General features: G+C 42.5%; 2 protein-coding genes across 2 annotated transcripts; one reads left to right on the top strand and one right to left on the bottom strand.

Moving 5' to 3' along the window:
* The first annotated feature begins 15655 nt into the window (after positions 1-15655).
* On the top strand, positions 15656-71405 carry LOC115778833 (amyloid-beta A4 precursor protein-binding family B member 2). The gene is given in 22 exon segments (XM_030727188.1): positions 15656-15784; positions 37785-37891; positions 38661-38709; positions 41755-42792; positions 48753-48764; positions 48767-48801; positions 48803-48997; positions 49904-49922; positions 49925-50034; positions 50556-50627; positions 51296-51346; positions 52344-52429; positions 52804-52864; positions 56704-56850; positions 57449-57576; positions 60444-60449; positions 61327-61441; positions 62831-62918; positions 64096-64179; positions 64280-64395; positions 66272-66451; positions 67880-71405. Coding segments are annotated over 19 exon segments (2697 nt in total). The 5' UTR covers positions 15656-15784; positions 37785-37891; positions 38661-38709; positions 41755-41771; the 3' UTR covers positions 68051-71405.
* A 1481-nt stretch (positions 71406-72886) lies between these two features.
* LOC115778841 (putative methyltransferase NSUN7) lies at positions 72887-110031 on the bottom strand. Its single transcript, XM_030727196.1, has 13 exons — positions 109992-110031; positions 108709-108816; positions 107386-107571; positions 91700-91758; positions 88932-89068; positions 88648-88800; positions 88005-88188; positions 86471-86684; positions 81663-81806; positions 81259-81360; positions 80959-81076; positions 77217-77340; positions 72887-73816 (listed from the first exon to the last, which is right to left on the bottom strand). The coding sequence occupies exons 1-13, from the start codon at positions 110029-110031 to the stop codon at positions 72887-72889; spliced, it is 2499 nt and encodes an 832-aa protein (XP_030583056.1).
* Positions 110032-121427: the final 11396 nt, after the last annotated feature.

The raw sequence follows: 121427 nt of genomic DNA, 5'->3' as shown, positions 1-121427 counted from the left end.
AATGACCTGTTTTACAAATACCTTCATGACTCTGTGTTTTGTACCAACAATGTTCTACATTATAATCAATCCAGTCCTTTTAGGCCACTTAAAATTTCTTTATAGAACTGTTGTCATATTTGTTGCAATTTCTGCTGCCCTCATGGCCAGGTCTATTTAGAAAAATACCTTTTTAATGTCAATGAGACTTTTTACCTTGATAAATAAAGGATATATAAAAGTCATTTTGCCAAAAACTGATTGCAGTTCTACCTTGTGGCAGAACTGTTCTTTCTGGCTCAAAGTGAATCTATATCATTCATGAGAAATATGTTTGAGTCATTTACAAAAGTTCAAATATCAGAAAGGCTTCACAATTAGAGGTGATGTCTTTGCTTTTACAGCATGCTTCACAACCTTTACATAATGCCTCATAATCCCGCTGTGGTAGGGGAGAACGGGATAAGTTCCTCAGCAATACGAGGCGCTTTCTCAAAAAGTAAAGAGATACTTGGTCTGAAAACATGTTTTATGGTAACATTTGTGTTTATGTGTCACACTATTCTGATGTGTACACAAATTTCTTATGAAAAGTAAACATTTTACTATATACTTACATTTACATTACTTAAATACACTTACATTTTATATAATAAAACCTTATACTCAAGTGAATGTTAAACATGTATTAAAAGAAAAATGATTCAGCTCAGCTCACAAGAAATTGCTGGATGCTATTCTGGAAATGCCTATGAATACAAGGCCACTGTGAGCAATGACAAACCTTTAAACATGCTAATCAAAAAGCACACATTAAGTATTATTGCTCACTCCATGATGGGAATGTAATATACTGTAAGTTTCAGCTCATTCTCAGGTGCTGGCAGGTTTCATGGATCCTCAGGTTTGTCACAGAGGATTAAAGCCAGCCAGACCCTAAAAAAGACCCTAAAATAATACAGAGAAAACGCAACAGTCAAAACGACCCCCTATGAGCAGCAATTGGTGACAGTGGGAAGGAAAAACTCCCTTTAACAGGAAGAAACCTCCAGCAGAACCAGGCTCAGGGAGGGGCAGTCATCTGCTGAGGGGAGAGAGAGAGACAGGACAAAAGACATGCTGTGTTTTTGTGTGTTAGTGGAGTTGAACTGTTTTGGGAACAGAAGGAAGTTGTTGTTTTCTGACTTCCTTCCACACAGTGAGCCACAGTGTTTCCTGGAGAGTCGTACCATTGGTTTCCTCTCTGTGGACTTCTTCTGGAGCATTTGTTGGAGAAGAGTTCACCCTCTCACTGTTCTTGGAGGTAGAAGCCTCCATGGGTGTAGCATAGAGACCCTCGTCATCATCTCTTGTGTGTTTGAACAAGTGTTTTAGAGGCTGGAATATAATACAGTGGATCCTTGTTTTCAGTCAGATAGATTAAATATGATTGTTATTGAAAATTAAGAAAAATAATGTTCCATCTCACGTGTCAGATTAATAAAGGATACTGTAGTATGGATGCATTCACTCCAATCTATCACAAGACATTTACGCTGAACTGATGGACACAACTTTAATGTGCTAACATTAGTCACTGAACAAGTGATGTGTGAAAGTTGATTTAGGTGGAAACTTTGGTTTTTTTTGTTCAACATATGAGCCACACTTCATTTCTTTGCTGACAGCTGATGAGATGGAGTCACTGCAGTCCAGATGTTTCAGATCAGTGATGACAATTCCTTTATTTTTCCTGTGGACTGAAACATTTGGGTTTGACATTAAAAATAAATATGAAACAAAAAGTCAACATCTCAGCTTTTATTTCCAGGTATTTACTTTGGATCTCATAGTTCAGATGATTGCTCTGTTTGTCTGAATCAGACGTTCAGAGAGAAGCCTCAAAAACTCTGGGACAAAGATTCATGGACCGATGAGACAAAGATGAACCTTTACCAAGAGAGGCTGAAGTTTGGAGGGATCTGCTCATGATCCCAAACATGCGAGCTCATCTGTGAAACACAGTGGAGGTGATGTCATGACTTGGGCTTGCGTGGCTTCTTCTCAGTAATCTTTAGTGATGATGTCACAATGATGGCAGCAGTGCTGGGGACACAGAGGTCTACAGAAACATTTTGGCTCTCAGTTTAAAGAAAGATGCAGCCAAACTGACTGGGAGTCAGTGAATGTGTGGCAGCAGCATCAAACAGGCCCTCAGTCATCTGTACAACAACACAACAAATGAACAATTCAGACATCTGCCTGAACTCTGCAGCGGCTTGTGTCGCTGAACCTTTCTTCATAGACGTGCTGGTTAAAATGAGAACAGAGACAAAGTGCAGTTTAGTGCAGAGAAGCTTTAAAAACCTGTCAGAGCTCAGAGCCGACACAGCAAGGATCATATTTGTGTTTGGCTGCAGTCTTTTTACTGCTACAGTAACACAGTAGCAGCCTGGTTAGTGTGTGTGGAGGCAGAACTGCAGCACAGGGCACAGAGCTGGTTATTAATTCCCTTTCACTGTTTCTGTCCTACTGAAACAGATTCATGTTGAGTACATTCATTTTTTTTTAAGTATCTGTACTTCAACTTAAAGAATCAGTGGTTGTATTTTTGCTTCTGGTTGCAGTAGCACCACAGAGACAGGAGTAAAGGAGCGAGCCTGGAGAGCAGAGGAGGAATTGGAGGACTTCATGGTAAGTACTGCAAATCTGTAGGTGGAACCTGATTCCAGCTTTCACTTGGACTCATTCTCTTCCTGTTGGCTTTTAGAAATAAGATTTTTGGCTTGAAATCATGACTGGATTCACAGAAGAACATGAGGAGAAACTTGGCTTCATTGCTGTGACCTCTCCAGAACAGGAGGCTGAGAACATCCATGAGCTGCTCGATGCTCAGACCTGACAGGGCTCTTTGAAGGATTCCTGGACTGTGATCTTCTCACTATAGCACATTAAAGCTCACAGAAGAGAACAATGATGGAAGCATGAACACTTAAAGATGATCAGCTATTAGGCAGCAGAGTCTGAAATGACACATTTCTGCTACATTTCTGTCGTTTAGTTAGAAAAACAGAGTTTAATTCGATTCTAGATTTGATCTCTTCATCTGCAAATATCATTTCCAATATTGGTTATCGGTCTCATTGATTACTAATAATGGTCCACATCATCCATTCTCATTTAAATTTCCTCATAGAGGATGCCCTTCAATAATAATGATAAAACCTGCTCACATTTCTTCAAATCTTCTTCTGTCACACATGAAGAAGAAGCAACTAAATCTCCATCATCATCATAACCTCTGGTCTGATGATGATGATGATGATGATGGGGCTTCATGTGGGATCTCATATTTCCATCCATCCATCCATCCATCCATCCATCCATCCATCCATCCATCCATCCATCCATCCATCCATCCATCCATTCTCTTCCGCTTATCCGGGGCTGGGTCGCGGGGGCAGAAGCCTAAGCAGAGAAGTCCAGGCTTCCCTCTCCCCAGCCACCTCCTCCAGTTTATCCGGAGGGACCTTAAGGCGTTCCCAGGCCAGCTGAGAGATATAATCTCCCCAGCGTGTCCTGGGTCTACCACGGGGCCTCCTCCCGGTGGGACATGCCCGGAACACCTCACCCAAGAGGCGGCCAGGTGGCATCCTAATCAGATGCCCAAACCACCTCAACTGGCTCCTTTCGATGTGGAGGAGCAGCGGCTCCATTCTGAGCCCCTCCCGGATGGCCGCACTCCTCACCTTATCTCTAAGGGAGAGGCCAGCCACCCTTTAAAGGAAACTCATTTCTGCCGCTTGTATTCGTGATCTTATTCTTTCGGTCACTACCCAAAGCTCGTGACCATAGGTGAGGGTTTCGTGAGGTGAGGCTTCGCTTTTACGCTAAGCTCCCTCTTCACCACGACAGACCGGTGCAGCGTCCGCATCACTGCAGAAGCAGCCCCGATCCGTCTGTCGATCTCCCGCTCCCTTCTCCCGTCACTCGTGAACAAGACCCCGAGATACTTGAACTCCTCCACTTGGGGCAAGAACTCGTTCCTGAGCCAGAGAGGGCACTCCACCCTTTACCGGCTGAGGACCATGGCCTCAGACTTAGAGGTGCTGATTCTCATGCCGGCCGCTTCACACTCGGCTGCGAACCGTTCCACAGCGAGCTGGAGGCCACCCCTAGCCAGCCAGAACACCGCAGATAGGTGGTGGGTGGGTCTTCCAACATGACAATGACCCAACGCATATGGCCAAAGTAACTAAGAGTGGCTAAAGAAGAAGCACATTAAGGTCATGGAGTGACCTAGGCTCCAGATCTCAATCCCATAGAAAATCTTTGGAGGGAGCTAAAGCTTCCAGCTGACAAGCGGCAGCCAAGAAACCTAAAGGATTTAGAGTTTCTGTAAAGAGGAGTGGACCAAAATCCCTCCTGAGATGTGTGCAAACCTGGTGACCAACTACAAGAAACATCTTACTGCTGTGCTCACTAACAAGGGTTTCTCCACCAAGTACTAAGTCATGTTTTGCTTGGGGATCAAATACTTCTTTCAGAATCAGAATCAGAATCAGAATCAGAAGGTTTTTATTGCCATATGGGTGAACAGGTTCACAGCATTAGGAAATTGCTGCGGTACTTCGTGCTTACAGAAAAAAACAAATAAGTATAAAAACTATAAGACAATATACAAGTATACAAATTGCAAATATACAGAGATATTAGAGCTATAACTATAACACAATATTACAAAATTACAAAATATACAGTGCAGAGACTAATTAAAAGATAAAAGAATGTAAACTATATTCCACTAATATGTACATCAGTGCAATCAGACAGGTGCATAGACATAGGGTCATCAGCGTTTGTGGAGGGTGGTGGTAACAGTCTTAGGGTAATTGTTCATGAGTCCAACAGCAGAGGGGAAGAAACTGTTCTTATGGCGGGAGGTTCTGGTCCATACGGACCGTAGCCTCCTGCCTGAGGGGAGAGGGTCAAAAAGTCTGTGCCCAGGGTGAGAGTGGTCGGCTGTGATCCGACCTGCACGCCCCAGTGTCCTGGAGGTGTACAGGTCCTGGAGAGATGGGAGGTTACAGCCAATCACCTTCTCAGCAGAGTGCACAACGCGCTGTAGTCTCTGTTTGTCCCTAGTGGTGGCTCCAGCGTACCACACAGTGATGGAGGAGGTAAGGATGGACTCAATGATGGCAGTATAGAACTGCACCATGGTCCTTGCTGGCAAGTTGAATTTCTTCAACTGCCGCAGGAAGTACATCCTCTGCTGGGCCTTTTTGACGACAGAGGTGATGGTGGGCTCCCACTTGAGGTCCTGGGTGATGGTAGTTCCCAGGAAGTGAAAAGAGTCCACTGTGGTGATGGGGGTGTCAGTCAGGATGATGGAGGGTAGAGGGGCTGTGTGCTTCCTAAAGTCCACTATAATCTCCACTGTCTTCTGGGCGTTCAGTACCAGGTTATTGTGGCTGCACCAGGACACCAGACGTTTGACCTCCATCCTGTAGGCCGACTCGTCCCCGTCTGAGATGAGTCCGATGAGAGTCATGTCGTCTGCAAACTTAATAAGCTTGACAGACTGGTGGTCAGAGGTGCAGCAGTTGGTATACAGGGAGAAGAGCAGAGGAGAGAGGACACAGCCCTGAGGAGTGCCAGTGCTGATGGTCCAGGAGTCCGAGACATTCTTCCCCAGCCTCACGTGCTGCTTCCTGTTCATCAGGAAGTCAATGATCCACCTGCAGATGGGATCTGGCACGTTCATCTGGGACAGCTTGTCTTGGAGGAGATCAGGGATGATAGTGTTGAAGGCAGAGCTGAAGTCCACAAACAGGATCCTGGCGTAGGTTCCCTGGGAGTCCAGATGCTGTAGGATGAAGTGCAGAGTCAGGTTGATGGCGTCGTCCACAGACCTGTTGGCTCTGTAGGCAAACTGCAGGGGGTCCAGAAGGGGGGCTGTGAGGGACTTGAGGTGGGACAGCACCAGACGCTCAAATGACTTCATGACCACAGAAGTCAGTGCCACAGGTCTGTAGTCATTTAGTCCAGTGATCCTTGGCTTCTTGGGGACAGGAACAATGGTAGTGGTTTTAAAGCAGACAGGCACGTGGCAAGCCTCCAGTGAGGAGTTGAAGATGTTCGTGAACAATGGGGCAAGCTCGTTAGCACAGTGTCTCAGTGTGGCAGGTGAGACACCATCTGGACCTGGAGCTTTGAGAGCTTTGACACTCCTGAACTGCTTTAGCACCTGGTCCTCCTGAATACAAAAGACTGTGGGGGTGGGGGAGGAGGGGGACTCTGGGGTGGGAGTCCTTGATGATGTGGGCTTCTCTGAGGTGTGGGGAGTGGGGGAGGTTGGGGGGTGAATATTTGTGTTGGCTGTATTGTAGTTGGGACTGGTGGAGGTGTGAAGGCTGCTGAACTGACCATCAAAACGACAATAGAACTCGTTCAGTCTATTTGCAGTTTGTAGGTCGTCTGTGGAGTGGGGGGTTTTAGGCTTGTAGTTGGTAATCTGCCTAAAACTTTTCCATACAGAGGCCGCGTCGTTCTCTGAGATCTGCTGCTGTATATTTTCAGAGTGATGTGATCTAGCAGTGGCCACTTCCTTGCTAAACCTGTACTTGGCCTCTTTGTAGCAGTCTTTGTCCCCACTTTTAAAAGCCTCCCTCTTCTCTATCCACAGCTGCTTCAGTTTGGGAGTAAACCAGGGTTTGTCACTGTTATAACTCACCCTGGTGCGTGATGGCACAATGCTGTCCTCGCAGAAGTGGATATACGAGGTTACAGTATCCGTGTAGTCATCCAGACTGTCACAGGCAGCCCTCATTGAGTCCCAGTCTGTAGTTTCGAAGCATGTGCGGAGCTCCTCCACAGCCTCACGGGTCCACTGCTTTGTTGTCCTCACCACAGGTTTTGAGAGCTTCAGCCTCTGTCTGTACGCGGGGATCAGGTGGATCATGTCGTGGTCAGAGAGGCCGAGTGCAGCGCGGGGCACTGCGTGATAAGCCCCGCTTATCGTGCTGTAGCAGTGGTCTAGTGTCTTCTCCTCTCTGGTCGGACATGTGATATTTGCAGTCAACGACATGCAAATAAATTTATAGTTTTTATGTAATGTGTTTTTTCTTCTGGTTTTTTTTTTGGTTGATATTCTTTCTCTCTCCATTAAGATAAAGCTGCCATGAAAATTAGACTGTTCATTTCTTTGTAAGTGAGCAAACTTACAAGTTATTATTTCCCCAACTGTATGTGTGAATACAGCAGTGTGGTGTGTCAATATGTGCATCAGATATTGCTCTCAGTTCCTCAGAGATAAAGAGAAGAGCATTTTTTATAACAAACCTTCACACAAACATACACTCACTGCCATTTTGTAAAGTACACCTATTAAACTAGTTGTTTTTTAAAAATATCTAATCAGCCAATCATATGGCAGCAACTGTATACATTTAGGCATGTAGACACGGGCAAGATGATCTAATAAAGTTCAAACTGAACATCAGAATGGGTGATTTAAGTGACTTTGAAAATGGTATGGTTGTTGGTGCCAGACAGGCTGGAGTAATTGTGGGGTTTTCCCACACAGCCATCTCTAGGATTTAGAGAGAGTGGTCCAAAGAAGTGAGTGGAAATTCTCTGGGCAAAAATGCCATGTTGATGCCAGAGGTCAGAGGAGAGTGGCTGAATTGCTTCGAACTGGAGAGAGGCCGAGATTCAAAAGTGGCCAATGGTATGCCGCTCCGGGAGTTGTGGCATATGCTGGTGCTGCAACGGTCTGATGCATTTTGAGGGTCAGTCTCATCAGCTACATTCCCCTCCAACAGTATTGGAACAGTGAGGCCATTCCCTTTATTTTTGCTGTAGACTGGAAACATTCTGGTTTGACCTTAAAAGATGAACATGAGACAAAAGAGCAACATCTCAGCTTTTATTTCGAGGTATTTACATCTGGATCTGATACACACTTCAGAAGATAGCCCCTTCTGTCTGAAGCCATCCATTTGTCTTGTGAGCAAATGTTTTGAAACCGATAAAATAGACATCACTAAACAATTTGCATTCTTCTTTTGTGATGCTTTTCCAGCTTTCACTGCAGCCTCTTTCAGTTGTTTGTTTTTTTCTTGTGTGTGTGTGTGTGTGTGTGTGTGTGTGTGTGTGTGGGGTCCTCCCTTCAGTCTCCTCTTTCACAGGTAAAATGCTCTGTAGGGTTTAAGTCTGGAGACTGACAAGGCCGGTCTAAAACCTTCCACTTCCTGTCCCCGATGAACTCCTTTGGAGTTTTGTGTGTTTTGGGCCATTATGCTGAATGATGAAGGATCACCCAATCAGTTTGGTTGCATCTCTCTTTACACTGACAGACAAAATGTTTCTGTAGACTTCTGAGTTCATTGTACTGCTGCCATCATGCGTGACATCATCAATGAAGATTAATGAGCCCATCCCAGAAGAAGCCACAAAAGCCCAAGCCATGACATCACCTCCACTGTGTTTCACAGATATGTTGCAGTACTTTTGGAGGGGAGTGTACTACCACTCTGTTAACAGCTTGTTTGTACACATGAAACAAGTTTATGTTGGCTTTTGTCTCACTCTGCATGTTTGCAAACATGCCAGGAGGGGGAACTAAAATCATTTTTTTTTACACTGTATATGATTTAGGGCTACCCAAACATTTCTATCAGGAATCAGGACCACTTAAAGTTTGCCTTCTTGTGCGTTCGAGTCCAAAATAATGTGGTAAAAGCCATTGTCCTTTATTAATCAAATAAAATGTAAATAAAATGGTCACCTGCTGCTGTTGGCTGGTCAGCCACTGCTCTCAGACGATCGAGCAGTGCTCTCCAGGGGTCGGCCACTTACCATGTTAGAGAAGCAGCGGCTGCACGGCTTCAGGATGACAAATTCCTGGAGTTTCTCACCAAGAGGCCAGAGGAAGAGTCACAGAGGACAGCAGCAGTATAAAAATGTTATGTTTTGCTTAGACCTGCGCTCTTCTGGGGAGGCAGCTGGCTGGGAAGCCCTGTGTCTCCCTGAACAAGATTGACCACATGTACATGTGATATCTTCTGATTCTTTAATATATTAAATGTTATCATTTTATATATTTAAGTGTTTTAGGTGTCTTCCTTCACAAATAAAAAACATGCACTGACAAGTCACCATTAAATATGAAATGAAGACTTTGAAAAAGAATGACCATTGTTTTAAATGTGTGTTTTCTCCCAGGTTGTTGGCACCCCGCCTGCCATGATCCTGCTGTTCCAGGTCTCTGTAAGGCAGAATAAATCAATATGTTGATTGATTTCTGTACTAATTTACTGTCAACGGACAAAAATAAGAAAAGCCTACCTTAAATTAAACTGATTTTTAGTAAAGTACTGTCACAGATCATACAGTCCTCAGTGGTAGCAACTTGGGGTTCAGTATCGTGCCCAAAGATACTTTGGCATGCAGACTGGAGCAGCCAGGAATCAAACCACCAACCTTTCAATTTGTAGATGACCTGCTCAACCTCCTGAGCCACAGCCACCCCAGTGAATAACATGACTTTTTTGTGTTTTGAGTGTCCAGGTGAACCATTCACACTCACATTCACACCTACAGGTGTGCGAGAAGGTAGACTTAAGGCTCCAGCATAGCACAGCACGAACAGTTCAGAAACAATTTGAAATGAGAAAAAAGAAGCTATTTATTAACTGATTAAGTCGTGTTTTAGACTGATTATTGCTAGCGGATCTATTCTGACCCAAAGTACAGCCGTGACCGGTTCTGAATGACGGCTTTACAGCAGACAGCCGGTCCAACTCTTGCTGGTACGCAGTACCGGACCATACCGGCTTACTTTCACCCCTGCTTATAGGCTAAGAATATCCATCCATCCATCCATCTATCCATCCATCCATCCATCCATCCATCCATCCATCCATCCATCCATCCATCCATCCATCCAATTAATTCATGGGGCTGGAGCCTATTCCAGCTGTCATATGGCAAGAGGCCACCCTGGAAAAGATGCCAGTCTATCCTGATGAGAACATTGAGATATAGCTATCAATATCACACATCAGTTTAGGGCAATTCATCACATGTGACAACTTTCATGTAGGACTATATACAAGTTTTATATTCCAGTATGTAGGGAAATGTTACTGAGAGCCCCTAGTAAAAGAAGAAAGGGAGGAATGTGAGAAAGATCTTTGGAAATTACTAAAGAAGGACATGAATGGTAGCAAACTACCTTCTGCCTCAGTGGTATGGAGCTATTCTCAAACAGCTGTCTCAAACAGATGTTTGTACCTAAATATCTGGTCATTCATGTGGCAGAAGGATGAATATGATTAGTCAGATCAGGATAATTTGGTATTAGTTAAAAACTGTTGTTGTTTTGACTTCTTTAAATTCTGTAAATGTATGTGTTGACCCCTCACTGAAGCAACAGCAGCAGGAAAAACTGTCCCATGTTGAAGTGAATTAGTGACCCGTGGGTGAGACCACTGAAATCACTGAATTTACCTTTATTGTTAACTGTGTAAAATGTACTTTCTCTGTGAAATTGAATAATGGGATAATTGTTCTTATATGTATGTAAGTGTAATCGTTTACAGATATTTGCTGCAGTGGTTGAATCTCTCTTGCACAAAGTAACTTCAGAATAAAGACCCCATCATGTGCTTTAGTTTGCAGATCTCACGTCACACACGGTGTAGTAAATAGGTGTCACCACCAGGTGTCATCATTTTAAAAGACTTTGCTCCAAATACACCGATCACGCTTATTCCTGATTATTATCATTTTGTCCACCTGCCTAATATTGTGTTGGTGCTGACCAGGGTTATTATAGTTAACGAAAACGAACGAAATAACGAAAACTGAAATTGAAAAAACATTGTCGTTAACTGAAATAAATAAAAACTAAAATTAAAAGGAAGAAACGACAACTAACTAAAACTGAATTGTGAGTTTACAAAACTAACTAAAACTAACTGAAATTATAGATATTGTTATTTTTTCAAAAGTCTTGTGGATTGATATGAAATCATTTTTTTCCTCTCTCCGAGTTTAAGCTCGGAACGCCGTCGGGCAAATGGGTGCGCATGTGCGTGCGTGCGCACACCGCGCTGCTCCTCAGAGAGTCCCATGTGGTGTTTTTTTTTTTTTTTTACTATGATAGCACAGATAGCAGCGAGTGTCTTGTTGTGGATGATGTTGTGGATGATGTACGGAACACTTCTTAGTCAGGAAAAAAAACACCAACATCAAAGTAGACCTGAGAAGCGCACACAAGGCAGCTACGGAAACCGCTCTCATCCTACAAGGCAACCCGGCCTCCACCTCCAGAGAAACGTGACTACTCGTCGGGTCAACACAGCCCACAGCGTTGTGTTTAGTCCTTGTGCGTTTCCGGCTACTTTATCAGTCAGATAATAACAATCAGGACTAATAATCAAAGCATCAATATAAGGACTCACAAGTGTCAGCAAATTCCTGGAGGCAGCTGCTGAAACTATGGGAATGGACGTGAAGGAATGAAGAAAGTGAAAAAACAGGGACAAATATGTTTGCACCCTAAAAACTGAGCACAAAGAGCAAGGACCAAAGAACCCCCAGCACACAACCACAAGGTAATTAACACACGCAATCCAGCTATACATGCATAAATGCGGACATGAGGTCGGACACTTCCGTAGGCTACATAGGCCGCAAAGACCCTGCAAGTCTAATCAGCGAGCATCTAACCAAGTAGCTCCAAAACAGAAGCAGCATCAGGTGGAGAGAACATCAGGATGCAGCTGGATTTGAGCTTTGACTCCTTCAAGGAGTTTGTTTTTGTCAAACACCACCTGTAGCTGTTATTAATCTGCTGCACTGAGGCTGAACTTTATTGGGAGTTTATTGTAGAATTTATCGAGTTTTGGAGTTCATATTGTTAGCAGTTTCTCCCTGTTGATGTTCATGTGTGTCGTTAATATTACACACATTTAGCATGTAGTTCTGCTGTCTGTGAACAGTTGGTTGCTGAATTTATTTCTTTAAAGGGTATCTTTAAAGCGTACCTGATTAAGTATGAAAATACTAAAACTAATACTGAAACTAACTAAAACTAAGCATAAAACCAAAAATAAAAACTAATAAAAACGAGCAAAACCACTCTGAAAACTAATTAAAACTAACTGAATTAGAGAAAAAAAAGTAAAAACTAACTAAAACTAAACTATAATGTAAAATCCAAAACTATTATAACCCTGGTGCTGACAAAACAGCCCTGACCCATCGAGTCATGGACTCCACTAGATCCCTGAAGGTGTGCTGTGATATCTGCCACCAAGATCCGTGGTTTGGATTTGTTTGTCCAGCACATCCCACAGATGGTCGTTGGATTGAGATCTGGAGAATTTGGAGGTCAAGTCAACACCTCAAAGTCAAAGTAACAGCCACATGGATGGCAGGATCCAAGGTTTCCAAGCAGAATATTTTCAAAGTATCACACGGCCTCCGCCGGCTTGCCCTTTTCCCATAGTGCATCCCGGTGCCAGGTGTTCCCCGGTTAAGCGACGCACACGCACCCGGCCGTTCACGTTATGTAAAAGGAAATGTGATTCATCAGACCAGGGCAGCTTCTCCCATTGCTCCGTGGTCCAGTTCTGATGCTCACGTCCCCATTGTTGGGGCTTTCGGTGGTGGACAGGGGTCAGCGTGGGTCTGCAGCTATTTAGCCCCATAGACAGACTGATGCACTGAATTCTGACACCTTTATATCAGAACCAGCATGAACTTTTTCTCAATTTGTGGATCAGACCACACGGGCCAGCCTTCGTTCCCCACGTGCATCAGTGAGCCTTGGCCACCCGTGACCCTGTTGCTGGTTCACCATTGTTCCTTCCTTGGACCGCTTTTAATAGATACTGACCACTGCAGGCCCAAAAAGGGGATTTCCGGTATTTGTCAAAAAATAAATAAATAAAAAATGATTGTGTCACGGTCCCTGGGTGGACTGTTCAGTTTATTAGATATTTAGGGGTTTCTATCACTTTGTATGGTTTGTTAGTTTTCCCCTTCTTGTTCTCTTGTCTTTGTAAAGTTCACATTTGTAGGTCACTTCCTGTTTTACTTTGGCAGCTTTTTGCATCGTGTGCTTTGCATTCAGTTTCGCTTCCCCTGTGTCTCATCAGTGTGTCTCAGCTCACCTGTTCTCCCCGGCTGTTTCCGCTCTCCTCTCATTATCTCTTGTGTAATTATTGTCTGCATCCTCCTCCTGTTCTTTGCTGCGTTCTCCCTCTTGTGTGGTTTCCTTGCAGAAGGCTCTAGTTATTCCCGGCTGGTGTCCAGTCCAGCCACTTTCCTGTTTGTTTTGTTTGGAAGACTTCAGCAATAAAATCTGTTTTTTGATTCCTGCATTGGGGTCCTATTTTTGTCTGCCATACAGCGGCATCATGACAGACTGGCTGTATTTAAACTGTTGTAAATGACATTTTGGCCTATAATTTGTGAAAAATATGTCAAACTTATGATACCAGGTCATTTTGAGCGAGAAAAAACATTCCTGTTACAGGGTAGAAGCTGCAATCACTTTGGCAAAGTGATATTTATTTATCTGGGTAAAAACTGTTGACAATTTTTTTTAGAGAGATCTGCCCAACAGGGCAACAGAAATTGCAGCAAATATAACATCACAGTTCTATAAAGATATTTTAAATGGCCAAAAGGACTGGCTTGATTATAATGTAGATACACTAACACAGCATCATAAAGATACTTGCAAAACAGGTCATTTCTTCATTTTATATGTAAGGCCTTCATAAATCCTGTTGACTACAGTCTGTTTACCAATATAGGCAAATCACCTTTTGGCACAACACTAGGAACACCCCGCAAGAGCTGCAATTTTTGAAATACCCTGTCGTCTAGTCATCACAATTTGGCCTTTGTCAAACTCACTCAGATCCTTACGCTTGCCCATTTTCCCTTCTTCTAACACATCAACTTTATATATAATAATATACCTTTTTTTATAAAAAAAAAATACAAATTAAAAATGAAAATAAAATTGGATCTCTGCATTTTCTCTCTTTTGGCAACTGTCTGTATCACCTAGATAAATAAAATAAATAATGCATATGACCAGTCTTTATTTATATTATTCATATTAAGGATGTAATATAAAGCTATATGTATAACATTCTCAAACAAGAATTGCAAAGCGCAGCTAATAGAAATTTGATTATTTTAGAAATTGTTGTCAATGAAATGACGAGCAAATGGAAATTGTGACCAGCTGATAGCAGCAGAGGAAACGTCAAAAGCAATCCATTCAATCCTCTAATAACTGAAATATTGGACTCAACACGTCGACTCAAACACGAACTCAAACATTAAACCCTGCAGTGATGGTGGCTGTGTGTACCTTAATGATGCCCGACCTTTCATACAGACCCAGCTTGGCTTCAGGTTTGCCTCCAGCCCAAACTGGATTATGCCCATCTAGCTTTAAACAGTATTTATAATTATGTTATATTTATTTATTTACTTTTTTCTTTTTCACTATATTGCATTAATTTCTGTATATTATGAAACTCATCTTGACACTGGGCAACAGTAAAATGGTATAGCCTGCATCACTGAAGTGTTGACTGTGACTGCGGTCTGCTGACATGTTGTGGAACCTTCAGCAGGAATTTTCCAAAAGTACATTCATTTCACACACTGAGTTTTTGTATGTGGCACACCTACTGCATCCCTCTGCTTACTGTCAGTATAAAATGCATATATAACAGGTGTATTTGTGCTGTTCTTCCTATTGTTGTTAAAAATAAACACCTGGCATGGACACTGTTGACTTTTTCAGCATATTTGAACATTTTTCATATTTTTCCTATATTGTCCCAACTTTCAGATACTGTTCATCTCATGAAGGTATTTTTTTTGGGCCTCCCACTTCCAGCTTCTTCAAACTCTTTGAAGACACACTGCACACCATTGCTGAGATATGCAAAAATGTTTTTAGCTAATACCTCTTTGGGAATCACCTTGTTGGTGCAAAAATATTATTTTATGCCTGTTTAGTTGTAGCCATGTAAAATGCCAAAAATACCACAGTTTAAGAAATGAGAACGAACGATGTATTTTTGTGACAGGCTGCTAGCAACAAAGTACCTAAAGATCCAAATGGACTCTTTGCTGAGTTGTCTGTTATGTGTAGATGAAACACTGACTGAAATAGGTGCCCCTTTTATGCATTCGCGATTGATTCATAGGTCAGTGTTAGGTGGCCTAACAAACAGACTAAAAACATTCCTCTGACAGTGGTCAGGTACAAGGACTGGACCTAAAAAATGTGAAAGAGCAGCCAGTGTAAAAACTTTGAAAGACTTTCAGAAAGAAACGAGTGTGGCCCAAGACGTTTGTACAGTACTGTATATAATAGAATTACTCATATTTCCATATTATGCTTGCTTATAGTTGTTATTATATGCATTATAGCCTATTATTATACTTCTCTGCAACTATTCCTTCCCGGCTATCTCGTTTATTTAGGACATTTTCATCACCGCTTTGATTTGGACAAAGCTTTCCTAAACAATTGTTATTTTTTCTTTCTGAAAAGCTGCAATCAGCAGCATCACGGATGAAAGCAGTAATATTCAGTCTGCGTATGCAGTAAAAACAGAGGAGCGTTTGCTTCCGGAGCAGCGTCCCCCGGTTCCCCCTGCCGGAGACCAGCGGCATCTGGGAGGGAGGAGAAAAAGGAAACAAGCAGAGAACGGAGGGGTGGAGAAAAAATAAGACAGGATCACTGCGAGGAATACGTGAACCCGCAGGAGAAGAGGTGAGTGATGTGGTATGCCGATAAATTTCGCTTGAATGCAGGGACTTGTGGTCGTTACGCACCGCTCTCAGCGTTAAAATGAAAAACCTAAGTAAACTTTCCCTTAATTTTCCCCGGGCGACGCGCTGCTTTGGCATCTGAGGGGCCCGCTGGGTTGCAAACGAGTCGCGAAGGTGGTGGTGGTGGGGGACAAGAGGCTGGTGGGCTGTGGCTTCAGATGGGGGCATTTAGGGGACCCAGCTTCTTTTAGTTTATTGTCACGTATTTTCTCGTGTCTGTGAACGAGCGCTCACGTAGCGTCAGGGAGTCCAACGGTCAAAGCGCAGCCGTGAACGGAGCGTGGTCCCGAGCCAGGCGGCAGCCGCTGATTGCCGCTTTGCTTTTTAACTCAGCCGCTGTGTCAGGGGGAAAAACGGGAGAACCGCCCAAGTGTGGACACAACATACGTGTAAAAATAACCTTTGTGACACCTCACGGCTTTTAAACGTGTGTCGTCTTCATGCAGAGGGCCTGAGCGCACCGGTAAGTGGGGAAACTGACCGATCATCCAAACTTGACCAACCTCAAGACAAAAACAGGAGCGTTTTATGCCCCACACTCCTAAATACCTTCATATGGGGGCAACTAACTTGTTTAGGACATTAAGCTTTGTTAGTAAGATGCCATGTTTATTTCGGTTAGTAATTTTTTTTTTAAATAGTCAACAAAATACCACAAATTTTTCACCTAGAATTGCCATTGTGATGCGTAGAGTGGCATCATTGTTCATTAATTGGTGTTTTTATCAGTTATCCATGTCAGTTAACAATATGATCTTCTTCAGATCTTCAGTTGTACAATAAGTCATTAAATTTAAGATGCTAGAACCAGCAGCGGCTTTAACCATCAATCATTTATTAATTAACTGCCTGTAACTAATTAGTTGACAGATTAATTCAGCCCTTGCCAGTTTTCTGTCCTGTGGTTTCCATCGTCAGGATCCAGACCCCCCCCCCCCCCCCCCTTTTTCTAAACACACACACACACCCACACACACACACACACACACACACACGACTTCATGCTCTATTTTATCCAACATCGTGCTCTGTTTAGGGCAGCAATTTAAGTAATAAAAAGACTCATTGTGAAACAAACATGCATAAAGGAGGGTATTCTGTTCACTTACACAGAGTAGATTGAATAGTTTCGGGCTATAGGCCGTCAGAAGCCCCTGGGAATGAGTCAGGGACTTGCATCGGTGCTTGGTCCTGGCTGGTTGTGGCTAGCTAATCATTTCCAGGCTTCCTCTGGTTGTTTCTGCCAGGCCCCTGAGATGATACGGCTGTTTGTTTTATGCAAACATGGAGCCACTTAATTGCATGTTTATGTTTTTGTGATTTAAAGAATCTAGAGGAGGCTGGGAATAGCTTTCCTGTTTTAATTTTCTTAGAGGTAGGGAGGACAGAGAGGGAGAGGGTTTGGAATACGTAATAATTGTGTATAAACACCTAGAGGAAGAGCCACTGTTGACTTTTGTGGTAAGAATTTAACGCTTGTGAAACAGGTCATGTAATATGTTACGCTGTGTAAGGAGAAGGGGCTCTGAGGTTGTTGACAATAACATGAATTACCAAAGGACCTGCCTTCTTCTTTTAGAGTGCACCACTGAGGTTTCACTCCCAGGCTCTTTCCCCTGGCTCTCGTGTATTTGTTTTGCATCACATTTGCAGCAGTAAACATGCATCCATTTCGAGGTGCATGCATGTCAAAAAGCCTCACGAGTAAAGCACGTTTTGAATCTGAATCTTTTTTATGCACTGTGTTGGTAAACAACTTGCACTCGCTATTTTAGGCTGTGGTTGTGGTGGTGTTGGTTTGGTGAGTTAATTTGTGCAATTGCAAAATTGAATGTGTCACTGACTGTACCACCATAGTAGAAATGGTGCACTGTCATCCTCTGCCTCGCCTCCCTCTCTATCCTTGCAGCCTCCTTACCCTGCTGTCTTCCTCTTCATCCAGACCTGGCCCTGGTCTGCAGTGCGTGCGTGTGTGGACATGATGTCATTGCTAATTGCTCAGGGCTTTTGGGCTGTTAAGTTGGTTTATATTCTGCCCCTCTTTCTGTTGCCAGCCTCCATCGTCACTTCACCCTTCTCTTCCCTCGTCATTTTCTCTCTCTCTCTTGCTCTCTCCCTTGTAGCATTTCTATACAGCAATCAGGAGTTGCTGAGTGTGGAAAAAGTGACTCCGACATTTATGGGCCGAGTTTTGGGCCAAGCACTGCAGACTGTTCCTGAGTGCGTCTTTGTTTTAGCTTTGGTAATCTTTGGTACGAGCCCCTCAAAGGGAGGCATTCTGCTGCACGATTTGCACATAAACATAGAATACAAGCACAAGTCAGAAATTCCTTATTTTTATATTAAATAAATCAATGCATCCCACCTGACCACTGCAGAATTACATTTTTTTTTTTCCACAGCAACTTTAGCATGCTTAATGGTGATGGATTTAACTTTCATACTATTAAAATTGTCTGAGCTACAGGCCCTCAAAGTACACAGGTGGTCTGTTTTCTGATAATTCACTGATTAAAAACACATCACCATGTGGGATAGGTGGTTGTCAAAATAAGGTCTCCTTTTTTGGAGGGGGGGGGGGGTCTTTTAGCCTTTATTGCTATGTAGGATGGTGTGGCAGATAGAAAAGGAAGGGAAGAGAGAGCAAGGGGAATGACATACAGGAAATGCTTTGCTACGGCCTTGCTCAATATCAGTCGCCTACTTTACCTGGTGAGTTAAACCAGCACCCAAAGGTCTCCTTTTTTCACCTACATTTTAATACCAGGCTCATCATTAAACTGTACCCTACTTTGACAAAATCATTTTCTAATATAGTCTTTTTTTTTTTTTTTTTTTTAAACTGCTGGCTGTGAAATGGAGAAACAACATTGGTATTCACATGTTGTATATAATAGTTTGAGCGTATCATTAGGTTCTGAAGAAGATCTTCAGAATCTTAACAAATTCAACATGCAGAAGGACCTGGATCATAGAGAGGCTGTTTTTCAGTTCTTCGTGTGGCTAGGTCATGTACTTATGAAATTATGAGGGCTCAAAAATGCTGGAAAAAATAAGGCGTATTGAAGAGTGCAAAATTCAAGGGCCTGCAACTCAAAATAAATATTTAGTGGGAAGGTAAACCTTTGCATGTCTTCATTAAAAACACTAAAATCATCTTTTTCTGAGGGGCTCAGCCTAAAATATCTCAATGTGTGTTAGCGTCAGATTCCTCTGCAGATCAGGTATAATTATGCTGGAAGGTTTATAAACCTGTATGTGAACGATGCTGGGACTTTCTTGCCTTGCAGCACCAACTCGTTAATCTGTGTGTGTGTATGTGTGTGTGTGTGTGTGTGTGTGTGTGTGTGTGTGGTCGAAGGTTATGCACAACAGCTGCCGAGAAATCATGGTGAAAGTGTGCATGTGTGTACATGCTTGTGTGGCTGCTTTTCTGCGTGGGTGTGCGTGAGTAATCAGATAAAGAGTTCGGAGATCCGTTACCACCACCCTCCTTCCCCTGTGTAACAATACCGCTGGTCCGCCCCTGACCAAACAAGTGTGTGTGTGTGTGTGTGTGTGTGTGTGTGTGTGTGTGTGTGCGCACGTGCATGTGCATATTTGAGTGTGTGTGGTGTCTGACCAGATTGGACAGATGAATGATGAATTAAGGACAGCAGAGAGTAAATTCATCCCACGCTGTCATGTTGGCAGGATAACCACGCTACAATTTGTTTGTGTGGATTTATGTGTGCTGCTGGTCCGGGAGACTGTATGTGTGAGTTGTCAATCTTTTTTCTGCATCTCATTCTCTACACTGTCTCTTTCAGCCCCCTATCGATGCCTCTCAATAGGGTTATTGTGCCCACTGTCAGGCAGGCTGCAGTGTGTGTGTGTGTGTGTGTGCGTGCATTGTTGTTGCAGGGAGCAGACAGCCATGAGGTGTGTTTGAACAGTGAAGGAGCACAGAGGCCCTGTTCATCCTGTAGGGTGTGAAACCAGATGACAGGGCCCCCTTTTTCACTTTCCATCTGTCCGTCTGTCTGTCTGTCTCGCCTGTTTTTTTGACAGCTTTTCGCCCACATGCTCGTTCCTCATCGCCTTCTTTTTCGCTCTGTTCTGTTCTGCTTTGTTTTCTTTCTTTTGTGTTTTTCTGTTTGTGTAGTATGTCAGCTCCCGGCAGCCCTCACCCATCGACTTGTCTTCTTGCTGTCAGTGCGCCCTGTGATTGGGTCATCAGTATGCGTGTTATTCAGCCTCCAAATTACCAGAGGAAGAGGCGAGGATAGACAAGATATCTGTTATTTAAAGAAAAAAAAATTGTGTATGTAAATATGCACTTTCACAGCGACTCTTCTGTTTATATGTTTCTGTTTCTGATGTTGTCTTTTCCACATCGCTGCACTTTCCCATGCATACTCCCATCAGTCTCAGTTCAGCTGCATAAGGGTTTTTTTCTGGCTTTTGCTCTGACATCCCCCCTCCCCACCCTCTTTCCCCCCTCTCTCCTCCTTTTTTGCTTTTAAACACATACACACACAGTCATATGATATGAAAGTGGCTGTAAAGGCCAGAGCCCCAGGTGCTACTATAAATTGGCCTACTTAAGCTAGTTCAAGGATTTGTGTTGTCTCTAAACAAGGATTAAGTGGGGGTCTGGACTTCATGTCTCACAGACCACTTGAGTAGATGGACAGGTGTTCATCTGTTAACAGGTAATTGTATTTCACAAGGAACATTTAGGATCAAGGAAAACTGTGATTTGTGATTGAAGAGCTTGCCAAGTAAAATAATTGCAATGCACTTATAATAGCAAGCAGAGCTGAAACTATTTATTGGTTATTGCTTTAGGCGTTTGGCAAGGAGTCATGGTGAAGAAAAACACTTTGAGCTGTAAAGAACAACATTTTGTGCAAAAACGCGTTAAGCTTTCTTGTGTTTCCCTTTTATTTGGCCACAAATCTTGAATGATCCTTATTGGCGATCACTTTCATGTTTGGTGAAATCAAGTTGCAAAAAAATGAACAGAACAAACAGCTGTTTAATAGTGTGAATAAGAAGAACCGCTGTGTAGCCTTAAGAAAACCACTTATCAGAATCAGTTTATTAAGGAGCATAAAGATTGGACTATGGAGCAATGGAAAAAGGTCATGTGATGTGATGAGTCCTGATTTACCCTCTTCCACAGTGATTGGCGCATCAGGGTAAGAAGAGAGGTGGATGCAGCCGTCATGCCTAGTGTGCGAGCCTCTTGTTGCAGTTTTATGATTTGGGGTTGCTTCAGTTGATCAGGTCTAGGTTCAAAAAATAAGGTCAGCTGACTACCTGAATATACTGAAAGACCAGCTTTTTCCATCAGGCGATTTCTGTCTTCCGTGGTGCCACAGGCATATTTTAAGATGACTGTCAGGATTTGTTGGGCTCAAATTGTGAAAGATCGGTTCAGAGAGCACGAGACATCATTTTCACACATGGATTTGCCACCGCAGAGTCCAGACTTTAACCGCCTTGAGGCGACTGTTTGTTGTGATTTGGTGCTATATAAATAAAATTGAATTGAATTGAACCTCATTGAGAAGCTTTGGGAGAAGACTTAATGTAGTGGTGTGACTCTCCCATCATCAGTACAAAATTTTGCCTAAAAAAAAAAAATGCAACTCTGGATGGAAATAAATGCTGTGACACTGCATAAGCTTTTGGAAATGATGCAGTGGTACACGTTAAAAATATATAATATAAAAATTGCAAATTAAGACAGAGGGTGCTTGTGTGATGCCTGTTTGAAGCATGCTGGTTCAGCACAGACTTATAGATTGCAGCTTTGTTGAGAACCGCTTTCCTGCTGTGCTTCCTTGGGCTCTAACCTGCCATGAAAGACCTGCTGACAGTGAAAACAGTTTCTCTGATGCCACTCGGTGATGAAGGTGACTTCATCACCAAAAACCACAACTGCGAAAGTGTAAGAGAAGGCAACTCTTAGCTAAATATTAGGTCTACTCACCCACGCTACTTCACACTCACTTCTTCTCCCAAACGATACGCCTGCTAAGTGTGCTGTAGATCAACGTCTTCCTTTAAGCCGCGGTTATGGTTGGATGCGTTGGGGATGGCTCAGGATGAACTGTGGGGCCTCATAATCATTTATACTGCCACTTAAAGCACGCTGGAGTCACTGCAACCTAGTCATGAATGATAGGAATAGAAGAAGGCGAAACAAAATAGAAAGTTTTGTTTGCACTGATATAACATCAAAATGCATGTGCAGATGAAGGTTTGTGGGCATCATGTATATTGGAATGGTTTTATTCTGTGTGGGCTTTTTGACTAATAAAAGCCCACGGAAGAAAAGGGCAGTACCACGAACCCTTTTCTTCCGTCTTGATGTGGAAGGGCAGAGTCTGTGAATTCCTGTGTGGTGAATGCACAGGATGACAGGTGATCTCAAAGCTGACTCATGTGTGCAGTCATTGTGGTGGTTTTTTTTTTCTTTCTTTCTTTCTTAAGGACCACAGTAGTTTCTTAAGCCTACATCATATCCCGTGGTGGGGGTATAAATAAGTGAACATCTGTGGTAAACATGTGATGCAGTGCCAGTATCGTCTCCATATCTTTACTGTGATTCATAAAACCACAGTATCATAAAAAAAACTTTCATTAGGGATTAGAATTTAAATTAATTGAGTAGTGTCACTTTGATTAACCACACAGTGCTGGAATTTGCTTATTGGATTTACACTCACTTGGCAGAATAAACGAATAGGCAGTCTTGGCCCTCCGTGTGCTCCTTACAGGGGTGGTGCAGAGCTGGTCCTCCAGTTGTGGTTAGCTAGCTTTATCATCCCTATCCAAAAGCAGTATCCAGCCAGAGAAGAATGCCCTGCTTAAGTTGGGTAACAACAACAACGATAACCGGTAGAGAGACAGAGGGGGGAAAGAGACGAGCATTGTGTAGGAGGAAGAGGTGACAAGAGCCAGAGACAGGGTGATTTAAAGTATTGGAGACAGAGCAATCATTGCAGTGGTGTCTGTAGTTTCTTTGGCAGAGATGGGACATTCCTTTTCTGATGAGTCACTCTCTCTGATCCACCAGCTCTCCTCACATCTCCTGTGCTAGTACCCCATTGCCTTCTCTCTCATTTTCTGGGTGTTTCCTCCTCTTTTGGTCTCCCTTCTTTTCTTGTGATTTGGCAAATAGCAGCAGAACCTCCAGCCAATCTGATCAGATGAGCCTGTGATATTAATACAATTTTGTGGCATTATCATGCAAACAGCTTGACACAGGCTGTCTAATGAAAGGTGAGATAACAAGACTGTGCTGAAGGCACACACACATGGACAAATAGTTTGAGTAAGTGCTGTGCCATTTGTGTCTAGACTTCCTTGTCCTCTCGGATGTCCTGTCACATCTCAGCTATATATAGGATACGCAGTCTCTCCACTGCTTCTGCCCTTGCCTTGGGTCTGCCAGGCCTTTTGTACACAGCCGTGTCTGTCTGCCCCTCTGTGTGTTTCTTCACAGAGGGAGAGACATGGGTTTCCAATATCGAGTATCCTCCATGTCTACCAAAAAAGAATATAAAATGGCTGTAATGTTTGCAGTCAAGTGAGAAGAAGTAGAAGCTCTAATGAGATCTTTCTTTCTGCTGACTGATACTGATGAAAGAAATGACAGGCAGTCTGATTGTATAAATATAACCCTAATCAGATATAAAAATATGGACAGCACTTTATTTATTCTGCTTTGAGTCTGCAAGGAGATATTTTAGGTATTCAGTGAGATAAAAGAGGGTGAGAGGCTTGTGTGTTTGGTTGAATGAGCAATTTAGAATTTAGAAGTTCAGCTTCCAAATGCAAGTCACTCCCTATGTGTTTATACACCACACTGTTATTATTAATCTCTGGCTCTCTTCCACAGTGTGCCTTTTGTCCTGTCTCCCTTTCTCCATCCCCAACTGGCAGATGGCTGCCCCTCCCTGAACCTGGTTCTGTTGGAGGTTTCTTCCTGTTAAAAGGGAGTTTTTCTTTCCCACTGTTACCAAGTGCTTCTTCATAGGGGTCATCTGATTGTTGGGGTTTCTCTCTATTATTGTAGGGTCTTTACCTTATAATATAAAGCGCCTTGAGGTCCAAGTAAGAATCTGTGTGGACATCCGCGGGCCTGACAATTTTTTTTTAGGACCAAACAGACTCATTTATGGGGACACCACAAGGCACCAACTGTGCATGCACCCTTTAGTGGACTTGGATGAACTAAAACAGGAATGTCTGCAGGTGTCTTTGTCCACAGCAGAGCGTGACTACTATTTAAGCATTTTGCCGATGATCTGGTGGATGTTAAGAGTTTAACAAAATTGATGTATGAGGCTTTTTTTGAAATGTTACCATTCTAGCTTCTGAATATTTCCCTATTTAGTATGTAGCTAAAACAAAACCCAACCAAAATTTTAGATGGGGTGTTGGTGACTTGGTAGCTGTTGAGAAGTTCACTCACACATGATGCCAACTGATTTACTCAGCTGACACTAACTATTGTTGATTTATTGAGTGCATCAGGCTTGGTGTTGAATTTAAGTGAGAAACAGCACAGAATATGATTGTTTAATACAATGGGGAGTGGACTGTATCTTTTTTTTTAAGTTTCAAATCTTTCTTCACTGCAATATTGGAAACTGCATCATCATTTTCAGGTAGATAAGTGGCCATAAGCTTGTTAGTGATCTAGTTCATATGGCTGACAGCTGGTGAATACCAAACAGCATCTGTTAATCTACCAGTTAAACTTGAGAGCACATCGTATTATTTGTAAAATAAATTTCAGCCCTCAGATGGTTCCTGTGGATTCATTACGCACCTCATCGTGCCAGTAAGTGAAGCACGACCCATGGAGCAGCTTTAGATATTCCCTGTAAATAACATCAAGGGTCATCTGCAGCTGTAGGCAAAAATGTGTTACTGCTATGACTGACTGGCAATTTTAATGTACGGATGTGGAGCGTAAGTTAATTCTTTTATTATCTCATGATCAGTTTTAGATTTTATTGAGCTAAATTCAGTTTTGATATAATAGATACTTATGACTGCTGTCCCCCCCAACCTTGTTAATTTGATTCATCAGTTGAAAATCCGCAGACTCGGCTTCATTCTTGGATATTAAGTCTCACAAACAATTTTTGAACTACAGATGCTTCCTGTTTGACCGGTGAACTCTTTGAGTAACAATGTTAGGGGTGGGTACCTTTATTGGTACTGATGCTGCTTATTTATCAGGTGCTTATTGAATAAACAAAAATACTACTCAGTTATAATTAGGAACTGTTTGACTATTGACCCCCCCCCCCCCCCCCCCCACACACACACACACACACACACACACTCACTGCTCTCAAATGACTGTGCATGCTAGTGGCGTTCTTGTAACATGTTTTTTTAATTTGCAGTGCCATCTAATCTCACAGCGGCACACACTCTTTTCCAGTGTTGGCACCTTAGCATGTTCTTCTATTTCTGTTGTTTAATGATAGTCAGGCCTGCGACAGACCGGCTGACTGTCCAGAGTGTACCCTGCTTCTCGCTCCATGGCTGCTGGGATAGACTCCTTAAGCAATTACTATGAATGGGTTTGATATCTGTCCACTGGCAAAGCTGCAACTGCTGCTCGTGTAACCGCTAACTAGGAACATTTTAAAAAAGTGCTAAAACTTCGCTAATGTTGGCTCACATTAAGGTGCATCCACACCATAGACAGTATGAAAGATGGATGTAGCTACTGTAACATCACCTTTTGGTTTCTGAAGTCTTGTTTTGAAGCCTCGAAATTAACTTTTCAAGTGTCTCCATCTTGGTTGTAAAAAAAAAAAAAAATATGTGCCGAGGAAGGGCAGATCTGAGTATGAAAGCTCGTACTCATTGGCTAATAACTTGCCATTGACAAGCATATTTTTTTTTTAGGCACTTCCCCATTGGCTTTCCCCATTCTTTCGATCCGGAATCTGCAGCCATGTTTTATATTGTCTGTGGTCCACACAGGGAATGAATTGCTTGTCACGAATTGCTCTGCATTGCCTAGGCAACCCTCTAATGTATTCATATCCTGACAAATATCCATCACTGTATCCTCTTCTGTCAGTGGTAGACACGTCAGTCGCTCACTTCGAAGTTGAGAAAGTTTATTTCGAGACCTGCCCACTTAGTTTTTATTTTCCCAGCTGCAGTTGCTTGAATTCAGGGAATATCGACAGATTTATTTTTAGACTTTGGTGATACAGAATATTTCTTTTTTTTTTTTTAAGCCTGTCATGTCTGGTAGATCTTGCAAGCAGAACTGTGATCTGAATGCGATGTTGTGCCAAACATATTTGCTATTTCAAGATGAGCTCTATAGGTTCTCAATAGGCTCTTCTTGTTGATGTTTTAACCCTTTATTTTATTTATCTGAGTTATTTTTTCACATACAATGTAACAGCCAGAGCTGACAGGCTGAAGAAAAGGAAAATAAAGAGAAGAAAAAAGGAGAGAGAAAGGGAGCAAAAAAAAAAAAAAAAAAAGGGGAAAGAGCACAAGTCTATTAATCAGATACTTCATCACTTTAACATATAAAAATACTATCAATACTTGCAAAAATAAGTTTGTGTGTGAAAAACAAAACTAACAAAGCATGTTACGCACACCAACAATTTTGTTGAGTTGTGATTGAGTGGGCGTTTGTGTCTGTGTCATGTTTGTGTCTGTGTCATGGAACGTACTTACCAATGAGGGCAAAACGCTGCAGCTCCACCCATCAGAAGCTAGAGGCAGGTACGGAAAGCCCCCGGAACCCCAGGCCACCCGCAGCCCACCAAGAGCCAGGAAGACCCCCGGCCACTCAGTCCAAAGACAACCGCACACCTACCCCAGCAGACGGGAGAGGGTGGTCTCAGACGGAGCCCCCCCAGTCGAGGAGCGAGGGCTCCAGGGAACCCAAGGCGATGAGAAGCCAGCCCCCCCCCAGCGGCCAGCCCCCTGCACCGGCCGGCGGCAGGGCCCCCGGGCCCACGGCACCCCAGGACCGCCCGACCCTCCACAGAGCCCCCCCCCACGCCGAAGAAGCCAACGCAGCCCCGCACCGCACCCCCAAGGGGGGCAGGCCAGCACCCACGCCAGAACATCCAGCCCCACCCAGGAACCCCGAGGCACCCCCATCCCAGGGGGGTAGGGGGGAGGAGGCAACCAGCAAGGAGCGGCCAGGAGGCAAGGCACAAGGCCCAGACCCAGGTCCAGCCATACATACAAACACACCCACACACCCGTGTACACATTTATGCACAGATACTCATACATGCCCATACGTACTTACCCACACACAGATATGCCATACATACACATTCACTCACCCACCCATACTCACGGAGACGGTGACAAATACACAAAGACACACATTCATCCATAGCTACCCACCCTCTGAAGGCGGGGCAAGTGTAAACCACCCCAGGGCCAACAGCGACCCCAGGACGCCACCAGCCCGGTCCCCAAGGAACCACCCGACCCCCACCCTGGGCGAGACGCAAGAAATCGGGGTGTAAGATGACCCATCCACCCCTCCTCCTCCCCAACTTGTAGGTCTATGTGTTAATGTTTGTGAGTGAATGAGGTGAGGTGAGATACAGAATATTTCTTTAGTTACATTAAATGTAATAAAGTGAGCATACTCTTTTGAATGTGCAGGCCTGTTAGCCATATCCAGAGAGCATCTCGGCAGTGTCAAATGTAATGACTTGACACTGGCAGCTGTGTCACTAATAATGTTTGGTTCTGTTAGGAGCCAAGCTTTGGAGTAAAAACATTGCATAAATACTTACCTTACCTGTCTAGATTTTTATCAGTACCTAGATACAGACCAGTCTGAAACCAGTGCCAGTTTAATACTGGTTCTGGGCACTAGCCCTGAACAACTCTGTTAGCTGCAAGAATGCCACTCTGCTGGGATTTTCATACCTTTATAACTGTATTATTACCAGGAAATTCACCTGTCTGGGTTTTTCAAGCATCTAAAAAAAATGTTGGCACTCATTCTCAAAAGAAGTTTTGGCCTTCGCTCAAAGGAAAATCTCCTGGGCAGTTATAAAAATATACTGCTCAGCAAAATTAAGGGAAAACTTAAATCACACATTGACTCTTGAGGAATGAAGCATTCAAGTTTAAAATCTTTAATGACATACATTTTGCAATTTGTTGAGAACAAAATGGCAGAGCAACAGTCAGTGGAAACCAAAATCATCAACGCTTTGAGGGCTGGATTCAAAATCACACTGAAAATGAAAGTTAAACATTTTTTTTAAGTCTTCCCTTTTTAACCCATTTCTAAAGTGGGGTTTCATTTACTCAAGCATAGCATACAATTTTGTTCATGAAATGATCAGAAATAAGCGTGAAATGTATAGACGTCTGTTAAGTAGAGTAACACTGAGTCTTCTGGTCTGACGCTGTATGCAGACCAGTCATACTTCAGTGCGTAGTCACCCCCACAAAGGTCCATTTCAAGCCAGGAAAAACTCTGCTTGTTATTTCTCTGGTAGTGTGGGAATCTCATACTCAACAGATTATGATCAAAGTTATTACAAACCATAGTGTGCTGAACTGTTGTATTACTGGACTGCAGACATATTCAATATTTTCATAACTGTGCTTGAGGTGTTTAGCAGGTGTTATGATCACTAATGATACAGAGTACTTAAAAAAACAAGAAAAGGCATTTGAAATTATGAAAAACATGTAATATTGTAAGACAGTACTGTGACCATAAAATGGAAAACTATTAGCCCGAGCTGCAGGCGCATGACAAACTGAACTGTAAACGTCTTGTTGTCACACTCCTGGCACTACTTGTTGCCCTCAGTGTAGGGTCCAGGAAAGAGCTGTGGTCTCATTACGTCAGAGTCTTTCTGTCTGCAGGACTGGCTCATGTGCGTTACTGTGTTTCGCTTGGTGTCACTGTATTCGTGGTGTACCCTTTCTCCCCTCCCTCGACCTCTGTTCACCCACAGGAAAGAGGGGCTTGGGGGGGGATATCTGGTAATGGGGGGGAGGGGTTGCTGCACACTAGGTCCCAAGTTTCCCAAATCCAGGAAATGGTCTCTTGGCTTTGTTTCTGAAGTTTTTTTTTCTGTTTTTTTCCACATCATAAGCTTTCAAACCCTGCAGAATGTTTGTGGAGTGAATTTTCTGAGTGTGTTATATAACTCTTTCACCCCCCCCCAATCATCCCCAGCTGCTTTCTGACTTTGTTATTTGGGGTTGATTCATCAGGCGTACTGTGTGTCTCTCCTGCGTCCTGTGCCTTTGACTCACTGACGTGCTGAGAGAGTTATGGTTAAATAAGTAACTCTATATGTGTTCTCTGTCACAGCTGACCCATTTACTTTTAAGTATACATGTAGAGGCTGTTCACTGTTACCTCCCTTTCAGGGTACAAGTGCTCAGTTTGCTCAGGGTCAGTGAGGGGAATTTGTACACATTTACACTCACAAAGGTATGTAGCTTTGTGTTTTGTCTACTCCTTTTTTGACTAATTAGTTTTTTTGTTTTTTTTTGCCCCCTTGTTGCCCTGGCCCACCCACCCTCACATGCCTTAGATTCTTTGGCACACCCTGAAAATTCCCCCCTCCTTCCCTTTCTTTTGTGGTACTTTTTTTTTTTTTTCTTTCCTCTCACCGTCCCGCCCATGGAAACCATACCAGGCGGAAAATGATATAGCTGTACATACACTGACACATTCATAAACTCACACACAGAGACGGAGAGATGCTTTAAGTCTTTAATTGTGCTTGAAACACTGTGTATGCTCAGAGGAGCTATTTGTGTCTGTCTTTCACTCTCTATATACATTACTGCTGTACGGCCGTGGGAGCATGCTCACAACTTAGAGCTCTGTTTGCAAGCTGCAGTTGTGTGTGTGTGTGTGTGTGTGTGTGTCTGTGTCTGTGTGTGTGTTTGTCTGTACATAAGATTGTTTGTTTGGGCTGCAGTCCCAGCCAAAGTGTTACTTTGTCTCTGTTATTTCCCGCTTTGACAATTCAAGGATATACATGCATGCGCGCGCGCACACACACACACACACACACGTGTGCGCACAGATCTTGGGGTCAGGAAGACTGGAGCAGTCGTCAACATCAGCTTTGTTGGCTGGCTGTGTTACACTGACCATAGCTGTGTTCATCCATTCTGAAGATGCTGTCCACATGAGATCACAACTGTTCAGTAAATTCTATATAATGAAGACGCATGAAATACATTTAAAAACAGGCAAGTTAGCTTTTCTTCCTCCTACTCTTTCTTCTACTTCATCTTCTCTTCCTCCTCTCTCTTCTTCTACTTCTCATCTTCCTCCTCCTCTTCCTTCTACTTCATCTCTTCCTCCTTCATCTGCTACTTCTTCTCTTCCTCCTCTTTCATCTGCTCTCTTCCTCCTCCTCTTTCTTCTACTTCTTCCTCTTCCTTCTATTTCATCTCTGCTTCCTCCCCTTTCTTCATCTACTACTTCTACTCTTTCTCTTCCTCCTCCTTCATTCTTCTCCTTTTAAGTCATCTTCCAGACATTTTTGTTTTTTCTGTCTTCTTCTTTCTCCTATCCTTATCCCTTTTTTCCTCCTCATCCTCCCTTAACCTGTTTTTTTTTTTTTTTTCTCAGAATATTATTTCAGTCTGGATGGCTGATTTAAAAATGCTGCATTGAATTTTCTTCTTAGTGTGCTTCTGGTCACTTAAAGCACTTGCAGTCAGCGACTTGAATGAACATAAATGCTCAGAAAACCACAAGCAGTGTGCAGTGCAGACCTGACCTAAGTTTAAAATCTTCATCTCTCATCCTCCAGTTTATGAGGAAAATCAGTTCTCATAAACACAGTGATCTAATGCAGTTCAGCTGAATGGTCTTTTGAAAAAGTGCATCATTATAGTTTAGATGGTAGGCTGCTATGCAAATCTTAAATGTGATATGGTGGTTGGACTGTGACGAGCTCTCCACCTTTGACAGGATGTCTTTTGGTCAATTGCTAACTTGTGGAAGTAGTTCGCAGCTACATGTTGAAGGCTTGGCCTTCTCTGCAGCCAATGAAAACAAAGCCAAGAAAGATCTGGCAAGATTGTCTGCTATTGTGCAGCTGCCTTACAGTTTTTTTGGGGTTTTCTTTTGCATCCTAATCCAAAAGTTAGAAAAACACCCCATTGCATTTTCTGTTCTGCATAGCTTGGCTTGTGTTGCTGGCTCGAATCCATCCATTTTGTTTCCGATGGCTTGGCCTCTGACTGCGACAGTTTTGCTTTCTTGTCAGTCTTTTTTGGTAACAGATGGGATTTCTCATGAGCCGTGGGGGAGAAAAGAAGAGGAGGGGGGAGAGAGTGTGGTTATAAATCAATGTTTTAGAGAGTAATGGGTGATTTTATGAGAGTTTACAGACCTTCTTCACTTTTAATGAGGAAAAGACAGCATTTCTCTTCTAGACAAAGAGAAGAGGTACACGACGAATGAGGTGGAAGCTGGGAAGAGAGAGGACAAGAAAATGGGATGGAGGAAAAAGATAAAAGTCAAGTGGGATTAACAGAGAAACCAGAATAGTGAGAAACTTTGAGAGGAAGGTGCAGGAAGGAGGGATGAGGCCCATCAAACTGCTGGCAGGCATCCACCTGGCATATGAATTTAACAGCAATCTCAGTCCAGAGTGACGGTGGTTAGAAACAGCACGCATGTAAAAAAGAAACAGAGACACGGAGAGTGGTGGAGTGTTTGCAGCTGCTTCCTTCATTCTTTTTGGAGCCGGACACGCCAACATACAGACGACACTAACGGCACACACAAAAAACAGCACACACTCAGTGGGCTGGCCTGTAGGTTAGGAGTTAAAGGTCAGCACCATACTGTGACACATCCTAGATCTTATTACAGCCCCCCCGAGGAGTGTTTAGTCTCTCTGTACGTCTGTCTCAGTTTGTGCCAACGCTTCATGTTTGTATTTGTGAATGGCTGTATGTATCAGTGCCACTGCTGCCCTGCCCACAGATAGGCCCTCTAATTATGTCTAGCCCCCCCTCATCCACAACAGAGGACTGCAGGGAGTGCTTCAAAGGTGCTGAGGCCCCAGTGCAGCCCCAAGCCAGATCCAGATGTAGCTGGGATTCAGACTTATCGTTTTAGTGAATTCCTGCTGTGCTGCTGCTGAACTATAGCTCCACCCAAGTGAAAAAAATTTTACTTTTTTTTTTTTTTTCTCTACATCATAATGACATGGCATCTTCAGTGCAGTCTATAGTTAGTGTTTGGACAGTGACACTTTTTTGTTGTCTTTACTACTTCAGCTCACTGGTCTTAAAATGAAAAGACTGTGATTTTTGAGTGGTAACTTTAAATGTTAAAGGCAAACTCCACCAGTTTTATACATCAAAGTGTTTTAGGTCAAATTTGAGTGGTCTGTACCAAGTAGCAGGCCATATTATTTTTCAGAGAGGTCCAGTTAAGTAAATCCACTTGGTAGAGGTGAGGCCTAACAGACAGTGATGGGCTAAAGATGCCTGTGTCTGGACCATATTCAGTATAAAAGATTGATGTAGCCATTGTGAAGTCGGCCACTGCTTTGTGAAGCCCCCGTTTGAATGAAATACGTGTTTTCAGGGTTTGAAACCAGATGCGACAACTGTGGGGTGGATCTGACTGAAGCCGCATCCTTATCCAATCATATCCTGGATAATCCTCTGATCTGAAACTTAGAATAACCAAAATTTACAAAATGGACTTAATGTTTTATTTAGTATGACCCATAATGAGCTCATAAACTCATCAGGAAAGTACTCGCATAGGTCAGAACTGAGAACTGTTTTTCCATAGACTTCTACAGGACCCGAAATCTTTTTGGATTCATAGATATTGCCCCATGGTGACCGTTAAAAATAATCCAGGCTTAAGGCACTTCTGCTTAGATATACTGTCTATAACTTAGCAGTCAAGCCTCCAAACCCCTAAATTTGTTGTAATGATGTTATGGGGAAACTATCCATAGAGGCCAAAACTGTTTTTGCTTCAGGCTGTAAATATTCTTTTTAATCATGTAAATTTGGGTATTTTAACATTGGGATCTGCAGGGATTGGCTCAGTTGTGGAGCCAGCCTCAAGTGGCTGTCAGAGGAACTGCTGTCTTGATTTCCAGTGTTTTGTTGGTTGGTGCAGATGAGTACTTTATTAATAATAATAATAATAATAATAATAATTGCAAGCAGTAATGAGAGGGTCCTCACATCTTGGCGCATGTCCAGGCGTGCCATGGTTGAGCCGTGCTACAGCTCAGGCATGTTGCAGATGAGGAGTGTCATGCAGAGCATGGGATACTACTCAGGTGTTGTATAATATTGCTACTGAACTAATCTCCATCCCCACTAGGTGGAGATGGAAAATACCCTCTAATTATACACTATATTGCCAAATGCATTCACTCATCCATCCAAATCATTGAATTACCTGTTACAGTCACTTTCATGGCCACAGGTTTTGGCATGCAGGCTGCTTCTATGAACATTTGTAAAAGAATGGGTCGCTCTCAGGAACTCAGTGAATTTGACTTTATTTATTTAAAAAGGACAATGTATTTTGATGAACAATGTAACAATGTAAATATGCCAGAATTAGCCAAAAGGCTACTTTTCATCTGTAGTCCCAGGCATCAGACAATATACAACAATATAATCTAACAAAAGCATTAAATTACACATGAAAACCCTCAATACAACAAGAAAACACAAAACAACAAATATAAAGCATATATCATTAATTACAACACACTAAAATAAAATGAATGATCACAAATCTGATTGCTCTTTAGCCTTTGTTTAAGATGAGTTTAAAATCTTTTAAAGGTTGCACTTCTCTTATTAGTTCAGTGGTTGTAATGACTGCTTGCTAGTGCTGCACCGGTGGCTAACTGCAATGATAGCAATCTGTTCCAGTAGGTAACAGCGGAAATTCTCAGGCCGGCACAACGCAGCGCCAGCTAATAGGGTGCTAGCTGTAACCCTGTGCTGTGGTGCATAGTGCGCAGATGTCGCCAACTTTCTGCAGGGTCAGTCACTACCAGTGGTGGCCAAAGTACTGACATTCTGTACTTAAGTAAAAGTACAAATACTTGTGTTAAAAACTACTCTGGTAAAAGTTGAAGTACAGGTTCAACTTCTGTACTCAAGTAAAAGTAAAAAAGTACGGGCTCTGAAATGTACTCAAAGTAAGAAAGTAAAAGTAGCTCCTTGGAGGACGTTTCTACCTCTTTCTTACATCTTTCTCCATCTGAGTGAAGTTATTGCTCATTCTTTGCTGTCCCTTAAAATACAGCAGCTGTTCTTTTAGCTAGCAGACACACTGTGTGACAAACTGCACACACTTTTTTTGTCCTTTACATTTTCTGTCATTTCTTTTCCTCACCGTTCCAGCGTGCAGCCTCTATGTAAAGCACAACTTCCTCTAGCTCTTTCCGGTCTCCGAGCGAGCGTTGCAGGAGCCTCTCCCTTTACCGTGTGGGGTGTCTGTTCCCTCCCACCCTGTTGTTGCGACTTCCAAGAAAAAACCGCTTACAATCAAAAGCCGGCTCCCGTACTGACCGGAAATGCAATTGTTTCTCAGACGCATTAAACCTAAAGTAACGAGCTTGTTTTGAAAATGTAAGAAGTAGAAAGTACAGATACTCGTGTAAAAATGTAGTGAGTAAAAGTAAAAAGTTGTCAGAAAAATAAATACTCAAGTAAAGTACAGATACCTGAAAAATCTACTTAAGTACAGTAACTAAGTATTTGTACTTCGTTACTGTCCACCACTGGTCACTACTGACCTCCAAACTTCGTGTGGCTTTCAGATTAGCTCAAGAACAGTATGTAGATATTTTCATGGAATGGGTCTCCATGGCCGAGCAGCTGCATTCAAGCTTTACATCACCAAGCACAATGCAAAGCAGTGTAAAGTACATCAGCACTGGACTCTAGAGCAGTGGAAACGTGTTCTGTGGAGTGACGCTTCTCAGTCTGGCAATTCGATGGATGAGTCGGGGTTTGGCGGTTGTCCCTTCCTGTTCCAGCATGACTGCGCACTAGTGCACAAAGCAAGGTTGATGCTGTTAAATGAAAACACACTGAACCAGCATCATGGCCTAGAAGTTCATCCTGACCCCTTTAGAGGGAGGAGTGTTACGCCAAAGTATAAAACATGACATTTCCTGTTTCGATTAGGTGGCGCTCTAACAGTCAGTACCTATTGGCATGCAGATTTGTTCAGGGAATGACTCTTATCAGCCCTGTGACGTTTGGGGCAGATTGGACAGTTAAAGCAATTTTGTTCTTCATGGCTAAACATTGAAATTTGCCATTCCACTGGGGTCACGCCCTTTGCTACACATGTGTTTTGTACATCATGCAAAACACATTGTATACTCTTCATATGAGAAACCCACAAAATATGTAAAATTTCCCCTGACCTGACAAAATTCAGTGAGTTTTTAAGCTTGTTCAGGCCGTCAAAAAGCCAGTTCATTTGATAAAATAATAATAAATGGAGTACATACAATAGGGCCTTTGCACTGGTTTTGTGTATTAAGAAAGAAACAACTGAGATTACCAGACTTCTATAGCCTGCTCTCCCTCTCTCCTTGAGCCTCCTCCCAATTCACTACATTGACTGTTAATTTGTTTCTTTTAATATCAGTAAGGATGAATTGCAATGACCATTGTGCTAATGCTGCTTAGGTAAACATCCAAACTGTCAGCAGCAACATTTCATGGTGAACTATCCATTTCTTTTCAGTGTGGACACTCTTTTATACAAATACAAACTCACATATGTTCTCTGGTATGCAGACTTGTTGCAGCAGGATCCAAGAAACTGAGCATGCCTTGTAATTTTAATCCCAGAATGCAACATTTCAGTGGCTTTGTTTTAACGATGCACTCTTCTACATCAACCGTCTTTCTTTGCATTCATCTGTTTTTATACTGAACTTTGCATGTTTTAGATTATATGCATGCAAATTTAGTTACCTGCAAACCAATCTGTGCCTGCCAGTGTGATTCCTAAACGGCTGCTGTTCCCAGAAGTTTTGAAACTCTTACACCTGACACGGCAGATAGTGTAGTCGCTGATCCGTTTGATCTTGCGTGTCCCAACATAAACCATTAAAAGAGAAAAAAAAAAGCATTAGAATATGTGCAGCTGGGGGAAATTGTACAGCTTCTCCTCAGACGTTTCAGTCTTTTATCACAGTTGGTGTAACACTTAGGCAAACCAGATGTTTGCCTGTTATGTAAGTGAATACTCAGGAGAAGATTGGTGTCGCTCTCCACTCTTTTCAAGCATGCTATTATTCATATTCGCATTCAGGGAAAAATGAAGTTATATAAGCATGCGGACCTTTTGTTATTTATGGGATGCTGGTATGTAGTTTACACTTCAGGTCTCAAAGGTTATGCAGCTCTCTTTCCTTTAATGCCACCTTAGCACATCTTGCTATTGACATTTAGCCGTGGCTCATTTTGCGCAGGGATGCAACAATCCAGCTTTCCCCATTTCCGATACATTGGCTGTGTTTAAATTAATAAGCTGTTGTCCTCACTGTGAGGATGAGACTGGAAATCATTTATTTTATTTCTAAAGCAATTTCAGGCTTCACTTAAACATTTCTTTTCTAGTTCTGTAAAATAAAATTTAAAGAAAAAATTACATCTTAGAATATAAATCAACTGAATTGGTATTTAATTTATTAGGGACATTCAGCTAATTTATTTTCCCTTGTTTCATTTCAACTCAAAACGCACACACACACACACACACACACACACACACACACACACACACACACACACACTGCAGGTGTTGCTGATAGGAGACAGGTGAAGTGAAATGTTAATCACACTGCTGGCACTGTTATGTTACTATAAGTGTTATAAAAGCTTTCCAATAAATCTTAGCAAGTCCTTCGAGGTGGTTCAGTAAGTTGAGGAGCAAGAGAAAGAAGCCAAGTGTTGTCAACTCTCTCGGCCACAGTTTGAAGTGAAGTAGGTAACTTGCAAAGAAAAGCTGTTGGCGTAGTATGCGTGGAATGCCTCCAACCTGCTGCTTTGGTGTGTTAGCTTCCTCCATGCTACGCTTTAACGCTCCCCCCCAAAAAGTTTCTTTTGTAAATATTTAATGGCAGTTTAAAACTATATTTTACTAAATATTTTTGTGTAACACAGAGGTATCGGATATGATTTCTCACAGCCTGCCTTCATAAGCGTACCATCACAGGGTTGCGAACCACACTTTGGGAATCACTGGCCCACTGGCTTGAGTCTCTTGTTCCTGTCCTGAAAATACTAAGAGTTAAAGATAATAATATGTTTAGCAATTTTTTCTTTTTTGATTAACATGATGTGACTGATTTAAAATCTTGATTTAAAAATTGCTTTATCCAATTTATCTGTCTGCGAAGGCCACTTTAATCTGTTTGAAAATATCCATGTTATGAGTAAACAACTCTTTAAGTTCTCACAATTTTTACATTGTAAAATCCTTCCTGTGGTCTTTCCAGACCCTCAACCAGGTGCTGTGTGTGTGCATGTGTGTGTGTTGTAAAGCAGAGTAGGGGGAGTTTACAAGCCTCTGGTGGCATCAAGTTTATGATGGTTCCAGTCAGCAAAGGTTTGGCACGACTGCACCAAAGTGAGAAATATGAGCTCTGTACAAAATGAACCTTATGTTCACACACACACACACACACACACACACACACACACACACACACACACACACACACACACACACACACACACACACACACACACACACACACACACACTCACTCACTTTGTGTATTAATGTTTGATTGAGGTTATGAATAATTGATGTCTTTATTATTTGTCCCTCTTGTGCCCTTCAGACCTCTCGCTCTTTCTGCTCACCCCTCCTATTTCATGTTTATCTCCCTCAGGAAGCTGCTGCTTCAGTGAAGCCCTCGTGATTGGATGAAGAAAGAACCACTGACTACCAGTATGGACCTGCTCCATCCTGGAGTGTTCCACCATCCTTAGCTCTCATGTAAGTAACAGCTGTATAAAAGGCGTCAGTGGTTTTATATTAAAAAAAAAGGACTTAAATGTTTTTCTGTTCTGTTTATTTTTTTCCTCAGTGGTAATAACTGAAAATAAAGGCCTGTTTCTGTTTTTTTTTTTATTATTATTTGAAAGCATTGCTTGTGGTGTAGTTGTTGAACTAAGAAGATGTAGGAATTATATTTATAGTTAAAGGTATTTTTACTCGGCTGTAATAGCAAATGTCTCATTTTTAACCTGCGTTTTGGTATCAGGCTCGTCTTCCAGCCGTGATTCCTTCTGTCAGAATTTTTTTTTATGTGCCAGATTTTGACCTTATGTATTTCAGGGGCCTTTGAAAATATTCATAGTAAGTTAATGTACAAAAGGGGGTCAGTGACCTGGGTGGGCTGCTTCAGCCAAACTCTGTTAGTGTTTGGATTCACTTAAAACCTGATTTAAAAAAAATAAAATCAAAAATCAAAAAGGGGCACAATATGGAATAAGTCTGAGGTCCCTATTGGCTGATTTCTTCTTTGACTCCATCATGTTTGATTCATAATCTTTGTTTTATAATTTTGATTTCTGTGGTGAGTATCCTCACTTTATCGCAGTGTTGTGTTGTCTCCATCGAAACCAGCTGTCAGTGGGTTTCACATGGATGAATGTGGTCTCTGTGGGCAATCCAACAAGTTCTGATGATTCTTTTCATTTTTCCTCTGATCTTTTCTGTTTTTTTTTTTTTTTTTTCTCTGTTTTGTTTTGTTTTCCCCCAGATCTGCAGCTGAGTCCACTCAACTCTGAACAGTGACCACAGACTGTCAGGTACAAACACACACACACACACACACACTCACACACACACACAAACATGGTTTCCTACATGCTGTGTTTGTGTGCAGTTGGCATGAACCCCTGATCCTCACACATCTCAGTGCTGAGCTGTGTTTAAAGTTTATTCTCCACAGCAGTCTCTCTCAAGAACGAGCCTGATGATGGTCTCAATTTTTTAATTCATCAACTCCATTGAAAAGGCCGAAAACCACTTTCTCAGCCCTTGAGTTTAGGTTGCTCTATCAACTGTTTTTGCTTTTGTTTCAGTTAGGTTCAGCAGTTACTAGTAAACGCTGTACGATGGACACATTTCTCTCCTTGTTTCCTCGTCTTTCTTAACTTCAGGTCTCCAAAACTAGCTTGTAATTCTCATCATGCAATGTTGACATTTTGCACACTGACTTACAGCACTTAAAAAATATTCTCCTAATGCAGTGCAGTCATGTAGTCATATGAAAAACTAAGTACATCCCAAGATTGAATAGCTTGGAGAACCACCTACAGTAGCAGTAACTTATTTTCTGAATGATTTAATCAGTTTCTCACATTATTGTGAAGGAATTTTGGCCCACTCCTCTTTACAGTGTTAAGGTCCGGACTTTGGTGGCCGGACCGATGGTCTCACACTTTACTCTAGAATATGTTGACATACAGACACAGGTGTGGTCCTGCTAGGGTGCAACTGAGCAGCACTCCACCACTTTTTTCTCAAAGTGAAGAAATAAAATATCCATGTTCAACTAATCTGGTGAAAATGCAAACATCACTAAAGCATATTTCATAAATGAGAGCCAGTCAATCAAAGGGAATGGTCAAAGTTGTAAAACTGTATTTCCTGTGCAGAATTAAAAAAGTTTGGAGTGAAGTATTTAAAAGACTCCTACAAATATGTTTTACTAATGTTTGCATCATGCAAATTGTGCTGAATGTAACAGTGAAAAAACAGATGTAACGTTGTGCCTGACATGGCTGTGATACTTGCTGTTTGGAGTGTTCATTTATTTGGGATTGGGGGGGGGGGGGGGGGGGGGGGGGGGGGTTACCAGAGTGAAATTGGTGTGGGCAGATGGCTCAAAGCTGTGAGTCTTGTTTCTGTCTTGTTTTTGAGCCAAAACCCACATATTCCTACTTCTAAATAATACTGGTGTTTTAATGAAACGGAGCAGAACTGAATGTGGAGCATTGGAGGGAGGAGGAGAATCCCAGAGATAGGCCGCATAAGGATGGTTATCAGAGGCAGCCAAGGTCATCTTTAGTGAGCTGATGGGTTTGGGGGGTTTTAGTCAACATTTCTACTCAGAGTCCACCGTGTAGTAGCACTACGCCTCTGTATACATTAACAAATCCAGCAGCAGTACATGGAATGCAGAAAAAACAGAAATTTGCACATTTATGCATGTGGCACAGTCACAGAAATCCAGCTATTCCACACAGATCTCAGGGTTATATGGCAGACTTCTTTTTAATAAAGCAGCCCTGCTTAGCTCAACTTTATATCAAAACATATTGATTCTCCCTCAGCTGCCTCCCAAACACGTGTAAAACCTGTGCTTACGCTGTATTATTTTGTTAGTATATTACTCGCTCTTTCATCAGGTCTGCTCATTTTTGACCTCCTATTATTGGCGAAGTTGTAGCTAGAATGGAGGACATTACTGAAATAAACTGACATCTTTGTGCATATAAATTAGTGTTTTATTAGTAAATCACCTGCAGAACTTTTTGCTTCCATCTGTGGATTTTTGTGATTTCATCTTCACATTCCACCTTAAAAGCTGCTGGTAGCTGCTGGTTTATGGATTAATGAGTAAAAATAAAAGACATGCTGCAGCAGCTCAAAAAGTTAACCGGAATTGTTAGAACACTGCACCCTTCTTAAAGTCACTGAACTTTATTCACTTCTGAAGATCCATGGCCCCTTCTTATTCCTTCAGTTATCTCACTGATCAGAAGCACTTAATTTCTTAAGAATATCTTATTGTGAAATGCACTGTCTGTGGCTCTGATGTCCACCCTCTGACAGCTGATTGTATATGGTATTCATATGTTATTCTACAAGAAAATAAGTGAAGGGGGGAACCATTCCACACAGCTGCACTGGTGAAGACGGTCAGACAGGCAGAGGGCAAGAGATGAAGCTGTGCACAGATGATTTTCAGATCTGTACCTAAAGTCTAAGTTTGGTTAATGTGATCAGTTAGCTGACTGTCCATACATCCATTTTCACTCTTTCATATGACTGTATATTTGGTGCCAAAGCAGTTCTTTGTGTTGATGCAAGTGATTCATTAGGCTCAAGAAAATAAGAAAGTCCTGTCAGAGAGAAAAAGCAGAAACTTTAATAGTGGTTAAATCTGCAGTTTGGTGCATTATCAAAAAGAAGGAATGCACTGACCAGCTCAGCAACGCCAAGAGGCCACAAAGACAGCAGAAGATAACTAAAGTGGATGATTGCAGAATTCTTTCCTCAGTGAAGAAAAACCCTTTACACTATTTGAGAGCATTCTCGAAGAGGAAAAGGCATCATAGTCTAAAGTCTGCAATCAAGAGACGCCTTCATGAATGTAAATACAGAGAGTTTACCTCAAGATCCAGACCACTGCTCAGGTCAGATTAGAGTTTGCTGGAATACTCTTTGAAAGGATGAAATTAACCTGAATGTGTTTCAGGGCATATTTATTAGAAGTCATTGTAAACTATGGTCATTCAAAGAGTCTCTACAGGATTATTTATGCAGGATATCCTCATTGGCTACTCACTCAGTCAGCGAGCATGCTCTTTCATAGTCAGATCCGTCGCTCGCTCATCACAAAACTCTATGATAGCGATAACAAAAAATGCTCATCTTAAGGGACTTCACAAACTATGCAGGCTAAGCCAGTCTTGTATGCTTTCAATGGCTGGAACCTAAACCTCATTTATTCATTAGCTGGGACACAGTTCCTCAGTGCTATCTCTGCTGTATGCTGTCTGCGTTTTAACATGTGCAGATTTAAGATTTAAATTTAATCACCACTTATTCTTTTCCTGCTTCAGGCGATCTGTCTTGTGCCATGATGATGTCAGTAGATGTGACCAATCGTAACGGCCCCGCTGTCACGCCCCCCACCTCACTCAGTCTTCGCTCCTCACACAACCAGCTACTCACCAGCGATGTCATCAAACAAGGCTCCGCCACGCCTCCCAAATGTCGGAAGAAGTATGCACTTACCAGCATCCAGGCCGCCATGGGTCTCGGTGAAGCGGTGCCACCTTCATCATCACCTCCATCATCATCCCCATCACAGTGCTCAACTCCCAACAATCCCAAACTAGCAAAGAACGGGGCAAACCAGCTCCGAAAAGCTGGCCAGGACCACAACAAAAACACTACTGGCCCTGAGTCGATGGAGCTGGAGTGTAATTCAGAAATAATAGCAGATGACCTTAATGTCAACATAGCAGAGGAACAAGACAGTCACACTCTCACTAATAATGACCGAGAGGAAGATGACGACCTTCACCCAGACACTCACATTGATGCAGAGCCTGAGCAGAGAACAGAACCTGACATAGACTGTAACATAAACACGACTGCGGAGCTCAAACTGAGCAGCAGCACAGCTGACTTGGACTTGGACTCAGAGGATACCAATGACATCAGCATCCTGTCTGAGAAGGAAATGATGTTGAAGATGAAGATTGAGGAAGATGAGATGGTGGAGGAACAGGAAGATGAGGAGAAGAAGCCTTTACTGATGATAAACGGCGAGCCTCCAGTGAAGAACCACAAAGTTTCTCCAGGCCTTGAACTCATCTCTGACCTCCACTCCAATCTCAAGCTCCTCAAGAACTCTCCAGTACCCCCTCCTCCTTCCCCACCCAGGCAAGCCAGCCCAGAAGACACTCCCCTGCTCTCCATGGCCTCCTGCCCCTCCTCTTCCTCCTCATCTTCCTCTCCAGAGACGAAGAAAGACAGAAGAACTGGCGCGAAAACAGACTGTGCTTTGAACCGCATCCAGAATCTGAACCCCAGTGACGAGGAGCTGAGCTGGACTACCTTGTCCCAGGAGAGCAACTCTCCAGAGGAGACAGGTACACACAGACACACACACACACCACAACACACACACACACACACCACACACACACACACACACACACACACACACACACACACACACACACACACACACACAGCTCATGATACTAATGCTTTAATGCAGTAAATTTTACTGTGATTTACGTATATTTGGCATAGTTTTCATGTGAGCCTATGTCAGCTACTGTGTTTTTTTTGTTGTTGTTTTTTTCCCCTCCTCCTGCGTGCTGTGTGGTGGTTTCACTGTCCTCTCTGTTGATGATATGTTTCTATTTAGGGAGACCGTGTGTGTCTGTGTGTGTGTGTGTGTGTGCATGCATGTGTCCATTGTGCATATACAGAGCTCAGGCATTGCTGAAACAGAATAATAAGCACCCCCATTCTCCATTAAATCCCCCAGAATCCCTCAGGGACAGGAAGTGCCCTTATAACCTCATGGGGCTTGGCACACCATGTCAGCTGTGTCCTGTTTCCAGCTCCATCCTGAGTGTGTGTGTGTGTGAACCAGCCTTGCAAGTTACTTATAAGTTGATACAAAAACTAGCTGCCATTATCTTGGTATGTTTGAGTTTTCTTTTCTTTTTTTTTTTTCCATCTAAAGCTCCACAGAGAGGAGCTGCTGTCCTCTCTCCTGTAGTACCTATTATTCTGTATTGATCAGCTACCCTCATCTTCATCACTTTTATCTGTGAATGTGAACATGTGCTCTCAGCAGCTATTATGTTGAAGGCATCTGTAGAGGAAGGCAAGCTGTAAGCTGCATCAAGAGAAGCGCTATAGGCTGTTGTTAGTGTACCATACAGACTGAGGTTATTATAGGTAATTAAAAATAAACTATGTGTGAAAAGCCAAAACTGAACTGAAATGATGTTGTTTACTAACAACGGCTACAATAAAAATATACAGGAAATGTCTTTTGTTTTAGGCTTCAGTATTGTTGTGTTGTATAATAATACAACCCTGAACTTTTAACAAATGCCCCTCATTTAAAACTAAAAGTAACATTGAAACTAATAAAGACTAAACTAATGCTAAAACTTTGGGGTGAATTTTGAGAAAAATTCCTGAAAGGGCATTACCTCTTTTGTGGGCATTCTGCTTTCTTATATTTGCATGTTGCCCTCCCTCTGACTGAACAGGCCTGCTATATTGTGTTTCTTTGTCAGCGTAATGTTAAAATCTGTGTATGGAATTTATTTGGACAGTTAAAACTCTGGGGCTTGTGCTTTAGTGTAAGACGTACAAAACACATCCATCTCCTGCAGAGCAGCAGCCATGATCTGCGACGTAAGCCCGTGCCATTTGCTGGCTTCATCAGTGTTTTGCTGCCATCCTGTCGTTTAGACACAGGTCCCTTTAGTGTTCCTCATGGCTTCATGCAGTCATACAGATAAAGCCTATAGAGTAACAGAAGTGTGTGTCTGAAAGTGGCTACGATCTCAGCCTTAAACCATTCTTTCTGAGTTGGTGAGCTGAACTGCTGCTTTTTTTTTTTTTTTTTTGCTCTCTGATGACTCAGTCTCTCTCAAGTTGAAGGCTCTGAGCATCTGCATATTTCATTTCTCTACAAGTTGGATTACTAGCAGCTTGCATTCTGGGACTTTTCTGTGTTTTACTGCTATGCTGTCTGGATTTCAGAATCATATTTTCATGTGTTCATTTGTCCAGGATTTCCTTGTGTATTAAAGCCCATCTCGGGACAAGCATTGCAAATTAGCTTACGCTATCGATGCTGTGGTGTATGGCACAGTTCATGCCACACACTGTGTCCCTGCACAGATTAACAATAAACTAAGCTAACCATCTTTGAAATGCATCTTTGCTTATTTGCGCTGTCATTTAAGAGAGAGAATTATCTCTCATCTGATATCCTTAAGTTTTGAGCAAATTATTATGTATGTAGTGAAGAGCTAAGGAAGGGGACAAATAACTAGTTCAGTTGTATATGTCATGAGCTTAAGTATCTACCAAACACCTTGTCGCCCATACTGTAGTTCCCCTGTCTGCTTCTGTCACACTCACATTGACAAATCTGTGTTGTTCTCCCAGCAGTGTGATATATTCCTCTGTGGATGTTGCGGGTTAGAGGGCTGGTATGACCCTGCTTTCACACAGGGGAGGCAAAACACACACACACACGCACGCACGCGCATACAGAGTTTAAGACAGTCCTTTAAGCCGTATTTATAGAAGTCTGACATTGTCACACAACAGCATGCATTGTAAAGCTGAATTCACGGTACAGCATTCATGTCAGTTTGTGTAGGTATTTGGCTGCTTAGAGTGAAGTATTTTGGGATATGCAACAATGCAGTCCTCACAAAACCCAATAGCACATAGCTTGACGGTGATGACTTGATGCATAGGTCGAATGCTGTGAAGTTCGCCACAAAAAGTTAGTTTCTGCTTTATTCTGACTTCAGGCCGGAGCTAAGCTAAAGGACCACCAACAGTAGCTCACAGACCGGCTGTTGCACTTTTTTGTTACTGTCCCCGTGTAACAGTGCACAGTTACAACACGTAGACGACGTTCTGCAAAGCTCTGCGTAGGATCAGCGTACAGCCAGGCAAAAAAAGTGCAAAATTAGTGCAAAAAAAGCAACGTGTGATATCCAAAGTGTGTTTCAGCCAATTGTACGTCTCTCTGTCACCTTGTTTTTACATTTATCTCCTCACCTCTATGAGCCTCCTCATCCTCGCACCCTCCGCTGGATGTGATACAGAAAGATCTGGAGGTTGCCAGGACAACCAAGAGAGGCTGGAAAAGAGGAAGAAAGTAATAAACCTAGAAATTTGATAAGGATGACAGTGCCACATTTTTAGCCTCCTTCCATGTGCCTGGCTGTATGTTTGTTTTAAAACAGGAAAGGGAGGGCACGCTTTTTTTTTTTTTCGTTGTTGATGTGGCTGATGCTCCAGATAGAGCAGCAAACACAGCTCAGCTGCAGGGGGATTCACAACCTCCTTCACCCTCTCTCCTTATTTGTCTTTCACTCCTGTTTTCCCTCAGTCGCAGTCTGTCCTTCCTTTTTTTTTTTTTCTTGCTCCTCCTCTCATTCACTCTTTCTCCCCCTTTTTTTTTCCTGCCTCTCTTTTCACGTCATGTTTTCTCTACCTCTCTGTCTCGATGTGTCTCCATGTCCCCTCCCCACCTTCTCGCTCTCCTCACCCCCTCTCTTGCAGTGTCCCCCTCACTCTCATCTCTCTCCTTCTCTCTCTTTCTATCTCTGTCTGGGGTTCTCTCTTTGGTTACAGCACTGGGCTTTGCTGTATGAGAGGCAGCTAGCTAACTATGATGCTGGGAAAAGACTACATGCTGGCCATTGTGATTGTCAATTACGAGGTAGGTGCATTTACAGAGTTGGCCGGAAGCTACAACTGTTGTCTTAGAGTTTGAATGCGGTCTACGCATGTGTGCAGGTGTGTGTGTGTGTGAGTGTGTGTGTGTGTGTGTGTGTGTGTGTGTGTGTGTGTGTGTCTTCCAACATGGGGATGAAGTTGATCTCTGTAATGACATCATCTGCTGAAAGAATCTGGTTTGTTCGTGTTGTGTTTGTTAGTCTAGCCATACTGGTGTGCATGTGTGGTGTTATGTGTGTGTGGTGTGTTTGTGTGTGTCTTGCTTCAGAAGCTTGCTGCCCCCCCCCCCACCGCTCAACTGTACTCTGGCATGGAGCTGCATGCTAACTGAGGCTATCACAGGCTAACTGCTACGTAGGTACCCATTTCCACCAGCTGCGTAGGTGCACTTTAACCGTCAGCACCAGTGTGAGCATGCTGTCTTTTAATGCATTTCCTTACTTGCCACATTGCTTGCAGAGAGTGACACTGATATCTTCGATTCATTGTATAGCCCTAAAGCATTTCCAGCCAGACCTCTCCTCTCTCTTCCTCTTCCATCAGTGTGTTTCTCTAAAATCTTGTTTATGCAGATGCTTTAATCCACATCCAGTAGTCGTCTCGTGCTGGCACCCATTCTAAGTCACAATCTTTCCCCTTGCACACAGTAGACAGAGACACTCAGATTCTCCTCTCTTGTAGTTTTATTTGCACTGACCTATTTTTTGTCTCCTCATGAAAGACTCCAACTCCCAGCAGTCAGTGCTCCACAGCTCCTTGCTCTAAAGCACTGTCTTGAGCGCTGAGAGATGTCCTTATTGCCCAGTGTGTGCGTTTTGATAAGTTGTCTGTGATTTATGCTCCTTTAGATAAACTGAAGTCTTAATAACTTATCCTGTGCGCGTGCGTGTGTGTGTCTGAGTACATCACGGTCTGGCCCGACACCCCATTTCACAATGACATATGGCCTGCTGTCGTGGCAATGGGCCCACGGCTGTGCTTTATCTGCATGGTCAGCAGTTCAAAAATTCCTTGCAATCACGCAAACGTACATAAATACACACAGCACCAGCTGACCAGTCCCTCAGAGCTTGTATCATCTTTATGAGTTGCTACATCTCCGATGCAGTTTTGGGATCATCTTTACTATGTCTGCCATGACATCAGCTTCATGCACACAAAGAACCCATCAATGCTTGTGTGTGGTGTGCGCGTGTGTGGGTGTGCGCTGCCAGGAAACTGCAAAACCTTCAGATGAGATGACATTTTGTGCAAGAGTGAAGAAACATTAATATAAGCACTCTGAGTCCATCTCCACAGAGGATGTGTGTGTGTGTGTGTGTGTGTGTGTGTGTGTGTGTGTGTGTGTGTGTGTGTGGTGTGTGTTTTTCAAGGTAACAGCTGTAGCTCCTCTAAATATATCACTGCCCAATAAATTATGCTAACAGACATCTGCTCTGTTTGCTGATGTTGTGTTCTGTTAGTGGAGGAAAGTTTAGTTTTCACATAAATCTAAGTGCACTGAGCCAGTACAGCTGAGTTAAGCACTCAGGAGTTTCTTTTTGGTTAAAATTACAAACAGGGCCACGTGTGCTGACGGTTTGAGCAGATATTATTAATTTAGAATTTTTGCTTCGCTCCAAACGGGACTTTAATAGTGTTTTGAGTCCATATATCTAACTTATGACTTTGCTATGAATAAAAGTGTGAGTGGAGAACAGATCACAAACTACACTGTGAAATGCTGAGTTTAACATGGTGTACAACTGCTATAATTGAGGTTTATACAATATTCAGTTCAGAATCAACTTTATGTAGTGCCAAATCATAAGAACAACACTGTAAGGTAAAAAGACCCTACAGCGTTGACGAGACAACTCCAATGATCAGGTGATCACTTATGAGCGAGCTGTAGGCAACGGTGGGAAGGAAAAATTCCCTCTTAGCAGGAAGAAACTTCCGGCAGAACCAGGCTCAGGGAAGGGGGCAGCTATCTGCCTCGGTTGGGGGTGGCAGGATAATGCAGGGTAATACACAGACTGCGTGACTAGGGCCAGAGAAGAATAAGTGCTCATTTGTGTCATGCTGAAGAAACTGTAATATGTTTAAATCCTGATTGGGTTGCTCATTGAGAAGGCGTCTCACCTGTTGTAGATGTGAGAGAAAATCCTAATATCAGTGTGTTTGGGAGTAATTTTTTTTTAGCCTGTGTGATGTCCTTCATTTAAAAATATGCCCAGGTTTGTTTAACAAATGCTGCAACATCGCTTAACAAGCTTTGCTCAGTCTGCAGTTGTGCACATGGAGACATGGTTTGTTGAAAGGACAGCTGCAGCAGATGCTGATAATCCAGCTCAGCTGTTGACATAGCTCACTGACATAGCCCCCCCCCAATACTACATCTCTCTGCTGTCTCTTCTTAGTTTCTCTGAGCTTGTATTTAAAGTTAAATGGGTTCAGACAAAGCACCCAGTTAGACCTTCTCCTCAGGAAAAGGGTCCGTGTTCTGTTAGTGTATTGACTGCCTCTAGCTTCTAAATACACACAGCAGACATAGCCCCCCCCCAATACATTCAGAACAATGAACCATCCAAATGTGTTTTTCCTTCACCAGATATCTGGAGTGAACGTCGTTCCAGACAGACCCTGACCTGCCTCCAGGATTGGAAGAAGATCACAGATATGGCTGGTATCTACTACTGGCACATTCCTACTGGCACCACTCAGTGGGAGCGGCCCGCCACCCATCCACCTCCACCTGGACAGACAGAGTCCCCGGCCCTGGGTGACCACTCAGCCTCAACACCACGTAAACACTCCCTGGGCTCACTCAGCCCCTCACCCACTCCTGACTATGAGGTGAGAGACATTACAATAAAGTGGGAACACCCTTTTAGGTCAGTGCTTGCAGCTGTTTATACATAATATATATACAATATATATATATATACATTATATATATAATCTCAGCTAGCATTAGACTGACTCACACTTCCAAAATGCTTTGTTTTCTTGTGCGTGAGTGAAAACAATCAACAGTAGCATTTCAAGGTTATTGTTGCTGAAGGTGATAAAGACTGACTGACAGCCCAGCACACAAATCATCGGTCGGGGATGGAATGATTGGAGCTGCCTGACCAGTGAAACTGAGGGGAAAACATGCACTTAAAAATGGAACTGACTTTAATTTGGATAGAAAACATCGGAGTACATTCTGAGGAAGGCGATCAATTCACAGGATGCATGAAGAGCGTAATGGAGACGGACATTTCAATTTAAAAACAAAGTAATAAAGTCAAACTTGAAATGTATGTATTACTGGCAACAGTGCAATTTAGTCGATAATCAAAATCCTCCACTGTTAATAACTAAGCATTAATAAACTTGGAAATGTCACAGCGGTAAAAATGAAAATGTTTATTTTAAGGTTGGGATTAGCATAAATCAACAAAACCGCACGCAGCAGAAAATAATTATGAGGGAAACTGTAAGAACACGTATGTTGGAAATAAATTAAGCACTCTGTGCTCATCTTCTGGAACCAATATGTACACAACGTGTACTTAATGTTACTGTGAGATTTTATGAACAGGTATTTCTGACAACAGATAACAGATAATGAATTCAGATTTTTAGGACCAATCAGTGCTGCTGACAGTAATACTGTCAAATGGAAAAGCCGAGCATTTGACAGATATATGACAAGATGTATTAAAGAATGTGTTTGTTTTTTAACAATACCCTTATCTTTGCGTACATTTATAGTCGTGCCAGGCGGAGATCTTCTTAGGGGGTCGACCCGATCAGGCAGCACCACCTCTGACAGCTCAGTGGAGCCTCTCTCTACTCACGAGCCCACCCTCCCCACATGTGGATTTGTCAACAGCTGCTACTTTGTAAGCAACCAATGTATTTCTGTTTCATTGTACTTCACTGAAGTCTGTAATATTCATCTCAGTTTGTTTTCATGCTTCCATACGCCGGTTTTAGACAGCACAATATATTTGTCTGGTTTTTATGTGGTTTCATGTAAATATGCATCAAGGCAGCTGGGTTAAGGGAGTGAGGAAGAAAACCATTGAAACTCCAGTCCAGTAGCAGAATACAAGAACACTAAGCCAATCAATCAGTCAATCATGCAGAATGATGGGTAGAAATGGAGAGAGGAAAGGAGATGGATAGAGAGCGGCCCAGTGTAGATAAAATATTGATCCAGTGAGAATGGACTGATGTTGACAGATGGATGTGCCACAATCTCATTCTGGCACATCCATCTGATGCGATTGACCTCTAGACTGCTTGAGTATCACCCAGCTGCAAAAAAAAAAAAGCCAAAATGGCAGGCAGACCAACAATGGTGCAATAGCATGTCACTATGGAGATTCTCATGGTTTCTCTCTCTCTGATGTCTCTTCAGCCGCGCTCCACATCTCTGCAGGGGATGCCCGATCAAGAGTGTCGCTCTCAGCGTCACGAAGATGAGGACAAGGTAGGATCATTCATTTATCATCTTTCTTTAGTTGTTTTGTAAATAATGTCTTCTGCTCCTGTATGTGGATATTACTGTATTTGCCTCCTTGTATCATATACAGAGCAGTCAGTAAGTGTTTGGACTGTGACACTGATTTGACTTCAGAAATCAATAGCACGCTGCAGTACCTTTTTTAGTAGTGTGGCTTTTATTATGGTTTTCTAGTTATATTGATATTTTTTTCCTACCTTTGCACATAATTTTTTTTTAATCTTTGTCAAAATAGCTGAAAATTAGAACTTATTCATCAGTTATTTCAGATGCTTTGTGCTGCAGTAAAGACAAACAACAGAAATGGTGTCACCGTCTAAACAGTTGCCGATGGATCCTGTATGTTTGTGTTGCTCACATTCTACTAATCAAGAATCAGCAGATTCTCAGTAGCGAGGTGACTGTTCAATGGGAGCAAAACATTCAAAGTCCCGCTGGGGCGTTCTTGGCCTTCTCACTTTTATTAAAGAAATGTTTTGCTGCTTTGCTCCTTATTGCAACACCATCTGGGTGTGGAGTAAGCTGGTTAGCTAACAACATTGTTCTGTCTTTATCCCCTTGCCCCTCCCTCCCACCTTTGACTCCCAATCCTTGACCCGCCACTGTGTGTGTTTGTGTCTTAACGCTGAATATAGAAACAGGTGTGGAGTGAGTTTGGAGGAAAAATTGATAGTGAAATGTGGAAGGCAAGTATAATGCACTTCGGTGTCAGTGACTCTTGTTCTTGGTTTAACCTCAGCAACTATTTGAGTGTGTGCATTTATGCATCCTGTGCTAAAATTCACTGCCTGGGCAAAAGCATGCGTGGCTGATGCTTTTAACATAAAAGTAACTGCACAAACCGCAGCGGTTGATCGTGCCTGATGTAAGAACACGTCTGTTACTTGGCTCCGGCAACACACCAAGCAAGGTTGTTTCTTTCTTTACATTTATGTGAGTAAAATATTTTCATCTTTCTGTTCTACTGGCACAGATCTGAGTGTCTATTCACGCACAAGTGTGTGTACATACTACGTGTTAACTTTCTTTTCTGGATGCAGCATGCCCCATTGCACATAACACACCAGTGCCATTTATTCATCCAGCAGCAGCAGCAACAGCATTCGCTCCACACTTGGATGCATGCTGGCGTTCACTGTGAAGGGTCAGAATTTACATTTGTTTCGTGTCTTCGTGTCTTCTCCCACAGGGCCCTGTACCCCATGAATTTTATGAGAGTTATACATAGGTGTTTCAGTTTATAGTGGTAATATTTCTGGACACTGCCACAGATGTGGCTGGAGCAAAATTCCCAGAAGTCCTATGAAAATCATCAGTTTAATCCAACCATAGGAGAGGACAGAGGTTTTATTAATAATAGGATGTAGGAATACCTACTAAAAAGATAAGCAGTATGTTCATATTAAGATTGTTAGAATATGCTGTTAGGATAATGCCAGCTCCTCTTCCTGCTACTTGTTATTACATTAGGATCTCTTTATTGCAGTTATATTTGACTACACTCACTGTCCTGTCCGATCATTTTTTTTTTTTTTTTAATGGAGGAGACTGGTGTTTGAATGGCAGAAACCACTTTCAAAAACAATCGGTCTGTTACAGGTTGCATGTGTAAAACGAGGGTGGAACCCCTCTGGCCAGAAGTATGGGGGCTTATTTTGGTATCGTTTTATGTGTGTGCATCAGGACCTGCAGGCAGCCACGGTGAACCCTGACCCCAGCCTGAAAGAGTTTGAGGGTGCCACGCTTCGCTATGCATCACTCAAGCTAAGGTAAAATACAGAAGACACAAAAATCCAGTCGCCTCGCTGCGTGAATCTCTGAAAGCCTGCAGATCTGCAGGTATCACACAGATTTCCCTGTTTTTAATTAAGTTGCATCTCTCTGCTGTCTCTTCTTAGTTTCTCTGAGCTTGTATTTAATTAAAGTTAAATGGGTTCAGACAAAGCACCCAGTTAGACCTTCTCCTCAGGAAAAGGGTCCGTATTTTGTTAGTATGTTGACTGCCTGTAGCTTCTGTGAATACACACAGCAGACAGAAACCGTGTTAACACTGCAGCTAATGTTTGGTAATGATATATCGCTGCTGTTCAGACAGACCCTGTGTGGCATTTTTAAAAACTCGTTGTGTGTAAACTTTTTTCAGGAGCCGTCCAACAGCAGAAGAAGAGGAATCCAGCAGCGTCAACAGTGACCCTGAAGCAAAGGTAAGGGGGGTCTTTTTCTTCACCTGACTCATGGATCTGGTCCTGTTGGTACAGGATGAGTTTGTTTTGTGAAAGAAGAGAAAGCTCGCCCCCCAGTGGTGGAACAGGAAAATACAGACATGCTGCACATTGGTGACCCCTCTTTGAGCATCCAGACCAAAAATTCAAATGAGACATTTAAGCTTTAAGGAGTCTCAGGCTCAGTAAAACATACTACCTGGGAGAATGCCATTCACCTGCAAAAGGTCACCTCAGGATATAAATTCAGTTTTAATTTGCTCGGCATTACACAGACCTGCTGCATTCTGACATGACCTGCAGCAGATTTAAGTAAGGCTAAAATAAATGAACACAAACCACAAAAACGACAAAACACACTGAAAAACAAACAAACAAACTCATATTTCTACACTATGAGTTGCTGTTATTTGTTTCAGTGTTGTTACTTATTCATTTATTTTAGTGCATTGACTGGAATACAGACTTTCAGCTTTAACTCAGGGGTAAAACATAAACTATTTAATTATGGCAATTTTTACAAATAGACCCCTATTTTGATAGAATGACCCACATTCCAAAGACATGCACTTACTGGGGTTAGGTTAATTGGCTACACTAAATTGCCCATAGGTGTGAATGAGAGCATGAATGTGCGTGTGAAAGGTTGTTTGTCTCTGTGTTGGCCCTGCAACAGGCTGGCGACCTGTTCAGGGTGTACCCCCGCCTCTCGCCCTATGACAGCTGGGATAGGCTCCAGCCCCCCCTCCGCGACCCTGAACAGGATGAGCGGAAGCGAATGGATGGATGGATGGATGGAGAAAAAATTTGTTTTCGCCACATCCTTTCAAGCACTGTTAAGCTACAGTTAAGAGAGATTTATTTAATCTTTCAAATGTATTTTTTGCACAATAAGTCATCTTGGTAATTTCATGACTGTTACATGCCCATACTACATATTGTAGCAGTTAACAAACACCTCTGCCTAAAGATCTCCAGTTGGAGGCCAGGAGCAGGCACAAATCCCTGAGAGGGTTGTGTGATCAGAGCGGGGCATCTGATGTAAAAATCGGCCAACTCAACTCATGCAGATTCATCCACTGTGGTGAATAAGAGAGCAGCTGAAGGAAGCAGTACACGCTCATGCTGCAGTATTGTTTGGTGTGTTTGTCCTGTTTGCAAACTCTACTCAGTGACATTGAGAAAAGAAAAAAATGGGAGTGGTGGATGTTGTTTATATAAATAATTAGAAGTAAAATGTGGTACTCATTGTATGTTTATATACAGCGATATGCGATTACATCTGTGTGACTGTCAGCTGTCCAATACTACTACCATCAGCCAGACACTGTCCATCCTCATTAAGTGTCTTATGAAATATTGCTATGCAATCAAATATACACCCATATAGTAAAAGAGTAACATGAATTTTATTGTGGTTGTATGGCAATAACCTGCAACTAATAAAAATGCAAATAATGGTGGGAAATTAGTTAATTTTGCATTAATTCACAAGGCTTGAAATCCCATTGCTGTAAATACATTTATAGTTATTTATCTGATGTTACACTCTGCAAATATCACAGTTTGGAAATATCAAACAATTTGCTAAATCGGGCGCATAAATGTTACAAATGGGGCGTTTTAGCCTGTTAGTAGGTGGTTGCTAGGCATCATAATGACATCGTGATATCTGGTATAGATGAGAACGATCGTTTGCCTCGTCATCATGTCGGAGAATTTCCATTTTCTTTTAGTTCCCAGCTTTTCTGCTCCTTTTCTCTTCATTGTTGTTTATTTCCCTGGTAAGAACCTCATTGACTGGTTGGTGTCCATTCCCAGCCTTTACAATCCTTCAGCAGCGGTGACATTGCGATGAAGACACAAACACATACCTGCAGCTTGGGCTGATGGTGTGGCAGCGCACTCTGACAGTCGCATATTAAAGGAAACAAATTGCCCATCGCAGTAATAAGACTGGAGTGATTCCTTTTCCGTCTAGAACAGAAGTTAACTACATATTAGATCTCACTCTGAAGCCGTTTCTGCCTAGCAAAGTCTGGAAGAATGACTGCATTAGAACAAATTTGCCATGGGTTGGTGTGACTGACTGAGGTTATTTACCGTCTATCTCTGTCTCCCTCCCTGACCTATATAGTGTGCAAAGTGCTTTCTGAACAGACCGTCAAAATCAAATGAATACTTGATGAAGGGCGGATGGACTGGGCTCTCTCCTGTCTTCGTCTTTAACCATCTACCTCCATCTACATCCTATATATATTTTTTTTTCATTTGTTTACCTCTCTTTAAAATTGTTTGACTTTATTTGTGAGGTTTGTGATTGTCAGGTTACAAGTTCATAATCTCAGCTCTCATTTTAAACAAAATGATCCTGCTATCTCTTGACTTCATATCCAACTTTTTCCAAAAAAGCTGTGGTGCTGTGTAAAATGTATGCAAAAACCAAATAAAATTATTTACAAACTATTTAATCTCTCCATACATTTGAAAAATAGAATATTTATGAATGATTACTGCCGTGTTGCGTCACCTCTTCGCTTAACAACGCTCTAAGCATCTGGGAACTGCGGAGGTTTTCTGCTGCAGTTGTAAAAGAGGAACGGACCGCAGGCAGCTCGGTTTAGCACCCGGCTCTTTCATTATGGAGCTGCACAGTTTTCACACAGCTCCGAGAAAAGGTTTGACACTCTGGAATTACCAGGATTTCTGCATTGATTACTCATAAAGTGTGGTCTCCTATTTATGATGGTCACAATTAAATTAATGCGCTTAACTTAATAGCTTTCACTGATTCAAATTCACTTTCATTCCAGTGGCAATGATGCTGCAAAACACGGCACTGCTGTGCCATCCTGAGAAACTTGCAGCAGATTTAGTCAATATGTGGAAGGGCAGGAGACTGAACCACTAACCCTGCAATTAATGGGCAGCTCACTCTTCCACACAAGCCACGACTGCTAAAGGCGTACGCAGTATATTTACTGACTGACAGAGTGTGCTCTTAAGAAAGACCCGTACATGTGAGCCATGTCTCCATCACAGCAACCTTTACAGGAGCTTAGAAAATGGATTAAAATGATGCAACGAAGACCGAGCTGTAGACAATTCTGGACTCATTGTGTCGGCAAGAGTAACAGCAAACCAGCTGCTGGCATCTCTACAACTTCATGAGTCTTCTTTTCTTCTTTGCATCCACCATGGGGTGGCTGTAGCTCAGGATGTGGGGCAGGTCACCTATTTATTGGAAGTTTGGTGGTTTGATCCCGAACCCCAAGTTGCTCTCCTGTGTGTTCACTGGAGTGCAAATGTGTGTGAGTGTTAGATAGAAAGCACTTTGGTGTAGAAAAAGTGCTCAAGTATAGTAGAAAAGCGCTATATAAGAACCAGTCCATTTACCATAATTTTAAAAAACCCCATTAAATAGGAATGGGATTATTGGGAGGTCAACATGGCGGAAACCATTATTTTCCAAAACACTTTGCTGGGATATTCTGTAACCAGCGCAGGTGAGCTTCATGGTTCAGAGCAGCTTTGCTACGTCAGAGGTTTGGGAAAGGATATGCAAATGTTGCCTGTGTACTGTATTAGCCACCTTTTTAAGATCACAAGCACAGTTACCCATCCCACTATCACTGAAAGCATCCATGATTTCCTAAAGGAATTCCAATTTTTATTCTTCAGACCTCAGGAGGCGCTTCCACTTAAAAAAAACAACCCCCCCCCCCCCCCCCCCCCCCCCCCCCCCATAAAATTTCAGTTTCGAGATCTGATTTGTTTTCTTTGTATTTGTCATATATGACTGTTGTGTGCATTTCTTTCAGTGTTTCGCTGTGCGCTCTCTGGGTTGGGTGGAGATGGCCGAGGAGGACTTGGCTCCTGGAAAGAGCAGCGTCGCTGTTAACAACTGCATCCGACAGCTGTCCTACTGCAAGAATGACATCCGCGATACCGTTGGAATCTGGGGAGAGGTGAGGAAGATTTTGCTGTGTGTGTGTGTGTGTGTGTGTGTGTGTGTGTGTGTTGTTTCATGTGTAAAATAAGGGGCAGCTTGTTCATAGATTTTGGAAGGAGAGGAGAGGAAGGCTTGTAGAAAGATGAGAAGATAAATCTTTAGAGAAGTGTAAAAGAAAGAAAGGAGCAACACCAGTTAGCAGAGGTTACTGCTTTCTGAAATGTGTGTCAAGAGATGGAGGGAGGAAAGAGAGGGAAGTAGAGCAGCGTTCTGAAGTCTCTGTGGTGCGCTTTTATTTAATGTGAAGCGACAGAATGGACAGAGAGGGCTCGATCCCTCTTTTAATAACCTTTCATCCCCCCCCCCCACCCCCTCTTCTAGGTTTGATAATTTATTTAGAGACCTTCAAAGCTAGAGAGCTCACACAGACACACGTGTACACACAGATACGCAAATATATGCAACAGTTTAGTACAGAAAGCTCCTGGCATTTTAAAAGATTGCTTTTTTTTTTTTTAATTTTTATTTTTTCACTGCAGGAAATAAGGATTGCACTTTTTTTTTTTTTTTTGCGATGAGATTTGAAGGATTTTTGTGTGTGTCTGTGTGCCCAGGGGAAGGACATGTACCTCGTGCTGGAGAATAATATGCTGAACCTAGTCGACCCCATGGACCGCAGCGTGCTTCATTCTCAGCCAATTGCAAGCATCCGTGTTTGGGGCGTTGGCCGGGACAATGGCAGGTTAGTTTTTGTTGCATTCACGCTTTTTACTTCCCTAAATTTGACTTTCCTTTTCTCGTCTTCACGAATAATCGATGGTGTGGAAGAAATCACGTCACACGCTGTGCTCTAAATCAATTCTCTGTAGTGTAAATATTGTGAGAGATTTCTAAGTATATTTAGTGGTAATCTGGGTCCTGACTCATTGATGTCAGCTTCCTTTTCTTGTTTAGTTTTTAAATGCTTCGGCTGGTAAGTCGATGGCGAATTTCAAACTCTCGCTTAGGAAAAGGTCATGGGAACAAATGAGGGCAAGCAGACAGGTGGTGGAGTGTCGGGGAGAGGAGTTGGTGATTGATGAAGGGGAGCTAATGTCACATTAATTCGTCACTACAAAGACGAGGATGACACAGAGAGTGGCCTTTATTCTCTCTCACTACAAATCCCCGCCTGACTACCCTCGCTTTCACCTCAGCTTTAGTCATTTCAGCAGGCTTCACTAAAAGCGTGTTCCGACATTATACTGTCACGATACCCGACAGCTTCTTGGTTTGAGCTTCCTGAAGTAAGAATATGACATAAAAATTAAAAGAAAAAGGAGCTTCAAAATCCTTTTCTGGGTATTTGAAGGTTAAAATTAATCCCCAGATAGAGTGTGGTGGTGGTGCTGCTGTGCAACCAGCAGAGGACGCTGTCCACTGCTGCTGCATCGTGCACACCACAGAATGTAGGTTATCAGGCACAGCCGGGTGATGGGGACTGAAACGGTTGGTACTTACTGTTTAATTCAAGCTGGGATGCACACGCGCCTACATAGACACACATACACGCGCGTGCACACAGTCACGAGTTTACTCAGGAGACGGGATGAGGCTGAAAGCTTTTTGGAATATGCAGAAATACACAGTCCTGGTGCCTCAGGGATCCGTCTCTCTCCTTTCATTCACAAACCCAGAAACATAAACATGCAGGTATCAAAGTTTCTGTGTATTACAAGTGAAAATCTCTCTACCAGATGGACAATAAGCACCCCCCACCCCAAAATACTTTATTGCAATCAGTCACATCTACATATGGCGGGATAGTCTGAACAGTGAGCTGCAGCAAAGGGAGGAGGAGAGGAGGTGGTCAGAGGGAGGGGGATTTGGCAGGAGAGGGAAAAGGGGATGAGGCTGCCAGAGGGGGAAGGTATGGTTAGTGCTCACAGGGTGTGGAGCGGACAGGTTGAAGAGAGCGTGCCTGCGTTCATTATCACCAGAAACTGATGGCATGAGCCTCTAAATGCACTCGCGGTCGCAGGATTACCTGCCAAGATAAGACAGCAAACCCCTGTAAGTATATTTATACACCTTATCCTTACTTTTGGAAGCACCACTCCTGCTCTTTTATTTAAAGTAACAAGGAAACAAGGAGAAACCACAGATAAGAGGCCTTTTTGTAGAGGATGTTTCCTGTAGTAGTTTGTTTTTGTTCTGTTTGGGTTTTTTTTTTTCTTTTTGTCTGTTTTTTAGAGCTGATTTAGAGGTGCATTTTTCTAAGAAATGTGTAAAGAGTGAAAATTAAAGGTCTGTGTCTTGAATGCGGTTTATGGGGAACTGCCATTTTGACATCAAATGGGAGTAAGCACAGGTGTTGCTTATCTTGTTAAGGTTCTGTGTGGGTGCAGAACTTTAATTAAGAACCTGCTATTTAAAGTCGAAATGGCTGTTTTTTTGGGGGGGAGAAAATAACAGCAAAAGTGAGAAGTACCGAACAGTGAAGTGTGTGCTAGTTCAGGATTAGAGTAAAAATATCAGAATGTGGCACCAAAAATTAACTCCAGTTTAGATTTTAAAATAATGACTGTTTGCTACATGTGAATGTAAAAACAGCAGTAACTGTATTTAAGTATTTTTGCCCCATTTTCTTTCTTTTTTTTTTTTTTTTAATTTGTCCTGGGCTGTGAAGATGTGGATCGTGTTGAAACCTGGTCAGCGCAGGGATCCCCCCCCCCCCCCTCCTCTATCACACACCCTTGTGAAGTGGTTGTGTCAGCACAGGAACCGTAGCCCCAGAGCCCTCTTTTCATGTGCCACGAAACTCATTATCGCCACAGATTACACATCCTCACAGCAACCTTGACATTTTCTGGGGTGCTGGCATGATGATAAGATTATATTAGAAATGAGATATCATTCCCAGTCTCCCTTTCTCTCTCTCTCTCTCTCTCTCTCTCTCTCTCTTTCTCCCCACCCCCGCCAGGACTTTTATCTTCTTCTCATCTGGGTTTTTTATTCTGCTCTCGTCTTTAGGCTTTTATCTTTGTCTTGTACATTGTTACAATTCACTTCCAATTTCCTCTCCCAGTGTTTCACTTTTGAGTCACCCACTCTCTCCCTCTAAGTAACTCATTTTTCTTTAAAAAAAAATGTGGCTTTAAAAAAAAAAACACTCAGCTTCTCTCCTCCTTTATGTCTTTTAGGGTATGCAAGCCATCAGCAGCAATTAAAACTAATTGTGCCCAACCTGGAAAAAACCTCAGTCATCCTGTGCCCATCTGTTCATCCATTTTTCTCTCTTTTCCGTTATATTCCATTTCTGTCAGTTCTTTTTTAGTTCAAACATTTAAGATTACCTGCAGTGCTGCTGAGATCTGTGTGCATATATGCGTGCATTTTACCGTACCGCTACCGAAACTCCTGCTTTTCTGCAAGTTCTGCTGAAGGGAAGGAGACAGCATGAGAAGTGAATATGTCACTCAAAGTTAATTTTGTATGTGAGAGTGCGTCTCTTTGCAACCTCATGTCACCCAGCAATGAGGTAGTGTGATGGATTTTTTTTTCTCCCCTCCCCCTTTTTTTCCCTCCCACTAACTGTCTTCCTTTCCTTCCTTGCTTCCTTGGACACAGAGAGAGGTAAACACATTCCTTCCTTTTCATCTGCAGCATTCCTAGAGTATCTCCGGATCGTTTTATTGTTTAATTTCCTCCCTGTCTCATTTTTCTCATCTTCAAAGTGGCTCTTCATGTACTGTACCACTATGTGGATACATTCAGACATGTAGGAAATGAAGGTCACCTCCCCTGTCCTTGTCTGTCTACAAGTATTTTTTTTTTAAGGATACACACACACACACACATATACACACACACACACACACAGAGTGCAGAAAGTCCCTGAGGGTGTGTGTGTCCAGGAATTCTGTTAACCCTCAGGGCTCAGTTTACTATTACATTTCATATTGAGACACACAGCACAAAGGAATTTATTTAGATTGGCTTATGTCTTAGAGCGTGTGTGTGTGTGTGTGTGTGTGATGCGCTGGTTTAATTTGCTGCAGTTGTATTCTTCAAAGTATTCTGTCTTCATCCCTTTCTCTGCCCATCTCCTTTCCTTCTTCTTCTCATCCTTCATTCCTTCTTTTCAGCTGAGTTGAATTGTTTTCGGCTCCAGCGGGCCCAGGGGAAAGTTCTATCCTGCTGTTACTCTATTCAGCTCCCTCTTGCATCACGCTGCTCTATTGATCTCTGGGGTCCATCGATGGGTCTCTGTGTGTGTGTGTGTGTGTCCCCTGTGTTCATCACGCTACAAAAGGTCACTTCATCTCTCATCTGTCTCCAAGAGCTGTCAGTCTCAGAAGTGGACACACACACACACACACACACACATGCCATGAATACATGTTTTTCCAAGTGGCACCAAACTTGTCCAGCAAACCTTCATCTCCTGTTGTATCTGTGTGTGTTTTTTTTTTTTTTTTTTTAAACCAACTCTGTATTTTCCTCTTCTCAGGGACTTTGCATATGTGGCGAGGGATAAAAACACCAGGATCCTGAAATGTCATGTGTTCCGCTGTGACACGCCAGCCAAAGCCATCGCCACCAGCCTGCACGAGATCTGCTCCCGGGTGAGTTGGTCGGGCCTGACGAGGTTCCAGCCACCGGGGGGGGGGGGGCTACGTTTGGGATTTGGCAGACAGATCTGGTGAGGCGCCAGAGAGTTAGACAAATGTTTTCTCTCCCACTCAACAGGAAAAGCTCAGGGAGAAGAAAATGTAGTGCTGATGGAGTTTGATCACAACATTATTTTGCAAGCAGACTCATCTTAAAACCCATAAAGCAGAAACTAAATGTTTTTCATAATGAACACCCGTAATCTGTAGTCATGGTGCTGGAGAAATACTACAGTGCTTTATCTTATTTGCCATCCATCACACAGTCAAAGCACTCATTTCGCTCTCTGCACAGCCCTCAAAACGTCCAAAATGGATTAGAACTAGCCCAGAAATTGTTTTTCTCCCAAACACAGTTATCAGTGAGCTTTCTCTACTCTGTTTGTCCACTGTTTGATGAATACAGATGACTTCAGACAGGGCTGAAAGGACAGTATTCAGACTGTGTATTTATTGTCTGTTTTGGGCGCGTAGTTAATGGACTTCCCTCATTATAAAAGGCATTTACAGCCTCGGGACTTTATATTCAACGTCTGAAAAGGCCTTTAAATGGTTTCTTCAATTATGTGCACTCATAGTTTGGCGTTGAAGGTAATTTTAAGTAAAATTGAAAAGGCTTCATTTTTTTTTTTTTTTTTTTAAAGGTTTAATTAATGCTTGTCCCTGAAATGTTTTTAGCTGAAAAGGTAGAGAAGGAGCCATTTGTCCTTTTCCATATTCTTCACACCAGTTTTAACCACCATACCTTTTATACAGCCAGCCTGTATTATTGAAAACTGATAAGGAAAAGGTGGAGCATTGGTTAGAGCAACGGTTGCAAGATTTATCTTGATAAACTCCTGCATTAAGCACATAAATAATTTGTGTTTGATGTTTCTAAGCGTGTTTGCGACAGCGACGAGTGAAGCAGTTTGCCTGTTTTTGTGAGCGTCGTTCTCTTTGCATGTGTGCGTTTCTCCCTGTGAGTTGCTCTGCAGGAAAAGCTATTACCCTGTATTGGAGAGAGGGGTGCGACCTGGTTAATTTGCACATGTGTGAGTGTGAGAGAGAGAGAGAGAGAGAGTGCATGGCTGTGCTCCTCAGGTAAAGTGGGAAGACAGCATGACAGTATCAAGGGTGAAGCTGTTCGAGGTTTTCTTGTTGATGCTTTCATCCCCCTCTCCTCACCCATCTTCTTGCACTTTCACACATTTTTTTTTTTTGTCTTTGTTTCGCTCTCCTCCCCTGTGTCTCTGTCACGGTATACCACGTCGGCTTTGCTTTTACATGCCATTTCCTCATACTTCTGTATCTCCCTTTGCTTCTCTCCCCTCCCCTCTCTAACCCTGCCTGCCTCTCCTCCAGATAATGACAGAAAGGAAGAATGCCAAAGCGATGGCAGGAGGCTCCCTCCAGGACAGGATGCAGGCAGGACTCGATCTCCCTTTACAAGGTAGGCTTCATACATTAAGTAAAGCCACTCATTGTCTGTTTGTGTGTGTCTGCGTAAGAGTGTGAATGTGACGACTAGCACGCATCAGTAGACGTGTGGCAGTTATAATTTCTGTGGCTCCGAGGATGCGTTCAAACTGGTCATTTGGGAAAGCTGAGATTGTCAGAAAACAGCTCCATTTTCATCGTAATGTCCTTTTTAGTTAATGTGAATTCATGACAAGCTGGGAAGACGAGCATGATTTTGGAGCCATTAAAATCAATCAGTGTATTTTAGAAGACATTTATTGTTTGCACCCTAGAAGTGTTTAATGCATTTGCGTCCTTATAAAACACATACGAAAATAGTTGTGATTCCTGCTTTGTTTAACGATCAGCTGTGTTCTTCTCCACCATTCGACCAGTGCTGCTGCTCCTTCTGCTTCACACCAACTTTCAGTCAGTGCAGTAGTGAGGACCCTGCAACAAGCGTGATAATAACAATCAGAAACTCTACAGGTTGCCTAGCAGCTGTTTCCACTTGACAGATATAGAGGTTTATGGTCCAGTGCAGTTCATCATCTCACCTTTTAGATTTACAGAAAAAAAGGAGGATAATTTTTTTTAAATGTCAGACAGATGGTAAAAGGAAGCACGATGCCAGCAGTGACGGACTTTCTTGAACTTTTAGGAGACACTGCAGGAGAGCAGTGTTGAATAGATAAGCAGCCTACAAAAAAAGATACATAAGCAAATGGGTTTTTAGTGAAAAATGACTCGATGCATCTTTTTCACTCACTTAGTCACAGATGTGACAACAACCATCCCCTTCCTGTCATCACTCACTGCGCTGTCTCCTGTTGCCTGTCACTCTTTCTGAAAGAGGCAACGTTGGCTGTGCTGAACTAATTCCTGTGCCTCTCAAATCAAATCGCTGTGGTTGCTGCCATTAAATTTTAAAACATGAGAAAACATGTGAATGTGTGTTTATAGACTACTGTGACATTTTTCCAGCAGTAATCCTGCCTAAAATATTTAACATCTTTTATTTATAATGGTAGCAAGACTTTGAAGACACTAGTTCAAATATTTAACTGTGATCACTCTGTAATAATACTGTAATAATGCAGTGCCTTTCAGCATAATGTAGTATTTCTACTTATGAGCACCTCTTAGAATGTGTGTTGAATTCTCCTCAGCAGAGTTCCCCACACCAAAGACAGAGCTGGTTCAGAAGTTTCAGGTGCTCTACCTTGGGATGATGCCTGTGGCCAGACCGATAGGTTGGTGACACACACACACACTACTAATGCACACTATGATGAGATGTTAATGTTGATTCTGAATCTATTTTTTAATTTAATTCAAATTCAAATACATCAGGCATGGATATACTGAATGGAGCTATAGACAGTCTGATTGGTTCTTCCAACAAAGCGGACTGGACTCCAGTGGCCCTCAATGTGGCGGATGCTACGGTCACCATCAGCAAAGATAAGGTCAGTCACACCTGTTGTTGTTGTTGTTGAGCTGTTACGGTGCATTCACACCAAACACGAAGCAAAGGTTTACCTTGGGTTACTTGCGCGGGTCTTTACCTTACAATATAAAGCGCCTTGAGGCGACTGTTTGTTGTGATTTGGCGCTATATTAATAAAATGTAATTGAATTGAATTCATATTCACCCCGATGCTTGATTTTTAGTACCATCTTTGCATCCACAGTGCAGTATGTGTTTACACAGAGCTAATGCAAAGGGATGTGCAACCTATGCATATGCAGTCTTCCAGAAACCAACAGGACATGGCTCAACGTGGATGACGCCATATGTAGGTGGAATGCTGATTGGCTGTGGCCTTCAGAGAAGTGCAAAAAACATGAAAAGCACAAACAGTGTCTTCAGTCACTGATGTTATGTGTTGGTTCTTCAGCCAGTCTTCTCCAGGACTGGCTGAAGGACCAGCATCAGCACAGATAAGAGTAGCTCACAGGCTGTTTATTATTACACTGCCCCCTGGTGACAGGAAACAGCAATAACACAGAGTATGGTCTGCAAAGCTGTTCGTAGGACCAGAACAAAAGCAAATTTAAGCCATAATGGGACAAGGAGGACTACAACTGATATCTGGGAACAAGCTAGTGACGTATTATCATACCTTACTGGCTGGTTTTGTGATTTCGCACACTTTTCTCCAAGTCCTCTACTTATTTTTGATTTTTTTGTGGTTTTTTTGTGTTTTTTAAACCTTACAGCCCCAGCTGCATTCAAACAGCGTTGGTGGCATCCTGTCTGTGGGAGAACCCCAGCTGATGGGTTTTCATGATGCAGCATGAAGCAAATTTTTCGCTAGAGTTTGAACTATTTTACTTTGTGCAAATGTGGGTTTGCTTCTGTTGGTGTCCCCCAATGTATGTAATCACACTGTGCGAAACTTTGCTTCATGTTTGATGTGAACACATCATTACCCACAACTTCATCTCGTCATCTTTCTACTGTTCTCACCAGCTATAAAAGAAACAGGATGTCAAACATGACTGATAACAGAGCGCCCAAAGATGGCTTGATGTGTAGAGAACCTAATCAGTTTGTGCAGCAGCAAATGGTGTGAAATGTATTTTGCTGGGAAAAGGCCTATAAAAAGTGTTACCCAAACGCATTAACCCAACAAATTTACATAAAGATCAGTGATTAGTGTTGACTCCTTTTTTCTCACATTCTTATTGTTAAAATTTAGTTCTCCTTATACTCTCCAATTCCCATAAGGCCAGAACAACTCTTCCTTTTAATATTTTCCTAAAATTTGTAAAAGACCCCCGACTGGCCTCCTGACCTCCACAGACACAAATGAGAGAGATTGCTCTCCAGGAAAGGCTCCACTGAGCACAACCTTTTCAGACCGCACCAGAAAGACACTCTAAATATAAAAATCCATAACGGTCCACAGCTCACTGGTGATTTTAATGTGTTAGACTACAGAAATGCTGAAAAACACACAACTTGCATTCTGGACTGAGAAGAATTTATTGATATTGTCAGCTAATAAAGGCGACAAGCTGCTGACCTGATCAATGGATCATAGCTCCCACAGAAACTCCACTCTTGTTGCTGCTGGTAAAGTCTGACGGTCAGTGTGTGACATAAAATTTCATATTTATTTTTTTCTGTCTGAAGAAATGACTGTGCAGCTTGAACAGCGAGGCGCTGACAGCCCTTCTGCTTCAGTGTTTGTAGGTGCTTGAACAAAGCGCTGATGTCCGATTTGCACGTCCTCGTGATCTCTTCAAAACCTCTTAATGCCTAAAAATCAAATGGAATTGTACCTCTGTGTGTTGTTGACTTTTTGGCTGTTCTAACACACTGGTGTTTCTGAGCAGGATGAAGAGGAAGTGCTGGTAGAGTGTCGCGTCCGTTTCCTGTCTTTCATGGGCGTTGGGCATGACGTGCACACGTTTGCCTTCATCATGGACGCTGGCGGCCATCGTTTCGACTGTCACGTCTTCTGGTGCGAACCCAACGCTGGGAGTGTGTCCGAGGCTGTACAGGCAGCTTGTATGGTGAGTCACACGAGCTCAAATTCGTCACTATGGTCTGTACGTGGATTAAGAGTTAGAATAAAAAGAACTATAAATGGGTAAATGCCATGCATCGCATTTCTAAAAAGAGAAACACTGAGCCCTTTGCTTTTTTTGTCTGTAGCTGAATTAAATCACTAAGCTCTTGATTACACTCAAATACTTCTTAAATAAAAAAAAAAAAACAAAAGAACTTCATAAGCTCTTTATTTCCAGTTGACATTAATGCAGACTCTGCTGATGCAGAGGTTTTACAGACAGGCACGGAGCCTCTCTCCCTGAAGGTGGATGTCCTTGGCAGTAGTGTAGTTTGGGTTTGATTGTTCATTTCTTGAAAGATGGTCTAACCAGTACGCTGTGCTCTGCTGTCAAAGCACTCTTGTTGTAAAACATGCATTCAAATCAAGAGAAACTACCTAAGGTTAAATTACAGTGTGTTTTAAGGAGGACGCCCTTGCAAATGATCCACTATAGATTTTCTGTTTAAATGGTGAATGCTCTCGATTACATACAGCAGTGTTTTCTGCTCTGGATGCACTGTGTGTGTGAACAATTGTGTTAAAGCCATAATACCTTTACAGTGTTTCCATTTCATCATTATAATGTCCTGTAATCGCAACCCAGAATCCCATCTGTGGTGTTTGTGCTGTGATGCAGCCCATTAGTGGAGGTTACTCCCCCCACCTCCCCCCTCTGCCCCACTCTGCCCTCCTCTACTGTGTGAGTTACAGGATTGGTTGACTGTTGGCTGCACTATTGATCACACATCAAAACTTTGGATATATGGAGAAACAACACACACACGCACACACACAGTGATGCATGGTGACAAGAATCATTAGTCATTACTATTGATCACATCTGGCAGAGGTGCAGTCTGACTGGTGCGGTCAACTTGCCACACACACACACCCACACACAGAGTTGTGTATTTGTGACTTCAGAGGACATTTACTTTAATTGAACTTTATTTGTACATAGCAGCTTTCATGCAGTTTCAACATGCTTCACAGATGATTGAGTAGAAACAAAAAAATTATAAAGGCAAAACATCAAATTACTTTCAAAACAGTCCTATAAGTACAATGAATGTTTGACTTGCATTGTTTACTAGCAGACCTGCATCTTCACCTTTTGTTAATTGGTGATGGATTTGCTTTTTCATCCCTATAAAGAAAACATGTCCCCACAACATATAAACAGGTTCAGGTCCCCACAGTGTTAGCAGCGACTGGACCACACACACACACACACACACACACACACACACACACACACACACACACACACACACACACACACACACACACACACACACACACACACACACACACACAGAGTTGTATACTCAGCAGCTGTAACTCTCCATTATTTACAGTGCACCTCTCTCTCTCTCTCGCTCTCTCTCAGCTGCGGTATCAGAAGTGTTTGGTGGCTCGACCTCCCTCCCAGAAGGCCTGCGGCTCATCACCTGCCGGCGACTCGGTGTCCCGTCGGGTCTCGACCAGCGTGAAGCGAGGCGTCCTGTCTCTCATTGACACCCTCAAACAGAAGAGACCCGTCACAGAATTGCCGCAGTAACCATGCTGAAATGCTGCCGGCTCTCTACCACAGCCGCAAGTCACCATGGTAACTTGACGAATCGCTGCCAAAACCCGTCACCACCGCAGACCCCAGTAGCCATGGAAACACAGCAAAACCCCAGGGTTTGGGGGGGGGGGGGGGGGGGGGTAACCTGTCATGACTCCTACACTGTTTTGGAAGCAAATTGGAATTTCACCTCAAGAGTTGATCGGCTCTTGAGTGGCAATTTAAGTCTGTTTCCTTCTAATAAGTGAGAAGAATAAAGGCGCCAGTCCCACATCAGAAGAGGAATGCCCGAGTGATGGTCATGAAGGTGATAGTGTACATAGAAGTACGTCTCATTCCCCTCAGCTCAAAGCAGCGGAGGAGAAAAGGGCAGAAACTGAAGTAGTAGGAAGTGCTCCTGTGTGCTGCTGCCAAACAGCTGATCTCGCCATGCGCTTCAAGCATTTGTGTCTGTGCCTGTGCTGACAGCATGACCTTCCACACCTGGCCACACTCCCCGTCATCCACCTGGTTGTCCTTCTGTGGCTTTTACCCCCCTCCTCGGAGCGCTCTTGCTCATCGTCCTCAGTAGACCGTAACATTAAACAGATGAAAGGAAGGAGCCATCATGTCCGAGTTTCATATCAGTAGACAATGATTGGAAGAAAGAAGGGACCTGCTGCCGACTAAAGAGAGATTTGTTTCAGTCTACACCCTCCAACCACTTGACCCTGCATGAAGTTTTTATCTAAATGTGAATCATTCTATACAATATCAATACACTGCTGCTGCTTTCAGAGACTCAAGGGGTGAGAGATCAGAAGTCACACCAATTGTTTATCCCGTCTTATTCTGTGTTTCTCATCAACTGTGCAAGAGACAGCCCACGAGGGTCTGAACGAGTGGTGACCTTTCACCTGAAACATCCTTCACGCATTTCCTGTTTACGTCTTTATCCTTTTCTCATCCCTCGGGGAAATGACAGACGATAGCCATAACGGAGGAAGAGACGGGGGCAGACGATGCTGACCCTCTCTCCTCTGCTTCCCTGCTCTCCCGTTAACCAGTACAGTGCTGCTCCAAACACAGGAGACTTCAGCATGCTGCTGCTCTTTGATACACATGTGGGAGGAAGTGTGACTGATTGTTCATTTAAATCCCACCTCAGTATCTGTCATCAGACTTCATTTACACTAATAAAGAGGATAGGTGGCATAAGAACAAGCAGAGAAAGAAGACATGAGGAATGTGTTTTTATACCTGGGCATGGTTGTGATGATATTTTTATTTTGTTTTTTTGGTCCACAGTTGATATCTGTGAACTGTGAGGTGAGAAAGAGAGAGGACAATTTTCTCTTTAGCCGTGGATATTTTCTAGAGGAAAGCCAAGCAGAGAAACAGGACTTTAATGGGCTGGGATCTGTCCAGGATTGCGTTAAGCTGAACACGTCTTCTGTTTCCTTTCTCGCTGTGCGTCTGATTTCATCAGTGTAACAAAATTGCTTGCTCCGTGTCTGTTTTGTCCAGTTTCTCAGTTTCACACTGCTAGCTCCTTATTATCACGTATCTGACAAGCCTGGATTTTTTTTTTTGGTAATAAAGTTCTATCTTTCACCTAAAATCCTAAACATATCTCCCCTCCTGGGTGTGGGGCAGCAGACTGATACTGTGGTAAGTGGCCATTTGGTAAACAGCCCGTCAAGCTTTGGATTTACTCCCCAATTTGTTTCGTAGACGATGCTGCTACATCAGAGCTCTGTCCTCTCCCGCATGGAAACTGAAAAGCACAAATGTGATCTGTGTTTCTAGTTCAGCCTGCTGCAGTATGATGGTACATATTTCATTGTGTACCTGATTAGTAATACTGGAACTAACAAGGTCTGTGCTGTAATAAAAACAGTTTCCTTATTCCATGCCATCATCGTGGATCATTCTCTGCTGAGGGTGTGAACTTTTTGCCAGGAGTAGCGTCGCCTCTGACTTCTCCTGGTTAGCAGGAGGAGCTGCTTTTATGCACGTCTGTGTGAAATGGTTTTACTAGTTCTTGCTGATATGTGACGCAGCATGTGTGAACCAGGCTAAAATCCAAAATTTCCTTTTTTTTTTTTTAACTTTAACTAAAATTTAAATACTCACAGATTACCATGCAAAACCAAATTACATTCATCTTTTTAAAATCGACAAGTTCAATCCCAGGAGCAGACAGATCACTTTGGGATTGTGTCAGGAAGGAAATCTGGTGGTTTAAAAAAAAAAAACGTGAAGCTACCTGCTTTGGTGAAAAAGGGAGCAGCCGAATCTTTGAGTAATGATGCAAATATCTAATATCACAGAGACGAAAGTTGTGGTTACAACTCAAATCAGGCGACAGTTTGGCTCACAGCTTGAGCAGGCGACCATATGCTGCATAACTAAATGCTGCGGCCCGGGTTCGACTCTGACTCGAGGCCCTTTGCTGTGTGTCTTCCCCCCACAGTGATTTCTGTCTTGTGTGACGTCGTCTTGCACCTCGTGAGGGCTCCACAGGAAACATAAAGAAACAGATTTCTTCAGCCGTGTCACCCTCTTCTGTCGCAAGGATGCTGAAATGTGAATGAGATGACAAAACCTTTGTGTACATAATACCCATTTAATGTAACATTTGGCATTAATCATTGTTATAAGCTAATTTTTCTTTTTTGAATGTCTTTATTTCCCTCTTATTTTCTTAATGAAATGCCTTTTTTGGGGGGAAAACTCACCAAATGGCCAAAGTGTAAAATACTGATATACATTGTAGATAAGAAAAATGCGAGAGCAAATGCTGAACAGAGGGGCGATTGGAAATTTCACCGCTGTCCGTTAAGTTGATGCCGAATTTAACTTAGCAATTATCTATGCATTCTTTTGATCTGGAGAAATGGAAAGTCATGAAAAGCCTTGCATGCTCTGGGATGGTTGAAAGAGATACTGTATGTATTGAACAGAAATATTTTTTATTTTATTTATTCTATTTTATAAAAGGTATATACTGATTTTATTAGTTGGGGCAAGTAAAGTTTCCTGACTGTCATCGTCTCAGTCCCTGGTCGAGTCACAACGCTACAACAAGCTCCGCTTTGCAGAAAATAGCAGATAAAGGATTATATCTTCACCTTGTACAGTGTACTGAGAGCTGGGAGTCCACTGCTCGTCTGAACCGTTGATGAGAGGATGAGGAGGAAGATTGTAGCAGCAGTGGACTCCTTGCATCTCTGAGAGTCTTGCACAGAAACAACAAACACACACACACCATTTCCCACTGATGGATGTGTCTGCTTCCGTTTACTGCTCACTGATTTGTACACTTTATCAATGTAACCAATTGTGAGAATAAACAGCATTATAAAACCGATGTGTGTCTGTCTGTGGCGACTGATTATTTTTGTGATTAATCTCTTGGTTTTAATCACGGAGTCCCAACAGTCTGTGGCTCATGAGTTATTAAGAATTAATTATTCTCATGGGATACCATTTTTTTTAGGCTTGTTGGAGATGACGTGAATTATTTTACTGGAGGAAAAAAAAAGGCAAAAATTAGAATTGCACAGAGTTTGGTTCAGTACTCGGCCTTTTGGCCCCAGTTTATCTGAAACTGCCCGTCCCACTGTGAAGCTGACTTGCAGGTTATAAACTGCTGGACAGGACCATAAAGACTAATTTGGCATATTTGACTGAAAGAAAGGACCATGGCCATTTTAAAAATGCTCCTCTGCATTGTTAATGTCCTTGGACCCTTTAATTAGTAACTCCATTAGTAAAGATCCACAGAGAGAGAAAGAGATGGGATCTTAGATTAGTTCATGATGTTCTTTTGATTTACTAAAGTATGATGCAGAATATCCCAAATTTCTCTACTATTCTGGACCAGTTTGACCACTCTGCCTACAGCAAATGCACTAAACCGTCTCAGTAACCATCTCCTGTAATGATCCATCCCTCTTCTTCCACTTATCCAATTCAGGGTCGCAGGGGGCTGGAGCCTATCCCAGTTGTCATAGGCCAAGTGGCAGGGTACACCCCGGACAGGTCCCCAGTCTGCCGCAGGGCTAATACATGGAGACAACCATTCACACTGATCCCCAATTAACCTAAACTCACTAACTGGAATGTAGGGGGAGTACTTGGAGAGACCCCACGCAAACACGGGGAGAACATATAAACTGGTGGATTCAAACTCGGGACCTTCTTGCTGTGAGGCAACAGTGCTAACCACTGCACCACTGTGCTGGCCTGATATATGTATTATATACAGTTCGTAACTGCACTAAAAGCTTTTGTTCCATCTTGTAGCTGCAGTTCCTCGAATGAACACTTGGTGGGATCTGCAAAAATGCAAGTTAATCCCCAAGGCTGAAAGTTATGTTAGACGGGTACCAATCAGGTCTGAACTGTACCTATTGATTTGTTTGTGGTGTTGATGCCTTATGGGGCATTTTTAATGGAATTATCTAACAATTGCAGTTATGTAGTTAATTGTAGCTCCAAGAAGTCTGTGTTCTACTTTTGACATTCTAGTAATTTATTTGTGAATTATTCAGCACTAATTAGCAGGTGTATCTATGCAATTGACCCATTTTGCCTATGGATGCTCAAAAAGGATTAAAATTGCAGTTTTAAACCAGTAGTCATGGTGATTATGTTGGTCTTTTATATACAGTTTGTGATTTTAGTACATTTTAGCATCTAGTTAATCAGAAAAACAAATATGACAACATACAAAATAATTTAAAGAAATCTTTATTATAATAATTTAAAAGCACTTAATGTAGTGTTAGTACATTCCTGTAATTTTAATGATATCAGTGAGCCTACATTCTTTTCTTTTTTTTATAATCCAGGCAGAGAGATTGAGGATGAGCACGTAGACATATTGCCGAGTGGCGAGTTGGAGGTCCCAGACGGAGGCCGGTAGAGAGAACTGCCACTCTTGCTGCGCAGAGAGTTGGAGGAGATGGAGGAAATCGGTGGCAGCCTCTCATTTTCTGCTCTGACCACCGCTCTCACTGGTTTAGCTGCATCCGTCAATACTTCCTCTGCTCTTTCAGGCTGTGTGTTTTGTCTCTTGGAGGCTGTGTGGGGAGTGGGTATAGCAGGAAGAGCAGGTGAAGGATGTTTTCCAGCAGGAGACGGGGAGCTGAGTAATGTCTGCTGTGATTTAAACGCTGGATTGATGCTCATCCTGTGTGCCAGAGCTGTGATTGGAGACAAGAGGTTGGAGGGTTTTGCAGAGGATATTAAAGCCAGTGTAAGTCGAGGTATTCGTCTGGGTTTATTTTTCATCTGACGCCTCTTGATATGTGACTGGCTGACTTTTTTCTTTGTTTGTTTCTTGTTTGTTTCCTTGTGGCCTTTAGGTTCATCCGTGGAGACGGCAGTCCTCTTGCTTTGTTTTGCATGCCTCTTTTGCTTACGCCCTTTATGCCCCTTCCTCTTCTTTTCTCCCTTTTTCTCTTTATCATCCTCCTTTTCGCCCACCTTTTCCTCCTCCTCTTCACCATCTCTGGAGTCTTCCTCACCTTTCTCTTCTTCATCTTCTGAAGGTGTGAATGGATCTCGTCCATTTACCAGCTCCCCTCCCGTCTCCCTGTCGAGACTGGAGCGGGATGAATGTTTGCTGGTGGCTGATGCTACTCGATTCTTCTTTCTTTTCCCCTTTTTAGCAGGTTTTGATTGTTCAGGAATCATTCCGCCCAGGAGGCCCTTTGCCACCGCCCTTGCCAGCACATCTTGGACCGTTTCTACCTTAGTGGGATCCGCCTGAAGAAGCAAGAGCAGTTTAAAGATTTAATGTGAAGCTGCAACACATTAAAACCACTGATCTCAGGGGAAACCTAGCACTAAGGAGATCTACACAACCAAAGCACAATGGTGTGTAAATGAGCTACAGCCATGAAGTGAACCTGCAGAGGAAGGGGAGAAGTTTTTAACACAGCAGCATGGCAGCAAATAAGGGATCAAATCTGAAAGGCACCATGATGCTAACGGTCTGCAGACACTTATCCTTTCCCCTCTGTGCCCATGTGAGAAAACAGTAGCTGAGGTGTTTGTCTTGATATGCTGTTTTATTCATCTTCACTTTGGTCTTGTCTCTCCAAAACACATTGTCCCAGAAGTCTTGTGGCTTGTTCAGATGCAATTTCGCAAACACAAGCTGTGCTGCCATGTTCCTTCTAGAGAGAAGAGGCGTTCCCCTGGCAGCCTTTCCAAACAAGTCATACTTGTTCATTCTTTTTCTAACTGTCATTAACTTGAACATTTAACCATTTGTAGCTCTTAGGGTTTTTTTTTTTGGCATTGCACAGTTTTGGCATTGGGATGAATTTGCTGAGACATCCACACACACCTGAATGCTTCAGACCAGCAAAATGCCATAATGTCTGCTTTTATAGAGGTACACACACACACACACACACATGCTGATGATCATTAATCTAGTGCATTTGATTATCAACACATGGCTGCTACTTCTTAATTCCTGTGGAAGCAGTAAAGGCATACTCAGGTTTTAATGGGACTGCAGCGAGTCCCACGCAAACCGTTTTTCACATGACTGTAGATTCACTGTGCGCCATTGTTACAGTCTGAGTATTATATAGACATAAGTGAAAGGGCGTCTTCATCTGCAGTGCAGAAACAGAAGGAATCCCATTAAATTCTGCTGAGCCTTCCCTGTCTGTCTTCTTCTGTCACCGTCTGTCTGAATCATCATTTACTTTCTCTTCTCTTATGAAAGCTGAATGTTTTTCCCTGCTTAAAATATTGCAAATGCCTTTCGCTCCTGAGAGTTTAATCTCCGTCTGCATAGTTTTCCATTTTTCTTACTTTGACAGCATTATATACTTTGAGTCATTTATAAGCCTCAGAACTTTAATTGTGCTGCCAATATGGTGGTAAAATGCAGAACACTGCAGTTTACCGGAGAGAGCTGTGAATGATTACAGCCCGTCAGACGTATTTAATGGATAAAATATTTCAGGTTTCAGGCTGATGCATCACGAATGAAAATGTCTACTTTTAGTCTCAGTGACAAGATTGTTGGTCTGCCACCTTGGTCCAGACCGAAACATCTTGGCTATCATCTTGATTAATGGTCATGAAAATGTGACCACTATTCATGGTTCCAAAACTCAAAACCTTCCCATCAGATTCATTGTTATTCAGCTATTAGACCAAAACAGCACTGATAACCACACAGAGCTTTGAGCCTGGGTCTTAGTATTATATTCATTGTATGCAGTCTTCTTACACCAACATTTTATTTACTTTGAGTCATTAATAAATCCCACATTTCTTTTTAAATGGAAGAAAGCTTGAAAACCTCCCCCATGTGGAACAGACACAGTTCGTCCCCTCGTCTATGAGGATGAGCTCTTGTGCCTTCCTTTCTGTGTGTCTGGACACCAGTGAGACATCTCAGCAGCGTCAGTGTACCAAAAATCTGCAGCCGCAGCTCTGAGGTTATTTTAGTCACTGTAGTGAATGTCGATACAATTAGATGTGATCATTAGATTTTAAATTACTGCGCTGAGCTGGACAGGACAGCAGTGTCTGTCCCTGCGTGCCCATTTGTGTTAGAAAGATTAGAGAATTTGCATTAGAAATTATTCAACCGCCCTAAGCGGCAAAACATTCTGTGGACATAAAACTGCATGAAAACATATAAACTAAATCCTTTCCTGCATGTCAATCACCTCAACTTTATTATATTTATCTTATTTATGCCACTGGTTAACCAACCACATTTTGCTAGACTGTCTTTGTGTGTGTGTGGGATAAATCCAGGAGCAAAGAACAATTTAAGAATGATTCCTTTTATGTCGTCTTTCATCACAAATGGAGCGCAGAAGGTGCTCGAAATCCTTGTTTATTTTTTTTTTATTGTTTTTTCTTTTAATGTGCAGTGATCCTCTGGCAATGTTTCAAATCACTGCATCTCTGCTTATACCTGCTGCTTGAAAGCATTAGTTTGTTCACACTGAGAAGTACCTACAAGAAGTGCAGTAAGGAGCACACAGGTGGTGTATGCTGTACTTCTCAGCCTCATTTGTCCTACAGCATGCAGTGCTTGAGTTTACAGACTACACAAATATGTTTGTAGTGTGTAGTGCTCTGGTACAGTGTTTGTTTCTGCCTTCATGAAGTCATCCTACAGATCTCAAATTTCCTGCTCTTTCTTTGACACCTTCTAAACTTTCATTTGCTGTTTCATCTCTTAGCTTCCGAGACGCTTCTTCATCTTTCCCTCATTTGTTTTCCAGCTTGAACGTTTAGCATTTATATCTGTATCACAGCTGTAGCAAATTTTGGAAAAATCTATTATCAAAAGCTTTGATAATAGATTAAAAGCATCAATCTTAGAGTAGGCACATATTAAATATCATATAAATGTATTTTATAAAAATGCGCGAGCCTTTATAAACTCAACATGATGGAACAGTTTTTGTTGCCATCGTATAAACCTCACTGCAGCATTTTTCCAGCTGCAGGTTAAAGGAGCAGCGTCTCAGCTCCTCCTGTTGTATTTTTTCTTCTTTTTATGAGTGCAGCAAGAGGCAAGCAGAGGGAGGGGGCAAATAGATGGAGCAATGAGGTGATGCAACAAGGCTGGAAGGGTTGGGGGGGGGGGGGGGGCTGAAAGAACAACACAGAATTATCCATTCGTCTTGACTCCGGAGTACTGAAATGTTTCACGGGCTCAGGCGCATTTCATCTTTAACTTGTCTCTTTTTTTCTTTATGGAATATTGGAATAATGCTGCAGTGTTTTCACAGAGCAATGGTCTACACACACACACACACTCCTACCTATCTACAGTATATATATGTGTCTGCGTGTGTGTGTGTGTGTGCGGATACTAGCAGAGCTGACTGACCTCCCAGCAGACAGACAGTAAAGAAGTGCAGCCTCAGCACTACTGGAAGGTCTTGTTGCAAAGCAATCACACACACACACACGCACACACACACACACACACACACACACACACACACACACACACACACACACACACACACACACGCGCGCGTAAACACTCATGCACACATGCCACAAAATCTTCGTTCCCCCTCAGTTTCCAAACACAACCCTGTCCTCTACTCTTTTCACACTTTTGTCGTCAGCCTCCACGTCTCACACTCTCTCCTCCCCGGTGTCTCACCTGACGGGACAGTCTGGCCACGAAGCAGCCGTTGGTGAGCTTCGATGGCTTGAGCCTGAAAAACTTGTGTGAGTCCATTTCGCCTCCTGACGGGGTGTCATCGGGGAAAATTGGACCATTCACCCTGAGGAAGCAGCATAGAGCAATTTCAATTCATGCAGAGAAAAAAAAAAGCCTTATAACACCAATTTGCCATTATCACATGATTTAGAGGGTTATTGTAAATCCAGGCTACTCAATGTGTGGCCTGCAGCTGCAGTGGTGGTCCTTGGTAACCTTTTGTGTGGCCCATAATACCACATACCACATCGCTAATGAATAAGAGTGTAAACAATTATAAAAATGACAACTACCAACATAAATCATCATTCTCTGAACAGATGCATCACAAATGATAAATGTTTGAAATACAGGATGTAATTTTCCTGTGTGGTTCTCAGTCATATGTGGATTTCCTAAATTGGCACTTGTCATCAGAACTCAGAGAACCCCTGCTGTAAGTAAATGGTCGTGCAATGCACACGAGAATCAGCAGCTTCTGGAAATTGAAGCAAGGAAGAATAAATTATTTTGACAACCAAATAAAGAAAACAGGATTTGTTTAATCAGCCTCACCTTCAAGCTTTCGTGCACTGGGGCAAAGTTCTTGAAAAACAATCTAACCAGCACTTTTACTTGAAATAAAAGCATCTAGCAGTACAGCACCAGTGCAGTACTTTACATGCACAAAGGTTTCCTGTGTGCAAGTGGATAGGAGAGGTGGTTCATCAGACGCTTCTCATTGTACTTTTTGACAGATTGTGCCGTTCACAGTCTAAGGAGAGTCTCATTTATGGACCTCCCAGCTGTCGCTGCCAGGTTGTACTTCTGGCACACGTTCCCTTCAGAATTCCAATATTTTAGTAAATGTTGAATGAGAAATCCCAGTGGAGCAAACACTGTCTTAATATTGCTGAAATATGGAGATGATGACCTTCGTTTGCATTAAAATTCTCAATGTGATGCTGTTTTTGAAAACAAGGTGCTCTTTATGTTTGTTGAGTGTTTACACACACTCACTTTGCTATTTTTTGTGTGGTGACTATTCATCTCAAGCAGGTTGAAAACCACAGTTCAACTGAGAAAATTATGCTTGTGGGCTTTTATAATGGTTTGTGAGCTTACACGTTAAGTTCCAATGACTGCAGTTACATGTACAAAAGTTATTCCGGTGCCCAAAAGATGTAAAACACAAATATATAAGACTTTCAGCTTTAATTCACGGTGTTTAACAAAAGTATCGCATACATCTTTAGGAGTCACAGTCATTTTTATACAGTTCCCCCAAATAAATAAGGTTTGTTTTAATACTTTGAAAGTCCTTTGCAGTCTGTGACTGCCTGAAGTCTTGGACAGTCTTGACTGTTTCCTCTCTCGAGACATTCTGCTAGGCCTTTGCTGCTGCCGCCTTCTGTTGATGCTTGTTTGCGGGTCACTTTTCAGTTTTGTCTTCAGTAACTGAAAAGCTGCTCTGCATGGTTGAGATCAGGTGACTGACTTGGCCGTTGAAGAATATTCCATTTCTTTGCCTTGAGGAACTCTTGGGTTGCTTTTGCAGCCTTGTACACTTCAGAATTCATCGTGCTGCTTCTATCAGCAGTCATATCATCAATAAACACTAGTGACCTGGTTCCACTGGCAGTCATACACGCATATGTCATAACACTGCCTCCATCATGTTTTACAGGTAATGTGGTGTGCTTCAGATCACGAGCTGTTTCTCCCCTCCTCCATATTTCTCTCCTCCCAGTTCATCTTGGTCTTGTCTGTCCAGAACTCTGAAGGCTCTTTTGGACGTTTTCTGGCAAAGTCTTTTCTGACCTTCCTGTCCTTGAGTGTAACCTGTGACTTGCACCTTGTTGTTTATATTCATGAAGGCGTCTTTTGATTGTAGACCCTGACAATGACACACCAACTGCCCTGAGAGTGTTCTTGACTCTGTCATCATTCAATTTAGATTTTCAGGCCTTTTGGTGATGCTGAACTGGCCAAAGCTTTCCTTCTTTTTAAGCATCAGGTTGTTGCTTTGGCCTCTCTTAATGTTTTTTTTCTCTCTCTGATAGGTTTATTTTGTTTTTTCACGTGTCATGTGTGCTGTGTGGCATGAAGGAAGGAGGACCCAAAGTGCAAAAGTCAACTCAAAACACAGTTTTATTGACTGTCAATCCACAAGGTTAACAGCAAGCAGGTCCGGAACAAACGCACTGCAAGCTAAAACCTAGGACGAAAGCAGAGACCTCACAACTGGCAGGGAAGTCAATGACGAGGATGCGACAAAGGACAGAGGAAAAACTCAGGGCATAAATACACACAGGGAAAATCAGTGAAACAAGAAACACAAGACGGAGGAAGCAAAACTGAACACAATGCACAAGAGACAAAAACCTTGGGTCCAAGCCCCAGAGACCATGACAATGATGGCCTCCGTCACCTGCACTGACATCTTCAGATGTTATATTTGCTTCATTGGTCATGAAAAACCAAGGGAACAGGCCTCACCTGGTCATGAGACTGCTAATCATTCAAGTGTCTCGGCGTGTATAAAAATGGCTGTAATTCCTAAACAGGTAATGCAAGTTTTTTTTCTTCTGAAAACCCCTTGAATTGAAGCTAAAAGTTTGCACTTCAATCACTTCTTGATTGTCTGATTTAAAATCCACCATGGAGGTGTGCAGAGGCAAGACTACAAAACTGTGTCTTTATCCGACAAATTGCGGCCCGGACTGCATGATGGTCGTTTCTTCCTTTCTAAAAACCATTTGGAAGAGGAGCTCGTGTTTGGCATCAGTTGCTGAAGTGCGGTGCTGTTTGCAGTCCACTGTCATCTCTTGTAACAACAAAGCGAACATCTGTGTTTTCATTGAACACATACTGTAAACACCGAGATCAAACATGTGCTCAAAGACTTAATGAAAGTTGATAAAAGAGCTTATGCGAGCTGATTTAATAACATTTGGATTTCTCTAAGCGGACGGATGTTAAGAAATGACTTGTGGAGCAGCAGGCATGAAACAGACTCTGAAATCTTCTCCGCCCCGTTTACCCCGACTGTGGGATTAATCTCAGGCCCAACGGTAACCGCAGCTGATCCTTTATACTGTCATCAGCCTGCTGACAAAACCGTCGAATCCACTATAATCGCATGCCTCCGAGCTTATAAAGTGAATTTATCGGTGCTGGTGTGGTTTTTTTCTGATAGCTGAAAAACAACAAAGTTCAGCTCATGGCAGCTGAGCTTTTGCCCACATGAGCCCCGTGCAAGTTTTTGTTCTACTTTCTGTGTTTGGACACAGAGATAATAATACAATAATGCAATAAGAAAAAAACAAACAGCTTCTTGGTTTCGGTGCTCATTGCATGGTGAGCTGAGCCCTGTCATACACCTGGAAGAGGAGAGGGGCTGTTGATTGGAATGTGGCCTCACAGTTTTCTTTTTTTTTTTTTTGATGGAAATTAACAAATGGGGCCTAAATGATGAAGTTAAAAAAAACAAAACAAAACCATCCAATTAAACAGAAGGTATCTTAGATGGTTAAAATGCCATCTGTTTCCTGTTAGTGGCCCGTAGGTTTCTCAATACATTTGTGTTTGTTTAAGCCTGTGGATAAAAAAATATATATAAAGTCTGACTAAAAGGATTAAATGCCTATTAAGCTGCACAAAGACGGAGCATGTGTGCCGTGTCGGTGTGTGTTTATTGTACCTGTAGGGCAGCAGTTTGGGGTGAGTGTGTGTTTTTTCTAACACTCTTTTCACCAGCTGTTCATTTTCCTCAGGATACACTGAGCGTGTGCAGTAGACCACAGTCTGAACCTTTGGGACTGATAAATGAAGAAAATGACCAAAATGTCCTACCAACAGGAATAAGAATACAGAACATGTTTAAATGGTAACTCGTTTGGTGTGTGTGTGTGTGTGTGTGTGTGTGTGTGTGTGTGTGTGTGTGTGTGTGTGTGTGTGTGTGTGTGTGTGTGTGTGTGGGTGTGTTTCAATAAATACTCACAGGTGAGTGCGTGGGCCAGCAGCTGTACCTGCTGGGTGGTCAGAGAGTTTATTTTGCTCTTGGAAACAGAACCATGAGACAACTCTGGCAGTAGACTCCAGTCTGTCAGCAGAGGAGAACGTGTTTAACATGTGAACTCTCATCTAAAAACACTAGCTCTTCATATTACCCTCATGGTGTATTCTTTCTGCTTCCCCTATCCACTTCCACTAAGTCTGTAAGTACTTTTTAAGTCACATGGCCTTTTTTGATCTCTACTTGGTTTCCATGAAGTTGCAAATACAGCTACATTGCATAATCTAATGTAAAAAACAAACAAACAAACACACACATGCATACATTATATTTACTCTGTGAAACAGGAGCTTGATGTCTCTAAATAGGGAATGTTTATGTTTCCCTACCTCCGTGTTCACTGTGGATTGAGGCCACCGGGTCGTTGAGGGCAGAGGACGAGCACTGAGGCAGCACCATGATGACCTTTACCCGCTGCATAGTGGCGTCCCACTCACCCAGACCACGAAATGCTTGTGACAAGACACGAACATCTACAATAGGATGTGAGGGAACACCTAAGTAATCATTAGTGATGACCTTATGCTATCATGTAATATTTCTAATTTTACACTTGCCAAAAATATTCACTCGTCTGCCTTTACACACATAGGCAGTAGGCAGTTTGCCTACAGAGCCAACAGGTCTGTGGACGACGCCATCAACCTGACTCTGCACTTCATCCTACAGCATCTGGACTCCCAGGGAACCTACGCCAGGATCCTGTTTGTGGACTTCAGCTCTGTACTGAACGCCCAGAAGACAGTGGAGATTATAGTGGACTTTAGGAAGCACACAGCCCCTCTACCCTCCATCATCCTGACTGACACCCCCATCACCACAGTGGACTCTTTTCGCTTCCTGGGAACTACCATCACCCAGGACCTCAAGTGGGAGCCCACCATCACCTCTGTTGTCAAAAAGGCCCAGCAGAGGATATACTTCCTGCGGCAGTTGAAGAAATTCAACTTGCCAGCAAGGACCATGGTGCAGTTCTATACTGCCATCATTGAGTCCATCCTCACCTCCTCCATCACTGTGTGGTACGCTGGAGCCACCACTAGGGACAAACAGAGACTACAGCGCGTTGTGCACTCTGCTGAGAAGGTGATTGGCTGTAACCTCCCATCTCTCCAGGACCTGTACACCTCCAGGACACTGGGGCGTGCAGGTCGGATCACAGCCGACCACTCTCACCCTGGGCACAGACTTTTTGCCCCTCTCCCCTCAGGCAGGAGGCTACGGTCCATACGGACCAGAACCTCCCGCCATAAGAACAGTTTCTTCCCCTCTGCTGTTGGACTCATGAACAATTACCCTAAGACTGTTACCACCACCCTCCACAAACGCTGATGACCCTATGTCTATGCACCTGTCTGACTGCACTGATGTACATATTAGTTGAATATAGTCTACATTATTTTATCTTTTAATTAGTCTCTGCACTTTATATTTTGTAATTTTGTAATATTGTGCTATAGTTATAGCTCTAATATCTCTGTATATTTGCAATTTGTATACTTGTATATTGTCTTATAGTTTTTATACTTATTTGTTTTTTTTTCTGTAAGCACGAAGTACCGCAGCAATTTCCTAATGCTGTGAACCTGTTCACCCATATGGCAATAAAAACCTTCTGATTCTGATTCTGATTCTGATTCTGCCTTCAACACCATCATCCCTGATCTCCTCCAAGACAAGCTGTCCCAGATGAACGTGCCTGATCCCATCTGCAGGTGGATCATTGACTTCCTGATGAACAGGAAGCAGCACGTGAGGCTGGGGAAGAATGTCTCGGACTCCCGGACCATCAGCACCGGCACTCCTCAGGGCTGTGTCCTCTCTCCTCTGCTCTTCTCCCTGTATACCAACTGCTGCACCTCTGACCACCAGTCTGTCAAGCTTATTAAGTTTGCAGACGACATGACTCTCATCGGACTCATCTCAGACGGGGACGAGTCGGCCTACAGGATGGAGGTCAAACGTCTGGCGTCCTGGTGCAGCCACAATAACCTGGTACTGAACGCCCAGAAGACAGTGGAGATTATAGTGGACTTTAGGAAGCACACAGCCCCTCTACCCTCCATCATCCTGACTGACACCCCCATCACCACAGTGGACTCTTTTCACTTCCTGGGAACTACCATCACCCAGGACCTCAAGTGGGAGCCCACCATCACCTCTGTCATCAAAAAGGCCCAGCAGAGGATGTACTTCCTGCGGCGGTTGAAGAAATTCAACTTGCCAGCAAGGACCATGGTGCAGTTCTATACTGCCATCATTGAGTCCATCCTCACCTCCTCCATCACTGTGTGGTACGCTGGAGCCACCACTAGGGACAAACAGAGACTACAGCGCGTTGTGCACTCTGCTGAGAAGGTGATTGGCTGTAACCTCCCATCTCTCCAGGACCTGTACACCTCCAGGACACTGGGGCGTGCAGGTCGGATCACAGCCGACCACTCTCACCCTGGGCACAGACTTTTTGACCCTCTCCCCTCAGGCAGGAGGCTACGGTCCATACGGACCAGAACCTCCCGCCATAAGAACAGTTTCTTCCCCTCTGCTGTTGGACTCATGAACAATTACCCTAAGACTGTTACCACCACCCTCCACAAACGCTGATGACCCTATGTCTATGCACCTGTCTGACTGCACTGATGTACATATTAGTGGAATATAGTCTACATTCTTTTATCTTTTAATTAGTCTCTGCACTGTATATTTTGTAATTTTGTAATATTGTGCTATAGTTATAGCTCTAATATCTCTGTATATTTGCAATTTGTATACTTGTATATTGTCTTATAGTTTTTATACTTATTTGTTTTTTTCTGTACGCACGAAGTACCGCAGCAATTTCCTAATGCTGTGAACCTGTTCACCCATATGGCAATAAAAACCTTCTGATTATGATTCTGATAAACTTGAGTGACATCTCATTCTTAATCCATAGGGTTCAACATGATGTCGGCCCACCCTTTGCAGTTATAACAGTTTCAACTCTTCTGGGAAGGCTTTCCACAAGGTTTATGTTCATGGGAATTTTCTACCATTCTTCCAGAACACTGATGTTGGATGAGAAGGTCTGCCTCAGAGTCTTCGCCCTAATTCATCCCAAAGGTGTTCTGTCAGGTTGAGGTCAGGACTCAGTCAGGCCAGTCAAGTTCTTCCACACCAAAGTCACTCATCCATGTCTTTATGGACCTACTTTGTGTACTGGTGTGCAGTCATGTTGGAACAGGAAGGGGCCATCCCCAAACTGTTCCCATGAAGTTGGGAGGATGAAATTGTCCAAAATATCTTGGTATGCTGAAGCATTAAGAGTTCCTTTAACTGGAATTAAAGGGCCGAGCCCAATTCCTGAAAAACAACCCCACACCATAATCCCCCCTCCACCAAACTTTACACTTGGCACAATGCAGTCAGACAAGTACTGTTGTCCTGGCAACCGCAAAAACCCAGACTTGTCCATCGGATTGCCAGACAGATAAGCGTGATTTGTAACTCCAGAGAACACGTCTCCACTGCTCTAGAATCCAGTGATGCTTTACACCATTGCATCCATTGCATTGCACTTGGTGATGTAAAGGTTGGATGCAGCTGCTCAGCCATGGAAACCCATTCCATGAAGCTCTCTACGCATTGTTCTTGAGCTAATCTGAAGGCCATATGAAGTTTGGAGGTCTGTAGCGATTGACTCTGCAGAAAGTTGCCTACCTTTAATTCCTATATGCCTCAGCCTCTGTTCACCCTGCTCTGTCGTTTTACGTGGCCTACCAATTTGTGGCTGAGTTGCTGTCATTCACGATTGCTCCCACTTTGTTATAATACCACTAACAGTTGACTGTTGAATATTTAGTAGTGAGGAAATTTCACAACTGCACTTGTTGCACAGGTGGCATCTTATCACGGTACCACGCTGGAATTCACTGAGCTCCTGAGAGTGACCCATTCTTTCATACATATTTGTAGAAGCAGTCTGCATGCCTACTGCAGGTGCTTGATTTTATACACCTGTGGCCATGGAAGTGATTGGAACACCTGAATTCAATGATTTGGACGGCTAAGTGAGTACTTTTGGCAATATAGTGTATGTTTAGTAATGCTCAAAGGTCTTGGCAGTCAGGGGACAAATATAGTAATCATTCTGAGACAGATTTTTCTTTTCTTCAAAAGAAGTCCTTTTTACTTTTCTCCAAAACTCAGGGTTAGGGTTCATCACTGATGACCTCAGAAGCTTAAAGGACATCAGCAGCTTGTTGCAGCATTGATTCATGTTATGTTACTACTTCTTACAAAGGAAAACTAAAGGGTCATTCCATGCAAGATCAATAAATCTGAAAAAAAGCTATAAAAATAAAATCAGAAAATAATTTTGGAAAAGAAGGAATCGTGGCTAGAAGATGAGCCAGGCATCAAAATGAAGGTTACATGGAGATGTAACATGTTTTGAGCAGCCACCAATCCCACATGATGATATGACCCTTGAAAGATTACTCAGAATGCACTTTTTGAAGACTTCTCCAGCGAATTATCAGAAAACAGATTAAACAATGAGGGTACCAGTGCATGTTTCTATTACTATTTGCCATACATGTTAAATTGTTGGAGATTTGTTGAAACTGTGAGAAATCCCATGATATTGATGCTCAAACTTGTCCAAAAAAATAAATATAAAATTGGTTTTGACCTTTGGGTGGTGACATTTTGAATGGATGTAAAATTTATTTATTTTAAAAAAAGAAATTCTTAAATTTGTCTTTTAGCCATGAAATATGGCATCAAAAATGCTGGAAAAAAGATGTGATTATTTCTTTTTGGACAATTTTAGCTTCAACTAGCAGACTGAACGCATTAAATGGTAAATGGACTAGTTCTTATATAGCGCTTTTCTACTCTAATTGAGCACTCAAAACGCTCATACAACACATTAGTAAACTGACAATCAAGAATTTGTCAAAAATCCCCTAAAAGTAAACATTAAATTGAACATTACTAACATATAGATTTATTCAGTGGTGTTAGAACCTCAAATTGCAGCTCCAACTACGCAGTCAGTGGCAATAAACCATTTAGTCACCGAAATTATCGGAATCAGAGAATTTCAATGTAATTTGAATAGATGTTTATTCCCTTGAAGGTTTTTGTCACTCACTTTTTAAGCCCATCTGTGTGAGCAGTTCTTGGATCTCCTCTATGTGTGAGGGAGTGTGATCAGCACCACACAGCAGCACTCGGACTGCGCGGGCAGCAGCTACAACAGCGGCGTGTGCCACGGTCACAGCTGAGAAGGCACCCACCAGCAGGACGTCACTTTTATCAAACAGCAGGGGGCGTAACACGCTTACTGCCACACACACACTCCTGTCCTACAAAGACACGGACACAGAGACAGACAGGTCTGGCTGTTATTCTCACAAACTTGGGTGGACTACTTTCTCGTTGTAAAAGTATCTGGACCCTGCAGGCATATAGACTGCTGTGCAGCTAATCGAGTTCAAGTCATTCAACTCAGACCTTAGACTTCACATCGCAACAGGAAGTCAGTCTGGATCAAAGGGCAAAACTTTCACTTTATCTCACAGCAGTAAAGTGTTTTTCACCTAGAAAAAGGACTATTAGGCAGCTATTATATAAACTCAGTGCACTTGTTCCTGCTGACTTTGTCCTTCCTAATTTAAGTCTTTTCTAAAGTTGCACGCAGCGCTCGAGCTAAATGTGCGTATTGTTAATGATCCACAAATTTTGGACCTAAAAAGTTGCATCAATAGAAAAGCTGACTGACAAAAGTAATGAGCGTGATCTGGATATCCACTGTAGGTGTACTTTAATCTGAATATATCCAGCAATTTTCATCTCTCAGTAAATCATTTTAACTCTTTTGACTCTTTTAGATTTACAAACTGGTTTCGGCTCCACTCTAAGAAATTGTTTGGTAAAGACAAACTGCTTCTTTTTCCCCTGAGGCATTAAGTTGCAGCCATGTGACATCACATGTTGGTCATCACCGTTTTGGTGTTTTGAAACCAGACTTCATGAGTATGAGTGGTTCTGACACCTGTCAGGCTGTAATAAATAATGCTGGAAACGAGCTTTTCAAGACCACAAACCCATTAATACAGCATTTACTGGGGTATCAAATTAAGTAAGAGGTAGGTAATAGGCTTTTATACAATCTTCTTTTTGCAGCCAGAGAAGGTGCCCTCTGGTGGTCATTAGAAAGAAGGCAGATTTAAAGCGCTTTAATGGTCTCACTCCTCAGGCTTGATTTAGTCTACTGTAGCCGTTTTCCCATAAGCACAGCTGCATTACAAAAACACCGATGCTGGACGAGTCAGTCGATTGGCTTTAACCTCCAAGCTCTCTACTATAAACTGTCTGATTACACGGCTTTGCGGCATCCATATCTACAGCTAGTAGTCCTGTGAATTCACAGTGAGCCTGTGGGCATCTTGTGTCCAACCTCCCACATGCCCTACTCAACCTAACCTAAACATTTCCAGTGGTGAGAACAACTGGATCTGCTGATCCAAGTTATTTCCTGTGTGCTACTTGCTCTAACCTGTGTGAGAACATCTTATGATTCCAGCACGCTTTTGCCCGGCCTCAGTTTGCTAAAGTTATCTTCAAGTGCTTACCCCAGTGAAAACACATATCATGTGTTCAGGTCACCACACCCAGATTTCTACCTGTATGTTCAGCACATGTGTGGTGGTGAGGCTGCTGTGCTGGAGCTGAGCTTGAAGATGCTGTGAGAAGATGAGTGTGTCCGGACAGAGGGGATCCAAGCAGAATGTGGACTCCTTGAGGTCAGTCACATTGTCCGCCTGACATAAACCAGCACTTTGTACCGCTTCACACATCTCCTCAAGACTACGGGGAAAGGAGAAAAGACACACATCACCAGATCCAGCTCAAGTACAGGAGACTAAATCAGTGTGATGCAGAGACACCAGTTCTCTCTCGGTTTAGCAACATAGATCCTCAGTGAACTCATTCTGCGTTCGCCCAAAAAAGAACCTGCCTCTTTAAGGATAGAGCGTACCATAAGATTAATAAACAACCACCTGTTACACTTTAACATGCATGCAACAGAATGTGCTCCCAAACATTACTCAACCCCAGAAGATTAATAGCTAATAGGCTGTGTTTGGGCTCTTGAATGTACCACGAAATAGAACGGCTGATATGGCTGAGAGATTCTGAATAAAGTCAAGAAGAACACAGAAAGGTTTGGTTTGAGCTGGCAGCTGCTGCGAGGTGTTTCAATGCAGGAAAGAAAAGATGAGAGCTAAATACATTTGGGAACATCATACCGAAACAAGCACATACCTGATCTTGAGAGTATTGACCCATGCGTACAGTGGCAGACCTTTTGCTTGCTGCTGTTTCATCCTGACACTATCAGACAGAAAGCAGGAGACACTCTGCAGATTTTGCTTCACTCTACAGCGAGCTAGAGAGGCTGCCAGCTTGGTCTTACACCTGAAAAAAAAAACCCGTACACTTCCTCATAAACTTTAACTGGTTCAAGAAAACAGTTAACTGAAGACATTTTCAGAACTGCGTTAAATAAACTTGTGATGTTCACATGTGACGTTTACCCTCACGCGCACCTCTGCAGACTCCTCTCCAGGTTCCTGACCTCCTGGATGGTCTCTTGTCCTTTGATTGTTGGACGTTCACACGACACAAACCTTCTATCCTGAAAGTCGAACAGCATCACCATCGCCAAAGGCAGCAAGTCGTCGGACTGAAAAACATTGCAGGGCTCATTATTACAAACCCAATCCCCAGAAAGTTGGGCTGCTGTGTGAAAAGTAAATAAAAAGCAGAATGCAATGATTTGCAAATGTCATAAACCCATGTTTTATATATTTTATATTCTCTCAGAACACAGAAAACATAGCAAATGTTTAAAGTGAGACAATGGACCAATATTAGCTCATTTCAAATTTGATGGCAGCACGTCTCATAAAAGTTGGGATCAGCTGGTTACTGCAGTTTGGAACCAAATCCATATGCAGAAATTAGATGTTTAAAAACAAAACAACAGCTGTCTATGAACAATGACAAACACTCTGCACATGCTCAGGTGAATCATGTTACAGGCATTATTCACAGAAGATGAAGTCAGGAAACGCTGACCTCACTGAGTGGTTCACACACATTTAAAATAACCAACACTGCACCAAAAGAAATATTGATTGTTATTTATCTCTGTTTACCCTTTTTATCTCAAAATGTTACTGCTTCAGGGGGAGCTTGGCTTGCTACTGGGGGACTAAGCCTCCCCTTGGCTCTCCTTTAATCCAAACACTGGGTGACATTGAGCCAAAACCAGAAAACCAAGCAAAGGAGTTAGAAGACATTGAAATGTTCAGAAAAGCTTAAGTTAAGGGTTTGTTTCATTATTTAACATAAGAATATGGTACACTTGAGTATAACAGTCAAGTCAGTTAAAGTTCTGGGATATTGATCTGATCAGTTGTAGCAGAGGGGGTTGTTAATCAGTTTCAGCTGCTTTGGTGTTAATGAAATTAACAACAGGTGCACTAAAGGGGCAACATTGAGACAATAGCCAAAACAGGAATGGTTTTACAGGTGGAGGCCACTGACATTTTCCCCTCCTCATCTTTTCTGACATCTTTTCAGCAGTTCTGCATTTGGCTAGGGTCAGTGCTACTTTTTGCACAGGTAGTTCAACTCCTCTAAGATGACACGTCAACACGTGCCATTGCCAGAATGTTTGCTGTGTCTCCCATCACAGTCTCAAGAGCATGGACACTGGACAAAAAGGGCCTGTATCCGTAATAAATGGATATATGGATATGTAATGGATGTTCATTCAGAGTTTGGATTTTTCAGGGTCCAATCTTGTCTGTTTATGGAGAAATCTTAAAGCGTATCCGTCAAAGATCCGGTGCGCATTCGTTGGGATATTGTCCGTATCTGTGACGAATACAGAGGTATCATACCTCGGACAGTACCGTATTTTAGGGCTTTTATTCCAGTGAGAGGAGATTCTACGAGACAGACAGCTACTCTAGGAGAGCTGGACAGGGCCATAGAAGGTCCTTAACCCATCAGCAAGACTGGTATTTGCTCCTTTGAGCAAGGAGGAACAGGATGAGCACTGCCAGAGCCCTACAAAATGACCTCCAGCAGGTCAATGGTGTGAATGACTTCATGAGAGTGGCCTGAGGGCCTGACGTCCTCTGGTGGGTCCTGTGCTCATTGCCCGGCACTGTGGAGCCTGATTGGTATTTGCCATATAATATCAGAATTGGCAGATCCACCACTGGCGCCCTGTGATCAGGTTCACACTGAGCACATGTGACAGATGTGAAAGGGTCTGGAGAAGCCGTGGAGAACATTATGACCAGTTTGGTGGTGGGTCAGTGAAGGTCTGGGAAGGCATATACATGGAGGGACACACAGGCCTCTACAGGCTAGGCAACAGCACCCTAACTGCTATTAGGTATTGGCATAAAATCCCTGGACCCACTGTCAGATTGTACGCTGGTGCAGTATGTCCTCTTTTCCTCCTGGTGCATGTTGAGTTGCTGCAATGAAATTTCTGCAAAATGGACTAGCCTGCTGCATTATTTTTACTTTGATTTTCAGGGTGTCTTTGAATTCGGCCCTTTGTAGGTTATAACACATTACCCAGTCCATAACAGTATAGATATCCATCATATTTTTTTCCTCCATTGAGATCTGATGTGTTTTCAAAGTATTCCTTTAATTTTTTTAAGCACTGTATAACCACCAAAGAGAAAAGTAAAAATGATCTTTGTGCACCCTTCCCTATGGGCATACACACACATTTCTTTTCTCAGGGTGTGTGTGTGTACGTGTGTGTACGGGAGTTAGAATATGTACGTTGCAGTAAGGATGTGTGTTGAATTATAAAGAGCTGCGTGGTGGTTTTATAGTCACACTTGCAGACTGACGGCCTCAGCCTATTCTCTTCATTTCCCTCAACTTATCATTTCCACACAGAACCACACAGCTGAGTGTGTCTCTTATTCTTGTATGTGTCACAATGCAGTGTTTCACAATGTAATTTATGGTTCCCAGTCGGAGAGAGTGTGTCTGCCTTTCCCCTGTGTGTATCACTTGCCACCTATAACCACCCAGACCATGTACACATCTGAATACAAATGGCCTTTAACTGGGTCCCTGCCTCCCTCCCTCACCATCATTTTACAATATTCTGATGGAGTACACTCATACGGCCACAAACACTTCATTTGAAGACAGGCAACTCCCAGACTGTTTCACACTCAGTGTGTGTGTGTGTGTGTGCATGTGTGTGTGTGTTTTTTTTAATCAGATTTGAGTTTGTAAACACCCAAATGTCAAATCTGGTGGGACTCACAATATGCTGAGAAGTGTGGAAGCAGCTGTCAGCGATGATGTCCTCGAGTAAATCTTGATCTAGGAGGAAAATAAAGCTGTTAATGAACAAAGGCAAGAAAACACTGGTCGAATTTTAAAGACTTAAGAGAAATCTAAATGATAGTTTCCATCTAAGTAGGAATATTCATATTCTCTGACTTGTTTGCTGATATTCAAGATATGCTTCTTTTTTCCATGTCTGGCTCCAACTGAACCAAGATGATAACAATCAAGATAACCAACCGTGTGTTATATTAACTTAATAACCCACAATCTCTAAGAAGCCTCAGAGTTACGACTCCCTCTCTCTCTCAACAAGGCACGAGGTCTCTATTTGCTTCTCTACACATGAAGTCAGAAACAAGCCCTCTGGTGTAATGGATAGAAAAAAAGAGGTAGAAGAGAGAGAGGGGAAGAATAAACAAGAAATGCTGCAGTGCCAATCAGTTAAATTAAAAATTAAAAGCACTAAACAGAAAGCCTTAGGCTTGCTGTGTATCTCTGTTTACAAGATGCAGGCTATTTGTTTTGTAAGTCAGTGCCTCTCTCTGTAAATTAGTATGTGCATTGATTGGTGTATTCCTGGAGAGTTTTTGAGGGTGCACCTGAGGCCTTAGCAGACCTTGAAAACTCAGGTTCAGACAGGCTCTTTGTCTTTGTACAAACTCTGTTTTTGCCTTATATATTGTATTACTGTGTATGTTTGCACATTTCAATAAATCACTGCATGCATTTCCCGTTTTAGCAAAATATAAAATATTGTTATTTAGATCTTAGTTTATTTCTAACATCTAACATATATCTAACATTTACATTCTAACACCTCTTAGTTCTTTTTCCTGTTTTTGTAATTACAGTAATGCCTTTAGGTTCACTTTTTGTTTCTCTGTTGATTTACATCCTGTTTTATTTTGATAGTCATGTGCCCCTTGCACTTTTAGACATGCTTCCTGTCGATTTAGTTCAGGTGTGTCTAGTTCCCCAGGTGCATCCACTCCTCACTCATCACTGTTCTGTGTATTTATAGCATCAGGTTTCCTTTTGCCCTTTATCAGAGTGTCTGTCCCCTTGAGTTCCTGTTCTAGAGTTTGACCTGCCACACTTAACCTAATTAAAAGTTAGTTTTTGTTTAACGTGTGAGTCTTGTATCTGGGTCCTTTTGGAGCATGATAATGAGGGGAGGTTTGAGACTTTTGCACAATACTGTAGAAATTATGATTATGGTAGCAGTTCTAAATAACAGTGGCCTGGGATGAAGTCAAGTTCTTCCATCTGTCCCTGCTGCCAAGAATTGATTCAGGGTAACATAGAAATTATTTCTGGAAATGGGTGTTCATGCTTAATTTAACAAAAAAAGAGAGGGGGGAAAAAACGCTCTGTCTTTTTGGACATATGGAGGCAGCAGAAAAAAACAACATTCAAAGTATCTAATTGGAGCTCACAGGTGAGGTTCCAGACTCACTATGAGGGGAAAAAAAAAAAAAAAGTAACACTCCAGTTTATATCCTCCATAGGGACTGTAAGCCATAATGTATGCCATAATACAGGCCTGTATTATATCAGCCTTGTTTTCACAAGCATGCGTTTTATTTGCGATGTAACAGAAAAGACGTACTCTAACTGCCAATCCTAAATTGAAAAAGTGACATCTGTAATTGGTGGAGGTCCCTGTTAGTGTTACCGTGAAATGTAAGTTCGTGAAGGTCAGGTCATTGTGTAACATTTCGATAACTAGTCTCTATTTCATACACGCAATAAAAAAACTATTATACAACACTATGGGTTACATTTGAGAAGGCTGGAATTAGTTTAGATTTTTGTTCTTTAGATGTTCCAGAAATTCACTTCTGCCATTAAAACAGTGGGCGGTAACTGTTGAGCTCCATATGGTAACAAACTGGGCCCTATTAATTAAAAAAAAAAAAACAGCTGCAGGAATTTTAGCGTTCATTTGGTGTCATACCTCCGATTAGCTGACAAAGGTAGGTCCAGATTTATCTCTTTTAAGTCCATTTTGGTCTCCACGAGCTCCTGAGAGAATATCTCACTCATAAGCTGCGAAATGCTGTTATGTTTATTAGCTCGTTGCAAATTGCGCCTGTCTGCTGTTTGCAGTCCCAGAGGTGGCAAAAGTACTGACATTCTGTACTTAAGTAGAAGTACAAGTACTTATGTTAAAAAATACTTTAGTAAAAGTCGAAGTACTGGTTCAACTTCTCTACTTAAGTAAAAGTAAAAAAGTACAGGCTCTGAAATGTACTCAAAGTAATTAAGTAAAAGTAGTTCTTTGGAGGACGTTTCTACCTACTATTTTTGTGTAAAACTAACCGAACCTTATTATACATTATTGTAATAATATAAAATAATATTACATGAGAATACAAACGTTATTCCAATCTAAATTTTAATCCTAATGAATGTACTCAGCTTGAATCACAAACTGTGAAAGGGAATTTAAACACAGCTCTATTCTCTGTGTCCTCCATAGCAGAGGGTGACTGTGCCTCCACCTAAACACCAACATGAGGATACTCAGGGGTTACAGTGGGATTCAGAAGGTGGAGGAACCCTAAGATCAGCTGTAGTGGCTCTGCATGGGGAGAAGAATCACAGCTTTCTATTGAGAGCTCCAGTAAATGATGTTGGTGTGCAGGCTGTGATCAGCTGGCCTGCTGCTGCTGCTCTGAGGTTTACTGCTCTGTGTGGATGAACTGAACTCACAAAGATGTAACCCAGTATTTCACAGCTCTCTGAGCTGATCTCCATCCCCTACACTGACAGCATACAGGCTGTAGAAATGTTGGATTCAGTGAATGAATCTCAGCATCAGCAGCTTTGATTCAAACTCATCTCTGCTGCACTGATGTAACCTGTAACTCTGACCATCAACACAGCCTCTGTGCACCAACACAGAACTTTACTGTAAATACAGTACAACAAGCTAACCTGTTTATTACACACTAAACTGCAATATTTTCATAGAATCTTTGAATAACACAAAGTCGGCATACTTCAGTTTGTTTTCCAGTCCTTACCTTTAAATCTAACCTCTCTTCGTCCTCTCCTGTCCTCTTTCTCCATCTCTGAGTGAACTTCTCTCTCTTTGCTCTCCCTGAAATACAGCAGCTCTTCTTTTAGCTAGCAGACACACTGTGTGACAAACTGCACACACTTTGTGTGTTTGCTGATATTTGTTGAGCATTTAGAAACGCTGCATTTACCTGCCACACGTTACTCCCTTCATGCTCGCTCCTCTTCAGTAGCGCTAGCTAAGCTGTTTATGTGTCGCAGCGCAACTTACGGACTCGGTCCGGCCCGCTGTGACCCCTGATTATAGCGCTGTAAATGAGACATTAATTATATGGGTTTGTGTATTTAATCCCTTTGTACGAGATAAGCCCCGATGATGGAGGATACGCCAGTACGATTGTCTCTTATCTGTTATTATTCCTCCATTTAGGCTCAGATCGTTTTATGTTTGACGGCGCACTGACCGGAAACGCAAACTTCTCTCTGACGTGTTAAAAAGTAACGAGTCTGTTTGAAAATGTAAGAAGTAGAAAGTACAGATACTTGTGTAAAAATGTAGGGAGTAAAAGTAAAAAGTACTCAGAAAAATAAATACTTAAGTAAAGTACAGATACCTGAAAAATCTACTTAAGTACAGTAACGAAGTATTTGTACTTCGTTACTTCCCACCTCTGTGCAGTCCCAGATTTGTGTGAGAAAACCGAGGCCAATACCCAGATTTAGTATAGCGAGCTTTGAGGTGGTAGAGAGCGTTACTGCACACATTGTGTTTGTTTTTGTGTCTTAGTATGTTGCAAGTTGGGGTGTGTGTGTGTGTGTGTGTGTGGAGTCGGTTCCTGTAGGATTTCAGTATGAAGAAATAAATTTCTTTAAAATACTGATTTTCATTTATAGATATTCATTTAATTTTCATCCTAAAGAAGATTTTTTTTTTTTTTTTCCAACCAATGGATGAAAAATGCAACATGCAGCAACACTTCAAAAGCAGCCTGGCAACCCTGACTGTTTGCCCCTTGCAATTGTGGCACACCCAAAATGTATGGCCACTTTTGTGTTAATCTGTTAGTTTCATTTATTTAATTTGCTTACCTGTGATTTCCAGCGACAAAGACTCAAAATATTTTTGGGAAACATGACCAATATTTGTGCTGATTTATTGGGCAACATGGACTATACAGAAGGACAGTAAAATTGGAGCAACACCTCAGGTGGAACTGTTGATTCCAGGGAAGATGCACCCCGGTTGCTTTAGGGGGGTGAATTTCCGCCCGCTAAACAGATGCAATCTGGAAGGCAAACCGAGTGCACTGCGTCTTCATTGCTCCTGAATGTTACCTGTATTTGCAGGTTAGTACTTGGTTAAAAATGATACCACTGTCTGTCATTTGGAGAAAATGTTATTCTGCATGCTACGTTTGTAAAGTTGCATTGTTTTACACTGGTGAGCAGCAGTTTGGAGACCTGCAGCAGCCTCAGCTAGGGGACAGGCTCTGCAGGCCGCTGGCAAATACGTCACGGTAACGTTGCGGTATTGTGGGTCGTATGCCCCGAGTGTGGTCTTGCAGGAGTGTCACTGCAGGTTTATTTGCTTTACATGATGAATATTTGTACTCCTACACACCTTACTGTTTAGAATAGAAATGTTTAAGATGTTTTGGCACTTTAAGTTTGAATGAGTATGAATGCCTCACATGTTATACGGGACTGTTTTATTTTCACAATGCTGTTAAGAATGTGTGATTAATTGCTTAGTTTCAGTATCCAGAACAGATACAGTGTCTACCGTAAATTGGAACAGCTAAAAGCATTGTTTTAAATACAGTTGAGAATGACTGTAAGGTGCACTATAGACATGTAGTAGCTTTCCATTGCTTATGCAAGGGCAACTGTGTACTGTTATTCCACCTGCACAGAGAGGTTGTACATTGGAGATAGTGGAGTGTTGATGTGTGAACACATCTACTTCTATGTTTATAACTGTTGGAAATATGGACATATGTGAGTTGTAAAGACACTGGAACTGAAAGAAAGGAATGCATACATGAATGTTGTTAATGTTTATGGAAATCTGAAAGAGATGCAATCTGGAAGGCAAACCGAGTGCACTGCGTCTTCATTGCTCCTGAATGTTACCTGTATTTGCAGGGATTTCATTTTTGTTATGGTGGCACCATCCCTGGGGCCCGTAACAAATTGTGGGGGCTCGTCCGGGATCCACTTCCAATAGACTCGTCGACGGAAGAGGGTCCAGAGATATCAGAACCATCAGGCCAACGCGAGGTGACGTTGCTGTAGCCAAGACGACAGCTGGTGAGTGTCCGTGAGGGGAAGCCAAGATTCAGGCGAGGATCTTCGTTCTGCCAAGGGAACTGCACTGCTGTGTCTCACCAGTGGAAGCACATCATGTCAACAGCACGCAAGGAGCTGGTTTGGAGCATCAAAAAGAACCTGTATAAGCTTTCAGGTGGGGAAGCCTACCAGCTAGCAAGAGACATTGCAACTGACTATCCAGGTGATGAGTTAGAACCCACTGATGAAGAAGGTTGTGTGGAATGCATTATTAAATATATGCAGTCTGATGCCTTGTTACAATCTGAAGATGAAGGAATGAGTCAGCTGCTAGCGTTAAATGATATGTTGTGCAGCATAATTGAAAATCGTGATTTGCTTAACATAGTGCATAAGGTTGCACAGTCACAGGACAATGTTAATGTACCCGCTAAGACAGTAGAGTGCACCACACTCACACATGCTGCCTCCCATCAGTCACCACCAGTTACTGATGCTCTACAGCACACTGACTTTGGTGCACAGACACCCAACACCAATCAAAGCTTAACCCAGGCTAGAATCACACGAGGTGAGCTGGGTAAGCAGCCACAGCAGTTTGGAACTTGGAGTAACCCACAACCCAGTGAGGTGCACAGTACACATGACACAGCATCACGTGCTACATTATGTCATACTCCATCACATGTAGCCAGTGAGAGGATGGTTTCCATAAAGGACCTCTCTTACCTCCAGCGGAGGGAATTTAAGGTACACGGTGGACAGATTGGGGACCACAACTCTGACATAACTTACAGCAGCATGTGCAAACAGATTGATGAAGGAATCAGAGAGGGTTTTACAGATGCTGAGGTAATCCGAGGTGTACTGAGGATAGTGAAGCCAGGTGTCTTCAAGGACATGCTCATCAACAAAGAGGAAATCACCATCAGTGAAATCAAGAGCTTCCTCCGATCACACTTGGGCGAAAAGGCCAGTACTGAATTGTTCCAAGAACTAATGTGTGCAAAACAGAATGACCAAGAAACCCCCCAACAGTTTCTGTACCGTATGATTGGGCTCAAACAGAAGATCCTTTTCCAGTCAAAACAGGCCAGTACAGACATTCGCTATGACCACAGGACTATTCAGGGAGTATTTCTTCACAGCATCTATCAGGGTTTGTGCGCAAAGCACACTGACATCAGACAACAGCTGAGACCGCTTCTCTCAAACAGCGAAGTCACCGATGAGGAGATTCTCAGCCAGGTTACAAAAATGATGAGTGATGAAAATGAACATCAGCGTAGGCTAGGCCATGCTCCCCGTCAAAAAACAACACATGCACACAGTATCCAAGTGGAAGAAAGAGAGGGGACCGTAGACCAGGGTGGTAGTGAGATGATACAGCAGCTCAGTGTACAAGTAGAGGCTTTAGCTAACATGGTCGCAACTCTAATGGACCAACAGACAGCAACCCACTCAAAAGCTGTACCTACCCAAACAGCAGACCAAGACAAGTTGCATACTACCCAGCCTCTTGCTCACCAAGCACCCACTCCTCCACCAAGTCAGCCCTCTGTTGTGAGGAGAGGTAAAATATTCAGCTGCACCAACTGCATGCAGCAAGGCTCAGAGAACTGTAACCACTGTTTTTTGTGTGGGGACCCCGGGCATAGAGCAGTTGGCTGTCTGAAAAGACCCAAACAGTCGGGAAACGGGAGTCGGTCTCTGTTGAGGGACAGACAGAGGCCATTCCACAGTCTCAGTCCCGCTCAGTAATGGCCACCCACAAACAGAGACATCGGAATGGAAAGAAACATAGCAAAAAAACAAGACATTCATGCCCTCTTAAGACACAAGCTGCTAGTAACAGTACAGTGCGCACAGTGCCACTAATTGGTAGAAAGAGTCTGATTAATTGTTTTCTCAATGGCTTTGCTGTCTCAGTACTATTTGATACTGGTTCACAAGTAAGCATCATTGATAGAGCCTGGAAGGAGGCATTCATCCCTCAAAATGCAGTAAGGCCTCTCCAAGAGCTCCTGGAGCCTGGGGAACGCTTTGACTTGTGTGCAGCAAATGGCCAGTCCATCCCATATGATGGGTGGGTGGAGCTAGCAGTCAATCTCCCAGGGAATGTTGACCCCAACCTCACAATGGAAGTCCCCTTCCTTGTTAGCCAGATCCCGCTTCCCCAGCCACTACTGGGAGCCAATGTTCTCCAGGGGATGGTAAATAACCAGCAAACTGATGCAGACGCACAAACTATGATCCTTAGCCTCCTCAGCAAAGCCCTAGGAGTAGAGGAAGAGCAGGCTAGGGCCATGGTCAACTTCATCAGTGTTCAGAAAGAGCCAAATTACAGTATGGCTGCCATTCGAGTAGGTAGGGAAAATATCAATCTCCCACCTGGTAAAACGGTGCGTGTGCGATGTAAAGTACCACCTACCTTTGATATTTCCAATCCTGTGGTCCTGTATGAACCACCGGAAGAGAGTTCCATCCTCGAACAGCTTAGTGTTGGAGAGGGTCTACTAGAAATCAGTGATAGCCGGCAACCATTTGTTAAAGTGCCAATCTCTAACCACACTAAGCAGGAAATCATCCTGCCAAAAAGGTCTCAACTTGGCTCCATCCAGCATGTAGTCAAGATTCTCGAACTAGGCAAGCAGAATGTGCAATGTGGGAGGCCATCACCAGCCGGTGTAGTAACGGCTGAAGTTAATGTTGCTTCCCCTAGCACTCCCCCTAATGACCTGTGGCAACCACCGGTTGACCTCAGTCACCTCAGTTCAGACCAACGAGAAATAGTTGAGAAAGTACTTTATGAGGAGTCAACTGTATTTGCTCGGGACAGCAGTGACATTGGCTGTATTCCCTCTCTCCAGATGTCAGTTAGACTCAGAGACGAAACCCCTGTCCAAAAGGCTTATGCATCAATCCCAAAGCCATTGTATAGGGAAGTCAAAGAGTATATCCAGGAGCTGCTGGTGAAAGGCTGGATTATTAAATCACACTCACCATATGCTGCACCTATTGTTTGCGTGAGGAAGAAAGATGGATCATTGCGCCTCTGCATTGATTACAGGCTCCTCAACAAAAAGACTGTGCCAGATCGGCACCCTCTTCCCCGCATCCAGGACCTGATTGACTCACTGGGGGGCTATAGATGGTTTTCCATCTTAGACCAGGGCAAAGCTTACCACCAGGGCTTCATCGCTGAGGGGTCCAGACATCTGACTGCATTCACAACCCCATGGGGTTTGTATGAATGGGTTAGGATCCCTTTTGGCCTGTCTAACGCGCCAGCAGCCTTCCAAAGAAGTATGGAGGAAATGCTGGATACACTCAGAGATGAGTGTTGCATCCCGTATTTGGATGATGTACTCTGTTTCTCCAGGTCTTTTGAGGAGCATGTTGAGGTCCTGCGGCGTGTACTCCAAGCTCTGAAACAACATGGGGTTAAACTCAGGCCTGAGAAATGTGAGCTACTCCGCAAGGAGGTCAGGTATGTTGGCCGCCTGGTGTCTGCAGATGGGGTGAGGGTAGACCCAAAAGATCTTGAAGCTGTACAGGCACTGAAGCAGAAAACCCCACAAACAGTAGGTGATGTCAGGCGACTGCTGGGTTTTCTGAGTTATTACCGCGCTTATGTACAGGACTTTTCCCGTATAGCCAGGCCACTCTATGGACTACTCCAGACAAAACCTAGTCCACCGCTGACCAAGCCAAAAAGAGGGAAAATGAAGGGGCCTCAGCTTCCTTCACGGACTTTAGTAGAATGGGATGACCAGCACCAAGAGGTTCTGGAGCACCTCATAGATATTCTAACAAACCCACCGGTGCTGGCCTACCCAGACTTTGACCACCCGTTCATACTGCACACAGATGCCTCTCAACAGGGCCTCGGGGCAGTACTATACCAAAACCAGGATGGTAAGATGAGGGTGATAGGTTATGGGTCCCGTACCCTGACTCCAGCTGAACAGAATTACCACCTCCACAGTGGGAAACTGGAGTTCTTGGCCTTGAAGTGGGCCATATGTGACAAGTTTGTAGATTACTTGTACTATGCACCCCACTTCATTGTATTCACAGATAACAACCCCCTCACTTACGTTATGAGTACGGCCAAGCTCAATGCCGTGGGACATCGCTGGGTGGGGCAGCTTGCTGATTTCCACTTTGAAATTAGGTATCGGCCCGGCAAACAGAACATTGATGCAGACACCCTTTCTCGCTGTCCACTTGATATCAATGTCCTTATGGATCAGTGCTCAGAAAGACTATCAGAAGAAGTAGTGTGTGCCACTTGGGAGGGAACTAGGACAGCCAAACAAGGGGATGTAGCTTGGGTAGCAGCCCTCAATATCACGTCACAAAAACAAATACACTCAAACATAGAGCCACTTTCAGTAATCAGTCACAAAGAACTTGCAAAGGAACAGCATAAAGATCCTGTAATAGGTAAAATCTTAGAGTTAAAGGAGAAAAACAGAGAACTAACTGATGAGGTACGTAGGACACTTGACAAGCCCACAAGAAAACTGACACGGGAATGGAGCAGGTTGCAGGTGGAGGACGGCCTTCTTTATAGGAAGACTCCCGGGCGACGACAGTTTGTCCTGCCTGCCATCTACAAGCCAACTATCCTCTCACACCTGCATGACAGTATGGGACATGTTGGGGTGGAAAGAGTCCTTGGCCTAGTAAGAGACCGCTTTTATTGGCCTTTTATGAAAAGAGAGGTTGAGGAATACATCACCAGAAGATGTCGCTGCATAAAGCAAAAAAAGCCAGCATTGCCTGACAAAGCACCCATGGGAAGCCTTACATCAAGCTCACCCCTAGAGCTGGTGTGCATTGACTTCCTGCACCTTGAGACCAGCCGAGGTGGGTACGAATACATATTGGTTGTAGTCGACCACTTCACCAGATTTGCACAGGCGTATCCCACCAGAAACAAGGCTGGAAAGACAGCTGCAGACCGAATCTTCAGTGATTTCATCCTGCGATTTGGGTACCCAGCTAAGCTCCATCATGATCAGGGCCGGGAGTTCGAGAATGAGTTGTTCAAGACACTCAGACAGCTGTCTGGTGTAAATCATTCCAGAACTTCCCCATACCATCCTCAGGGCAACCCCGCAGAAAGATTCAATCGAACTCTGCTACAGATGCTCAGGACACTGGGTGAGAAAGAGAGAGAAAACTGGAAAGATCACCTGGCTTACGTCGTTCATGCATATAACTGCACCAAACATGAGTCAACAGGGTTCTCTCCATATTACCTTCTGTATGGCCGCCATCCACGTCTGCCTATTGACGTTCTCTTTGGATTGGTAACTGAGGATGAGACATGCACTCAAAGTGAATATGCAAAAAGATGGAAAGAGAAAATGATTGAGGCATACAAGATAGCCAGCACTAACAGCCAACATTCAAGTGCAAAAGGAAAGCGCTATTATGACAAACGGAACAGAGGTGTGACTCTGCAGCCCGGGGACAGGGGTCTTGTTCGCAACCTTTCAGAAAGGGGAGGTCCATGCAAACTGAAACCATACTGGGAGAAAGCCATTTACATTGTCAGGGAGCAGGTTGGGGATAACCCAGTCTATAAAGTCAGTCCTGAGAAGAAGGGTCACCCCACTCGTACCCTCCATAGAAACTTGTTACTACAAGTTAATGATCTGCCAATAGACCTAACTGAGTCTGCCATGCTTGATAAGCCTCAAAAGAGGAAAGGAAGGTCAAATCCACCCCTGGAAACTGTCGAACAAAGACAGAACAGTGACACAAGTGATTCCGAGATGGATGGGGAGGCACCCCGTTACTGGCTACGGGTACCAAGAGAACAAGTGCAGGCCAATTTGGACATGTATGGGCAGGATACCACAAGCAGGCTACAGAGTACCATTGAGACACCTGGAGATCTATTGGAGGAGCACACCCCTGTGGAATCTGAGTCTGAAAGCGTGAACGTAGGAGAGATAGAGCAAGAGAAGGAAAATGAGATTTTGCTCTCTGCTGAGGAGCCCCAACTTGACGAAGCACAGCAGGTGCTTCAGACAAACAACTCAAGGGGAAATACTCAAGAGTGTCAACCAGACTTCCAGCCTCAGCCAAGGAGATCTACAAGGGAGAGGCGACCTGGCCAGATGCTGACCTACTCTTCCCTTGGTCAGCCAACTTATCAGCCACGTTTGGTTGTTGGCTCCATAGGAGTACAGCCGATATTTCACATGTGCCAGTACCCACAATCTTACTGGTATTCAGTCCAACCCACTCACACCATACCTGTCACCTACTCACCAATTAATCATTGTATCCACTGTTGTTAAGGTCGAGAAAGACATCTGACAGGTTTTGTTCATGCGATACTGTTATAGATTTGTAATGTGTGTTTATATGTATCATATAGGAGTTGAAACCTGGTTCAAGAGGTAAAAGGAATTTGGACTATTAACAGCAAGTGTCAGGAGCCACTTTTGTTTGTTGGGGAGCGTGTGGCACACCCAAAATGTATGGCCACTTTTGTGTTAATCTGTTAGTTTCATTTATTTAATTTGCTTACCTGTGATTTCCAGCGACAAAGACTCAAAATATTTTTGGGAAACATGACCAATATTTGTGCTGATTTATTGGGCAACATGGACTATACAGAAGGACAGTAAAATTGGAGCAACACCTCAGGTGGAACTGTTGATTCCAGGGAAGATGCACCCCGGTTGCTTTAGGGGGGTGAATTTCCGCCCGCTAAACAGATGCAATCTGGAAGGCAAACCGAGTGCACTGCGTCTTCATTGCTCCTGAATGTTACCTGTATTTGCAGGTTAGTACTTGGTTAAAAATGATACCACTGTCTGTCATTTGGAGAAAATGTTATTCTGCATGCTACGTTTGTAAAGTTGCATTGTTTTACACTGGTGAGCAGCAGTTTGGAGACCTGCAGCAGCCTCAGCTAGGGGACAGGCTCTGCAGGCCGCTGGCAAATACGTCACGGTAACGTTGCGGTATTGTGGGTCGTATGCCCCGAGTGTGGTCTTGCAGGAGTGTCACTGCAGGTTTATTTGCTTTACATGATGAATATTTGTACTCCTACACACCTTACTGTTTAGAATAGAAATGTTTAAGATGTTTTGGCACTTTAAGTTTGAATGAGTATGAATGCCTCACATGTTATACGGGACTGTTTTATTTTCACAATGCTGTTAAGAATGTGTGATTAATTGCTTAGTTTCAGTATCCAGAACAGATACAGTGTCTACCGTAAATTGGAACAGCTAAAAGCATTGTTTTAAATACAGTTGAGAATGACTGTAAGGTGCACTATAGACATGTAGTAGCTTTCCATTGCTTATGCAAGGGCAACTGTGTACTGTTATTCCACCTGCACAGAGAGGTTGTACATTGGAGATAGTGGAGTGTTGATGTGTGAACACATCTACTTCTATGTTTATAACTGTTGGAAATATGGACATATGTGAGTTGTAAAGACACTGGAACTGAAAGAAAGGAATGCATACATGAATGTTGTTAATGTTTATGGAAATCTGAAAGAGATGCAATCTGGAAGGCAAACCGAGTGCACTGCGTCTTCATTGCTCCTGAATGTTACCTGTATTTGCAGGGATTTCATTTTTGTTATGGTGGCACCATCCCTGGGGCCCGTAACACAATACTCTTGTTGCTGGGTAAGAAGGGAAGGGGTGTGTGTATTATGCTCTGTAGCAGTCCAGAGACCTGTGCAAGTTCATCATGCAACACACAATGAAAAAGGAATTTACATGTAGATACATGCAAATGTGTTTCAGTCAGGACCACTGTAGTCAAAATAATATTGCTATTTTCATCCGCAGCAATTTTATATATTAGGCAGCATGGCTCTGCTCTGAGACCTCCCTGGGCTTACATGACCATACATGAAAAGTCAGAGGCAGGCAGAGCAGGAGCAAGACCCCCACAGCACAGAAATGATAACAGATGTGACACCAATTAACAGAAAAAAGGACGCTCTGGGAGTGGAGGTGGGTTGGAAAATGGCTTGCAGATGTGCACTAACTGTGGGAAGGCCGAAGCAGCCTAAATAGTGCACCATATAGGGGGTTTGCCATTTAGATGTGTAGCTGGATGAGTGTTGTGTGGATGTATACCTATAGCCATTCCATAACAAAATTGGTTGCCAGTCAAGTGTGACCATATTTAGCCTGTAAGACCCCTGACCCATTTCAGACCAAAGAACTTTAAAAAAACCACATCTTAGTGTCATACCAAAATGTTACATATGTTACATTGGGCGTTTATGTTTAATTCATTTCTTACTGGAAAAACTTTTCAGCTTTTCATAGGAACACAGATTTCCCATTTTTATTTGCATTTCCATAACATATATCAAGATTATAACTTTGCTGGTTATGTTTAGCACCAAATTATTTGTCAAATTTGTTTTACATTCACATCTAAAATAATTAAGACATGTTTGTGCTGGCAGCTTTCTTAGTGAACTTCAGTCCCATGCAGTAAACTTCATGTTGTCAGTGAAATTTAGAGATGCCAGCTGGGTCTGAAAATGGTTGCCAGCAACGACGGGACACCTCCTTTCATTATGCGCAATTTCATGCCATTTGGCTCAGACCCATGCACAGATTGAGGCTGATCAATGTGTGTTAACGTTGCTGTGACTTTCAGATTTTTGTACACTGTGCAAGTTTGTCTGTTCCTTTGACACAAGTGTGTCTGCTGTTATGGAAGCTGAAGCTGATCTGAGGGTGTGACACTCAGTGCTTTCTATGTGCCCTCACGGGTCACAGAAGATTAATTTCTGTGAGCTTTTTTTTTTTCATAGAAGTCTTTATTTTGCTGCCCAGGCTTCACGTTTGGTTGTGGCACTTGATATGCATCATTTCACTTTTTATTCCTACAATCATACTGCCTAATCTTACAACACTGTTTCTCCAACCATCAGGAGCTGAGCACCCAAACTCAGCGTACAGGTCCTTGAAGGCTCTTACCTGTATCAGATATTATGTCATGGTCATGTTGACTAGCAACAGGCTGAAATGACCTGTTTTTATTATTTATACACCTTTAACATCCCATAAAAGCATCGTATCGGTTTTATTTCACAACAGTAACATCTAATTTACATCCAAAAAAAAGTAATTATGGATGATGTATAATGGTGCCATCACATTGCCTGGCAACCACTGAGCAATGGGCTAAAATTACCCATTTTTAACTTTTAGCAACTTTTTTGGTAAATGTGATTATAGTGATTATATCAGTTTATCAACAGACCCAACAACACTGCAGGGTGGGATTGTACTAATAAAATGAATAATGATGTGTGTCAGCTAAAGTCGGGGTGTATTTTCATACCAATATGCAAAGATAATTTGAGAATACATTCTGTTATTCATAAATTATTTTTTTATTTTGTTTTTTCTTCCAACTATATTTGGAATTGGAAGATTAAAAGCTTAAAAGATTAAGCATCTAAATTAATTGAGCAGCTGATTATTATAATTAATTGCTGATGTGACAAATAGGTGAATATTGCTGTGACATAACTTCTTTTATATCTGACAGGCATAAAACAGAACAGGTTAAATGTGATCTTAGTCACATTATACTGGATTAGATGTTAAAGGAGTTAATAGCAATAAAAACAAGCTTTTTAAGATTAGCTGGTTCTGTCGCAGGTGTTAATAACAGGATGATGATTTCTTGTTTTGTCATAGAGGGTCTGACTGGATGCATGATGTGAATTTTACAAATTGTTTATGCAAAAATACCAAATGGTGCAGCTTTAAGATACAAAAGAAATTCAGTTTCCCTCCATTGTAGACATCTCAAAAGAAAAGAACAATATCTGGAAAAACTCTGTGCCACCTTAATGGTCAAACACTGTATGCAAAACTTTGCAGTGTTACTATATGCGCACTTTAAAGTGTGTTTATGTGAGTGTCTGTCCGTGGCATGCACCCTCTTATCACCTCTCAAACAGACATCTGCTGCACTTCCATGCGAGCAATTTGCAGTCACGTGGAGAACTGAAATATATCACTATATATTATTTAATCTGCTGCCTACAGTTGAAGGTGCTATTCAGAAAGTTAATATTGGAGCTGACATATGCTGCAGCTCTACTGTTACTCATTATAGAGATAAGGATGCCGCATAGGAGGTGGCTAAGGTCCACAGAGGTGGCAGTAGAGGGGATCAAATTAATTTCTACCTGTCTTTATGTTTAACTACCCTCCATGCAGGATGTACAGTACACTGCATCTGCATTCATGAAGCTAAATATCAATAAATTATGCTATGTTATCCTCAATTAGTCTCTTCAGAAATTCAGTGTAATCTTACATTTAAGTGTGTTAAAAGCAAGCTGGTAGGCCTGCTTCTCTGCAGGTTTGCCTCCACCGCTGAGCAGCGGCGTTTCCGCCTTTTCTCCATAATGTAGATGTTGGTGATGGCTGGCTGGCTTCTTGCTACGCAGCTGCTGGAAAATAGCTGCAGACTGTAGGTAGACCTGATCAGATGGATGATAGACTGAGGAAGAGGGAGTGTGAGGAAGAATGAGGAAGTTGGAGAGAGGATGCAAGGAATGGTGCTGATTATATGAACAAAGAGAAAAATGTCAGTGTTTGATAGATATTGGAAAAAAGGCAGCTGTTTTTTTTTTTTTTACAACAGGTATTAATACTAACAATAAAATCACTTTTTAAATATTCAATTATGTGAATGGACCATAAGTGCATGCAGATGAATTAGCAAAATGACATTCAGACTGTCTGCTGTGAAAATGGCTCTCCCCGAAAAGAGAATTTTAACTTGAACATAAAGTTTGATTTACTTTCTTCTTCTTTTCTGTTTCATGTAACAGCCCAACTAGCTGACTGCAACCTGAGGCCCATGATTACACCTCATGATTCAAGAGCTTGTACAACCAATTTGGCAGCAATTACTTGAAGTTTTCCGTGTGACTTATCAGTCTCTCACATCATTGTGGGGGAACTTTGACCCACTCTTTACAGCTTCAGTTCATTGACGTTTATGGCCAAGCTTTAGCTGTCAGACAGATGGCCTCACATTTAACTCGAGAATACTTTGGTATTACTTCAAGTTGTTGCTGCCAAAGCTGGTTTTACAAGCTCTTAAATCATGTTGTGTAACCATGGTTGACTCAAGATGCTTAGGTTCTGTCGCTGCAAAACAAACCCAAATCATCACCACTCCATCACTGTGCTTGACAGTTGGTATGAGGTGTTTCTACTGATATGCTGTGTTTGGTTTTCTCCAAATGTGGTGCTGTGCATTAAGGCCAAGCTTCTCCCCTGTGGCCTCATCTGTCCAAAGGACTGTGGATTTACTGCCTTCAAATTGTTTGGGAACGGCATTATAATCCCTCCCAGATTGATGGGCAGCAACAATTGATTCTCTAAGATCATGCTCACAGTTACTGATCAGTTAGTTAATCTAGTATTTATAGCACGTAGCTGCTATTTACCCTCTGAATTCCTATGGAATCAGTAAGGCTGTATTTAGTTTTCCCAGGATGCATGAAAACTCCTGTGACAGTCGTATTTTTCTCTTGCAACTTACAGCTTGGTAAATGTAGTAAAAAAAAACATGATTTAATAGCTACAATAGGAGATAAGCAGTGCAAGCTTCAGGATGGGGTGTCACCTGTAGAACGAGAAGATGACTGCAGTCGAGGGAGCAGGGAGGAGAAGGGCTCCTTGTTGATCACCTTCTCCATCGCAGAGCTCGTGTTCACATCCTCACCGGGGCCCACTGTAACACACACGCTATGTATGTGTGCTCATGTTACACAAATACACAAACAACAGCAGCACAAACACGCTACCTTTTCCTGCTGTGATCAGAGCAAAAACAAACACTTGTCAAGAAGCTCTGTAAGCAATTTCCAGTCTAACTGACAACATTTGTCTTTTCTTGTTTTGCACTCCTGCCAGCGTCTGCTGTTTCAGCGCGCATATAAACAGACACAAACACTGTGTGTTTACAGAGCTGAACCCGAGCTCTGCAAATGTAAATAAGACGCACAGCATCAGTCATGGCTGACATGTGATCCACCTCCCGTTTTCTGTGAATGTGAGACAGAGCCGCTGTAGGCCCCTATGCGTAATTGGGCTCCTCCTGGTGCAATTAGGTGGACGTTCAGATACAGCAGCATGAATAAATAATGGACCGCTGTCCGACCCTGCACAAAGGTCCACCTCTGACTGACCTGCTAAACCCATCTGTGTGCAGCTGCTTCACTCTCACACACACACACACACACACACACACACACACACACACACACACACACACACACACACACACACACACACACACACACACACACACACACACACACACACACACTCAGTTGTGCCTCCATCATTTCAGGGGACATTACATCCACTTCCATTTATTGTCTTGCAGTCTTTTTCTGACTCCAACAACTACTTGCCTGACCTCTAACCTTAAACCAATTCTTCACTCTGAAATGTAATGAAATGATAGGAACTTGTCACCATATAATAGAGGCGCACATTAGTTACAGCAGGATATAGTTTTAGCCGGTGATAAGTGTTTGGTGACATCACTTTCCTTGAGGCTTAACATCCAAAAGTGCAGGGACCACTAGCCTCTAATTAAACTGGATTAATAGAGAGAAACACAGACAGAGTTTAATCGGCTTTTATGGCACTCATGAATGTTTAAACACAGAGTTGGAATTGACCAGAAACGTGTCCAATAAGGCCATGTCAGTGCAAATGGAATAAATTAATGAATATCAAGCAGCAGTGATTTAATGAGTGTCAAGCAGTTTCCTGCGCTCTGCAGAAGAAAACTTAAGTCCACTTAAGAAGAGCAGCACTGGAAGAAAAGGCTACAGTGGCTTAGTGTAATCTGCATACACGATGATGGGCTGTTTAAAATTGCATAGCAGGTCTTACCTTTGTCATTCAGGACTCTCCTCATGGGAACAACGCTCATCTTCTGAGCGAGTATCCTGAATCTGCCTTTGTGCTCTTTACTCTGCCCCGGATATCGTACGCTGTCCCAGTGAATTGGAGAGCTTCACACCTCTCATCACCTCTTTGTCGTCCATGGCTTCCTTCTGGAGAGAGTTTGAAATGCCATGGCAACAATATGATAATGAAGGGAAGCCTGACCCCCTCTATGACAGCTATACTGTAACATACATAAAATACTCTGTGTAAGTAACATTTTATCATCTTATATTTTCACCGTTAAATTATTCACACAGACTGCTTCCGATTTCTTTAAATCATAAGAAATATAAAAACAGGATCAAAGTGAAGACAGGCTCTAAAGAAAAGGTGTGTGTGTGTGTGTGTGTGTGTGTGTGTGTGTGTGTGTGTGTGTGTGTGTGTGTGTGTGTGTTTGCTGTAGAAGTGTGGTGGTGAATGTGAGAAATCATCTGGGATACTATTGCACAGATATATGCCGGGGGCAGCTGGAAACGTCATTCATACTGTACTATCTCCTATTGATTGACAGCAGGGAGGCTTCACAGGTATCTGATGTCACTGCCCGCTACTGAGCACAGAAGTGTAGTGCAACACAACAGAAAGCTGGGTAAGCTGCTTGTGACATACAACATACTAGTGCTAACATATAGCACTATTAAACAGTAACTCTAATACTGGACTGTATATAAAAAAAATGACCTAAGATGAACACCCACAATGTTTGGACATATTTTGCTGCACATTAATAGACCCTTGGCGCCCTCGGCGCACCCCCCATTTGTATTATTTTATTTTAGTGGAGTTTAATAGGCTTTATTTGCACTTTGATATGCAGTATGCTCCTTTGTCTATTGGTGCGGCTGTGGCTAAGGAGGTAAAGCAGGCCGTCTGCTTATCAGAAGGTTGGTAGTTCGATCCTTCGCTCCCCAAGTTGAAGCATACTTTACAGACTTGGGCAAGATACTGAACCCCAAGTTGCCCCGAGTGTCTGTGAATGTTAGGCAAAGAACTGAAGCATAGAACAAAGCACTTGGGTGAATGAGTCTTGTAGTAAGCACATTGACTGCTTAAATTAAGTGGAAAAGCACTATATAAGTACAGGCCATTTGCTATGATAACTGTAATGTTTAGTAGGTTCCTTGGTTGATGCTCACACAGGGACTTAAAGGCAGTTTAGAGATGCTTTGAATGGGCACCAAGTTGCAGCCTGTGGGGCTGAAAATTGGAGAAGTGCTAAAAACTGCAGTTCCTCTAGTGGGTCAGTCCCCACAGACTCACCTGTTAAAATGTCCAACTTTTAAGCCTGTTAACAGCCTGCCTCCACCTTCTCGTCCAAATATGTTCATTTATGCTCCAAAAACCCAACATTTCTCATGGCTGATGTCACAGTGTGGTGGCTGTGTCTATTTATTTATTTTTTAGTCTGTGTGGGGTACCTGTATCATCCAGCGGTCAGACAGCCTGCTGAGTGCAGCCATGTTGTACTGACGTGTTTGTGTGTCTGTATTTCCATGTGAGCAAAAGTGATGATAAAATGTATAAGCACAGTAACACTGATTTATTAATTAGATCAATCAGGAATGTAAATGCATCTTTTATGTCTGACTTTTGCAGGTTTATCTATGTACACGAACATGACATTTCTAATAGTGCCTTATTTTAGGGGTTTGTTAATAAAGAAATGAGTAGTATAACCTCCCTGCTAGATTACGAAGTATGTGAGAATACTGTCAGTGTGAATGTGTTTGTAAGGATGTGGTGTAAATTGACATTTTATGTTTCATCCAAATTCCAAAGTGGCATGACTGCTTAAAACACATGAATCATTCAGTTCAAAGACATTTGACAACGTTTCAGTATTTTAGAACAAAAAGGGAACAAATAAAGAATTCATTATGAATCTGTGCATTCCTGGAAGTGTCTCATTGGTCAGTGAAGACCTGTCTTAAAGGCTCAATTATGAGTTTTTAACTTACAAACACTGCACCGTTATCAGTCATCAGGTAGGTCCGTCCTAAAGCATACTCTGTTTTATTTTTCTGTGTGACTCTGATGGGGACTGTAACTGGGGCAGAAGCTGCAAAATGAAGCCAGTGCAGAAGTGGCAAAAACTGCACATCTTCTAGTCAGTCCCCACAGACTCCCATGTCCAATTTTACAGCATGAAAAAGCAGCCCTGTACAAAAAACTGTTTTGGGCTGTGTGCATAGTTTCCCCGTTCATAACAACTCTGAGTGGAGTTTAAGATCTTTTTCTTTTTTTTTTTTTTTTTTTATATAACTCATCCACCTGGATAAATGAGTTAGGGGCGTGGCCGCATTTACTGACAGGTGTCTTGACAGGCAAATGGTCATTAAACTGGAGCTCTGTGTGCTGTTGGAGTTAAGGTTGAGTGCTGATTTAGCTTTGTCCATAAGGTAACCCAGTGAAAGAGGGGAAAATGCTAACTTTGAAGCTTCAAAATGCAAAACTGAAACAAATGGGTGACATTATGGTCGCTTTGTGTAAGTGAAGATCATTTTGTACTAAATAGAACACAGAACTGTAACCATTTAACTCATCGAAGAGTTCACTTAGGGCACAGACTTCAAAGGTGTCACCCCCTGCTGGCTATTAGAAATAATGCAGGGTTAATGTGCTTTACAGAGAGAATTTGATGAAATGGGCTTCTACCACATTCTTCCTTTTCTTTCCCACACAAAGTATTTTACATCAGCCAAGCAGTGCGTGAGCAAACACGCTCTTATATAATTAACCTTTTACTCCCACCACATGCCATGAAGAAAATCATCATCAGCTTCATCGAGTCATCCAGCATGGGCGAGGCTTTTCTTTTTACCATTTTGTATTGATGGATTGTGCAAAAACAACTAAAGAACGTGCAAAACCAAACAAAAACATGTATGGAATGGTGAGTCACATGTTGAGAATGAGAATTCAAAGTGGCTCACATGTTTAACTCAATCCCAGTGTCTCTGAGATTTTATTAAGCCCTTCACACCTCAGCGTGTCTTTTCATGCTGTGAGGTTAGGAATTGTAGTTATACCACACGTTCTTTGTCCTGTAATTCATCATAAGCGCAGTGTTGGCAGCCGTAAAGGTCAAACAGGTATATTTGCCACACTAAATCTATTTACAAGCACAACGGGTTTACTTGCGATGTGCTATATAAGTAAAACTGCCATGCCTGCAGAATATGCTGCATGTTAAAGCACAAAAATCTCAGCCCTGTGTATTTGCAGTCTCAGTGGGCCTCCTATTTTTTTCCATGCATCCATTGGCACACCTGCACAAACAACTAAACAAGTATAAGGTGAAGTGTCGTATAGGGTTGTTAATGATAATGCTTTTAAAAATGTTAACTGTCTAAAGCCTGTTTCAGTCTTACTGTGTCATTCTGTAAATACCTGAAGGGTCACTGCTGGTTTTACATGATTTCTACAGTTTCAGTCTAAATTAAACTCCGAAGCTGCATCCACACTGGAAGCGATATAGTGACCACGGAAAGTGGACGATGTTTCTCAACTACTAGGTGAGCTATTGAACACAGGATACTTGTGACTGACATGTGACAGGGTAGTAAATACGTTACAGGGTTACCAGGTTACAGCTGGAGCCTGGAGTGTCCACTAGTGACCATTCAATCCAACCTGGAGTCTCACTGGTAGGCACTTCAAGTTGGGGTTGTAGGCCTTGAAGTTTAGAAAAGTTAATTTCATTACTCACCCACTTTGCCCACATTTTTTTTTTGGCCTGTAGTCCCTAGAAGTCACACACTAGGGCTTGTAACTGTGTATATAAATGTTGGACCCGCCTAATTTTTCCATATTTAACTCAACTACAGAATACTTAATTTAAAATAATACTCATTTCAGTTCATTTGAGTTTTGCTTTTCCATCCAGCATTTACTCTTAAATATAAGCTTTTCAAAGTGAGTTTGAGTTTCAGTCATTTTTTACTTCACCAGGTTGCTGTTAAGATGTCTGCCCATCTTGCCATGATTGTAATATTTGCATCAGACCAACAGAGGGAGTCATTTTTCTGGGTTATTGAGCCCCAGTGCACAGTTATTTCTACAGTGGGTGTTTTGTTTCAAAGCCACTTTCTGGCTTTTGGCCCTTAACTAGTTATGAATCAGGCTAATCAGCCCCCACACAAGCAGGGATAAATTAAGTGCCTGAACTTTTAAAAGACGATACATGACAGATCTTTAAAGGTACAGCCTTTAAAATTTTGAGGTTATTTAATGGGGGTGGGGGTATTGTGCTCATAAATTTACATAGATTAGTGTGTAATTACATCTTCCACCACTGATGCATTTTCATAAACTTATAATTAATCCATTAAAAATACATAGGATGGACACTGGTTTGTGTAAGCCACCATGTTCCCTCACCATATTGGAATACAGTGGCCAGCAATCTCCCTTCCGACTAATTGCGTTTTATGTATGTGGCTAGAGACCGGCCACATATTTAGTAGACCAAAGATGGAGGAAAAGAGAACTCGTAGGCATTTGCCTGCTATGGAGGGACATTTAAATTCATGTTTGCTCCTTCAGACTCAAGATATGAAGGATTATACTTATATTTTATCATCTGAGAATCCTTCTCCAAAGAAACTAAAATGCTAAGGAAAGAGACAACACCACCAGCGTCTTAATCAGGAGCGTAGAATTAAGTTGGGATGGTAGGGACACTACCACTATCAAATAATGTCCATTATGTCCCTACCAATCACGGGTATGATTAGCTAGGGATGTCCCTACCAGTATCCTCTTCCTCCTCACCTCAGGCCTCATCTAACAAACGAAAACATGCATAAACATGTATGTTTATTCCAGATACTGTCACCATTACTTATCAGCTAATTAGACATGCGGCCCTCCCGTCTCTCAACAGCTGACGAGCTGGATAAACAAAAACAGCTGGTTATAAGCTAACATTACGCCAGCTAATGCTTGGCTTGAGTGTCCTAAAAATCACACTTTCCCTCTGATAAACAGTTTGATTACATTCTCACATTGTATGAGAGTTTATTCACTTTAAGCTTATAGTTATGGCTGGGTCAGGTGACCCTGAACGCTTCTATAGTTAGGTCTAGGCTGTTGAGGGGAGTTCTGTGATCCCACAAGTATTTTTTTCATTCACCTCTTTTCACTCTGCATTTAATCATTAGTTATTATTAATCTGTAGCTCTCTTCAACAGCATGTCTTTTTTCCCGTCTCTCTCCCCTCAGCCCAACCGGTCATGGCAGATGACTGCCCCGCCTTGAGCCTGGTTCTGCCGAAGTTTCTGCCTGTTAAAAGAAGTTTTTTCATCCCACTGCTGCCAAGTGTTTGCTCATAGGGGGTTGTTTTGACTGTTTTCTCTGTAATCATTGTATGGTCTTTACCTTACTAATATTAAGTGCCTTCAATTGACTGTTTGTCAACAATGTTACACCCAGTTCAAAGACAGTTTCCCTAATGCCGCTAACAGCAGCTAACAGAGGCTAACAGCAGCAAAACAGCAGCACTTACCAACCGAAAAGTTCAGGATGTGTCAGCAACTCACCTCAGTATCGTTGTCACTGGTCAGAAGTGAGCTTCTCTGACTCACTGACCCGTATCAGACTCCTTTCAAAATGTTTTACAGCTTTTTCCAGAGTAAATAAAGGTGGACACTTCTCACCGGGCATTGATATCTGAGGTTAACAGTGACAGCCTACACAACAGGGAAAAACTCAGCTGCGGCTCAGGTCTGGAGTCCCTTTTGCTATCTGAGTGCTCTCACTACAAATTAAGGGTGGCCAGAATTTTTTTAGGCGATTTAGGGGTGAAAATATAAAGTACCACAAAATATTTAATTGACTGCATATGTTTTTTTGATTTCCTGATTTATTGCTATGTGCTGATATTATTCATATATGTTAAAACATAGTGTGAACAAAATGTTTGTTTTACACAAACAGGTAAAAGCCCGCAGGCCAGCTGCAGCTGTTGTGAGGTACAGTCTAAATTTAATGTTTTTTATGTCTCTTAGCTGAATAAAACATATTTGTCCTGTAGCAGGTACCGTAGCTAGGATTATGGAAGAGTGAGAAAACAGAACTCAGTTGATTGCAATCTGCAATCTACTGACATCTAGCGGTGATAATTTACACACTGTAACTTTAAAGTTTACCTGATAAGCCAGAGAAGATGCCAGAAAAAGCAGGGGTGGGTTTGTCAGTGTGTGGAAAAACCACAGTGAGCTTTGTGGGGCCAAATGGGCCTCACTTCTCTGCGGGTGAGAGTACAGCTGGAGGGATAATCCCATCCAACACGCGTCATCGATGTCGCCTCACAACAGGGCTCTAGTTACTCTATGTTTTGTGTGTGTGTGTGAGGGTGTTTGTGTGTGTGTATTAAATTCAATAATCGGCCCAGTTGGAGACGGCGGGTTGTGCGGCTGTAAGCCGACCTGGAATTTTCTCAATAAAGGTCTAATCTTTACAGGAAGCTGTACAGTGCTGGAGGAGTTTCTTTCTACCGTTGGTTTTTCCTTTTTAATCAACGTACCTGCACGCTCACCTCACCCAAACTCTCACAACAGTTTTATTCACTCACACTTAGAATTCACACTCTTCTTTTGTGTAGTCAAATGCAATGACCTTGAGTTGATCTACAGCGAACAACAGCCTTGTATGTTTCTCTCTCTGTGGCCAAATGTTTGTGGACATATAAACATTGCCCACATATTATTTTTGAATCTCCTGTTTCAGGACTGTGGGCCTAAATACATCAGCCTTCTCTCCTTGGAGAGTGTTTTCTACAAGATATAAGAGCGTTGCCTGAAAGGTGTAGGCTGGGGCTTAACACCTGTTTTCGTGGCCACGTTGAATCTAGTTATAGCTGCCTTATTCTTAAATGGTTTGACACATTAAGATGCTGAGATTGAAGAGGAGAAGACTGATGCTGCTTTTTGTCTGAGCATTCATTTTGGACCTCGAGTCAGGTGGCAGTTTGCTGAGCTTAGCAGAAAGATTGGGAGCAGACATAAACAGCTGGCCTGGCTCTACCAGTACTTGTACATCTCATTAAAAAATGTATATATCTTGTATGTTTAGCAAAAGAACTTGTTTATAGCATCGTGTGGGACTTTTATTTGGTCAAGTATGATTTCCTGTGCTACTGGGGGCTTTGGGTCTGTTTGCTGGCCCTCAGTTTGTGCAGCACTATGGGCTCCACTTCCTGGGTGAAAATTGTACATAACAGATTCAAGCTGAGTGAATTAAAAATAGAAAGAAATGTCCTCCAAAGATCTACTTTTACTTTTACTTTGAATACATTTCAAAGTCTGTACTTTTTTCACTTTTACTTGAGTAAAGAAGTTGAATCAGTACTTCAACTTTAACTTTTACAACTTTTTTCAACATTTGAATTTTAAACAAGTATCTGTACATAAGTAAAGAATGCCTGTACTTTTGCCTCACTGTGTTTCAGTGAGCTACATTTTGCCCTCTCTTCACTGTAAGGTTGCAGTCAAGTGGGTGGCTCCTGGAAATCACGAAAATAAATTCTCATATTTAACTCGTTGTAAACAGTTTGTCATTTTTCGGGCAAATTTATAGTAAAGTCTTTGGATTATTGTGTCCCACTGGACAAGGCTGCCTACATACTTTTGGCCACAGCATATTAATTGTGTGTGTGTGTGTTTGTGTGTGTGTGTGAGAGAGAGAGAGATTTAGTGGTGCTAATTAGGCTGGGTTTAATCTCTGTCACTCATCAAGATACAATCAGAAATTATTAGATGCACACATGCCCACACAAGCTCGGAGGACTTTCCTCGTTTTTTTTTTTTTTTTTTTTTAGAGAAACTGGACCCTCCAGCTTTGTAGACTGCTGTGCTGCTAATCAAGTTTAACTCAAACATGCCTTGTCATGCTGAAGCACAGTCAGCAAAGCTTATGGACATAAACAAATTTGCACTGATGAGCCAGCAAATCAGTTCCTGGGTATATCAGGGCATCTGCTGGGTGAGAAGAAGATAAAGGGTTGTTTTACAGCTGCAATCAGTTAAATAGTGGTATTCATTTTCTGGCAAAATCAAAGACTTCCTGTAAGTCTAATGGTGTTACTCAAACAGGGATGACCAAGAAATTCACATGAAACTTCTTTTTGAGCCGGTAGGGCCGGCCGTGGCAGTTTAACCTGACCAGATTCCATCCAGATAGAAGCTGCTGTGTCTGCTTTATATTTAGAGGCTGAGTTCAAGATAAATTAATGCTGTCATACCTCAGGGAGTGAGGTCATGGTGAGTGAGGTCAGAGATTAAGAAAGGTGCCACCTCTCATGAATCACAGCAGAATCATAGCCACAGACTGTACTAGTGCATCAAAAAAAAAAAAGTTAGATCATCATGGAAAAGTTATTTCTTAATTCGATTAAAAAAATGTAGAATTTCATAATCTGTATCATTACACGTGTTACGTCCCTAAATTAAAGGCTCGAAGGAACCCAACCTGTTAAATGCCACTCAATATGCTTTTAATAATGAAAATATGGTTGCTCAAAAAAAGTTAAACAGAAGTGAAAGAGATGGGAGACCCGGCTAAAACAAACAAAAAAAGGAAGGAGACCGTGAACCAATCACACAATGGGCTGTCGAATTCAGGCTTCTCCCCTAATCTAGTTCTGACAAACTAAGCTAATGAAAACCAAAACCGAAAACAGTCACGCTGGTAACTCCCTCTCAAACTACACACAATAAGCAAAGCTATATGAACAACAGAAAGATGATGCCAATGGAAATCTGGTAGGAGGAAGAGGGAGGAGGGAAGGGCCAGGACGCCAGTTGCCGAACCCCAGGCTCCGCCTTCTCTGGGTTTACATCTTGCTGCAATCCATTAGCAACCAATCAGCACTGAGGACAAACCAGAGAAGCCAGAGAATAGGTTAACGAGGGTGATATTTGGCTGGACCAACACCCTGATGTCCCACATAACAACATGTAAAGTGCAATATTTCAAGCTTTTTTGTTTTAATGTTAATGTTTGTGGCTTATAGTTCATGAAAATCAGGTATCTTAAAATAGAATATTATATATCAAGTTAGAGTAAATTAGTTTTCAACAGTATAAATATCATATAGCTCTTTGTCTAATTCAGTGCACACAGACAGTCACAGGGAAAACTGCTTGACAGTTGTGCCGATGATCATCATCATCTTCTGTAAGCCACAGGAGGTCATTGCTGAAAAGGCTGTTCGCAGAGTGCTAGATGAAAGCATATTAATGGAAAATTGACTGGAAGTGAAAGGTGTGGTAGAAAAAGGTGCACAAGCAACAGGGATGACCGCAACTTTGGGGGTATTGCGAAGAAAAGGCATATCAAGAACTTTGGAGTGTGTCACAAGGAGTGGACTGAGGCTGCTGTCAGAGCCACCACGTCATCAGGAAAGGAGCTACAACTGTTACATTCCTAATGTCAAGCCACTCCTGAACCAGAGGGAAGAAGCGTCTTGCCTGAGCTAAGGAGGGAAACGAACTGCACTGTCACTCAGTGGCAAAGTTCTCTTTTCAGAAGAAAGAAAGTTTTGAATTTCATTTGGAAATCGCAGTCCTAAAGTCTGGAGGAAGAGTGAAATGGCTCAAAATCCAAACAATTGGAGGTTAAGCGTGAAGCTTCCTCAGTCTGATGATTTGGGGTGCCGTGTCATCTGCTGCTGTTGGCGGTGGTTGGTCCACTGTGTTTTATCAAGTCCAAAGTTGACATATCCATCTACCAGGAGATTTAAGAGCACTTAATTTATGGAGATGCCGATTTCTTTTTCCAGCAGGACTAAGCACCTGCCCATTGAACCAAAACTACCACCCGATGGATTGGTGACATTTTATTACAGTACCAGCCAACTTTCCTGAACTGAACTCTGCAGTGAATTCATGAGGTGTCGTCAAGAGGAAGATGAGAAGCACCTGACCCAAAAATACAGACAAGCTGAAGGCCACTATCAAAGAAACCTGGACTTCAATATCACCTCAGCAAAGGTGTTCACCTCCAGGCCAAAGGAGGCCCCACCCTGTACTGAGTGTGTAAATGAACATGATTTTCATTAGTTGGAGGTTTCTGTAAAATCCTTTTTGATTGATCGTAGGAAATATTCTAATAATCTGAGACGCTGGATTTCTGATTTTCATGCGCTATAAGCCACAACCATCAAAATGGGAAAGAAAAAAAGTCTCGACATGTTTCACTTGATGTGTAATGAATATAGAATATATGAATATATGAATGTTTATCTTTATGGGCTAAGTTGCTGATTTCATACAACATTGTGATCATTTTTCTAAACTGTTTTCCACTTCAGAGTCATAAAGCACGATAAAGAAGGGTCCACTTTAAGTTGTGACCATCTGAGTGGTTCCCTTGATTTCTCAGTGTCTTCCTTTGTTGGTTCATCACAAAATGGTGATATCAAATTGTTCAAAACAGGACTGCACAAACCACTGGGTGACTTCATATGCCATGTCCATATTTTAAATATAGTCTGCAGCATGCATGGACAAATTATGGCCTTGATGTCCATCCATTCTCTTCCGCTTACCCTGTTCAGGGTCGCTGGAGCCTATCCCGGCTGTCATAGGGCGAAAGGCAGGGTGTGCCCTGCCTTGCCTGTACAGGTCGCCAGCCTGTCGCAGGGCTAACACAGAGAGAGACAGACAACCATTCACACATTAACCTAACCCCACTAACTGCATGTCTTTGGACTGCGGGAGGAAACTGGAGTACCCGGAGAAAACCCATGCAAACACGGGGAGAACATGCAAACTCCACACAGAAAGGCCCAGGACATAGACCTTCTAGCTGTGAGTCACCAGTGCTAACCACCATGCCATTGTACTGTCCCGGCTCTTTGAAGAAGAAAAAAAAAAAATCTAGCTTAGGTGCAGTCACACTTTCTTTAATGCATTAGTAAATTATATACTAGATGACCAAAAACTAATGGAACAAATCTTAGCTGCCTCTTTAGACAGAACTACAGTCACACAGTGTTCAAATTGGACTCCGCTGAGAAACAGTGCTGCCCACACCTGGTCTGCAGTTGTGACAGCTGGTTGTCCTGTTTACTGTTCTTCAGCATCAAACACAATAAACTGAGAGATAGCAAGTTGTTTTTATCCTATGTCTAAAACCTTACTGCACACACAATACCTACCAATATGCATTTAATGGCTTTCAAACACTTACAATACGTCATGGAAATGGTTTTTAGCAGAGCACACATTCACACATTGTGTAAATAAAATGTGCACACAAGTGGTTCTGGGGCTGATGCTGTTGTTTCCCTTCATACTGCTTACTTGTTAGTTATTGTTTAACAACTCCATAAACCCAGGCAATAATATTTGAAAGGGGGCTTTTAGTTTTGCACGC

Source organism: Archocentrus centrarchus, chromosome 1, assembly GCF_007364275.1.
Source record: "Archocentrus centrarchus isolate MPI-CPG fArcCen1 chromosome 1, fArcCen1, whole genome shotgun sequence".
In the NCBI taxonomy this organism is placed as follows: domain Eukaryota; kingdom Metazoa; phylum Chordata; class Actinopteri; order Cichliformes; family Cichlidae; genus Archocentrus; species Archocentrus centrarchus.
This window is presented reverse-complemented; position numbering and strand designations above follow the sequence as displayed.

What these genes read in the sequence shown, in the direction of transcription:
- LOC115778841 (XM_030727196.1), bottom strand. Translation starts at nt 110,031, where the DNA reads ATGAGCGTTGTTCCCATGAGGAGAGTCCTGAATGACAAAG. An exon ending in TCCACACTTCTCAGCATATT is followed by an intron (nt 89,069 to 91,699) that starts GTGAGTCCCACC and finishes AATGTTTTTCAG; the next exon opens with TCCGACGACTTGCTGCCTTT. An exon ending in CTGGAGAGGAGTCTGCAGAG is followed by an intron (nt 88,801 to 88,931) that starts GTGCGCGTGAGG and finishes TTTTTTTTTCAG; the next exon opens with GTGTAAGACCAAGCTGGCAG.